At 45.3% G+C, this 143,220-nt stretch overlaps 2 protein-coding genes across 3 annotated transcripts; one reads left to right on the top strand and one right to left on the bottom strand.

The window, feature by feature from the left end:
- Positions 1–1,588: 1,588 nt before the first annotated feature.
- DLGAP5 (DLG associated protein 5) lies at positions 1,589–45,297 on the bottom strand. The gene is made up of 19 exons (XM_054971771.1): positions 45,253–45,297; positions 37,763–38,007; positions 37,088–37,284; positions 35,236–35,331; positions 32,461–32,560; positions 28,555–28,659; positions 28,259–28,323; positions 26,457–26,752; positions 20,865–20,989; positions 19,412–19,541; positions 17,556–17,641; positions 17,188–17,348; positions 15,787–15,882; positions 11,164–11,392; positions 10,354–10,594; positions 7,999–8,059; positions 7,500–7,749; positions 6,400–6,449; positions 1,589–2,185 (listed from the first exon to the last, which is right to left on the bottom strand). The coding sequence occupies exons 2-19, from the start codon at positions 38,004–38,006 to the stop codon at positions 2,060–2,062; spliced, it is 2,658 nt and encodes an 885-aa protein (XP_054827746.1). The 5' UTR covers position 38,007; positions 45,253–45,297; the 3' UTR covers positions 1,589–2,059.
- Positions 45,298–59,617: 14,320 nt separating this feature from the next.
- FBXO34 (F-box protein 34) lies at positions 59,618–142,205 on the top strand. Of its 2 annotated transcripts, XM_054972841.1 has the most exons (4): positions 59,618–59,703; positions 103,840–103,918; positions 136,062–136,270; positions 139,470–142,205. In XM_054972841.1, exons 3-4 carry the CDS (start codon positions 136,191–136,193, stop codon positions 141,595–141,597), a joined length of 2,208 nt encoding a protein of 735 aa, XP_054828816.1. In that variant the 5' UTR covers positions 59,618–59,703; positions 103,840–103,918; positions 136,062–136,190; the 3' UTR covers positions 141,598–142,205. The 2 variants fall into 2 exon arrangements, with proteins under 2 accessions (XP_054828816.1, XP_054828817.1); XM_054972842.1 differs by lacking the exons at positions 59,618–59,703; positions 103,840–103,918 and adding an exon at positions 112,999–113,094.
- The last annotated feature ends 1,015 nt before the right edge of the window (positions 142,206–143,220 follow it).

The following is a 143,220-nucleotide window of genomic DNA, read 5'->3' as shown; positions in this document are numbered from 1 at the left end:
GAGGGATGTGTGTGTGTGTGGAGAAATCAGCATTGGTAATGAGACGGGAAGCCTAGGTCTTGATTCAGTCCAGGTGGATGTGTTATCAGTTGCAATTCAGCAGTGATGGGGTAGTCTCTATGCCCCAGGCAAAACTTCCAGAGGCCCCCACGCCAGGAGATGGGCCTTCACCGTCCCTCCACCCACATTAAGCATAGTTTGGCCATTTTAATAACCCTTCTCTGCACACCAGCTACCTTAACTCATATAATTGACAATATTTTGGTGAAGACCTACATTCAACAACACTGCCTCAACTACTAAGTATGCAGAATTTATTCTAACAAGTTTCTGGAGTCTTCTTGTCATGGGGTAAAGAGCCATAAGCTCTGACGTAGACGGCTCAGGCTAGGCAGAACTTACCAGATCTCAACCCCAAGGAAGTCCGGGGGGGGGGGGGGGGCTACGAAGAGGCAGGCAATGGCAAACCACCCGTTTCCTTCTTTTCTCCAGTCACCATACATCAGCTGCAACTTGACAGCAAATTTTCAAAAGCCACCTATGCATTCAGTCTTGAAAACCTCATCACAAACTGTCTCTACTTACATATCGTTTTCACTTCTTTCCCTCCTCCCAAAAGCAGTTTTCTTTTCCTCGTGGCTGTGGGATACTTGCTGAAATTGGCAGGGGTGGGGCTGTTGGATAGGATCGCCAAGGTTCAAGTAGCAGTTTCACCATCTTGTTTTAAGTTCTTTGATTTGATAACAGAGGCTAGAGATGGGCACGAACCAAAATACGAACCAAAGTTTGTGACGAACCAGGCTGGTTCGTGAACCAGCAGTTCATCAGAGCCCATTTCTGATGAACCCCCATGAACTTTAGGCTGGTTCGTTCGGTTGGTTTTTTGTTCGTCACTGCAGACAGCCTGGCGCTCATCAATCAGTTTCCGAGGCATCAGGGGATGGACTTCCTGCTGGCCTTCAGCTGGCCCAGAAGTGACGATTTGCTGACCTGGATGTGACATTTTCACGAACCAAATGAATCGGTTTGCAAACTGGGGCAGGTTCGTGAAATGCGACGAACCACAAACTGCACAGTTCGTTTTTTTCCCAGTTCATGCCCATCGCTAACAGAGGCCATGAATAGTGAAGCAGCCTGCAACTCAATTCACCCACCCCAGTTTGAGACTAAATGCAAGATAGTTGGATCTAGCCAGCTTTTCTATGACAGTGTTTTACCATCTTCTGGGCATGGAGCAGGGGTCATTAGAGGTGTGTGGGGGGAAGGTAGTTGTGAATTTCCTGCATTGTGCAGGGGGTTGGACTAGATGACCCTGGAGTTCCCTTCCAACCCTACGATTCTATGTAGTCTCACTCGGTTTCTCTTCCTTACTACAGTTTTTATCCACGATCCCCCAAACAAAGGCTTTTTGGTGTTCAAAGAAGATCCTTTCCCTCACTTTTTCACTAATAAAAAAGCTGGCTGGAGCCAACCCACCCTCTCCTGTTGTTGCTGGCAAGCTAAAGGGACGGATGAGGAAATGAGACACGGTGTTGAAAAGTCACGTAGAAGACTGATAATAAAACGCTGACTGAAAACCAAGCAGGTTAACATAAACTTTAATCAGGCTTCTGAAGTATGCCAAAGTAAAAACAACTCTGTAAAACCATTTTGATTTTTTTGAGCGCCCCCAACTTTTGAAGGCAAAAGAATTATTAACAGACTAATATTGCAGTTAGCACTGCACGCAGGCCCGTTTAAAACAGCCCCCAAACTAAATAGGTCTTCGCATTTATATGCCCAGGATCTTAGCGTTTATATTCTCCATCAGCTGGGTCTCTCCTGCAGCAGAAGTAGCCATCGGAGAAACTCCCAATACAGTCAGGACTAATAAGCCAATTCATCTCTGCATTATACACAATCTAGCGCTCAGGTGGAAATCGCTTCTTAGAACGCTGCAACGTAATTCAGCAATCAGGTAAAATGTATAAGGCCGGGAGACCCGTGTACTCAGTGCACAGATGTACCTGTTGCCTAGCATAACATATCCCAAGCAATCTATACTAAAAGATAAGGCCCCTCATTTCTCACCAACTGGGAAAGAAAGAGGAGAAAACACAATAAGGTCATTGTCTGACACAGCTGATGCAAATTTCTGAGCTTCGTTCTTGAGAGGAGTGAAGAAAAGATTGCAATCCAGGTTTGGCTGCAGGGAAAACAAAGAAATGAGGTCAGAACGTAGTGCTGCCGATTCCAGAGCACGATCAAAAGCCAGACTCCAAAGAAACACCAGCTGTTGTTTGAAACACTACAAAATTCAAGCGCCGAGTCCTCTTGGCAGCTGGACAACATCAAGACAGGACTATTTGCTGAAGGTTCGGAGAATAATACGATTGTCACAGAGGTACGTCTGGACAACAACCGATTCTGTGGCTGTTGGGTGGAAATGCCGAAGCTTTACTTGTACCCAGACTTCTACAGATGGTCTAACTATAATTTGCTAATGACATGGACTGCGGTGGGGCAAAGTCCTTTGGCGCACAGTGACAGACTTTCTCTTGTAGAGTAGGGCATTACTCCCCTGCCAAGTTTTACTAACCTGCCAGTGAACTGGCCTAGGCTTTTTGGCACGGGTCACAGCAATGTGCGATACGATACTGTTAGATCCAGAGGAGTTAGCCGTGTTAGTCCGTAGGCACAAAATAGTAGAGTCCAGTAGCACCTTTAAGACTAACCAACTTTAGAGAGAGAAAGCGAGAGAGCTGTGGTTCTCAAAAGCTTGTGCTACCGATGCGTCTGACGAAGAGAGCTGCGGTTCCCGAAAGCTTATGCTACAGCATCTGACAAAGAGAGCTGTGGTTCTCGAAAGCTTATGCTACAATAAAGTTGGTTAGTTTTACAGGTGCTACTGGACTCTTTATTACATTATAATTAGAGGCCATTACAGCTTCAGCTTCGTCACAAACGTAACATTCTATACCCTTTTTCTCTCCAAATGAGGAAAGTTTTTAGGCCCTATCATTGCAGAATGCTTAGAAACTGGTACAGAGAGTGTGTGTAATGTGTTGTTCATAGAGTGCTGGACCACGATTTGGGAGACCCAGGTTCAAAAACCTGCTCTGCCGCGGAAGCTTGTTGGGTTATCCTGGGCCAGTCATACACTCTGAGCCTAACCTACCCCACAGGAGTGTTGAGAGAATAAAATGGAGAGAATGACGGAAGCCACTTTGCGTCTCTGCTGGGAGAAAGGCAGAGTGTAAATGAAGTAAATAAATGTATTTAATGAATACTTTGAAACAAAGAGCAATCCAGGCAGAAATTCGAGTGCACCCCTAGAAGGTGGGCCTTCGCTGTCCTAGGCAGACTCCCTCCTTTCCTCAGTCATGTTCCTTGATAGAAGTTAAACATTTGGTTTCCCAAAACTCCTCTCTACACAGCTGGCCCTTTAAGCCCCTATAAGAATCCTGCGGTAAGAGGAAGCACCTTTGGCTGCAGGAAAGCTTTAAAGGCACCTGAGCACAGGGGCAGAATACAAGCCATTTTGTTAAAAACTCCAAACCTAGGAGGTAATCGACGTTATACAAAGATGCCACACCTACTGAAAATATTTTATTCTGACAAAAGGCTGGGGTTTTTTTGTGTGGCCCATGCAGCTATAAAAAAATCACATAAATCAGTTTGCAGTGACTAGAATTAAATGCTTGTTTTCAGAAACAAATACTTTTCACGTCCGTCGGTGCTGAGCAATTCATCTGTGACAACCTGCACAAATGGCCCGGCAGAAGCAGAAAAATTTAAGGCGGTCTTCTTGCTTAACAGGACTGCCCCAGGGAAGATTACCAAATACCAAGCTTCTGAAAACCAAACCAACCTGTTTGGACAAACAGCTACAACCCTGACAGGTATCGAGAATCTCATCAACAAACAAAAGGACTCTTAAAGTCTCACCTGACAAATACTTATTTCTGTTTAGAGTATATACACATGGAGCTGCCTTATAACTGAATCTGATCTGCAGCCCATCACAGTCAGTCCTGTCTAGTGGTGTGCGCTTCGGGTTCCAGATTCGGGTAATTTGGTATTTCCGAATCAGCCCCAACATTGCTGACCCAATTCGGAAATACCGAAGCAAAGCTTTCTGAAGTGTTTTGTAATGCTTTGGAAATCTTTTTGAAGAGTGGCAGCAGCCGCAACACTTTTCTTGCCATTTGCAAACAGAAAGAAAAGTGCTGCTTCGAGCTTCCCGCCTGTTTTTACCAAATGGGAAGGAGTTGTAGTGACTCACTACAACACCCTACCCCCCCTCCTATTGGGTAAAAACAGGTGGGAAGCTCGCCTTGCAAACAGCAAGAAGAGAGCTGCTATGAGCTTCCTTCCCCCACTGCATTTTTTACCTGACAGGAGGGGGGAGGAGAGGGTTCCCTCCTCCCCTCGGGTGAAAAAGGCAGCGAGAAGCTTGAAAGCAACACTTTTCTTGCTGTTTGCAAATGGCAAGAAAAGTGCTGCTTTGAGCTTCAGTGTGCTCCGTAAAGATTCTGAAATCTTTACGGAGCATACCGAAGCGGTTTAAATACCCAAATCCCAAAGCTGCTTGCTGGGAAACCCAAATCTTTTTCAGTTGCTCACCCCAGCCCGACTCCTGTCTGCTTGGACTGGCAGCAGCTCTCCAGGATCTCAGGGAGAGGTCTTTCATATCACCAACTGCCTGATCCTTTTAGCTGGAGATGCCGTGGATTGAACCTGCGACCTAATGCATGCAAAGCACAGCCTCTTCTCCAAAGCCATGGCCCCTCTTCCAGCGTAGGATTGATTTGCTTCCAGGTCAGAAAAGAAGGCAGTCTGAACAGCCCAGATTAGCCTGAGCTCATCGGAGCTTGGAAGCTAAGCAGGGTTGGCCCTGGTTAGCACTTGGATGGGAGACCACCGAAGGAAGTCCAGGTTCGTTACACGGAGGCAGGCAATGCCAACCCACCTCTGCTCATCTCTTGCCTTGAAAACCCATTGAGGGATCGCCATAAGTTGGTTGCGACTTGACGGCACTTATTTATTGAAAAGAAAGTTACTCTGTATTGCCTGCCATCTTTGGATTAACAGAAGCGGCGGAATTATCTTGCTTTTATAGCCAAGGATTCTTGCTGAGACTCAAGGAAAACTGTGTTATGTGATGTGAAGTCGCTCCTGACTTACGGCAACCCATTAATGGCCTCCAAAGCATCTTATCATGGACATCGTTACTCAGGATCACCAAAAGGATGATGATACAATATTTTTTAAAAAAATCAACCAGGCATCGTAAGATATCCAATAAATAATGCAGTATGACTAACACCAAGGCTTTTTTTTTGGCTGGAACACGGTGGAATGGAGTTCTGGCACCTCTTGCCCTCGACGCAAATTCAGCAGGGCTGTTTGGCACTGCGCGGTTGATCCGGCGTGAGTGGCTGCTCGGGGAGGGGAGGCTGAATTGTTGCGAGGAACAGGTCTCCCCAATAGTTATGAGGGACTCGCCTCGTCTGTCCTGGGGAGGGTATAGAGGCGGGGCTGGAGAAATTTTGCACCCAGGGCAACAATTCATGACTATTGTGATAAGTATGATCCTACTGGGTCGTTCCTATGTTGTTTAATACCCCCCACAAGGTAGGGGGTTCTGTCTCACAGTTGATAGAAGTCCATGGCACATGAAAATAATATTATTTCAAAGAATCCCGTGTGTTTCTCCCTCTTTAGAGTTCCACCACCTCTTTTCCCAGAAAAAAAGTCCAGATTAACACTAAAGAAACGAAAACTGTACAAACAACAAAGAAACAAACCCTAAGGCATGACATACCATAATGCAGAAAGTGGGTGACAACTCAATAAAAGCAAGGGGAAAACCCATTGCAATAGGACTACAGTCCCATTCGCTGGACTCCCTACAATCCAATCCTATAAAATCAACCTCTTAAATCAGGTCTTCCCATTTGCTATTGGTAGGCACAAGGGGCATTCCAAACTTGGCAGACAGCCGGCTTCCAGGATTTCAGGCAGTCCCTTCTCCCTGCTTGCAAGGGCTTTGATCAGCAAGAAGAGAACTGTTTTAATGCTGCTCATCCTGCCTGGAGGATAATATCCTTAAACACTTCCCCTCTGGGCCCTTCAAAAGTAGCACACGGGAGCCCTAACGTTAAGAAGCTGGATGCAAGCCATCAGGCATGCGGGCCTCAGGGAATGTACACCCCCAAGCTCTGGGTACCATATGGGTGTGAGAGTGCATCATAAATATGCTTACAGAAATCAAGTTGCCGTGTCTGCAATACTTTTTGAGCGGAAATTGATGATCATGTTCTGTATTTGGCAGGTGATAGTGGGTTAAACTAATTGGAAAAGCCTTGCTGTCGTTCAGAAATTCCACACCTGGCGGACTTTTCCAAATCAACTCACCTTGCCCTCTGAGATTGCAGCACCACAGGAGAAGTCCCCAAGGAGGTGGCCTAGAAAACAAGATCAGGTTTCTCCGAGTTTTAATGTGATTTTGGAATGGGGTCACACATGAAATGCTTTGCCTGGCACCCATATACTAGTAAGGAGGATTCCAACCAAATCTCTTGGCGGACATGCCACGATTGTGCCACCTTGGGTTGCATTCTGTGGATCTGTTCTGCAAACAGTGGCACATTTCCTTGACACAAGAGGGCCAAACTCTTGAGTCGGAAAGTTCCTTGTGCCAGAGGAAATGCTGCTGTTCGTGGAAAGGATCGGTGGGATTTGACACCTTCCCTCCAGGGGCACCCAAAGGAGGAATGATTGTCCAGAACTATTTAACACTAGATATCTCATTAAAACTATTAACAAAAGGACGGATCTCTGATATGCCTTCTAGTCAACGGAAACAAGAGAAGAGCTGGGAAGAAAATGAAGTCCCCTCTGACCCTAAAACATATTTACCTGGAAGGTTCATAGATTACAATAGGACGTACTTACAACAAGTATGCGTACTAGAGGGGCAATTTAGGGTGTCCCATTGACTATCTGAAGCAACGTGCTCAAGAAGGCAGCAGCCTACAGAAGACTGGGTCACAATAAACGCGACTCTTGCTTCACCAGACAATAAAGCTACTAAGATTCATGTCCAAAATAATTCCATGTGATTTAACGGTGAAAATGTTACCCACAGGAGTGACTAAAGTAGGGCTCCCCCATATGGGCACCGTAGCACCCAGGGACACCATTTGTGGTGCTCACCAAGTGTCTTTAGAAAATAGACAGGGCCAAGTGGGACTTTTGCCCAGCAAGGCTTCTGATTGGCTGTGCAGATTTTTAAGAACGTTGCTTGGCTGCAACTCCCACTGCAGCACAAGGATCTTCACTGTGTGAATGAAGGTAAACTGTGGCAGCCATTTTGTGACCGTGCCTTCTGAGGCGGCCATTTTGTGGCATCCATTTTGTAGCTTTGCCCACCACACTGTATCAGAATTCCAAAAGTATCTGCAGGCTCAATAAGGTCGGGGAACCCTGGAGTAAGGCATCACGAGGAAGTCTACCTGTTTTACGTTCTGGCGTGTGCTGTTCTTCATGTTGAGAGGAAGTCCCTTCAAATATGGCATCCTTCTCAGGACTGCACACAACACCCTCTTCTCTCAGGGCTGTAGCGGCCTGCTGAACCTCTTCTGCGATATCGGAGTCTTCCTTTTGAACGTCAGGACTTTCCACCCCCGGAGAATCAACGGAAACCAAGTCGTTCGTATCACTACAGCGAGAGATGCCATCAGCAGAGGCTGTTTGCTGTGCTTTCTGGAGATTGAGAAGAAATATGCATTCAATGACAATAAAGATGAGAACAGGGCTACTTTTTGTAGTAAAGGAACATGTAGATCAGTTCTGGATATTTTCAGTACTCTGAGGATGGCTAACCACCAGCCTTCGGAAGAAATTTTTATCCAACCTCTAGTAGCGTTAAAACAGAAGTTCTACTTTGCTTCCTCTTCGGAACTGTCCCTTGTAAGGGCGGCTGTGCATTTAAGCAAGGATGACAGAACTTACATCGGCGTCTTCCACCACGCTGTCTATCGGGGCACCGGATTCCTCCGAGGCTTTTGTGTCACTGCAAAACAAAACAAAGACAATGTGTGTGCAATTAGCAAATCAGCATCTTTTTCTTTCTCAGGGCTCATTTTGAGGGGGAACGTGTAGGAACGCAGTTTCCCAAAGAGGTCACATGTCAGGGGGCCCCGCCCACCTGACCCTCGGCTGTTTTGGGCCCATTTCGGCCTGTATTGGGGCCGAAACGGCCCAGATTGGGCCTCTGATGGGTGGTGGATCACTCTCCCGCTCTGCAGTGGCCTGATCCTGACCATTTTGGGCCCCTTTTCAGCCATTTTCAGCCCCTTTTTGCCATTTTGGGTCCAATTTTGGCCCTGAGTGGTCAGGATTGGGTCCAAAACAGCCAGAATAGGTGATGTCAGGGGGCATGGCATATGCAAATCAGTTATGCTAATGACACACTTCTGGTGATGGCAAGGGGTGTGGCATATGCTAATGAGTTATGCTAATAAGTTATGCTAATGAGTTCCTCCAGCTCTTTTTCTATGAAATGACCCCTGTTCTTTCTTAATTATTTATTTAAACCTCTCATATTTTCTGCAGCATTTATTTCGGGCTGGGGGTTGGAATGCCTTACTGGAGCACTCAAACCCTCCCCAAAAACTATCAGCATCCAAGATGCTGGATGAACTAACAGGACAGGCCCTGTGGGCTAGCGGTTAGAGCCCTGGATTGGTATGTGGGAGGCCCGGATTGAAATCTCAGCTCAGCCACGACGCTTGCTTGGGTGACTTTGGGCACTCTCTCTCTCTCATCCTAACCTACCTCACAGGGCTCGTGTGAGGAGAAAATGGGAAGGGGAGAAACATGTGCCACCCTGTGCTTGTTGGAGGAAGGGTGGGATATACTAGGTGGCTGAAATGGCACATTTTGCCTAAAAACCACCGCCAGGCAGATCAGCGGGCAGCAATAGCTTTTTCCTGCCACCTGCATTACCTTTCCCAAGGTTAATAATAATAACAACATTCGCTTTATACACCGCCCTTCAGGATGACTTAATACCCACTCAGAGCGGTTGACAAAGCATGTTGTTATTATCCCCACAACAAAACACCCTGCGAGGTGGGTGGGCCTGAGAGAGCTCTGAAAGAGCTGTGACGGACCCAAGGTCGCCCAGCTGGCTTCAAGCGGAGGAGTGGGGAATCAAACCCGGCTCTCCAGATTAGAGTACCACACTCTTAACCACTACACCAAACTGGCTCTCCACGGAGCTGTGTTCAGCATTTGGTAATGACCACGGCACCATGTTATGTCCGATGGCGGGAAAGAATGTTGAGAATCACTGCCAAACAGTGGGGGTGCAGAAGAAGGAACTAGAATAGAGAGTTGACCAAATTAAAAGGCCCATTGCGGAATAAAGACACAGGCCATCCACTGAATGATAAGGCAGGGAATGAAGCATGCAGGAAGAATTGTGCCTTGGGGTCAGCCAGCTCTGGCCCCACGAGTGGGACACCTGAGACGCCAGCGATAGCATCAAGCCATTGCTTGTCCCCTCTGACTCTGCATGGACCCTACAGAGTAGCTATGCATCAGACCAAGGCTAGCGTTCGATCTTTCCGCCCCCAAAGAGTCAAATGCCAAGCAGAACAGCCTTAAATACAACCAGCAAACAAGAGGGGGCAGCCAGTTGTCCTCCATGCTCATGCTGCCATGCTTGACTGTACCCATTCATCCATGCCAGTATTTCTTTTGTCAAGTATATGCTCAATTCCCATAACCCTGTATGCTTAGTTGCCTAGTATAACTCCATTTCCTGTTGCCAGTGTTCTAGGGGGTTCTCACACGTTCCCAGGTGGCTGGCTATTTACAACTTCAAATCTTTCCTCCAGACTATGATGTGTCTTCTCCCTGCGTTACGTGATAGCACAAATATGCACAATGTTCTCGCACTGAAAGAACAACGACGAATTGTTTAGAAATTGGAAGGGGGAAGGAAAGGCAGGTAGAAAAGGGATGTGTGTTTCCTGTGTTGCCATTCTCGTCAAACTTCTACTAGCCCTACTTAGCTACTTACTCCTAAGTAGACCTTTGGACCTGAATATGCAAAGAACTGATTCCTGAAAAAAAGTCATTTAATCAAGAACCTGTGTCTTGCTATAAAGAACCAGGGGTTTGTCTGCTGTATTCTGTCATCCAGAGCTTGACACACACCTCACAGTATCTAGCGGGCGACCGTTCAACAGAATACTGGATTCAAAGGACCTTTTGTCTTGTGCTGCTGTGAGACTGACTCTCGGGTCTCTATCTAGCACAGACGGTCATTTTTGCAGCAGCCGAGATGGCGCTGTGTACCTTTGATCCGAAATGCGACTGAGGAGATCAGTTCCAGCAGGACCCAAGAAGGCATCCAGGTCAGGCAGAGGAGGACAAGTTTTGGATGCCGCTGGCGTGCCCAATCTTGTGATGCAGGTATCTGCACAACTCCGAAGCACAGCGCGACTGGCCGATCTTGGAGTTGTCCGCTGGGAAGCCCGGCGAGAAGTCCGTCTGGAAGCCCGTCGGGATGACCTGCTTGCTGATTTCGGAGTCTGGCCTAGAATGGGTAAGGGGGAAGAGAAAAGCAAATAAAAGCATTTAGTATTGTCGTTCTGATATTCATATTAAAAAATATCTGAATTGTTCAAAATCCCACGGTAAAGTCTTTCTGGGTCAAAACAAAGAAGCTTCTTAAAACTAGCATGAACAAAATGTCCATTATCTGGACGATAAAATGTTGACAGAGCTGCCTTAAAGAACTGTCTTACACTTGAATATAGAATGTTGAGTACAAAACTTTGGGTATAAGTAATTGAGGAGAGGGAGAAGAGGAGTAATATTATGAAATTTAGCTGTGTCGTTATACATCTTGCTTATATCTTTTGCTGTAGCTTACATTGATTATTCTGCATTCTGTTCAGGATCCTTTATACACTTTCGAAGCTCTCTTTTTTCTCTTCTCAATAAAGTTTACATAATGAGAACGAGGAGGCAGATGCGACACAAACATATCCATAGGTAGAGGCAGAGCTTTTTCCAGAACCTGGGACTCAAGTGTTGCCCGTCCCTTTGAAACAGAGAATCTTCTTTCATATTCAAATCCCGTACAAAGGAAAACGCACTGACCTGGGAAACGTCTGGCGGGAGAGTCGACCCGAAAAAACCCTCCATCAAATGTGACTTTTTCCTCTTCCTCCTTTGATATTTCTTGGCCCGTTGCCTCGGCTGCCACCCCCTCCTGTTTCATTTTATTCTTCATAATTGCCTTAATAGCTGCGAGGCGCTTTCGGGCAGCCGTCTTTTTGGCAGACCCACCCGTCGTCGCTCTGGTAGCCCTTTGAGATGCAGCCTTTTTCTGAAAGTCAAGGGGAAGACAGTCAGGATTTTTCTTCAAGAGCTTAGTGGTACCAGGAGCAAATGAAATATAACAACAACATTCGATTTATATACCGCCCTTCAGGACAACTTAATGCCCACTCAGAGTGGTTTACCAAGTGTTATTATTACCCCACAACAATCACCCTGTGAAGTGGGCGGGGCTGAGAGAGCTCCAGAGAACTGTGACTCGTCCAAGGTCACCCAGCTGGCTTCGTGGAGGAGTGGGGGAATCAAACCCGGCTCTCCAGATTAGAGTCCTGCCTGCTCTTAACCACTACACCAAACTGGCTCTACATAGAGACTGGGCTTTTTCAAAAAGCGACCTAATTTTCACGCTCTCCCAAAGCTCCGACATCTCCTTGGAGATATATGGGGGAGCCCAAAGGACTCCTGTTCAGGCTTCATTTCTTCATGAGAGCGGATGGTTCCTACTTTACAAGGTTGTTGGAAGAATCTCCAAGAAAAAAATATGGAAAGAGTTTTGAATACTCAGTATGCTAAAGTTTCAGGTGGGTAGCGGTGTTGGTCTGTAGTAGAAGGGCAAGATTTGGGTCCAATAGCACTCTTAAAGACCAACTACATTTTCAGGGCATGAGCTTTCGAGAGTCAAAAGTATCTAGCAATGGGAGCTTTGACTGTCAAAAGTTCATACTTTGGAAATCTTGTTGGTCTTTAAGGTGCTACTAGACCCGAACCTGTAGGCTAAATCCAAATCCAAAATGTTTATTGCGGTATATAACCAGCACGATAACAACCTAGATGAATCGACAAGTACATAAGAGAACGGTATCAGTATCAAAGAGAGCTTAAAATGAACACATTTAGAAGACATAGGCTTTGAAACGCTCTGGTTTTGTGCTGCGATGAATTGACTCAGGTGGATTTACAGGTGTAAATATAAAAATATAAAAACAATATAAAATTTAAAGTTAAAACATTTAAAAGCCAAAGCCAATCTGCTTAAAGTAGATTTCACCAAGGCAAATTAAAAAAAATTATTCATTTATACCCTCCACCATACTGCCCTATCGGGACCCAAAGCCAATTATGTTGTTTTCATTGCCTCCAATTTATCCTCACAACCACCCTGTGAGGTAGGATAGGCTGAGAGTGTGCAACTGGCCCAAGGTCACCCAGCAAGTTTTTACAGCAGAGCGGAAATCTGAATCTGGGTCTCCCACGTTTAGTTTGAGACTCTAATCCCTGTATCATGCAGGTATGTCAGTGGAGTGAAGGGTTCACTCCAAGCACACAGCACCCATTTGCCAGCGCGGCGATCTTCTTAGCCAATAATAGATTTTCTAGCAGAAAGGATGGATTTGGGCTGTTACCATATTGCAAAGCCCCCTGGTGGAAAACTGGGGGAATAAGACGGGCTCTGCTCATAAAGGAAGCCTCTTTCAGGTATACATTAACTATGGCTGGAGGACCAATATCAGTGGCCTATTAACTGACTCAACCGTATACAGGCCAAGGGCTCTTTAAAACCCCTTTCAGCGCTCTTTAAAATCCCTTGGCACAGTTTTGCAGGAATGCTTCCCTCAAGTACACCAACCACACCTTCTACTATAGTAAAAAGTCCAGTGGCACCTTTAAGACTAACCAACTTTATTGTAGCGTAAGCTTTCGAGCACCACAGCTGTCTTCATCAGATGCATCTGTAGCATAAGCTTTTGAGAGCCACAGCTCTTTGTCAGGCGTATCTGCTCTTTGTCAGATGCATCTGTAGCATAAGCTTTCGAGAACCACAGATCTCTTTGTCAAGCACATCTGTAGCATAAGCTTTTGAGAACTACAGCTCTCTTTGTCAGATGCATCTGTAGCATAAGCTTTTGAGAACCACAGGTCTCTTTGTCAGACGCATCTGTAGCATAAGCTTTTGAGAACCACAGGTCTCTTTGTCAGATGCATCTGTAGCATAAGCTTTTGAGAACTACAGCTCTCTTTGTCAGACGCATCTGTAGCATAAGCTTTCGAGAACCACAGATCCAATAAAGTTGGTTAGTCTTAAAGGTGCTACTGGACTCTTTACTGTTTTGCAACTACAGACCTACACGGCTAATTGCTCTGGATCTATGACCCTCTACTATATTCCTCATTTTGGCTTTCCCTGGGGAGTAAGCTGCTGAGATTCATATGTGCCAATGTGCGCATATGTGCATATGCACAGGTGCCTTGGGATGAGGGGGAGTCTTTAGGATTAGGGTTTATAGCAGAAGCCAAATTTGCCTCTTCACAGCTTAAGCAGTTTGGAAAGTTGCAAAGCGGTTTCCCAATCAGGTGGTGGTAGAGAGTGCCCTCAAGTCATAACTGACTTACGGCGGCCCCTGGTGGGATATTCCTGGCAAGAGACTAATGGAGGTGGTTTGCCATTGCCTGCCTCTGCAACCCTGGTCTTCTTTGGAGGTCTCCCATCCAATCACTAACCAAGGCTGATCCTGGTTAGCTGCTGAGATCTGACAAGATCAGGCTCACCTGGTTTATCCAGGTCAGGGCTTCCCAATCAGGAAACACACACAAATTGTATTTTAAGGCGAATTTTCAGCCTTGCCACAGCAAGTGGAAAAGGATATGCCACACAACTGTCCAACGGAATCCTAACCCAGGGAAATACCTAATCAGTTTCATAGCTGAGGGCAGAGGGTGAATATCCTGGTTCACAACTGCACCACAAGCCGCGTAATCGATTCTCAACGTTTCATCAGAATCCTAAAGCACCCATGACATATTTATTCGGAAAAATTCTATGCTGCCTATCCAAGGAACCTGCCCTATTTACAGAAAAGGGGAACGTACAGCAATAGGAAGGCATGTCAAGTGTGGCACAGAGGTTGGAATGTCAGGCTAGGATTTGGGAGATTCCGGGTTTGAATCCCTGCTCTGCCACGGAAGCTTGCTGGGTGACCTTGGGCAAGTCACAGACTCTCAGACTAAAGAACCTGACAGGGTTGTTGTGAGGATAAAATGGAGGAGAGAGAATGGGTTCCCAATGGGGAGAAAGGATGGGTATAAATGAATATTTATTTATGTCATTTATAGTCCTCTTTTCTCTCTGAGACTCAAGGCGGATTACACAATATGAGATTAGTACAATCAGTAGCAAGTACATTTCTGTACAGTATCAAGGACATTTCCACAAACAATGCCATAGGGTAAATAGATACAAGTTTAAAAGACATAGTATTAGCAAGAATCCAGTACAGAGTAGAAAAAAGACTGAAACAGAACATAATCAATTCTAGGACTGACATTAGACAACATGGAGCACGGGTGGTACGTAGGAGTACATATTTAAAGCAACAGATAATATGTAAGGCAATATAGCGATGAAGTCACTGGCTCCCAGAAGAATTCCAGATCCAGTTCAAGGTGTTGGTTCTGACCTATGAAGCCCTAAACGGACTGGGACCAGCATACCTAAGGGACCGTCTCTCTCCGTATGTGCCCCAGAGAGTGCTTCGTTCAACCGGAAAACATCTACTGGTGGTCCCTGGCCCTAGGGAGGCGTGGCTGGCCTCTACCAGGGCCAGGGTCTTTTCGGTCCTGGCCCCAGCCTGGTGGAACTCTGTCTGAGGACACTCGGGCCCACCATGATCTTGTATCATTTAGGCGGGCCTGTAAGACAGAGATGTTCTGCGAGGCATATGGAGGAGGCTAACTTTAGTCCATCAGTGCCGAGCCTTCCACCGGTCTCCCTCTATGAGGGGTTATGGAGAGTCCACTGCTGGCTGCCCCGAAAAGGGGTACAGTATTCTATCTGTCTGCTACTACCTCCCCTTTTTGTATGCTGACGGGCAGGAGTGCAGGACTGCCCATATTGGAACGGTTTTATTAATTGCTGTTTTTATACTGTGATTACTGTTTTTATGTTGTATTTTAATCAATGTTGTACCTCGCCCTGAGCCCACTTGCGGGGAAGGGGGGGGGGTTAAAAATATAATAAAATAAAATAAATAAGTCTACGTTCCCTAACTCATTAGCGAGGCATCTCAGACCCCATCTGTACAATACAGCCCTCCCATTTGAGTAAAAATCCTTTTTGAATAGTTCGGTTTTACATCGTTTACGTATCTGAAGTGGCAAAATATGCGAGGGCTATAAAGAAAGGTCTGGAGGAGGAAAGGAAAAGACGAGCAGCTTCAAAGCTTCTTATCCGTTATGAAACCAGCAAAAGGAGGGATCGAGTATTCACTTGTACGGGATTCTCAATAACAGTATGAGTGGCAAAGTGGAGTCCGCATCGGTGGACTGACCAAAGCTGGCACCAAAGCTGCCGCTCCACCAGCGGAATGGCATGTAGTCCCAGGCCAGAGAAACTTTGCTCTATGCCAAATGATCACCCGATAGCAGAATACTAGAAGCTGCTCGTACCTTCGGGAGTCGCTTCGTCTGATCGTCATCTACCACTTGCCAATTTCTTTCCTGAAGTTTTCTCAAGCTCTCAAATTTTTTATTCACATCTTCTACCTATGGAGAGGGAAAAAATGGATTTTAAACGGTCGGCTGAAGCTTAAGCCAGTCATTTCAACATCTTTGCTCGGATGTCTTCTTGACGAAAACATAACAGAAAGAGTTGAAAAACAAAGCAGACTTTCTTAGTAAGTACAGGGCTGTATAACATGGTGCCAGTACGGAACTGCAAGTTCTAGTTCCCAATGCTCCATTATACAAGTCAGGGCTAGGAACTCACATGAAGCTGTCAGACCATCGGTTCATCAAGGTTAGTATTGTCTTCCAGGACTGACAGTAACTTAAAATACAAACCTTTAAACTAGTAAACAGACTGTATATAACACCTCTGAACTTATATCATACAAATCCAACAATAACCCCTAATGTTGGAAAGCTGTAAGGAGAATCATAGAGTTGGAACAGGCGTTACAGACCACCTAGTCCAACCCCCTGCCCAGTGCAGGATCAGCCTAAAGCATCTCTGACAAGTATCCATCCAGCCTCTTCTTGAAAACTGCCAGTGAGGGGGAGCTCACCACCTCCCTAGGCAGCTGATTCCACTTTTGAACTACTCTGACCGTGAAAAGGTTCTTCCTAATATCCAGCCGGTACCTTTGTGCATGTAATTTAAGCCCATTGTTTCAGGTCTTACCCTCTGCTGCCAACTGGAACAGCTCCCTGCCCTCCTCCAAATGACAGCCTTTCAAATACTTAAAGAGAGCAATCATGTTCCCTCTCTATCTCCTCTTCTCCAAACTGAACATTCCCAAGGCCCTCAGCCTTTCCTCATAGGGCTCAGTCTCCAGACCCCTGATCATCCTCGTCGTTCTCCTCTGTACCCTCTCGATTTTGTCCACATCCTTTTTCAAGTGAGGCCTCCAGAACTGCACACAATACTCCAGGTGCGGCCTGACCAAGGCAGTATAGAGAGGGGCTATGACCTCCTGCGATTTCGACGCTATGGCCCCTTTGATACAACCCAGGATTGAATTGGCCTTTTTTGCCACCGCACCACACTGACTGCTCATATTCAGTTTACAGTCCACTCTTACCCCAAGATCCCTTTCACATATACTACTGCCCAGAAGTGTATCCCCCATCCAGTATTTGTGCTTCCCATTCTTGTGGCCCAGATGTAATACTGTGCACTTGTCTTTGTTGAATTGCATCCTATTCACAGCTGCCCATTTCTGTTCTCCTAGTGCACAGTGGGGTTTTGCTTACATCTAGTCTGCAAAGCCTTTGCAATAAGTAGCAGACCAGAAGAAAGGCAGGATGACCTGAATTAAAACACCACTGGCGAGTGCTCAAAATTCTTACCTGGAAGGCGACCATATCCCAGAATCCATCCAGGTCTGAACACGTCGTCTCCTTTTCGCCGCGCCTGAACTCGCAGTTATCTACCAGCCCTTCAAACTGTTTGAATCTTTCTGCTATGAGGAGCCGGGTTTGCCCAATGGTGGTTCGGACAAGATCTTTAGCTGAAGAAATATATATTGTATTATATACGAAAAGCATTTGATGGGAAGATCAAAGACATGCATTATTAAAGGGCCAGCATTTCACTCCAGGCAGGTTTGCTTATAAGCATTTCAGCTAAAAAGACCCGCTTGGGCCAATGCGGTCAAACAAATTGGTTGCTGCATCCTGGAGACCTGAGTTAATCCTTGCATTTCTTCTTCCCTTACCGTCCTCCGGGATGTCCGTCTCAGCTGTCCCATCCCATTCGAGACACTGCGAGGTCAGCCTCTCCGTTTCAGAGCGAAGAATGTTTCTTTACAAAAAAACAAAAAAAAAGATAAACCGCATAAAGCTCTATAATAAGAGCAACTGTGCTTATATCCTGCTCTTCTAGACAGATTAGTGCCCGCTCAGAGCGGTGGAACAAAGTCAGTGTTATTATTATCCCCACAATACAGCTGCGGAGCTGAGGCTGGGAGGAGGGGCTTATCCAAGAGCACCTGCTGAACTCATGGCAGGAGTGGAATCTGAACCAGCAGAGAGCTGATTTGCAGCCCAACCACTTAACGGCTATGTTACAGCAGCTTCCAGTGCACCAATCTTACTGATATGCCAGAATCTATGCACCTACCATCTGTTGTCATAACAGGAAATGGTGTTCCTTTCTGCCACAATATATCCTCAACCCCAAAGAGCATTATAGCCTGAGCGGCAGTGATTGGACCTTCCCGTTTACATCCATGCAACACACCCACCCCAGTCATTCAAGGTGGAAAGGGATTTCTAAAAGGGTCTGATCTATGCTGCAACCATCATAGAACGACCTCTACGCAGGTGAGGACTACATTTCCCGCAATGCAGAGAGGTTAGGATTGCTCAACAATCCCATATGCCTCGGAAAAAGACTGACAATGAAATGGCAAAAAAGTAGAGTCCAGTAGCACCTGTAAGACTAACTTTATTGTAGCATAAGCTTTCGAGAACCACAGTTCTCTTCGTCAGATGCATCTGATGAAGAGAGCTGTGGTTCTCAAAAGCTTATGCTACAATAAAGTCGGTTAGTCTTAAAGGTGCTACTGGACTCTTTACTGTTTTGCAACTACAGACTAACACAGCTAACTCCTCTGGATCAATGAAAGGGCAAGGACTGTCATCGTGGAGGCATCCCAGAAAGACAGGATAGCGAGATTTGCTGCCGTGTGCCTGGGCCCTGAGTGCTGAGCAGACCCACCCCTGTACCAGACCCATCCCGGTCCCTTAGGGACTCCAGTAAATCCAGCGGGGTATAAAACGTATCTTTCTGGAAGAGGCCCATCATTACAAGTATAGCGCCAAGACCGGGTTATCAACTATTTTAGCTTTATTCTCTACCTCATTCCCGTCCCACAAAGCTCCTCCTCCTTTCGTTGACGCCGTTTTATTCCCCAAAACCTCTTGCTTTGGAGTTCAGGCCTCTGAGACAAGGGCAAGTGTCACACAGACCGACGCAACGAGGACAATATGCTGCGTTCAGGGCTTCTGCCCTTCGGATCCAACACTACCAGAAGCAAAACTCCACAACGGCTAAGGAGACGAAGCCGTTTCCACAAGCACAACTGCTAGGCACCCGCCTTAACTGACCCCCACCCCCAACCCGGAAGCAATACAACCATTGCGGTCACCGACTGACAGCTAAAGAGCATGCTGCGTTTTTTAATACTTTCTAGAGAGGCGTCTTGCTATTCTACATACTTTGAGTGAAGCCGCAAAATGTTTGCAGAGAGGTGTTCAGACTCTGCCTCTGAAATTCTCTGTTAAAAAAGGTTCCATCTGATGTGCCAATGGTGCTGAGTTGGCGGGAGGGAGCATGTGCTATATAATGTCAGATAAAAGGTCTTTTCTTGACTAATCCATAGCACTACTGCACAGGGAGGGCAAAGAGAGGAGTTCAAATAGGATTCTTTTTAACGGGGGGTAAGCTTTTTAATTCCACAGAGTTGTTTAAGTGGAGAGGCAGGTCTATTCCACAGCACAGGTACTCCTTTCAACCGAGTTTTCAATCATCAGGCACGCTGCAGGGTACCGATCATCTTTTTGCACAAACCTGAAGTATGACACGTCATGCTGCTGCTCTCCCATTGGCTCCAAGGTTTCAGGCGCTGGAAAATCGGCTTGCGGCTGACTGATCTCCGTTTCACTGGTAACGGCTATCATCGTTTCACTGGACACTTGTTCTAGAGAAGAGGGAATTATGTAGGGAAAAGCCATGGAGCTCTGCAGGCACCCCAAGGAAGAAGCCCAGCTACAATGGGGCACTATCCTAAGGTGGCCACAACCTATTCCAGCTGATTAAGTGACCCTTTCTGGTTCTTGATTTAAACTTATCCTATACATAAAAGCCAAGCCGTATTGGCAATGACTCACTTTTTATACTGGTGCAGGTGCACTGAGGGCTCAGCGGTGCGCCTGCGCCAGCATAAAAGGAGAGTTGTCAGCAGCAGGCCTCTGAGGGGCCACAGAGCCCGTGGGGAGCCCCCCATGTGACCTTCCTGCTGCCTGCATAGCAGCTGTGGGGCTGTGCTGCACCTCCTCGCTGCCTCCGTGGCCTGTTAGAGGCCTGACTGTGGAGCTGTGAAGGGCAGTGCAATCCTGCTACCACCGCAGAGATGGTGGGGCTCTCCACGACCGCTGTGGGGCCTTGGGAGCTCCGTGCTGTGGTCTCTGAGGGGCTGTGGAGCCGGTAGGGAGGCACAGCATGGGGGAGCCCCCCGCCCCATGCAGCCTTCCCACTGCCTCCACAGTTGCTGCGGGACCCTTTTTTTTTTTTTTACAACTGGTTCTGTTGCTAGTATATCATAAGAGCCCCAGTATAGTTGCTTTTTAGGATAGAAGTTAAGATCATTCTAATAAAAGTTAGAATGTTGAATCATTCTAACAAAAACAACTGATTATTGTTAGAAGGTCAGGCCACCTTTAATATTATTGCTGCTCAAAAGAGTATTATTTAATATTATTGCTGTGCAAAAGAAATTATTTCCTATGGCAAGAAGCCCAAAATGGGTTTAGTTCATCCTGGGCCCCTCCAGTTAATATTCACCCTACTGATAATTAACTGAAGCACACAAATCTAAACGGAACGCTTCATATATTTATGCAGAATTACGTTTTTGCTGCTCCTTAAACAGCCTCCAATACTGCAGGCAATGCTAATGCTGTAGGCCAGTATTGCAGGTGGAGATGCGAGAGATCAGCAGTTCGCAGCTTAAGACTCTTCACAGTGTAATCCTAAACAGAATTAAACCCGTCCAGAACTGACCCACAGATTTCAATGGAGCCTGAAGAGCGTAACACTGGCTGATTCCGCACACGTCGGATAATGCACTTTCAATGCACTTTATCAATCGTTTGAGGTGGATTTTTTGTTCCACACACAAAAAAATCCGTTCCAAATGATCTATAAAGAGGATTGGAAGTGCATTATCCAACGCGTGCGGAATCACTCACTGATTAGGGTTGCATAGGCAGCCAACGCGCTAGATCAGCTCCTTGCTACGTACCCGTCTTGACCTCCTGAGACTTCCAGGCAGACTGACATTCAGGCAGGTCTTCCTCGATGACTTCTGGCACAGGGGAAGATGACCTTTCTGACAGGCAGTCCTGTGCGTCTTCCATCGGGACTTCGCTAGCAAAGAAAATCATTATCTGCTTGGCAACTTAGCTCCGATAGGTGTGACACTACGCATTTTGGCAGCTTACATTATTTTGAAAGCGCATGAAACTGCCTTATACCGAATCAGACCCTTGGTCCGTAGAAGTCAGTATTTTGGGGGGGGGGGGGTAAATATATTTTATTTCTATTCACAAACATAAAATATTAACTATGATCATATTAACCTGGAATAAGATCTACGTACATTTATACGGAGCTTACTTAAACTTACTTTTAGAAAACTTCTGTTTAAGTATCTTTATTCTATACCATCTGTTTGTATCTAACAATTTTTATCAACCATTTTGTTATGGGGAGGCGTGGTGTCGACAGCAGGAAAGGAGGACGCCTGAGGAGTGTGCTCCGACCTCCCTCGATCCCCTTGCCTCTTTATTTAATGCCATAATTTCTTCTAAAAGCAGGAAATTATGGGCAAGCAAGGCCCTGACAGAAATAAATCTAAATCAAAAGCTTCAAAACAACTGCAGGCCTTTTCTTCACCATCTAAAGCAACAACGATTCAAATCAACAACGTGGACAAAATGGCGACTGAGGGAAGTAGGGTAAGCATGCAGACTACCCCTCCCACTGACCCTATGCTTACTTCTTTTCTTACAAATAAGGAACAGAGATTAATAGAAAATATGAAAGCTCTTATTAGTCCCCTATTTGAGCAATTTACTGAACTTAAAAACTCTTTGACAAAAGCTAGCCGAAAGGCAGAGTGCACTGAAGCTTGGAATGGCTTTACAAGAAGAGCTCCACCCCCTTTAAAAAAAGAAAATGCCAGCCTCCATGACAGAGTTTTGAACCTAGACGTTTCAGCTCGACGGCTTCACATAGAATTTAGAGGTTTTAATGAACGAGCGACTGATAACACTGATTTAACAACCTTCCTTGCTAACTGGCTTGCTCAGGAACTACAGCTGGAAGATGGAGTGGCCCCTTTGATTTCTAAAGCGTATCGTTTAGGATCACTCAATCTCCCAAAACGAAGGGGCCCCAAAGACATTCTGGCAGTTTTCTCTGACTCGAGAACCAGAAAGATAATATTAGAAGCAGCCAGATCCTGAGGCTCATTCTTCTTTCAGGGTGAACCAATCTTTATTATCCCTGATTTGCCATCGGAAGTACTGAAGAAACGTCGAGATCTTAAAATAATCACGGAAGCATTAAGGCAAGCAAATGTGACTTATAAATGTACAACAAGCTTGCAAGAGGTGCTAGAAACAAATACACCCTTTAAACCGGAAATGTTCCTACTAATACTGGAGGAGTTAAATAGGGAAAATAGATATTTGATAACACATATAATAACAGCAGCAAGAATAGTATATGCCAGATACTGGGAAAACACAGATATACCAGCAAAGAATTGATAGAGAAAATCTTAAGAAACGGCAGAAATGGACACACTGACAGAATTAATAAAAGGAAAAAAAAGAACATGACGGAAAACAAAAATGGACCCCGTTTTATAGATGGGTTAAACGGAAGTATAAAATAGAGACACAACTATATGTCAGCAGAATACAATCAAATGAGTAAAGAAGTACTAGATTTAAAGAATGTAGACTTATAGCGATAATAGCGTAGTGAAAATATTATAATTATGATGGAATTGTAGAGATGTAATGTAATTGTAGAAATGAAATGTAAGATTTATAACATGTATCCAAAGAATGAAAGACTTTTGATTAATTTTGTTATCAGAATAAGATGGAACTAATACATATAAAAAATAAAATTAAAAAATAAATGGACAACAAGCTTACAAGTAAAATATAATGACAAAGTCTATTATATAGAAGATCAAGAATCGGGACTAACTTTGTTGCAACAAGACATTCACATTCCTTTACTCGCAGACCCTAACAAATCCTCCCAGAAAAGAAAGACGACACAGACCCTGACTCCACCAAAGGGCAGCAAAATACCAGTTTGGAATGCTTGGCTGAGCTGCTGTTTATTTACATAGTAAAATGAATGTCAGGATTCTTAAGACTTTCCACTGAAGAAGTTACGGCTTAGACTTTCAATGTTTAACATATCTAGCTGTTTGAGGTTTGGGGAGAAAGAGGGGGGGGGACTCATTTTCTCTTGCCTCCCAGATTTTTAACAGCCTTTCTGTTTTGGAACTTGTTCCAATGACCCAAGTGAGATACATCTCACAAGGACCGGAAGGCTGTTTATCCAGATTCTCTCTTTTTTCCTTATGGGTACACAAACAGTTGGTATATTTGTGTTTAACACAGAGGAGGGGTGTGTGAATACTACTAGTTAATAATTATTTGTTGAGGGGCAGGAGGTGGGTGTGTTAAAGGGGGAGAGTTAAATATAAGTTTATCTGAATTATATTTGTTAGCAGGGCTCATTTCAAGGGGGAATGCACAGGAAGGCAGTTCCGGCAGTTCCCCAAACAGGTCACATGTCAGGTAGCCCCGCCCACCTGACTCTCGGCCATTTTGGGCCCGTTTCAGCCTGGATTGGGGCTGAAACGGCCCGGATTGGGCCTCTGACAGGAGGAGAATCACTCTCCCGCTCAGCAGCGGCCCGATCCTGACCATTTTGGGCCCCTTTTCGGCCATTTTCAGCCCCTTTTTGCCATTTTGGACCCAATTTCATTCCTGAATGGCCAAGATTGGGTCCAAAACAGCCAGGATAGGTGATGTCAGGGGGTGTGGCATATGCAAATCAGTTATGCTAATGACACACTTCTGGCGATGTCAAGGGCGTGGCATATGCTAATGAATTATGCTAATGAGTTCCTCCACCTCTTTTTCTATGAAATGACCCGTTTGTTAGTAAATATAACCTCTTTAGTGGGAGAGGGTGGGAAAAAAGGGAATGAAGGGGTTTAACAATACTATGAAACTTCTTCAACTAGTCTAGTTAGATTCATTAAATATTATATTAATATTGTTAAAAATGCTTATACTATCGATATACACACTCTCATGTTAACATAGATTCAAATACATTTCTAGCATTTGTATACAGCTGGTTGAGATACTTGTATATTCACCTTTGATTTGTTGTGAATTAGAGATAATATTTACTTTATTAGGATAAGTTGTAACCCTTCAGAAACATTAATAAAAATAAAATAAAAAAATATTTTGTTATGAGCACATATTGCTTAATTCTTTCCTTCTATCATCCTCTATGTTAATTTCTTGATTTTCAGCTATATAATTTAAAAAAAAGTTTCCATTTATCTTGAAATGTTGATGTTGGTCTATTAGGTATAAAAGGCTAATTTTGCCATTGTCGCATATTCATTTAATTCATTCTTCCATTCATCCAGGTCTGAGCATTTCACCACTTTCCCTTTTGCTGCAAATATCACTCTTGCCGCCGTCACCGTATACTTAAATAGTTCGCGGCATGTTTTTGTAATCTGACTTAGTAAAATACATAATAACGTATTTTTCAGACACCAAAGTCAGTAATTGTCCAGTCAGACTGGCAACTTCTCTCCAGGGTCCCGGGTAAAGCTCTTTCGCATCACCCTAATACCTGATCTTTTTTAACAGGAAATACCGGGGATGGAACCGGGGACCTTCTGTATTCCAAAGCAGACGCTCTGCCACTGAGCCACAGACACTCCTGATTGTATTGGTAATGTAGTTCTCAGAGCGGGACCACAAGTGACGCCTGACACAGGTTGGACACTAGTTCGCCTCCCTCAAGTTTTGATGGGAAATGTGGGCATCCTGGTCTTGCAGCTTGGCTCTCCGACTGCTGTCCAACGGACTTTTCAACTGTCACTTGTCCAGCATTCCGCCAAGCTGCCTACATTTCCCATCAAAACTTGAGGGAAGCTGGCAAGTGTCCAACCTGTGTCAGGCGTCACTTGTGGTCCCACTCTCAGTGTCAGGCCAGCCTCCCAGAAATTGCTGCCGGGGGAAGGGGATAGGTGGCCTTGATCTCCACTGTTCCTTCTGTTTGCCACCTTGATTGGATCAACTAGCAAGAAGACATTCCTACTAAGTCAGAGCCAAGCTACAAGTGACGCCTGACACAGGTTGGACACTTGTCAGCTTCCCTCATGTTTTGATGGGAAATGTAGGCATCCTGGTCTTGCAGTTGTAATGGAGAGCCAAACTGTAAAACCAGGACGCCTACATTTCCCATCAGGACTTGAGGGAAGCTGACAAGTGTCCAACCTGTGTCAGGCGTCACTTGTAGCTTGGCTCTCAGTAGGTTGGAGGTATATTTCCAGCCAGAGAAGCACATGATTGTGTTAGATATATTCAATTTGTAGCAGAATTGCGCATTGGACATAATGAGAACACACCAACAATGTTTAGCTCTAGAAAAGTACTTTACTACATAAAAGGATTTTTAAAAAGGTTACATTGGAAGAAAAGAAGAAATGGCTACCTGGCTACATTTTGCTAGCTTGTAAACTAAGCAGAGTCTGGAACTAGACTAGAGACTAACCTAGACAGAAGAAACAGCAATGAATTTCTAGTTAATTCCCCACCACCAATAAACTGGTTGCCCAATAAAGAATCCTAATTTTACTTCATTAAGGATAGCAATTCCCATTCCTATGGTGGGAAACCTTACTCGACAGCTAAGAGGTTACATACAAATAAAGTTTTCTAAGTAACACAAATAACAGTTTAACTCTCATGACTGAACATAAAAACTTGCTAATTCCCAACAGATGGGCCGTGCCTGGGGCCAACGAAAAGTTGAGAGCTACGTAGGTACAACACCCAGGACATTTTAGAACACTCAGACATCATCCTAAAGGACGAAATAGAAAATAGGACCAAATTTCGAACAAAAGCAATTCTGCTCACATGGCTACTTTGATGTACGTTAAAAACTGGTTTCCATGGCACAAATTCTGCCACACACCCCCAATCCACTCTGTCATATAGTTGGTTCCCTGTGGAAGACCAAACATAGCATCCAAGTACGCGCATTTTTGACTAGAAGGCTACCAGAAAAAGTTAGTGAAAGTGTTACATTTTAAGGCTCGCCTATGAGCTAAACTACACGAGATGCCCGACACGTGTTGGGTTCCCGCAAGTTTGCCTGGGAAGTGTAATTGGGCCAGCAGCAGCTGAGCAAGAAAGACGGGAGGGAAAGAGTCAGTGAGGGGCGCCCCGAAGAGAGCTGAGCCCGAAGCTGACAGGTGGTTAGTAGCGGCTGAAGGAGCTGCTGAGGCTGCCACCACCGCAGCTACTAGAATCATAGAGTTGGAAGGGGCCATAGAGACCATCTAGTCCAGTGCAGGATCAGCCTAAAGCATCTCTGACGAATATTCGTCCAGCCTCTTCTTGAAAACTGTCCGTGAAGGGGAGCTCACCACCATCTCCAAGAAAGGCAATTGTGCGGCCTGCTTCCACCATGGCTGCCACGGTGGAGCTTAGCTCTAATTTGCCAGGGTGCCTTGGCCACTGTGCAGGGTAAGCGCTCTTACCTGGTGGTCTGAGTAGGACTCCAAGTGAGATCAGGCGACAGGAACAGACTGGCCCGGGAAGGGGTCATGGGCGTAACTCTGTAGGTAGCCAAGCCCTCCAAAGGCTTAAACACAAAATTCTGAGGGGCAAAGGAACGTGTTCTCCTTGCAGTAGGAGCTGGACCGCAAGACGTGGGAATGTTTTCCTTCTCCAGAAAGACCTCACCCTCCTCAGTGTCTTCAGCTGAAGGAATCTGAAAGTTTGCTCTTTCTTTTACTGGTTCCATAAGAATATCCTCTTTCATATCATGTAATGCCTGCAGTATAACAGAAATATAGTAAAGTTGTATTTAATTTTATACACACACATGCACACACAAACAGAGCATTTGTCCTTTAAGGATCAGGCTGCACCAGGGCTTTTTTTCTGGGAAAAGAGGTGGTGGAACTCAGTGATGGAACTCAGGACTGCACAATGACGCCACTTTCGGTCAGCTGGAACAAGGGGGGAGTTTTTGCCCTTGGCAAAAATGGTCACATGGTCGGTAGCCCCACCTCTGTTCTCCAGACAGAGGGGAGTGTAGATCGCCCTCCATGCCAGCAGTGCGGAGGGCGATCTAAACTCCATTTTCAAGAGGTGCCAGAACTCTGTTCCAGCTGAAAAAAAGCCCTCGGCAGCACACAACCCCAGCCAACAGAGGGAAGCCCTGGAAACTCGACAAGCTTTAATCCCACCGACTTTTAATTCATTTTAGAAAATATTCTGTGCCTAGAAGGGAAAGTACAGTGCAGGGAGTTGAAGTCACTGGGTGACTAAGAATGTGAGCAGAAAGCTCTTGCTTGGGTAATGAGTAGAGATTGGCACGAACCGCATTACGAACTTCAAAAACCCACGAAATTGGCGATCGCACGATCATGATCCGGCAGTTCGTGATTGTCCACGGCCAACGAACCAGCGTTCGGGAGAGGCCTGGTTCGGTGCATTCGGCCACGGTTCAGGAAGCCAGACACTCAGGCGCCAGCAATCAATTCCCCTGGCAACAGAGCTGCGGGAATGCCTGAACTCTGTCTGCGCTCCTTCTGTCGCCCTGGAAACCTGAATGGAAGCCCAGCTTACCTTGATTGGCTGGTCTTCCTCCCACTCACCGGGCTGCAAAGCAGTTACAAGTTGGGAGAAGACACCCAGGGGAGGGGGGGGGAAGGGGGTGTTCTGTAGCCATGGGCACTCCAATCTCATCCTTGCAAACCCTGATAGGCAGCTCTGACAGCCAAACACAGACCTCCTGCATTGCTCAATGGGACCTGTACTTATAAATAGCTGTGGGCTCCCAGGCTGGGTTTCACTTTCAGCGAGCCACAGAGCTCTTGCTTGCCACTTGCTAGCCTTTGGGGAGAGAGACTGAGAGTATAATTGAGCTTGGATTTTTGTGGGAGTTTCCTGGGGGCCTTGGATTGGAGAGGGTATAACTCCAAGATCCCTTTTGCGATCTTATCCAAACTTGGGAGATGGCTGTAGGAGAGCCTGCAAAACACTCCCCGGGAATATGGGCTCTCTAAGTGCCACGGGGGCTGTTCCGCGCCCCACGAACCGGTTCGGCAACGGAAAATGTTCATTGCGGTTCACGACTTCGGGATTGTCGTCAGCACCGAACCGCTGGTTCGTTAAATTTTTTTGGTTTGTGCCCATGTCTAGTAATGAGCTCCTGATAAAGAACTCCTGGGTGCCCCAATCTACAGCGAGAATATTGGCCCTACCTTACAGGGGTGTCATAATGCAGCTGCATTACTAAAAACCTTTCTGAAGTTACAATTTTAAAAAATACCTCTTCATTTTTCATCTCCTTCTGCTGCTTTCCTTTAGTTGTTGATCTTTTCTGTGCCAGATTACCTAAAGCAGACCAGACATAGAATTAAAGGAGTCTTCTTCCACAAGAAAGCCACGCTGACATAAAACCAAGAACGGCAAATCAGAAAAGTTACTCAAGCATTCCGTGGAAGTGCCCACCAAATGTTTAAAGGAATGAGGGGGTATTTAAACGTACCGCTCGGCAGCGGTACAAGCATAACTATTCCTAGACACCCGGATGATCTGGCGAGGTGATTTTACCACTTCTCTCACCTGCTGTTGCAGCCACTTTTGAGACCTGGGGTATCTTTGACATAGCAGCAGCCGTTGCCCTCGTAATTCTTCCATTAGAGGTTGGGGGGACTGAAGGCTGAACCACTAAAAAAAAGAAAAGAAAATGATCAGTTCCATCCAAAGAAAATGTGTATAAAATGTATTATAGGTGGTATGTGACACCGGAGAGACTGGCTAAAATGTATGTGGATACATCCAATAAATGTTGGACGTGTAAAGATAAGTTAGGTATGTTCTATCACATGTGGTGGCCATGTGAAAATGCGGCGAAATATTGGAAGATGATACATGGGTTACTTCAAGAAGTATTAGGCATGACGATATCTTTCAAACCTGAATTGTTCTTATTGATTATGTTGGAGGGGGTAGAGAAGGGAAACGGGTATTTGATGCTTCCTGTAATTACGGCGGCAAGAATAATATATGTGAGGTACTGGAAGAAGCTAGAGATACCATCAAAAGGAGAAGTGACAGAAAAATCGTAGAAACAGCAGAAATGGATGTCTTAACAGATCTGATAAAAGAACAAAGTAGGGGTGATCTGCAGAAAAGATGGACACCCTTTTACAGATGGGTTAAATCAAAATATGGAACAAGAAATTAAGTATAGGATGTGAAGATAAGAGAGAACACTTAACTAGAATCAAGCAGGGTAGCCTTACAGGAAAACGAGGTTTTGAATAAGGAAAACAAGACATAAAGAGGAAGGAACTGTAGAGATGGAAAATGAATATAATATATATATACTTTGTTGTTATTATTGTCTTTGATTTCTTATGAGGTTGTGTTTGATATCCCCTGATGTGATGTCTATGTGTATATGTATGTATTCTTATTGAAATCAATAAAAAAAGAAGAAGAAAGGATGCCGTGTCCTCTTGAATCCTTAAATATTCTAAGTCAAGAGAGACTTTCAAGTGAAGTTAGGCAACTGCGCCAGAGCTAAGCGTTTAGCTTGCAGAAAACTTTAACTGTTGCACAGAGGCCAAGCTGGAAAGAAGAAAAAGGTTCTCGAGGAAAGAGCGAAGGTATCACATAGCTGTGGAATAGATTTCGGCTGAGGGTTGGACAATATACTACCAAAAATTGGCACATGGTGTTCAAGAATGTGCCCATCTCTTACTTTGTAACTCTCAAAATAGGCGCATGTCCTTTCCAGTGCGCGAGCATCACGAGTTGTATCCTATCACTCTGCTCAGCTAACAGCAGTGCCTTCCTTCAACCAAGACTCCCCCAGTTTGCGGAAGTACATCTTGTGCAGGAGGAAAGTGCCACCATTATCTGAGTAGAGTTGCACGCTCCGTCTAGCCTAATGCAAGGTTGCGTCAGGGCTCCACAACACAGATGTGTGGGCAAGACCTTCCTCCGCTAATAAGTTAACACAGAAAAAGTTTCCAAAAGACAAGATTTCAAAAGCTTTGTGGTCACACTGGTCGCACTGCTGCAAGGAATGTGAGGGGAGAAAGTCAGAAATGGAGCAGACAGGCTTTCAGTTATTTATTTATTTACCTTAGACTTTTATTCTGCCCTCCCGGCAAGCGGGCTCAGGGCAGATTACATCAGGTTAAGACATCATAATTTATACATCATAAAAACAGTAAAACACTCTTAAATTTCAAAAACAGCACATATCATACAAGACAGTATACCAGCTAGATGGCAGCAGTCAACATGCACTAATTTAAAAAGCCAGATAGCTGAAGAAGTGACCTGTGGCTCACAAAAGCTCATACCCTACCACAAATGTTGTTAGTCTTATAGGTGCTACTAGACTCTTGCTCTTTTCTACTGCTACACGGCTAGCTCTCTTGATCTTGATCTTCCCCTATCTACCTTGCTATTAGACGCCTGTAAAAGATGGAAAGTATAAACGCCTATGCTTTGCATACAAGGTCCCCAAGTTCAATCCTGGCCTCTCCAGTTGACATGAATGACCTCTTCCTGAGCTCCTGGAGAATAATTGCTACCAGGTCTGAGTAGACCGGAGTGCCCAACCTCTTTCAGCCTATGGGCACTTTTGAAATTCTGATGCAGGGTGGTATACACAAGATCTGCTTCAGAAGGTTGAACCAACCACAAAATGGCTACTGGAGGAGGTGGAGACACACACGTAGAGGAAGCCCAAGTGCAGGAAAGAAGAGGGGTAATTTTAAAAAATACACTAGGAAAGAGTAGGTAGGTAAAGGCAGTCCCCTGTGCAAGCACTGAGTCATTACTGACCCACGGGGGGATGTCGCACCACAATGTTTTCTTGGCAGACTTCTGTTACGGGGTGGTTTGCCGTTGCCTTCCCCAGTCATCTACACTTTACCCCCAGGAAACTGGGCACTCGTTTTACCGACCTCGGAAGGATGGAAGGCTGAGTCAACCTTGAGCCGGCTACCTGAACCCAGCTTCCGCCGGGATCGAACTCAGGTCGTGAGCAGAGCTTGGGCTGCAGTACTGCCGCTTACCACTCTGCGCCACGGGGCTCTGTGGAAAGAGTAGCGAGAACAAAACCAACAATGCTGCTGAATTTTCATCTGCACCGCCTATTTATTTTTTAGTCTGCCTCTTTATTTGGATCACCATCGGCCAACCAGGAGCCCTGCAGTGCAAGACTCCCATCCACTTTATAAATACACTTCGTGAGCGCCAGGAAAGGTACTGGCAGGCGCCATGTGCTCGTGGGCACCACGTTGGGGACCCACACAGTATTGAGCTTGATGGACCAAGGGTTTAACAGAGTACAAGGTGTGTTTATGTTTGAAGAACTCTTAAAAGGAGCAGACGGGAATGCTGCAAGTCTGAATACAGAAAGAGGCAGCCGGGAGATCTCTCTAAGTGACAAGTTGTTCAGACAAGAGAACAGTTCCAGAAGTTTTAGAACACACCAAAAGAGGACTCGTTCTCCAAGATCATTCCCTTTCTCACCCCAGTTGCCACCTATATTGCTGCTCCTCTTTTCCGTCCGGGTTTTTATCATTTCCTGGGATTCTTTGTTCTTAGTGGGGACGGGAGAGGGGGAAAGAGGGCGACAGAGGCAGCAAATTCTTACACAACCTCTGGTAACTTTCAAGTTCTATTCTACAAAACTATTATGACACACAGGCTGAAACTGCTGCAAGGCATGAAGCTTACAAAAATAATCCCGAGACAAGGTCACGAAGCAGCGACTCGCCCGTCTCCCAAAGTGGGTGGAAAGAGCTAAGTAAACAGCAACACTTACAAGGGCTTTCTCTGTGGTGGCCCCTGCCCTGTGGAACGGCCTGCCTGAGAAAGTCAGGAAAGCCCCCACTCTCCTAGCTTTCTGCAAACGATGCAAAACTGAATTATTCAATAAGGTTTTTGTATTGTAGGGAGGGGTCTCAGATGCTCGGCTAATGAGTTAGGGACTGTAGACTTCACCCATAGACGTCACTACTACGCTGCCTTACGTACTATCTGTTGCTTTAAATGTGCTTTTTCGTCAGCCCTAGAATTGCTTATGTTCTGTTTCAGTATTTCTTCAACTCTGCATTGCTAGAATTGCTTATGTTCTGTTCCAGCATTTTCTTCAACTTTGTACGGGATTCTTGCTAATGCTGTGTCTTTGTAAACTTGTGTTTATTTAGCCTATGGCATTGTTTATGAAAGTGCCCTTGATACCGATTGTACTAATCTCACACTGTGTAATCCGCCTTGAGTCTGAGTGAGAAAGGCAGACTATAAATGACAAATAAAAATAAATTAAAAATAAATAAAATAAGGTTCATACTATACCCTGAGCCCAAGACAGGGCAAGGGGGGAAAAAATGGGACAAACAAGTGACATCTACACAACGCTGCCTGTTTGCCGTGCTTAAGATATGTACATGAAGGATTTAGGACTAACCCTACAGCTCTCAGACATGGTGCCTATCATACCTTTGTTCTCTTTTTTGGCAGGTTTGTCCACATAGATGTGCTGTTGTCTATGCTGAAGTGGTTGCAAACCAGAGCCCTTACTAGTTTGCTTCGGCACTATCTGCAGAGAGACAAGAAAGGACATTTTAAACACACACACACACTCTCTCTCTCTCTCCCATTTACACCCTACCTTTCTCCCCCAAGGAGACCCAAAGCAGCATTCGCCTCTCCTCTACTTTATCCTCACAACAGCTCTGTCAGGTAGGCTCAGCTAAGAGTGTGCGACTGGCCCACTGTCACCCAGCAAGCTTCCACGGCAAAGTGGGGAGTCGAACCTGAATTTCCCAGATACTAGCCTGGCATTCTTACTGCTACACCACACTAGCTCTTGTTGGAAATAGTACTGTCTGGTGTACAAGAAGGAAGAAGGGAAAAAGAGCCTTCCATACAGGGGGCAGCAAGGATCAGCCAGTTAGGACAGTGAGAGCAGCATCTCTCTTGTTTCCTGGGGGTCATTTCCTTGTCTTGTCTTCTATTGGGCTAAACAGGGCAATATCCTGCTTTCTCTCTCCTGATCTTCTCTTCTTCTAAGATGTAGTCAGATAGCCAGCTACTATTTCTGTCTCTCCCCTTGACTCTCCAGTATGTAGTTCCTAAATAAACATTTCTAAAAAAATTTTTTAACTAGCACAGTGTGACTCCACTGCGCTTTATTTACACTCTGCCTAACAGCTCTCACTATACCACACTCTGTTCGGACTCTTTAGCAATTATAAGGGGATAGGACTCACAAATCCTTGCTACTTTACACTGCTTCAAATATGGTTTGGTGTAGTGGTTAAGAACAGCAGGACTCAAATCTGGAGAACTGGGTTTGATTCCCCACTCCACCACTTGAAGCCGGCTGGGTGACCCTGGGTCAGTCAATTAAGAGCAGCAGGACTCTAATCTGGAGAGCCAGGTTTGATTCCCCACTCCTCCGCTTGAAGCCAGCTGGGTGACCTTGTGTCAGTCAGTTTCTCGGGTGATTGTTTTGGGGATAATAACGACACACTTTGTAAACCACTCTGAATGGGCGTTAAGTTGTCCTGAAGGGCGGTATATGAACTGAATGTTGTTGTTGTTATTATTAAATCAATACTCCGCAAAACTGTCTGCTAGTCTGTTTTCTGAATAGTCATCCTAAACAGAGTTACAACCTATCAACCCAGCACATTGCAGCTGTGAAAATGCCAACTCAGTGCTGGAATTTATCAGGGAAAGAATTGAAAATAAAACACCCAATATTATAATGTCCCTGTAAAGAGCTGTGGTGCGGCCTCATTTCGAATACCATGCACCCTTGTGACCACCTTATCTCATAAAGGAAATGGCAGAGCTGGAAAAAGCACAGAAGAGGACAGTCGAGATGATTTATGGGGACTGAGCGCCTTTCATACGAGGAAAGGGCAAACGGTCTGGGACATTTCAGTTTAGAAATGAGATGACGAAGGTGGGAGGGACATGATAGAGGTTTCATGCAGCGAAATTGATGTGTGATAGATTCAGGATGTTCAAAAAGGAGACTACTGGTCTGATGGAGCAGGACTCTTCTTTTGCAGTTGAGGATCTTAAATCAATAAAACAAGTTTTAATTTGATAGGAAAGTACTGCATATATTTCAATTCCCACCCTCCAAATTTCCATTTTCCAGAAATTGGTCTAATTTCAATTGGTGTAAATTATGCAGCCTTCCAAACTACACTGACACCTTTTATCAGAAAAGCTAGGAAAACCAGTTCTCAGCAAACACAAGTCTCCTTTACATCAAGTTTTACTTTAAGAAGTTAGGGAGGCTCCCAACCCTCGACAGGGTACAACTGAAACCTTCGCCGACAGCGAGGAGCCCAGGTGTGACCTTGGATGCCACAGTTTCAATGGAGGCCCAGGTCACAACCGTTGCCAGGTCTTTCGCCCCGGGACGTGGCCACAGTAATCCATGCAACGGTCACCTCCAGGCTACACTACTGCAACTTACTCTATGCTGGGCTGCCCTTGGGCCTGACCCGGAAGTTACAGCTGGTCCAGAACACAGCGGCACGCATCTTTACTGGAACGCCAATCCGAGTGCAGGTTCATCCTGTGCTGTGCCGCCAGTTGCACTTGCTCTCAGTGGTGTTCCGGATCTGGTTCAAGATGTTAACCCTGGTGTTTAAAGCCCTTCACAGACTGGGACCTGCATACCTATGAGACCACCTCTTCCATTTTTCTGCCCTGGCCCCGGCCTGGTGGAACACTCTCCCACTGGAGATCCAGTCCCTGCGGGACCTGTTACAGTTCCGCAGGGCCTGTAAAACAGAGATGTTCCACTGGGCCTTCGGCTGAGTGCCAGCGGGTGTCCCCCTTCTTCCATCAAAGACCACCACTTTTTCTGGGGCTGCCCTCGGCCATCTGCAGTGCCCATATACAGATTCCCAAATATTTATTTAAATAGCCTACATCTGGACTATTTTAATGACTTTTAAAGATTATTATTGATTTTATGGTTTTGATTGATTCACTGTGTTTTATGAAGGTTGTTAGCCGCCCTGAGCCCATTTGTGGGGAGGGCAGGGTATAAATCAAATCAAATCAAATCAAAATAAATAAATGAACGTGTGTGATTTTGGGAGCTGCAAATCCCCCCTTCGAAAAAACAGCCAGCCTCAAAAACACTGCCCACCCCTACTTCCCAGGCCCTTTTGGTACAATTCTAGCTGTTCGTTTTGGTACTTTACACTCTAGCAGTATAAAGAAGTAAAACGTAAGACAAACCGCAGAAACTTGAGGTCTTGCAAGGGCCTTTGTTGTTTCTTCCAAGATGTTCTTCGCCTTTGATCTTGTTACTCGCACTGGGGGTGGCGGCGCTGCCTGGAACAGTCCGAAGACAGAAGAGGAAGAACATTTTAAGCTAGTGCTAAGTCTCGTGGTGCACGCGCTCTCTATTGATTGTAAGCCAACATGAGCATGGCCTTTGACAAGACATGTGACCCTCCTGCTCAATGCCAGTTTGGTGTAGTGCTTAAGAGCGGCAGGACTCGAATCTGGAGAGCCAGGTTTGATTCCCCACTCCTCAGCTTGAAGCCAGCTGGGGGACCTTGGGTCAGTTGCAGCTCTCTCAGAGCTCTCTCAGCCCCACCCACCTCACAGGGTGATGATTGTTGTGGGGATAATAATGACACAGTTTATAAACTGCTCTGAGTGGGCGTTAAATTGTCCTGAAGGGTGGTATATAAATCGAATGAAAAAAAAGCTCTCCCTGCAGAGTCTTTCACAAAACTATATGCAATTTCATGCTTAGTCCCTCTTCAAAATTGTAATTCTCTCCTATGGACTGCTGTACACGGAAAATACTGCATAGGATTGAAGGCACGCACTCTCAAATTGTTACTTTACTTTAATGATATTTGTCTTCTGACCAACAGACCTTGAGCAATGCCACACATACTACTACAAAAATACAAATATAAAAAATAAACTGTTTGAAAATGTCCTGCCATTATCATATTTAAAATCTTTTGAATTTAAAAATATAAGCAAAAAAATTGGCTACAGCCAGTGTTACTCCTAAATCCACAAATTCCAGAAGTATTTTTACCTTGCCTGGTATGGCCAACCCTTCATTGTCACAGAAAATAGGAGTAATCCACACATCCCTTATACCATGAAAAATGTTACATTCCAATAAATAATGCTCTAAAGTTTTTATCTGTCCGCTAGCATAGTCACAAGGTCTAGTAAAATATAGAATCCTTTGTATTAGACCTAGCATAACTTTTTTTAAAAATTATTTTATTAAAAACAGAAAAGGGACTAAGGAAAAAAAAGGGACAAAGGGGACAAAAAATGAATACAATGTTGTGTGCTACAAGTATTATCAAAGTACAGAATACAGAAGTCTTATAGCATTTAAAAGTGTCAGAATAATATATAAGACTGTTAGAATAATATATAAGTGTAATAATAATATATAAGACTGTTTAAGGTATATATTCTCAAATAAACAACACATGCAGAATTCAAATCTATTTCTACTCATTATCTTACAAAATGAAAAAATCATTATTACCCCAGTCTTATCATTACCTTTTACTTATATATTTCTTAACAATAACAATGCTGACTTTTGAACAATATTTCAATATTATCTCGCTTACATTCTATTCTACCAGTTATCTTAACTCAACTAATTATCTTACAGTCAAATTAAAGAACGTCAATATATAATCATATTCAAATTTGCAGAACTGATACATCTTATTCTTATCTTTCTTTCTAAATTTTATCAGTTGTAAACAAAATAGTTTCTCCATTTCTCCTCAAATTCTTTAATCAGCCTTCTGTTTATATAACTCGTCAATTTTGCCATTACCGCAGATTCTGACGTTTTATCTTTCCAAATTTCCCTAGCATAACTTGAGAAAGAATAGAATTTAGTCTTGCAAGCATAAATGTCCTCCTGCATCGTGGAATGGTTAAAAAAATCTAAGTATGGTAAAGGCACCTTTGGATAGGATAATCCAAGGATAATAAAGGATAATAGAGGAGAGCGCACCCTATGGCTCTCTCCACAGTACATCAAATCCTTACAAAAAATTAAGTGATGCACATAAATTCTTTTTTTTACCTTCTCCTTTGACTTGCTCAACACAGGGATCAGTGATGCTTGTGGAAGAAAGGAGGGCATCTCTGGTTTGTATCGTCCACATTTAAACACAGGTTTCTGCCTTTGCTCTTTTAATTTTCGCAGTTCTTTTTCAGCTTTGTAACGCTGGAGCATTTCCATGCGCTCCTTCCCACAAGTCTTAGCATTTGGGATTTGACCTGTGGGGTAAAAAAAAAAAGGATAATTAAAGATCTTCCAGTATTAAACATTCTACTCCTATCCACGTAAGCAAGACACCGTGATATCAACAAGAATTGTTCCAGTCCAAGAACTGTTTTTTGGGTTTTTTTAAAAAGAAAGAATAATTGGTTGTGGTTTGGGGAGAAAACAGTTATACCAAGAGGTATGTATAACACGTGCCTTCCTTCTTTTGACCCAGCATGCTCAAGGAGGGATACAAAGTCTGAGAACTTGGGCTTTGTTAAACAAAATAATTCCACCTCTTACGGTGCCCTGCTTAGCATCCATCCTTAGCATCCATCAGAGCTCGGGCATTTTCCACTGTGGTCCCAACTCTGTGGAATGTAAATGTTTTTAATCTACTATTGTTAGCCACCTTGAACGGCAAGAAAAGGAAAGGCAAAAAATGTTTTAATAAATAAATACATATAATACGAGCCATAAAACTTCACTTACTTGGCTTGGCCTTGCTCTTCTCTGGAGTATATCCTTCACCTGCCTCCTCCAGTTGAGACAGTTCCTTGTCTCTCGCGTATTGTGTATTGACGTCCGCCAGCCCAAACTGCCGGACCTTATTGAAGTGTTTGTGTCGGCTCTCTTTTTGCAAAATAGATTTCCTGCGGACCAGCTTCGTCTTGAGAGTTTCTGTACTCAGATCTTTTTTGTACCGAGCAGCAAAGTTGGTAGCCATCTTGCTCATTCTAGATATGAAATAAAATTAGAAACTTTATTGTGTATAAACCACATCTTCCTTAAAAATTGTATCCCTCTTCTACTACGTATCTGCTGCACAGCTGTTGACATTGGTATGTCTAAAAATGGCTAAGCCTCTGCACCTGGGCTTTTTTTCAGGGGGAACGCGGGGGAACGGAGTTCCGGCACCTCTTGAAAATGGTCACATGGCTGGTGGCCCCACCTCCTGATCTCCAGACAGAGGGGAGTTGAGATTGCCCTCCGTGCTGCTTGGCCACCTCTTTTCCCAGAATTGAAGTCCTGCTCTGCACCCTTCTCAATTAGACACAAAGGGCTGGAGTAAAGGGAGTGGTCTATAGAACTTTAATTGCAATTATAGGAGATAGAACAAAATGCCAAAAATACTTCCCTCTGGCTCCTCCCTTAAGCAACAGAGTTTTTATAGCAATTATGACATCACAATATCATTGTACCCAATTACAACATGATTGGTTCATAGTTTATGTTGCAAATTTCAGTACGCATGTCGCCTTTTTTAGTGCAGTCAGCTCATATTACATTGCGCATGTGTGATCCTACAGAATAAGCCATTGTCTAAGTACACGAGTGTGTTACCTTTTAAGAATTCCCTTCTGCCTAAATGTATCTGACAAACACACAATGTTAGCCTGTACTGTTATCTTCCAAGACAAAGCTCTGAATTCTTGCCTTCGGTACTTAATGTAACGAGAGCCAGTCTGGTGTAGTGGTTAAGAGCGATGAGACTCGAACCTGGAGAACCAGGTTTGATTCCCCACTCCTCTGCTTGAACTCAGCTTGGGTGACCTTGGGTCAGTCACATCTTCTCAGAGCTCTCTCAGCCCCATCCCCCTCACAGGGTGATTGTTGTGGAGATAATAATAACATGCTTTGTAAATTGCTCTAAGTGCGTGTTAAGTCATCCTGAAGGGCGGTATATAAATCGAATGTTATTATTATTATATAAACACAACTTCTCAGAATAAGCAAGAAATTGTGAATTGCTTATAGCAGACATAAGAAATCACTGCTTGTATTAGGTCTCTCAACATACAATAAATTGTCAATTATTATTATTGGCTGTGATATCAACCACACCGAGCAAAGAGGCTAAAGATTTGGACGAGGAAGAGCAACTGGGTCCACCCGACAGATGTCTAGAAGAGCTCGGCAGGAGAAATCCAGAGGAGATGGAACTCTCCCGTATGAATTGGTCAAATCTTCTTTAAAAATACATTTTTAGCTGCAACTGTAACTTTTCCCTGCAGAAAAGTAGCAAATTGGAGAAGTGTCAGCATTTAAAGATCCCAGATGGAGATAATTGGAAAATAAATATATTATACTCATTTGAAGAGTAGAATTTGTAAATTAGAAGGGTGTTTCCTAAAAGTTCATAGTCTCTTATTTTATTACACAACCAGTGGCTTCTAAAACACCTCTATACCAAAATCTAGCATATGATTTGGAAGCAGCAGTGAAGACTTAAATCATTAAATCTGAGTTTGACAGACTTCGGCGCTCAATTTGCATAACCAGGGTAAATAAAATGGAGAACATTTTATTTATTCATTTTCTGTGGTTTTAGACAGGTGGCTGGGATTTTTGTCCTTAAACATGCAACTGTATTTGTGGGCTAGTAAGTCCAGTGGGTTTGTTTGCTATATACACCAATATCAATAGTCCACAGGGATTAAAGAAAGAAAAAAGGAAGCATAGTTAACTAAAAACGTAAAGCAACAAGATCCAAAGATAACTCCTTTTCTTGTTTGTTAAGAGAGATTATAGAGGAAAAAAGCAAAATAGATTCCCATTACAATGTTAATTAGTTAAATACAGGGCTTTTTTTCTGGGAAAAGATGTGGAGGAACTCAGCGGGTTGCCAGCACAGGGGCCAACTCCTGGCGGGAGGTGGTGCCCCTGGTACATGTGCAAAGTGCATGCACATTCCCGGGACTGTGCAGTGACGGCACTTTGGATCAGCTGGAACAATGGGGAGTTTTTTAATGTTTAAATCGCCCTTGTCGAAAATGGTCACATGGCCGGTGGCCCCGCCCCCTGATCTCCAGACAGAGGGGAGTTTAGATTGCCTGCTGTGCCGCAATGGCACGGAGGTCAATCTAAACTCCGCTCTGTCCAGAGATCAGGGGGCGGGGCCACCGGCCATGTGACCATTTTCAAGAGGTGCCAGGAACAGTTGCTCTCTATATAACTGAACATCAAGATGATTCCAAGATAATATAAAAGGTGACTAGGTACATAGTTTTCAGCCAACCAGAATTTCCATGGTCACATGGGTGACCATGTGGGTACCTTTATTCCCAATTTAAAAAGGGGAGAAAGCAAAATAGATACAGATAATGCTAAAGCTGAAAGTCCATAGCATAGTTTCACACTAATATCTATCCCACACACTTCATTTCCCAGCTGCCATTTTTAAATGGAATACTATAAACTAGACAAATACATAACCAATACTTGGACCGTACAAATCAATTCCGTAAGATCGCAGCAAGAAAAATGAACATTTTTAGTTATGATGACCGTGAAGGGGGATTTATTTTAGAGTACTCTGTGTGCCAATTAACCCCCCCCTTCCGCCAATAACCTCACACAGATTTAAGACACCAAATCACTGATCTGTAAAGAAAAATGGGTTCTTTATTGTTTATAAATAACCCAGATACGTATTTCCTCCCTTTCTGGATTATATGTATAAAGACCAGTTACACCAGGTGATTTTATATATCTTTAGTGGTAGTTGTTTACAGAATAATTCCTATTTGTTTAATAATAATATTCGGTTTATCTACCGCCCTTCAGGATGACTTAACACCCACTCAGAGAGGTTTACAAAGTATGTTATTATTATCCCCACAACAAACACCCTGTGAGGTACGTGGGGCTGAGAGAGCCCTGAGAGAGCTGTGACTGACCCAAAGTCCCCCAGCTGGCTTCAAGCGGAGGAGTGGGGAATCAAACCCGGTTCTCTAGATTAGAGTCCCATGCTCTTACACCAAACTGGCTACAGAATAAAAAAATCAAAAAAAGTGAATACAAACAGTTCTTCCGAATTGCATTTCCAAATTACATTTCCCAAGATACATGGCACCCAACAAGCCTGATTGACAAGGTCAGATCTCACTGTAATGTAAACACCTCGGTGCTGAAGTCATACTTTTGTTATGGGTTCAAGACCTCTCTGGGAACCTAGTAAAGAGTCCAGTAGCATCTTTAAGACTAACCAATTTTATTGTAGCATAAGCTTTCGAGAGCCACAGCTCTCTTCATCAGATATAACTGAGAAACTCTGGGAAACTGTTCTTTCAAGGCCAAAAATTAATTGCGAAGTAAAAACAAGAGAAAATGTTTAGTTAGAAGGAATTTTCTCGCCTCACTGTTATGATCGAGCTGACCTGTCGTTCCGTCTCTACAGTTAAGGAGAAAAAATCTGGCCACAGAGGCAAATTTGCCTCTTGTATGTGTGTGTCTTTTGCCTGAATGTGCTCAGACACAGATTCTAGAAGAGGGCTCCTAAAAATCCCTTAACAGAACGCACATAAAGTTGACTTCTGCTGGCTTACAACTTTGGCCTCGGTTAATAATGTCTACTCTGATTAACAAGTGTCCCAGGCAGAGGTCTTTCATGTTACCTACAACCTGGTCCTTTCTTTTTAGATGCCAGGAATTGATTTTTTAAAAATATTATTCCCTCCATCCTGCCATCTAACAGAGTTATAGTACAAGTGGTCACGGATGAGGTCTGGGGCCACTTCATCAGATGTTCTGACCTTCAAAAATTTGGTTTACAGTCAGGGTGGATTTGATTTAAATCATGGTTCAAATCACAATTTAAATCACTAGTAAGACTAGATTTAAATCATGGTTTTCTACATAAAGACTCCTCACACTTAGCTTCTTGTGCAGATCTGTTCTACTCCCAACAATCTTCTATTCATTGGATTTTTGGAAACTTGGCACTTAAGCCGTAAGGGTTTGGTTCTGTGTACAAAGATTTGCAAAGGAACAATGGGATTACGATCTTTTTCTCAACCGTGTATGTTTATTTTATAACCTTTTTGCTGTAAAGAAGAGACGTGATCTCTGCAGACACAAATTCAGTTTTGAGAATTGTAAAACCAAGCATAGGTGATAATATCTTCTAGATAGAAAAAATGCCCAATAGAAACCTCTGGAAGAGCATGACATTGTGAACGGATTAATGGAATTCGTTTACCAAAAAATTTAAACATTGCATGAATATACAGCCTCATGCTACATAATTAAAAACTAATCCTTATTTCATGATGATAACCTTTGGACTATAATGTATCTTAAATAGAAAACTCGGTATGATTTTCCTCAAAAAACATTTTATTTAAAAAATCCGATTTAAATTTTAAAAATGCAATTTAAATCCATTTTTTTAAAAAAAATCATTTATTTCTATCCACCCTGGTTAAAATAGACCTGGTAGCTTTCATCTTGCCGCACGACTCCTGATTACAACACAGGCTATTTAGGTCAATCTCTCTAGCATGTGCTGTTCAGTGCTAAATTACAGAGAAGTAGTCAAGTTAATCTTGACTAGAAGTTAAGAAGGCTTGTAGCACATGGCAAGCCCAGCAGAAAGTTACAGCAGAGTCCATCTGGATTGCCTTAAGGGCTCACAAGTCTCACAACAAAGATGCCGCAATAAATTGTGTTAGCCTTTGAAGCGCACAGGACTCTTTGCCAACAGATAATTACTTTTCACAGGGGAAGCCAGAGTATTAGCGTGTTGCAGGGGGGAAAAGGTGTAAACGGCTGTAATGGGCCACACAATACCTAGAAAGAGAAACTAAATCATTTAATACTTTTTTACTGAGAGGACAACTCAGATGCAATAAGACACTGGTGCAAGCTTTCAAGTTCTATAAAACTCTAAATCTAGATGTTAAAAAATGGATGGAAAAAAGCAAAATGTAATGGGCCACACAATACCTAGAAAGAGAAACTAAATCATTTAATACTTTTTTACTGAGAGGACAACTCAAATGCAATAAAACACTGGTGCAAGCTTTCAAGTTCTATAAAACTCTAAATCTGGCAGATGTTTAAAAAGTTAAAAAACAGAGAGAAAAAACCAAGATTTCCAAGTCCAAATAGACCCTGCCATGCTGATTTTTTATGCTGGATGCCAGCAGGCTCACAATTGGATTGCTGTGAGGAAGATTACAGCACTTGTGTTTTGGTGAAAATAAACAAACAGTGGAGGAGTATCTCTTTTGAGGGAAAAAAACCAGTCCAGCAAGTTCCACATGTCATATTACTGCACCTCTGGAATGCGATAATTTGCAGAAGCTTAAGCAAGGGTTAAAAAAAATATACGTCATGCTTTAAGTAGTCAGAAGACTGAAAAAGTGCTACTTCTCTGGAATGTATTAACATTCTGGGCACAGAGCAGGGGTCACTGGGTGTGTGTGTGTGGAGGTAGTTGTTAATTTCCTGCATTGTGCAGGGGGTTGGACTAGATGACCCTGGAGGTCCCTTCCAACCCTATGATTCTAACAGACTTTTGCAGCGTCCCATAGACTAGCAAATTAAAGAGGCCAGTATGAACTTCTTTAGTTCATTAATCTTTAGGGTACAATAATAAAATAAATGCATAAAAATAAATAAACAAAATAAACATTTCATAAAATAATAAATTTATTTCATTTATACTCTTTTCTCCCAAATGACGACCCAAAGCAGCTTACATCACTCACATCTCTTCCATTTATTCCTCCCAGCTATAGACTCCTGCATTGTTTAACACATCTTATTAATGTTTATGCTTTGTTTCAGACTTCTGCTTGGTTCCAGATTTCTACGACCCCAAATCTTTGCTGTATCATTTATTGGCCTTCTGCAAATAATACAACACTGAATTATTCAAAAAGGCTGTAGGATAGGAGAGCTGTATTGTAGGAAGGTGGTCTCAAAGAAATACTTCACTAATGAGTTAAGGACCATGGACTTCACCACTATGTTGCTTTATGTCCTACCTGTTGCTTTAAGTCTGTGCTCCTATGTACTCCCTGTTGCATTAAGTATGACCCTGCTGGGTACTTTTCTGTTGTCTAATGTCAGTCCTAGTATTGCTTATGTAATGTTTCAGCATTTTTTCAACTCAGTATTGGATTTTTGCTAAGGTTATGTCTTTGAAAACTTGCCTTTATTTACCCTATGGCATTATTTATGGAAATGTCCTTGAAATAGACTGTATTAACCTCACTGTGTAATCTGCCTTGAGACTCAGTGAGAAAGGCGGACTATAAAGACATAAATAATAATTTATTATGCCTTTCTCACTGAGACCTCATTACATAGAGTGAGATTAGCACAGTCGATATCAAGGACAGTTCAATAAACAATGCCAATGGGTCAAAAAAACCCCACAAGTTTACAAAGACATATCATTAGCAAGAATCCAATACAGAGCTGAAGAAATGCTGAAACAGAACATAAGCAATTCTAGGGCTGACATTTGACCACATGAAGCACAGGTAGCTCACAGGAGCACACATTTAAGAGAACAGGTACTACGTAAGGCAACACAGTGGTGAAGTCTATGGTCCTTAACTCATTAGTGAAGCATCTGAGACCCCCTCCCTACAATACAAAAGCCTTTTTGAAAAATTCGATTTTGCACCATATTGACTTACACATTCTGCTTTGGCGCCTCAGTGAGAAAAGTGAACTACAAATAACAAATACTTTTAAAAAATTTCTAAACACGTAGGGTTGCCAACCTCAAGGTGAGACCTGGAGATCTAGAATTCCAACTGATCTCCAGGCGACCGAGATGAGTTCCCTTGGAGAAAACAGCTACTTTGGAGGGTGAACGCTGTGGCATTATGCCCCTCTGGTGCCTCTCCCTACCCTCCCCCCCCCAAATCTCCAGAAATTTCCCAATCTGGAGTTGGCAACCCCTACTAGGTTAGGCTGGGAGATGAAGTGGCCGGCCCAATGCCTCTGTGGCAGAGTGGGGACTGAACCTGAGCCTCCCAGATTCTAGCCCACCACCCTCCTTGAATTTTGCACCCCCTGGAAGCCTCGGCTCTAAATCCCCAGGTAGAAACAGCTCTTCCTTGAAACCAAATAGGATCCAGCTCAGTTTAACTCTTCCATTACGAAACACAGTTTCAGAAAGCCCAACCCTGAGCCTGGGGGGCGCCCCTGCTTTCCCCCTCTGCCCCCCGCCGCCCACTCACCCGATTTCCTCCACCAGCTGCAGCCGCCGACCGACCAAGCCTCTCTTCCCCGAACTCACATTCAAATTTCAGCCGCCGCCGCTGATTGGCCGCGAGGGAACCAACGGCGGCCAGTCATTGGTTGTCTGTTGTTCGCCAAACCCCGGGAGCGGCGCTTCTCATTGGCTTCCTGTCAGTCCGAGCGGATTGGACGGCGAAGGGCGTTCGCTCAGTCTCTTGAGCTTTCATTGGGTATCACGGGGGAGGTGGAGGGTTGCAGTCACGCTCCAGGAAGGGCGGGGCCTTTTCGGACGAAGTGACGTGATTGGCGGGGAAAGAGGTTGTAAAGTGCGCCCCCTGGTCGTCAGGAAAGGAAAAAAAGGAAGCGCGGGAAATGGAGCAGTTAACCCCTTCGGCGCTGGGCAGAATGCAAATTTCGAGGCTGGTTGTTTCGTTTGCAAGTTGCAACTGCTTGGACTTTCTTCAGGCCCACTGCAAAAACCTGCATCTTGCAAACTACCCCTCCTTCCCTGCTCCTGCTGGCCAGGGCAGTAGAAACAATAGGGTTGCCAACTCCAGGTTAGGAAATTCCTGGAGGGAGGGGGGTGGATCCTGGGAAGAGCAGGTTTTGGGAAGGAAGGGAGATCAGCGGGGTATAATGCCATAGAGTCCCTCCAAATCAGCCATTTTCTCCAGGGAGGGACACTGATCTCTAGTCTTAGCTGTAATTCTGGGGGAGCTCCAGGGCCCACCTGGAGATTGGTAAGCTTTGCATGGGTGTTCACTTCCATTATTGTGAAGGGGGTAGCCGTGTTAGTCTGTGCTAGCAAAACGGGGGATCCTTAAAGACTAACACGCTATATTTCAATCTGAGCTGTTGCAGGCTGCTGAAGCTGTCATATCTAATGGGAAAGTGGCTGGTTCGAGGGCGGAGCTGTGCAAATAGGGTTGCCAGCCTCCAGGTGGTGGCTGGAGATCTCCCGGAATTACAACTGGTCTCCAGGCCACAGAGATCAGTTCCCCTGGAGAAAATGGCTACTTTGGGGGGTGGACTCTATGCAATTAAGCCATGCTGAGGTCCTTTCCCTCCCCAGGTTTCTCCAGCTGTCACCCCCCAGATCTCCTGGAATTTCCCAGCTTGGAGCTGGCAACCCTATGTACAGATAAGGTCAGGTAACTGGTTGGCCGCTGTGTGAGGCAGGATGCTGGACTAGAGGGACCACTTTCTGATCCAGCAGGGCTCTTCTTACTGTGTTATGATTTCCCCCCTCTATACCTAAAGATGTAAAATTTCTAGGAACACTGAGAGCCAAGCTACAAGTGATGCCTGACACAGGTTGGACACTTGTCAGCTTACCTCAAGTTTTGATGGGAAGTGTAGGCGTCCTGGTTTTACAGCTTGGCTCTCCATTACAGCTGCAAGACCAGGATGCCTACATTTCCCATCAAAACCTGAGGGAAGCTGACAAGTGTCCAACCTGTGTCAGGCGTCACTTGTAGCTTAGTTCTAAGGCTGCAGTGATGTCCCCCCCCCCCCAGAAAAAAACCCCACATTTTGGAGAACATTGCCATGTCAAACCTCAACTCATTTGGTGTTTTTAACAACAGAAAATACATCATGGAGCTGATTATTTAGAGAGACAGTACTATCACTCCAGCATGCTTGAACAAAGACCTGGTTTCCTCATTTACTATAGACCTTAGCTCAGCATGACCCACCCTTTACAGATGTTAATTAGTTCTTACCCTGTTTACCCTGTATCTTCCTTGATTAGATTTTGTGTTTATCTTTCTCTGCCCATCTACAGTTAGGAGTGGCTCCCTCGCTCTGTATGGATTGATGGGTTATTGTTTCAAACTTGTCTCTCTTTGTAATATATCTCACCCCACCTGTCTGTTCCTTATAACTTACATATAAATAGCTGCTCTGTACATTCCCTAATAAGACTTGTAGCATATTATTTATTTTATGGACTTTATTATACATAAGGTCTCTTTCTATATTTTTATATATAAAATCTGTCCATCTTTCTCACTGAGACTCAAGAGGGATTGGTGGGGGAAAGTGCCGTCAAGCCCTAGCTGACTTTTGGCAACCCCCTACTGGGGTTTTCAGGGCGAGAGGCTAACAGAGGTGGTTTGCCATTGCCTGGCTCTGCACAGAGATTTGGAGGTCTCCCATCCAAGTACAGGCCAGAGGTGATCTTGTTTAGCTTCAGAAATCTGGCTTGCATGGATTATCCAGGTCAAAACAATGTAGTGGTTAAGAGCGTGGGACTCTAATCTGGAGAGCCAGGTTTGATTCCCCACTCCTTCACTTGAAGCCAGCTGGGTGACCTTGGGCTAGTCACAGCTCTCTCAGAGCTCTCTCAGCCCCACCCACCTCACAGGGTGTTTTGTTGTGGGGATAATACTGGCATACATTGTAAACTGCTCTGAGTGGGCATTAAATTGTCCCGAAGGGCGGTATATAAATCTATTATTATTATTATTATTATTATTATTATTATTATTATTATTATTATTATATAGAATGAGAGAACAATGCAATAAGACTAGGGTTAAACTTTATAACACTGAAAATATCAAACTAGTCAATACTGTATTATCATCATGCACATATAGCATATAAATTGGATAAAATTGCTCATGTGAGCCAGCCACAGAGAAGCATTCCAGAGCTTCCTAGAAGACTAGGAGACCCTTCCTCACTTTACTGTCTCCACCAAAATCATTACACTATTCCTTCAGTCCTCTCCATGCCACCACCAGAGGACCCCTTCCCTCAAAACTAAGGTTGCAGAGAGTTCACAGAGGGGCAGGCGGGAGGAATGCGAGCCTGCACGGAAGACCACTCCATGGTGGTCCCTGGCCCTAGGGAGGCTCAGCTGGTCTCTACCAGGACCGGGGCCTTTTCAGTCCTGGCCCCAACCTGGTGGACCTCTCTGTCTGAGGACACTCAGGCCCACCAGGATCTTGTGTCATTTAGGCAGGCCTGTAAGACAGAGATGTTCCACCAGGCATATGGTGGAGGCTAATTTTAGCCCATCATTGCCGAACATTGCCAAGCCTTCCACCGGTCTCCCTCTACAAGGGGTATGAAGAGTCTACTCCCGCTGGTTGCCCCGAAAGGGGTACAGTATTTTATCTGTTGCTGTTTTTAGGATTGATTTTAAGTTGTATTTTAATCAATGCTGTACCTTGCTCTGAGCCCGCTTGCAGGGAGGGCGGGTTAAAATAAAATAAAATAAATATAATAATAAAAATAATAAATGTGTGTTGAGAGCACTCTACACACACACAAAGTATACAAAGGTATTATTATCTAACGCTAGAGTCTATGTTACCAAAAAAACCATACTACACATTCTGAGTCATTAAAATGTCTTGATACCCATTTTATTCATTCCAAACAGGAAAGTATTTCATAGGATTCCCCCCCCCCCAGTGCTCTCTACATTGGAAAATTCAGTGGGAGTCTTTGGGGGAAGGGGGACAGAATCCCCACAAAAAAAAAAATCTTTTTTTCCCATGGATCTTCAAATCTCTGTAAATTCTCTCTTTCTTTGTATTTATTTTGGCAACGGATGAGACACTCCATGCAATCTATTCGATCCGGAGAAAGCTCCTGCCTCAATAAATCAATTTGTTTTGAAGTTTCACAATACTGTTTTTGTCACAACTGCTTTCTAGATATTGTCCTCAATAAAGGTGTCTGAAGTGTTTGTTATTAAGCGCACTGGCCAGCGGGAGGTTATCAGCTGTTTTGAATGGCTGCTCTATCGGGCCTTATCTTTAAATACTAAGGTTGCATTTCTAAGCCTCATTCACGTGAGATCCAGCCTCACTGAACACAGTGGTACCCACTTTTTTATTTTTATAAGCAATTTTATTTTAAAAGATGTAAAAAAAAATAGAAACTGCATAGTAAAAGATTATACAAACACATTTTGGAAATTGAATTGAGACTTATACAATCTTATATATACGGCATATTTGGAATTAGTCCGAGACTTATACAAGCACTGTATTTAAAATTAGATTGAACTAGTAGAATACATTCAAAATTTGCCATAACTAAACATAATTGTGTAACAACTCTCCATCTCCTTAGTTAATTTTACATATAGAAACTATAATATCAGCTTCTATTTTCCTTAATTCGCTATATTTTATCTTCTTGTCTTTATACGGGAGAAGAATAAGGGGTAAGTTACCTTAATTAAAGTTAATTTCTTCCTAAATAGTCAAAGAAATCCTTCCATTTCCCCCAAAATTCAGCTATCGGTCTATTACGCAGATAAGTAGTTAATTTAGCCATTGATGCATACTCATAAATCTTATCCTTCCACTGTAACGTATCAGGATAGGTACCTGTTTTCCATTTTGCTGCATATAATACTCTTGCTGCTGTCACCATATAACAGAAAAGATCTCCTTGTTCTTTTCTAAGATTAGTTGGTAGAATGTTTAAGAGCATATTTTTCAGAATTAACTCAGATCTGAGTTTAAGAATCTTCGGCATCTTTTCATGTATCTTCATCCAATAATGATAATTAGCATGGAGAAACGATGACCGAGGGGTGACATGATAGAGGTTTACAAAATTATGCATGGGATAGAGAAGGTAGAGAAGTATTTTTCTCCCTTTCTCACAATACAAGAACTCGTGGGCAGGGTTAGAACGGATAAAAGGAAGTACTTCTTCACCCAAAGGGTGATTAACACATGGAATTCACTGCCTCAGGAGGTGGTGGCAGCTTCAAGCATAGACAGCTTCGAGAGGGGATTGGATAAACATATGGAGCAAAGGTCCATCAGTGGCTATTAGCCACCAGGTATAGATGGAACTCTCTGTCTAGGGCAGTGATGCTCGGTATTCTTGGTGTTTGGGGCGGGGCAATCAGTGGGGGGGCTTCTAGTGTCCCTTCCCCACTGGCAGACCTCCTGAGGACACCTGTTTTTTTGGCCACTGTGTGACACAGAGTGTTGGACTGGATGGGCCATTGGCCTGATCCAACATGGCTTTTCTGATGTTCTCATGTAGTGGTACCCACTTTTGAGCAAGTGTAACCTCTTTTGTATGGGTCCTATGGGGCTAATTTAATTGTAAGGTTAAGAACATTTTTCTTTTTCATCAAACCTTTTAACGATTAGAACAATGCAACTATTTTTTTCATTTCTTTAACCAAATTCTTAAGTGCAAGAAAAATGGAAACTTTCATCAAACAATGTCTTTGAAAAATGCTCAAGGGAGGTAAGTTCGAATGCCACCAAGAGATCGAGTCCTTTGCAAGGATCCTTCCAGTTATGAAGCAACTGGATCCCAGGCTTCTGTCCTCTTCTTGGGGAATTACAGCCCTGGAAGAGTAACCTGATTCCAAATAATACATCACTTTTAATTACTATTGTTCACATATAATATGTTTCTGATTACCTTATTCAAGGTGATAAGAGCATGTTGATTGCTATCAAGCTCCCAGCAGCCAGCCCCTGGCTCCAGTTACTTTCTCCGCCCTACTAAGTTAAATTAATTAGCTCATGGGGGGTTATGCAAGCATATCTAAGATCAGGTTGTTTTGTGTTTTCAGCGGGTAGCCGTGTCTCTGGTCATGAACTGCTTGCTGAAAGGATCCCAAGGTAGTAATTGCTGGAAAGGCCTTGAGATGTTCTGTCAGCCCATACTAAGCGAGATGGACCAGAAGTCTGAGAGGGAGTAAGACAGTTGAATGGGATTGAATGTGCCCCCTGTTGTCTTGTCTGGATTAAACTTCCGTTTGTGAACCCTTATCCAACCCCGTAGCGACCATAAACACTTCTTGATGACAGCCACTGCTTCATTTTGTACAGATGAAGATCAGAAGTGTTGTGCAGTGGTTAGAGCATCATGCTAGAATCTGGGAGGCCCCCACCCCAGTTCAAGTCCCCAATAAGATAGGATAGTTTCATGTGGGTGACCGTGTTGATCCGTAGTAGATTTGGGTCCAGTTGTACCTTAAAGACCAGCTAGATTTCCAGGGTATGAGCTTTCGAGAGTCAGAGCTCCCTTCGTCAGCTCATACCCTGGAAATCTAGTTGGTCTACTGCACCCGATTTGGGCAGAAAACTGACTGGGTGACCTATTTTATTTTATTTTATTTACCTTAGACTTTTATTCTGCCCTCCCCCGCAAGCGGGCTCAGGGCAGATTACATCAGGTTAAGACATCATAATTTATACATCATAAAAACAGTAAAACACTTTTAAATTTCAAAAACAGCACCTATTGTACAAGACAGTATACTTGCTAGATGGCAGCAGTCAACATGCGCTAATTTAAATAGCTGAAGAAGTGAGCTGTGGCTCACAAAAGCTCATACCCTTCCGCAAATTTTGTTAGTCTTATAGGGTCAGTCACAATTTCTGAGAGGGCAAAACATGAAGGGAACGTTATTTAAATCGAATGTTGTTATTATATCATTCCTTAGCAAAAGGAGGGACTAAAAATGATTCCTCTCTGTGTTGATAACATCTTGGTCCAAATCTCTCCCTGCAAAAATTACTTACCATGTAATCAGAACTCTTTGCAGTTTTGAAAAATCCTGGGCCAAAAGGCTGGAACCAAGGAAATCAACACAATTTTTTGCAACTGGTTTAGACAGGTGTGAATTAATTTCTATCTGGCTGATAGGTACAACAGCTAAATGGAACCGCCATGTTTAGAGGCATTATACCACTGAATACCTGGGTCTCGGTTTCCTGTAAACATCCAACTGGCTAGTATTGGAAGCAGAATACAGAATCAAAGGACTTTCGGACTGGTTTATCTTTATCTATTTGAGGACACTGAGCTTGACTAATTTATATACTCTTAAGGTGTCATATATAAGAGCCCCGTGGCGCAGAGTGGTAAGCGGCAGTACTGCAGCCCAAGCTCTGCTCACGACCTGAGTTCGATCCTGGCGGAAGCCGGGTTCAGGTAGCCGGCTCAAGGTTGACTCAGCCTTCCATCCTTCTGAGGTTGGTAAAATGAATACCCAGTTTCCTGGGGGGGAAGTGTAGATGACTGGGGAAGGGAATGGCAAACCACCTCGTAAAAAGTCTGCCAAGAAAACGTCGTGATGCGACATTTCCCCATGGGTCAGTAATGACTCGGTGCTTGCACAGGGGACTACCTTTACCTTACCTAAGGTGTCATACGACTCCTTTTTTTGGGGTGTGCTGCAAAAGATTGTTCCACAGTAAAAATTATTATTTGTTTTAAAACCTTTATACTTTTAAAAAAGTCCTCTTACCTAAATGGCCTCCATCAGGAGTGACAGAGTGGGTTCACCACGACAGAGTGGGAGATGAACACTAAACTTGAATTTTGGTCAATGTACAAAACCCAGAGTGCATTGATAGACTCTGCAAAGGCAGCCATTGAATAATCTACTGGCCACACAAGGACTACAAAGGTTTGGTTAATCCCCTGATTAGTCTGACACAATCAAGATTCTCTCATCACCCCACATCTGTTTAATTAGATCTCTTGTCTTCCTCCTGCTGAGGAAGACTATCTCATGAAGAGACTGGCCGAAGAGTTGGAGGGAAAGTGCAGACCAGTTTCTCAACAGTGGATTGATAGTGTTTGGCATTGAGGCTGGTATTTGCCTGGCACTAAAGCTGGTGTCTTGTTTTATTTATTTATTTATTCCTTCCTTCCCCGTATTTCTCCCTAATGGGGACCCAAAGTGGCTCACCTCATTCTCTTCTACAACAACCCTGTGCAGTAGGCTGAGAATGTGCAACCGGCCTAAGGTCATCCAGCAACGGGATTTGAACCCGAATCTCCCAGATCCAAGCCTGACACTCTAATCATTACACCACATGGGCTCTCAATTAAAAAAAAAATGCGACCAACTTGCCATTAAACTTACCACTAGAATTTTAAAGAGCTTTTACCAGTCTGACACTAATACTGGCATTTGGCACTAAGATTGAAATCTGGCTTTTTAAAAAAGCCTTATTACGGGCTAGGTAACAAGGCCTGATGATAGCCTGGCTGTCAGTCCCTGGCAGTGAGGTCCCTCAAGCCCCCCACAGTTAACACGCAGGTGTTCCAGTTGAAGTAGCTTTATTGAGATCCATACAGTACAGGTGTTCACTCGAAGGTGGCAATTGGCAGAAGTGACAATTCAAACAAAGGCATAACTAATTATAGGGAAACTTCCCGCCCTTCAGGGTCCGTTGAAATTCTGGCGCGAAACCCCAAAGAGGTTGCATGGGAACAGATTAGTTTAGGGTACAAAGCAAAATATCCCAGTCTCTGGGAAAAGATACAATGTGCGCTGCTAGCAGCTCTCCTCCAAGGACACTTGCTTGAGGAAGTGAAAGTACATATTTTCAGCAGAGAACGGAGAGGCCCATTGGCTCTTCTGCAATTAATATTAGCAGTTAAGACACTCTCAGATGATCTACATAGAATACAGCATATAACTCTGGCAAACAGCATCGACCAGTATAAAATGCAGAATACAATCATGGCAGGTATTCTAGCATACATGACTGGCTGTAAAGTGGGCACCTGGCTTCCAAAAAAATCTAGTCCCAGCCTAGTAACAGTGAAATCCTAAGAAGATTTACTCTACTATAAACCCACTGATTTCAATGAGCTTAGACTGGAGTAACTCTGCTTGGGATTTCATTGTAAGATTGGTCTCTGACTTTTAGAAAATTTAGTACCAGATTAAAATCTGGTTCCTAATTTGCCCCTGTGGGCCAACACTAACCAGTAAGGAACACGTGTACCTGCACGCGTATACACACACACACACATGGATATTCAATAGCTGTATTAAAAAAGAAACAGAAATGTATTTATTAAGCACAATGCACAACCCAGTCAATACAATAACACAGCAATAAATCCTTTAAGCCAATAAAAGATAATGCATGATAGAAACAAATGCCGAAAACATGATATAATGCAACCACATTAGAAGCAAAAGCACTTAAGAATTCAGGTAAGAAGAAATGAAAGACAGAAAGAAGCAAAGCAGTGGGGCAATACGAGCAGCAGAAAAGGGGGGGGGTGCAGGAGAAAGCACGGGAAGAATAAAATTTGAGAATTTAAGAAAGGAAAGTGTTCAGATCTAGTCTTTCATACACTTTCCGCTGAAGACCCATTCTTAGGAGAAGAGGAAATGCTTCCCGCTTATCCAGTTATCATACATTATTATCTAATTATTTTCTTTTGGGGGTTCAACATGACCAGTACCTCCCAAGAAAACTTTTTCCCCGTCCATCCCATTTGTCTCGAAGGAACCCTCCTAATTCTCCATCCCACCTTCATTACCCGATAGCACAAGGCTGTTTGGCTCATTCATACTGGATACCAACTCTTCCAGCGTTATCATCCGCGTGCCATCAATTATATAGCCAAGACATGCGACCTTTGTCTTCTCATTACACAAATGGCTGGATTATATAATCTTCACGTGGCTCTCACCGTATCTCGGAGTCCCTGAGATCACGTGCTTAGGCTGCTTCCGTGTACAAAGGAATATTTTTGTCTGTCATGGCTGAGCTTGTAACAGGCCAAACATTGGATTGTTCAGAATAATCAAACTGGATGTCTTCAGGGTTCAGAGACCAAGTCTGGGGATTAGCTTGGCACTAAGATTGGTTTACTTCCTTTTCACACACCCCTCCCTTTTCTCCTCAAAGGGGACTCAAAGTGGCTTACAACATCCTCCCTTTCTCCATTTTATCTTCACTGCAACCCAGTGAGGTGGGTTAGGCTGAGTGACAGTGACTGGTTCAACCAGGGATGCCAACTCCAGGTTGGGAAATTCCTGGAAGTTTGGGGAGTAGAACCTGGGCATGGTGGGGTTTGGGTAGGGAGGGACCTCAGCAAGATACAATGCCATATAGAGTCTACCCTCCAAAGCAGCCATTTTCTCCAGGGGAACTGTTCTCTTTGCCTCAGAGATCAGTTGTAATTCTGAGCAGGGCTTTTTTTCAGCAGGAACGCGGAGTTCTGGCACCTCTTGAAAATGGTCACATGGCCGGTGGCCCCGCCCCCTGATCTCCAGACAGAGGGGAGTTTAGATTGCCCTCGCGCGGAGGGCAATCTAAACTCCCCCGTCTGGAGATCAGGGGCAGGGCCACCGGCCATGTGACCATTTTCTTCAAGGGCAACCCACTGCGTTCCACCACCTCTTTCCCCAGAAAAAAGCCCTGATTCTGAGAGATCTCCAGATACCACCTGGAGGCTGGCAACCCTAGGTCCAAAGTCATTCAGCAAGTTTCCATGGCACAGTAGGGATTTGAACCTGGGTTTCACAGACTTTAACCACAACCTGATTTTTAAAAAAATCGAATACCAGCCAGGCACTGAAGTCAAAGCCTGGTGTTTTAAAATCCTGGTAGCCTGGCACTAAAATTGGCTGTGAAGGGATAGCTGTGTTAAGTCTATTAAAACAAAATAAACATGTCTTCTTAAAGACTAACCATTTATGCATATAGGAGCTTGTGTGAGTCACAGTTCACTTCTTCATATATATGCAGATTGACCACATACTTGAAGAAGTGAGCATAACTTATAAAAGCGCCTATAGAGATAAATGCTGTTAGTCTTTAAGGTGCTGCTGGATTTTTAAATTGGTATTGTATTTGTTTATTTACATTATTTATAGTTCACCTTTCTTACTGAGACTCAAGGCAGATTACACAGGAAAAGTAAATACAAATAATAGGATGGGGCATCCAATAAACAGCACAATGGGTCTGGATTGCAGAAATCTGAAAAGATAATGCGTACAGCAACAGATAACACATACCATAAAAGTAAAGTGTGCTATTGAGAGCCAAGCTACAAGTGACGCCTGACACAGGTTGGACACTTGTCACCTTCCCTCAAGTTTTGATGGGAAATGTAGGCATCCTGGTCTTGCAGCTGTAATGGAGAGCCAAGCTGTAAAACCAGGACGCCTACATTTCCCATCAAAACTTTAGGGAAGCTGACAAGTGTCCAACCTGTGTCAGAAGTCACTTGTGGCTTGGCTCTAAAACAGGGCTTCTCATGTGATAACCAAAAGCAGAGCCCGGTAACTGATGGACAGGTAGTGAAATGCTGTCAGAATGGGAGTAATACTACACATACTCCACCTAGCTCCTGATGATATATGAGCTGTGGCATTCTGCACCAATTGGAGCCTTCAAGTTGAAGGAATTAAAAATAAAAAGTATATCCTCTCTTTCTCATCCTAACGACAAGGTGTTAAAGGATGTGGTTTTCATGGAACTAAGACGGTTGAACTCAGGCATATAGTGAAGGAAATAGAGATGTCTAAGACAGCTGAACGCATACATAAATAGAGACAGGATGTGAAGTGATTCTAGGAATTGTGCTTTTGCGGTTAAAACGGCAGACAGGTGAGTGCTAGAACAAAGTGCACGTGCTGAATGAAGCTCGTGAATATTATCTATCACACCTCGAATAAGTTAGAAGCTAATTTTAATGGTCATGCAATGTATGTAAAGGGGGGGATACCATGTAATATGTCATAGGCGGTTTGGAAAGGCTGTAACTTGTGATTCCCCTAGCCAATAGGGGAAAGGGAGAGGGACTTGGTGGCCGGGGATAGGAGATGTGTATTTTTCAATGTATGAAACAATACTGCAAAAGAATGATTTTTGCTGTAATCAGGCAGTCCGGTTGGCAGCTGTTGACCAGCCTCCTTTCTTGTATACAATAAAGCTTATATAGTTGATCTATTGGCCTTGGCATTTTTATGCTTTAGAAGAGACTATACTGCGTTTCCGACAAAGTTGACTTCAGGAGACCTAGGCAGAGTGCATTACAGTAGTCTAGTCTCGATGTTACCGTGTTGTGGATCCAGGTGGCCAAATCAGCCATCAAGGTAGGGGGCTATGTTTTATTTTCCTAAAGTTGGCGCCTGGCTTGTGAAAAAAATCTACCGCCCGCCTGGCGCTACTTGCACTCACAAATGTAACTCTGGTGATAAGGCTAGGGATTACTAGCAATTCCCCTCCTTAGGCCAGTAAAAATTGCCTTTGCTTTTCCCGTGGCTGCCCCATGCAGGGAAACTGGCTTTCCAAGTACATCAGGGCAGCCCTACATAGATTTTGGAAGCTTCGTAAATAGAAGTCTTTCCTCATGTCCTGCGTCGCCCATGAGTGAAGGCGGTGGCTTATTTGTTACTTATCTCATTGAGACTCAAGGTGGTTTACATAATGTAAGTCAGTACAATCAATAGGATGAGTAGACCTTTCCTACGAGGAAAGGTTGAAGACTCCGGGACTTTTCAGTTTAGGAAAGAAAAGACTGTGGGGGGGGGGGCATGGTAGAGATTTATAAAATTATGCACAGAGTGGACAGACAGGACTTGTTCTCCGTCTCCCCAAAGAAAAGAAGTGGAAGACATCCAAAGAAATTGACAGGAGACAGACAAAAGGAAATACTTCTTTACACAATGAGTAATTAAAATCTGGAATTTGCTGCCAGAGGATGTAATGAGGGCCACAGGCATAGACAATTTTAAAGGGGGACTAGGCAGTTTCATAGAGGAAAGATCTATTAGTAGCTGCTAGCTATGGTGACTAAAGGGAACGAACCTCCACAGCCAGAGGCAGTAAACCTCTGAATACTTCTTATGCAACATCTAATGAACCGTATAATAAGACTAGGATAGGGGCAGCCACGGAAAAAGGCATACATATTAAACATGATATGTTAAACAACAATTAAATGCTATTATGTAAGCAGAAATATAAGATAAAAACCATACAGTTAACAGATCATACATATGAGACTTGACTTTAATGATACTGCTCATTTGGCCAACAGGCCTTGAGCAATGACATACTAAACAACAAACAAATAATTTTAAAATAACCTGACACCCAACACACTTAAAATCCTTTAAATTTAATTACAAAGGCAAAACAATTGGCTACAGCCAGTGTAACTCCTAAATCCACCCTTTCCAATTTTTTTTTTACCTTTTCTGATATTGACAGCTCCTCGTTATGGTAAAAAATGGGAGTAAGCCAAAGCCACAAACCGCTAATACTACAAAAAGCATTCCATTCCAATAAACAATGCTCCAAAGTTTCTATCCGTCCAGTAGCACAAGATGGATCAAGATGGGTAGCCGTGTTTGTCTGTAGCAGTAGAACAGAGCAAGAGTTCAGGAGCACCAATAAGACTAACAAAATTGGTGGTGGGGTATGAGCTTTTGTGAGTCACAGCTCACTTCTTCAGATACAGCTTCTGAAGAAGTGAGCTGTGACTCACAAAAGCTCATACCCCACCACCAATTTTGTTAGTCTTATTGGTGTACTAGACTCTTGCTCTTTTCTACTGGTATCTGAAGAGGTGAGCTGTGGCTCACAAAAGCTCATACCTTACTACGCATTTTGTTAGCCTAATGCTCTAGATGCTCTAGTCTAATGCTACAGATGCATCTGACGAAGAGAGCCGTGGTTCTCAAAAGTTTACGCGACAATGAAGTCGGTTAGTGCATCTGACGAAAAGAACTGTTGTTCTCGAAAGCTTATGCGACAATAAAGTTGGTTAGTGTATCTGACAAAGAGCTGTGGTTCTCGAAAGCTTACAGGACAAAGTCGGTTAGTGCATCTGCCGAAGAGAGCTGTGGTTCTCGAAAGCTTAGACATAAAGTCAGTTAGTGCATCTGTCGAAGAGAGCTGTGGTTCACAAAAGCTTATGCTACAGATGCATCTGCCGAAGAGAGTTGTGGTTCTCGAAAGCTTAGACATAAAGTCAGTTAGTGCATCTGTCGAAGAGAGCTGTGGTTCTCAAAAGCTTATGCTACAGATGCATCTGACGAAGAGAGCTGTGGTTCTCGAAAGCTTAGACATAAAGTCAGTTAGTGCATCTGACGAAGAGAGCTGTGGTTCTCAAAAGCATAGACATAAAGTAAATTAGTGCATCTGCCGAAGAAAGCTGTGGTTCTCGAAAGCTTACACAGCAATAAAGTCGGTTAGTCTTAAAGGTGCTACCGGACTCGTTACTCTTTTTGAAATAAACCCTCTTTGAAATAAATGGGCATGTGGCTTAAAGAAAGGAAATGTTTCCCCCGCCCGGCCCTCAGGTCTCTGGGGCTGGCCTGGCCCTGAGAGGGCGAGGCCGGCCTATGGCCCCAGGAGGCCGGGTGGGCGGCTCCGTGGGTCGCCGTCTGGCCCTCCAAGAGGCGGCCGGTCCCTGGCACGGCTGAGGCGCCGCGGGGAGCGAGCGAGGCCTGCCCGGCCCGGCCCAGTCCCAGGCGAGGCGGCGAGGCGGGCCGCCCCTTCTGGCCGCCGCCGCTCCGCCCCGGGCCTGGATTGGCGCGAGGCCTGGGCCGCGGCTCCTCCCCGCCGCGTTGGGGCCGGGCGAGGGAAGGGACGGCGGCGGCAGGCGCTGGAGACGGCGGCGGAGGAGGAGGAAGCGGCAGCCGCGGCGCAGGCCCACCTCAGCCCGCCCGCCAGGTGAGGCAGGCCGCTCGGGGAGGGAAGGGAAGGGAAGGAAGGGGAAGGGCTCCTCGGCGGACCCTCCGCTCGGCTCTCCCGGCATGAATTGGGGGTCCCGCCGGGGGTCCCCATGGCTCCACTCAGGGCCTGCTCCCCCCCACCATTCGCGGGGGTCTTTGCGGTTGGGCGTCCCTCTTTTCTGAGGGAGCGCAGAGCCCCTTCTTTTGGGGTCTGGGGAGGGTTCCTGCTGGGAGACTTTTTCTGGAGATTTTTGGGGTTGGAGATTTTTCCACAGTCCGAATTGGAGGGAGGGGGATGAAGGTTAAAGATAAATGTTGCCCCCCCCTTAAATATTGCCCCCCCCATCCTGTAAAAATAAGGCTAATATTTGAGGTTGGGGCTTTTTTTTCCTTTGGGGGACTAAAAGCTCTTGTCTCGAAATGTTCTCCCCCATCCTATAAAACTGCGGTTAATGTTTGGGATTACTCTCCTTTTTGGGGTGTAAAAGCTCATTCTTAAATATTGCCCCCCATCCTGTAAAAATAGGGTTAGTATTTGAGATTGGGGCTTTTCCTCGCTTTGGGGTCTAAACCCTGTTAAATATTGCCCCCCCTCCATTCTCTAAAATAGGACTAATATTTGAGGTTGGGGCTTTCCCTCCTTTTGGGGTCTAAAGCTCTTGTCTCTAAATACCCCCCCTCCCATCCTATAAGACTAGGATTAATATTTGGGGTCTTTTTGGAGTCTAAAAGAAGCTTTTCTCTCTAAATGTTGTTCCCCATCTGATAAAAGTGTGGTTAATATTTAGGGTTGGGGCTTGCCCTTCTTTTGGGGTCTGAAAGCTCTCTGTCGGGATTAGGGAGGCAGGTTCCCCCTTCATGTCTAGGTGTGCTTTTGTTGAGTGGTGGAGGCTAGGATTGCCAGCCTCCAGGTGGTGGCTGGAGATCTCCTGGAATTACAACTGATCTCTGGGCCAAAGAGATTAGTTTCCCTGGAAAAATTGGCAGCTTTCGAGGGGTATGGCATTATATTTTACCCTCCCCAACCCCTCCTGCCCTCTCCAAGCTCCAACCCCAAAATCTCCAGGAATTTCCCAACCTGGAGCTGGCAACCGTACCACCGGGGACTTCCCCTCCCCATGGGGCCATTTGAGCAGATGGGGTGCATATTTAGTGTTTTGGATATGAAGTGCGGAGCTGCTATTAATATTTACTGTGGGGGGGGGCTGCTTCCTTAGACGGAAGTTTTTGAGGCGCAGAATAGAGAGGCAAGAAGGTTGCATCTTTCCCAGATATTTTCCAGATTTTAGGCTTTAGCAAAAGCTCTTTGGGAATTACAGTAGCGCTGTCTTCAAAGTTGTATCTACAGACTGTCCATTCTACCGCCCCGTCACCCACCCCCAGAATCGCAGGGGTTTCCATTTCCCTTCTTCTTGACCGGTTTGAGATTTCAGCCCCTTTCCTTAGGACTGTATCTTTTTAAAGAGGTGCTTCCAATGTTATGCCTTTGCAAGGAGGAGTGCACTTCCTTATAGAAGGAGAGGGGAGGAAACCATGAAAGTTCATGCAGTTGTTACGTGTGACAGGACATGTGACTGCTTTTCTGTGTATGCATGCAATCAGACATGTTTTGTAAAGATTGCTGGGAGCTAAAATATATTTGCCCTTTGGGGCTGCTTTGTTGTGCCTGCATGGATGTAGGAAAAACCCTGTATGGCCTGTGTACATGGTTTTTACTGTAATATATGTAGGCGTCCTAGTTTTTTCCTCTTGGCTGTATTCAAGGAGTATTTGGACATCTCTTTGAGATCGGAGTTCCAGGGAATGTGTGATGGAAGGGGCCTTCAATTGCCACGGATCCTCCAGTAGTCCAATTTGGTGCTTATCTGGTGCTATGCTGTGGCATTTCAGTCTGTCCTGTACATTTTATCTTGTTTTTCGTCCCAGATACTCAGGGTGGTGTACGTGGTTCTCCCTTTCCTGTTTTAGTTTCCCAACAGCCCTGTGAGGTGGGTTAGGCTGTAGATAAAAGACTGGCCCAAGGGTTCAGGGAAGAGAGGGATTTCTGGGTCTCACAAACCTTATTCTCATTGGCTCTTTATTTCCTCTCCATTAGGGATCATTTAAGAATTCAAATAATGAAGTTTTCTTCTGGGCTGTGTAGCTGCTCAGTGTGTGGCCTTCCAGCTGACAATAAAAAAGTAGGGTGTTGTTTTTTTTGGAATTCTATACAAGCACTCAATTAATTTTTAATCAGGCCGGCAATATGTAGTCCCCATGCAATAGATGATATGCTGGGAAAATTTCGCCTGATCTTATTCCCATCTCTCTCTGCAATTAAAACATATTCCAGAACTGTTAACCGGGGGAGCCTCAACCCCACTGTCCCTTTCCTTGTCAAGAGCAATGATTGCCGCTCTGGAGAGGGGAAGACGTCACCCCTTCCCAAGGGGGGGGTGGATATTTGTCTACCCAATTTCCCCGTCAAAGCTGTTGCCATTTTCACTGCTGCTTCATGGTGGACGTTTCAGGTGAGTAGCTATGTTGGTCTTCAGTAGAACAGCAAGATCTGAGTCCAGTAACACCTTAAAGACCGACCGGATTTTCAGGGTGGAAGCTTTCGAGAGTCAGAGAGTCTTTGATGAAAGGAGCTTTGGCTCTTGAAAGCTTATACCTTGAAAATCTTGTTGGTCTTTAAGGAGCGACTGGACTCAGATCTTGCTCTTCATGGTGAGAGAACCCCCCTTCTCTCTTCCTCCTCCAAATTTACAAGGAGATGAATTAGGGGAGAGGCTGTGGCTCAGTGCCAGAGCATCTGTTTGGCATGCAGAAGGTTCCAGGTTTAATACCCACCATCTCCAGTTAAAAGGAAAAGGTAATGTGAAAAACCTCTTGCTGAGACTGTAAAGAGCTATTGCCAGTCTGAGCAGACCTAGATGGACTGATTAAGGCAGCTTTATGTGAAGTTGCAAGGATAGCAGCTCTGGCTTCAGAGGTGATCTGTTTCCTTCACTTTGCTCCTATTAATGCAGGAAGTGGCATATGTCAGTTTTTAGGAAGTTACATTGCCAAGCTCTTCTCTGTTGTCTCTGCAGTCCCACGACAGATTCAAGGCAAAAGGAAGTGGAGTAACACCTCTGAGAACCGCATAGCGGAGAGACCCTGTTGTAGAAGGTGAGGGAATCTACTGGCAGCCTGATGGAGAGAGGTGGAGTTACGCACCACCAAAACCTATCATAAGCCACGTTTCCAGATTAGATGAGACGTTACTGGTTGTCTCAATCCCCACTTGAAATGATTCCATGTTGACTGTAATGAGCTCCAGAAAAGCTTGCAAAGCATTTGAAAATTAATTTACCTTATTTATACCTTGCCTTTCTCCCTTACGGGGACCCCAAACAGCATATGTCATTATCCTCTCTGCCCATTTTATTCTCACAACAACCCTGTAAGGTAAGATAGGCTGGGAGTACATGATTCACCGAAGAGAACTCAACAAACTTGCATGGCAGAGTGGAGGTTCAGACTTGGGTCTCTTACACTAACCACATGAACAAACTCTGGAATGCAGTGGTTTGGGAGGGATGTCTGGTTTCTCAGGAATCGGTGAGTAGGTAAAAGGTGTCAGTACCAGAGAAAGCAGATGCTGAGTGATTCCGCACACGTTGGATAATGCACTTCCAATCCTCTTTATAGATCATTTGGAATGGATTTTTTCGTGTGCGGAACAAAAAATCCACCTCAAACGATTGATAAAGTGCATTATCCAACGTGTGCGGAATCAGCCACTGTGAAAACAAAGCTGGTAGGATCCTCAATATGTTTTGCAGAAAGACCTGTTTGGTGTAGTGGTTAAGAGCAGTGGGACTCTTAATCTGGAGAGCCAGGTTTGATTCCCCCACTCCTCCACTGGAGGCCAGCTGGGTGACCTTGGGTCAGTCACAGCTCTTAGAGCTCTCTCAGCCTCACCCACCTCACAGGGTGATTGTTGTGGGGATAATTATAACATACTTTGCAAACCACTCTCAGTGGGTGTTAAGTTATCCTGAAGGGCGGTATAGAAATCAAATATTATTAGAAAGACAGGCTAATCCTTCTGCGTGCAGGGAGATTTCGTGGCGGGCAAATGGAAAATCTTTACCACTTGGTTCATCTGAATGTACAAACTGGCTGGGGGTGGTCGAATCAGAATATCCGCATTACAAAATTGCCCATCTGGCAATCCCTAATACTGGAATGAATTCTACGCTGTACAAATTGCTGCTAAAATGTCTTAACGTAGAGGTAGTGGTGTTGGGATTTTATTAAGACGGACACTGTTTCTGTGTAAATACAATAAAATGCAATAGATCTTTTTGGAAAAAGGTGCTGTGAATCTCCAGATCCCTTTTTTGCACTTGTGTGATCGGTCCCCCCCCCCCCATTTCTTGTCTCCCTGTGCTGTGTGACAGTTACATAAAGAGAGTATTGTGAAACCGGATTGGACAGAGTGTTGTCAGACACACAGCGTCACTTCTGAATTCACTGGTGGTGCTCTGAAACGTGCTTGGAACAGCGTGTGCCGAGTGAAAAGGCATCACGTTTAAAATATTCGGCATGTTCCTGTCTCTTTAAAATTTCCTTTTTCTTAATAGCTTCAGTGTCAGGTTCATACTAATTGCATGGTTAAATATAGGTTAAATGTGATGTCATTTTTTTAAAAAAAAAACAAGCAAGGTAATGATAGCAGTTTGCAATTCTTGCTTTGGAATTGAAACTTAAAGAATGTTTGCAGGGCACATTTGGAGTGGTGTGTGGAAGGCACGATAAGGTTGCCAGCCTGAATGTTTTATTAACAAATGGAAGAACGTGACCCCAGGTTGCTGACGTTTCCTTTGAAAGCTCGGATTCTTCTGTCTTTCTCAAGTGGTTCTACCTATTAAGAAGCCAGCACTGGTGTCTAGACTGTTGGGAATTCATAACCCCTGCCAACTTAAAAGCCATGCCTCAGTAAGATAAAGCAGGTATGATTTTCTTCATAGGTTGCATTTGGGGTTTGCCCCTGGTCCTTCCCTTCTGAGGGGGAAGGGGGTTAAATCATATGCCCTCCTATGCAGATGCTGTTGTCCATACTTTGTACTTCATATATTTGCTCTGGGAAGAACCGCTGTACGGAACGTCGAATTCAAATTATGTGCTGCCTCTTTATTTAGTTATATGTATATATATGAAATTTATATATTTGCATAGCTGTAATTTTAATGATTAGATGTGGAGTTTTTAAAGTTTTTAGTGATATTTAATATGTTGAATTCTTGTTATCCGCCCTGAGCCCGCTGATGTGGGGAGGGCGGAATATAAACGTAATAAATTAAATTAAAAATTTCTCGTCTCCCACTGTAGGCATCTCTTTAACCTGTCACTCTATGCTGGACGCTTTACATTCTTGCCCTTTGGTTTTCCCTAGATGCTTATTGCTTAGCTGATATGGTCCGAGGGCTTCATGAAATGCATTTTGGCTCCTACACATCTGCCCAGAATGTTTGGTTTTCCTCCAAACCAGGAAGGAGGGGCAGCAATGTTCCCCCCTCCCCGACAGCGTAGGTGCCGATTGAAGACCTAAGCATGCAGTACTCCCTCTGTGCTTCGGGCTCTTGTTTGTAGCTCAAGGGACTCTAACTTAATAGTGGTTTTCCCGGAGGCTTGTACTGTACATCTTTTGAAAATGTCCGTTCTAGTCTCAGCTTGGCTGTAGACTCCATAGTTGGACTGGTGAAAAAGGCATTTCCTAAAGCTCCAGTTCCCAGCTTACAAATGGGAATAATAATGGTGTGTGCCTGTTGGGGATCTCGTGAAGTTAAATGAGAAAATGGGTGTCGTGGATTATGCAAGCGAAGAGCCTGTTTGGACTTTGCGGGGCGCTGGGGGCAATGACAGATGTCAAGCTGTGTCCTGTAGCCAGCCCTGTATTTCTCCTCTTTACTCTTCTATGTGTTGGAACAGTCTCACGGTGTGGTTTTCCCGTACCTGGAGTGCAGATGTGCTGCTGTTGTCTCAAAGCCATAGTCGTCTTGTGGAGATTTAGCTGCTGATAAGCCAAGCTGAGATTGTTGAGAATTCTGGAGCTTTTACGCTCATTCCCTGCCCAAAGCTGGAGGCTAATGTAAGCCAGTTCACAGGCAAACAGTAGCTTCTAAAATCCTTCCTCAATCTCTCTCTTTTATCTCCGCTTATCTTCTCTCTCTTGTACTTGCGGTTTGCCCCTGTTTATCCCTCTTTCAAACTTTAGGGCCAGCTTACCAGTAAGGGAGACTTAAGACAAATGAAGATAGATCGAGATGGGTAGCTGTGTTAGTCTGTCTGTAGCGGTGGAATCGAGCAAGAGTCCAGTAGCACCTATAAGACTAACAAAATTAGTGTTATGGTATGAGCTTTCATGAGCCACAGAGATATCTGGTATCTGAAGAAGTGAGCTGTGGCTCACGAAATCTCATACCCTACCACCAATTTTGCTTGTCTTATAGGTGCTACTGGACTCTTGCTCTTTTCTAGTGGTATCTGAAGAAGTGAGCTGTGGCTCATGAAAGCTCATACCCTACCACTAATTTTGTTAGTCTTATAGGTGCTATGTATTGTCGAAGGCTTTCACGGCCGGAGAACGATGGTTGTTGTGGGTTTTCCGGGCTGTATTGCCGTGGTCTTGGCATTGTAGTTCCTGACGTTTCGCCAGCAGCTGTGGCTGGCATCTTCAGAGGTGTAGCACCAAAAGACAGAGATCTCTCAGTGTCACAGTGTGGACTCCACACTGTGACACTGAGAGATCTCTGTCTTTTGGAGCTACACCTCTGAAGATGCCAGCCACAGCTGCTGGCGAAACGTCAGGAACTACAATGCCAAGACCACGGCAATACAGCCCGGAAAACCCACAACAACCATCTTATAGGTGCTACTGGACTCTTGCTCTTTTCTACTGGTATCTGAAGAAGTGAGCTGTGGCTCACGAAATCTCATACCCTACCACCAATTTTGCTTGTCTTATAGGTGCTACTGGACTCTTGCTCTTTTCTACTGGTATCTGAAGAAGTGAGCTGTGGCTCACGAAATCTCATACCCTACCACCAATTTTGCTTGTCTTATAGGTGCTACTGGACTCTTGCTCTTTCTACTGGTATCTGAAGAAGTGAGCTGTGGCTCACGAAATCTCATACCCTACCACCAATTTTGCTTGTCTTATAGGTGCTACTGGACTCTTGCTCTTTTCTACTGGTATCTGAAGAAGTGAGCTGTGGCTCACGAAATCTCATACCCTACCACCAATTTTGTTAGTCTTATAGGTGCTGCTGGACTCTTGCTCTTTCTATTGGTATCTGAAGAAGTGATCTGTGGCTCATGAAAGCTCATACCCTACCACTAATTTTGTTAGTCTTATAGGTGCTACTGGACTCTTGCTCTTTTCTACTAGTATCTGAAGAAGTGAGCTGTGGCTCATGAAAGCGCATACCCTACCACTAATTTTGTTAGTCTTATAGGTGCTACTGGACTCTTGCTCTTTTCTACTGGTATCTGAAGAAGTGAGCTGTGGCTCACGAAAGCTCATACCCTACCACCAATTTTGCTTGTCTTATAGGTGCTACTGGACTCTTGCTCTTTTCTACTGGTATCTGAAGAAGTGATCTGTGGCTCATGAAAGCTCATACCCTACCACTAACTTTGTTAGTCTTATAGGTGCTACTGGACTCTTGCTCTTTTCTACTGGTATCTGAAGAAGTGATCTGTGGCTCATGAAAGCTCATACCCTACCACTAACTTTGTTAGTCTTATAGGTGCTACTGGACTCTTGCTCTTTTCTTCTCCTTGCTTACCTGCGTGTCCTCTGCTGTGCTCTTCTGCGGATCTTTGTCTCCTATATTGTCTGGGCCCAGATCTGGTTAGCCTCGTAGAAGGAAATGACGTCAGGCAACTTCAGAGCACATTCTGGGTCCAGCTCAGGGGAATGTTTTTATAAGAGACCAGAATTGTCCTATTGCCGTGCTTATTATATGTGCCACATTGCTTTGGTTGCACTGCCTTTCCACCTTGGTTAATCCACCGTTTGCATCATGGTACGTCATGCCTTGGACAGCTTCTTTGTTTGCATTTTTTTCCAGTCCTGTAATCCTGGTCCTGTTGCTCTGTTTATTGGATGTTTTACGCAGTCGGATTGAATAGGGTTTTTTTAAAAAAAAAATTGTGACCCATCTTGAGTCTCAGGGAGAGGGCGGGCTATAAATAAAGTAAATAACTGACAATCGTACGAAAAGTAAGGAGGGGAAGCGGTGTTCAAGTGTTAATTCTAGGTATTAGTGGCTGGGCTGGCATACCTGGGAGTGGAATTTCTGGGCAGTGTAGGAGCAAAGAGACTGCAGTAAATCTCAAACTGTATAGAGCTCTTGTTTATTTCCCCCCCATTTCTTGTTTTTACCGAACCGCACTTGCTCCTTGGCCTTTCACCAGAGATGAGTTTGGCTCATGAAGTCGCAACTGGCATAACTTCTGCCGTGTGTTTCCTCTTTAATAAGGGGCTAGTCTTTGGCTTCAGGGATTGGAAGTGTTTGAGCTACTCGGAGCCAAGGAGGGGCGGGCCCTGTGGAGCTTTGCAAAGAGCTACGGGACAAGGGCGTGAAAGAGCCTCATTGACCAGTCTTGCTCTTGCTGGTATCGCGTCCAGCCTGCCCTTGCCGCTGCGTGGCACAGCCAGTCCTCAGTGGCTCTTGCTCAGAACAGAAGCGAAACAATCAACAGAACTCTCTTATACACAAACACTCCCGCACTCTGAGAACCCGTGTGGTCTAGTGGGTAGAGCTTTGAGCTAGGATCTGGAGACCCAGGCCAGGCGTCAATCCTTGCGCCACCATGCAAGCTCTCTGGGTAAACTTGGGCCTGTCACACACTCTCAGCTTAACCTACCTTACAGGGTTGTTGTGATGATAACATGGAGGAGAGGAGAATGATATAAGCCGCTTTGGAGCAAAATAAAAATCCTGTTTCCCAGTCATAGTCTCCTGTTGGTTCTCCCCTTCTAGGAAATACTTAAAAAATGGATCTTGAATTTCTTTGGAATGCAGTTCCAGAGGAGCTAGCCGTGTTAGTCTGTAGTTGCATCTGAGGAAGAGAGCTGTGATTCTCGAAAGCTTGATGGTTAGTCTTAAAGGTGCTTTGGAACACACTCTCTTGTATATAGTTTTTTAAAATTAATATTTAAAAATTTAATTTAGGAAAAGGCTATGATCTTTCCATCTATAGTTACTGTATAAAACATCCCAGAAATCACAAAAAAGGGCCTGTACATTTCTGGATCTCCTAGAATTCCCCCTCCCTCCATCTTTAGCGTTAAGTTGATAGGTCACTCACTTTCTTCCTAGCCTGTAAATTTATTGGCCAGTGTTTCCAGTTTTCAGCCAATAGCACTTTAGCTTCTTTTTGTTTTTTTATTTATGTAATGTATAGCCCACCTTTCTCACTGAGACTCAAGGCGGATTACGCAGTGTGAAATTATTACAGTCAGTATCAGGAACATTTCCATGAATAATGCCATAGGATAACTTCACAAATAGGAAGTGCCTCACTATTAAATGGATTTTTTTCATGGATAATGAGTCTTTTATAATTCTACTTTTGTTTCTGATAACTTTAAAAAAATAATTCTATTGGTAATTCTATTTTTGCATTGTTGATTTATCGTGTCTGGTAGCTTTTTCTTTGTTTTATTTTTTCCAGTTTTTGTAATCCAAGTCTTATTAAATTGTTTATAGGACATTTTATGCTGCCTGATTACTTTGTGTAATATTGTGTTATTTGTTTTGAGTCTCAGCAAGAAAGGTGGGCAGTAACTAAAGTAAATAAACATAGCATGCTGTGTTCAGATTACACTTTGCTTGTTAGTTGTGAGTAGAATCCTTTAGTAGAAATGTGAGGGCCTGGGGGGAAATCAGAAAAATACAAGGAAAATACATTTTTGAGGCTTTCCCCCATTTTTCCAGTGGAAAAAATGGAAAATGTAGGGGGGGCACTGAAAAGAAACTCCCAGAGACTTTTTCTTTTAGAAGGGGTAAAAAGCTTCTTAATGCAAGGAGGTTCACATTCAAAATGTATAGTGTAAAAAAGCTTGAGGTCTTTTTCAGTTTTTCCAGTGGAAGTTCAGGGGAGCGCTGAAAAGAACCCAAAAACCCTCCTGTGAAATACTCTCTTTTTGAGTGAGAAAAACCTTTTCTAGCAAAGCATTTTGCTCATTCCCCATGAAGAGGTCTGAGGACTTTCTCAGTTTTTCCAGTGGAGATTCTTGGATTAATATAAGCCTCCATGGCTCATCAGGCATTGTAAAAGACCTTCCCTGGAACCATATTGCGGTGTGTTAGGACAAGGGCTATCAAAGTGGACCGATAACTTTCCCCGGGGCTCCAGAATGGGCTGGGAGCTCCTGGAGCTGTGTGGTATGTGCTATCAGGCTGCTTCCAGCTTACAGTGACCCTATAAATTAATCGAGTCAGCCCATCTCAAGTTGAGTCTCCCTCTTTTGCTACTGCCTTCTACTTTTCTTAGCATTATTGTCTTTTCCAGTGAGTCTTGTCTTCGTATGATGCGACCAAAGCACAATCGCCTCAGTCTGCTGAAGTTGCATGGGTTTAGCTCTGGTCAGTGCCTGGATGGGGGAAGCTCCATCCAAGCAACTCTGTGGTTTCTAAAAGAAAAGGGGTGGATATAATCAATAGTTATCCAAACCTTTGGAGATCTGATCAGAGATTCCCAAGATAATATGAAGTTTGATCCTTGGAGTTTCACAATGGGAAGAAGAGTAGATTAGATCTTTGTTCCTGAATTGATACTTGGTATGTGCATGGGGGTCAGGGCTCATTTCGAGGGGGAATGCACAGGAACGCAGTTCCGGCAGTTCTCCAAAAAGGACACGTCAGGTGGCCCTGCCCACCTGTCTCTTGGCCATTTTGGGCCCGTTTTGTCCTGGACTGGGGCTGAAACGGCCTGGATCAGGTCTCTGATGGATGGTGGATCACTCTCCCACTCATCAGCGGCCCGATCCTGACCATTTTGCTCCCCTTTTCAGTCATTTTCAGCCCCTTTTTGCCATTTTGTGCCCAATTTTGGTTCTGAATGGCCAGGATTGGGTCCAAAACAGCCAGAAGAGGTGATGTCAGAGGGTGTGGCGTATGCAAATCAGCTATGCTAATGAGTTCCTCCAGCTCTTTTTCTATGAAATGACCCCTGACGATGATAAATGCATGGTTTCATGAGAAACATTAATTTATATATTAAAATATTTATACTCTTTCTTTTTGGCTCATGGGGGCATCTTGCCCTGAAGTAGGAAGGATACAAAAAGCGCAAGGCTTATGCTTCGTTTCAGCTCTGTTTTAGATTTCTACTTGTTTTCCGATTGCTGCCGTCCAGCCCCTGCGGCACTGTTTATTGGATGTCCCACCCTGTTGCCTGCATTTGACTTAGACTATGTAATCCGCCCCGAGTCTCCGTGAGAAAGGCAGCCCATAAATGATGTAAATAAACACCCAGTCTGGTTTATCCTAAACAAGGGCTGGCAACAGTTTAGAAAGCAATAGATCAGAGCTGCACGTTCTTAAAATCTCCATGTTTTTCACGCACTCCTGTTTTAGGAAAGGGTTGAGGCTGCTGGCTCATGTCTAGAGAGCTTGCTGTTGGCAATGATGGATGTTTTTGCAGAGATGTCGCTGTTTCCCATCAAAATGTGATGCTTTTTCCCTTTGAAGAAATTTTGAGAAGAACAGGAAAAATAAACATGGCTGAGCATGCCTTTTCCTTTCTGATTTGTGGAGAGAGGGGCCGATTAAAATCCAAACATATTTTCAGTTTGACCAATGTGTGGTTGTTAACAATAAGCATCTTTTTTTCAAAATGCCCTCCAGCTTCAGGGATTTTTTCCCCCCTTGTACACAAAGCAGTCTTGTTTACAGCTTAGGGAGTTATGCTAAGTGGCTTTTCTAGCAGATATTTTGAATGCTTTGAAGCAAATACGCCCGGCTTTGAAGGTGGCAGGCACCCTGCCTTCCCAGATGAAGGCAGAGGTGTGAAAAACCACAGGGTCCCACCATTTGCTGCTCAAAAGACCTGTTCTTTCCTCGGCAACAGTTGATCTTGGATATTTTGTTTTTCAGGGGGAAAAAAAATTGAGCAAGTGTCTTGCCCCCTTGGCTGGTTTATGGGCTCAGAGGTCACAGTAACTTAAACATGTTTGCTTTTCTGTGCCTGTTGCTGTCTGGAAGCTCAGCCATGAATGGAACTTGTGGCAAGGCTAAGACGGGGTTATAATTGGGCTGAAATAGCTGTTTGCGTGGCTTTTCTCTGATCTGTTTTCCATTGCGTCTTTTTTTCTTCTTTCTGGAATAGAATCAGTACGTTCAGGCTAGGGAAAGCACTGGTGCTAGTCTGCAATTTCGAGGGATTTTCCTCTTGACCTTCTGCTCTCCCTTGCCCTGCACCCCATCTCACCTTGTGTTGCAGAATCGTTTTCTACTGTAAGACTGAGAAGTGAATCAAAAGGAGGGAGGGGGCTTCTTCGGGATGCCCGAGTTCATGGGCTGTTCTAATCAGCAGTGTATTGAGAGCCCAATAGGACCCTTGGGGCATGGTATCCCATGGAGTTCTCCTATGCAAGCTCCCCCCCCCCCGTCCCCATACCTTTTATTTGTTCCCTTCCTCTGGTGCGGTCAGGGCCGAGTATATGGTTCTCCTCCTCTATTTTATCCTCGCAACTCTGTGATGTGGAGTCAGCTGATAGCGAGGGACTGGATCAAGGTGGCCCTGTGAATTCATGGCAAGGAAGGATTCGAACCTGGATCTTGCCTGTCCCAGTCAGAAGTGCAACTCCAAGAAGTTGGGTAGAGTGGGAGTGCCCGTTAGTTTTTCTGCCATGGCCCTGCCTTTTCTCTCAGAACAGTAGAAAAGAGCAAGAATCCAGTATCACCTATAAGACTAACAAACTTTGTGGTAGGGTATGAGCTTTCGTGAGTCACAGCTCACTTCTTCAGATACCTGGTTTCACATTTCAGATGTTTTCTGAAGAAGTAAGCTGTGACTCATGAAAGCTCAAACCCTACCACAAAGTTTGTTAGTCGTATAGGTGCTCCTGGACTCTTGCTCTTTTCTGCTGCTACAGACAGACTCACATGGCTACCCATCTTGATCTGTCTCTTAGAAGCTGCAGTAGACCACGTTGTTTCAACAAGCTTTTTACTGGTTTTCCGAGTCTTTCTACATGTGACCTTTTACACAAGGGTACTCAAGTGAAGGGAGACTCAGTGTTACCTGGGAATTGTAGTTCAAAAAGACAGATTGGGGAGGCAAAGATGAAATAAACAAACCCTCCAAGGAGCAATCTCTGCCAGCTCTAGAGAGGTGAAAGTGATGGAGCCCTTGTCTCTGTCTTTTTAAACTACGCTTCCTAGCTAACGTTGCGTCTCCCATCACTTGAGCTTCCTTGTGTAAGTGGTCTCGTGTAGAGAGACTCTCAGTTATGGTGTCTTTTTGGTGATATGCCAGCCGCTGTGGTTGCCGTTGCCGGTTTGTCTAAGCTTTTCTGCGAAGCAGATTGTGGTATCAATTGCGTATATTTTTAAAAACAGTTACGAGTTGGTTGTTACATTCTGTGATATTCTCTTTGTGTAAATTTTGAGTAAGTTGGTGAGTGATGGTAGAGATGGACAAACATTTTTAAAATAATAACTTGGTAATAATGTGTTGCCCTGATCTGGATGGCCCTGGCTAGTCAGATCTCAGAAGCTAACCAGGGGTTGGCCCTGGTTAGCATGTGGATGGGAGAACACCAAGGAGTCCAGGGTTGCTACACGGAGGCAGGCAATGGCAAACCTCCTCTGCCTCTTGTCTTGGAAACCCTGTGTGGCCACTATAAATCAACTGCTACTTAATGGCACTTAATTAATTAAAAACATATTCTGCCTTTCCACCCAAAATTGTGCGTTGTCTCTGACTACACCAGTCACAGCAGCATCTTCCTCCAACCGAAGAAACCTCTCATTTAGCCAGAGATAGAGCTGTGGGTCGGAGGCTCTTTCCTTGGACTGGGAGATGGTGCCACCATCAGCAAAAAAAAAAAAAAAAATACTTGTTACATATTTTGGTTCACAAGCTTTCTTGATATGCATTGCAGAAAAAAAATGAAAATGATGGGATTGTATGTTTATATAATTCTTAGGGCTGGAAACGGGTCTTGCTATTCAGTTGTAGGTTTGCAGCAACTGTGAGGTGGAAAAGGGAGTTTTTGCTGAGACGCGGGAATCTCATGACAAAGGTGTCTTGTGGCCGAGTCTTGTTTAAAACTCAGGAGTTAGCCTGGTTAGTCTGTTGCTGCATGGATCTGACGAAGAGAGCTGTGGTTCTCGAAAGCTTATGCTACAAGAAAGTTTGTTAGTCTTAAAGCTGCCACTGGACTCTTTACTATTTTGTTTAAAACTGTGGCAGAGGGCAAAGGGAACTTGAACAGTAGCTCTGGTTCCAGCAGCTTGAGTGAAATGCAATTAATGCTCACGTTGACAAAAGTGGATGCTTTCTCTAAGAGCTGCAGCTCTCTAGTTTGGGGCAGAAAATGCTGCCCTGCCGTTTGATTGTCGTTTAATCAATCCCTCTCTAGTACATTTTAATCCTGCCATTCCTCCAGGGAGCTTAGAGGGTCTTCCTTCTTTGTGTTATACCCAGAACAGCCCTGTGAGGTAGGCTAGTCTGAGGTAGCCTAGTTAGGATTTGATCTTGGGCCTCCCAGGCTCCGGTAGGAGATTCTAACCTCTACGCCACACCAAAAAAGACTTTCTTGTTCATTATACTTTAGGCGAGACTGCAGAGTTTACTTGTCTTTCCAGGATAGGTAGTAGTACTGTTGATTACTTTTACCTTGTCTCATCCACTTATTAGGTCAGTAATTCAATTTTCAGTGGGAAGTTTGTTGTAGTCAGATCATCTTCCACTTTTTCTTTTAATTTTAAGGATGGACGTTTACCGGTGTGGAAGAAACCAGGCTTTCTTTACTTCAGCATCTACAAATAAATGAATGGTTAAAATAATTACAGTACTGGGCATCATGCAGCAGTTAGGACTGATGATTTAAAGAATAAACATCGAATTTTTCATGATTTGTAGCTTTTTATTAGTCTTCAGATGGCTTTTCTGGAGATGAGTGGTGGTGGAGAGTGCTCTCAAGTCATAGCTGACTTATGGCAACCCCTGGTGAGGTTTTTATGGCAAGAGACTAATAGAGGTGGGTTGCCATTGCCTGGCCCTCCCTTTGTGGGAAGTCTCTCATCCAATTACTAACCAAGGCTGACCCTGCTTAGCTTCTGAGATCTGCTGAGATCAGGCTCACCTGGGCTATCCAGGTCTAGGTTTCTGGAGATACAGCAGTGGTAAATCTTTGATCCTTAGTCTGTGTTAGGCCATCAGGGTGAAGTATTGGGTCTGGCCTGACCCCTGCCTCCAATGATGTAGAGCACAAGATAAAAGAGGTGCCTAAAATCACAATGCACTGGTCAAAAATTAAAGCAGATCTTTCCTGCTTACAGTATAAAAGACAGAAGACGTAGCAAATGTACAGCGTTGCCCAGGGTAGTAGTTTCCAACCCGTTGCTGAGGCCATTTGCCCCTTGGTTTGCCCGCCAAGGAACCACGGCAAGTGCAAAAGATCCTGATGTCAGTTCTGTGCTATGCCATCGGCTCACCCAGACTTTGGTCAGGTCTCTTTAGTGCCTCGGTGCCGCTTGAACATAGAATATACATTTTGGGACGCCCTCTTAACTCCTCTGAGAATATGTATTGTGGAGGGCAATTTCTTTTCAGGGCAGGTCATTCTCTTTTTTTTAATAAAAATGGAGAAACTTGGTAATCTTCTAAGAAACCTCCGGATGCAGTTCTAAAAGCCAGTGGCCGAGAGAGATACTCGGTTCCTCCTTATCTATCCGTATCCTCTTGGCCTTTGGTGTCCGCACCCATCACGCTATCTGGCCTCCCCTCTTTTGTTAACACTTATTTTTGCTTCTATCTGTTTGCGGTTCTTTTAAGATCTTAGCTTTTAGAAATAACATCAAATGACAGCCTGCCACAGGAAAGTTTGGACTGATTAGAACCAGATAACTTGAGGGGGGAAAGTGAGCGTAATGTTGCTTAGGTCATGAGGATTTTTAAAACAACAAACTCAGCGACAGCAACGTCTGCAGTGAGCTGCAAAAATAATGTACTGAGGTGATGCCAGAGCTGGTGCTGTGCCAGGTGTTTTAAAAAAAACCAAACCTCTGGGGTTGTAATTCGCCAGGCTATAAGCTGGTTTGTGGCGCTTGGACACAAACCTGTGCTTGATGGAAACCAGAAAAGACATTCAGTGAATAAAAATTCGACAGATGACCAACCTGACTTGTGGGTGCTTCGTGCATGCCCTGTTGTGAATATTTTGAACAACCTGCCGAATGCTTTTGTTCCTGAAAAGACCCTGTTTAACAGCATTATGAGCATACTATAGCCATTGTTCATGGGTCCTGTGAGTGCTTCTGGTTGTGTTTGCATGGCCAGTTCATTGTTGGTTGACTTCTGGCACGAACACTGGATGCGCTTTCAGAAACTTTTTGTTAACGTGAGCTGCTAAGCAGAAGTAGCATTTTGCTTGGAACGGCTGCCTTTCTGTCCTCATAGGGCCACCAAGGCAGCGAACAGATTAAAAATATACAGATTAAAATCACATTTTAAAAACCAGTACAACCAACACACAATACATCACGAAAACAATTTGAAACCAAAGCTGAAAAGAAATTAAAAAGATAAAAACGGTTAAAACGTTGGGGAGGCAGGAGGGATCGCTGCAGAAATGCCAAGTGAAACAAAAACTCTTCACCTGCTGGCACAAGAGGGCAACAGAAGGGGACAGCAAAATCTCCCTGGGAAGAGAGTTCCAGAATTTTGGTGCCAATGCTGAGAAGGCCCTATCCAGGGTTGCCACCTGCCTAATCTCAGAAGGCTGGGGCGCCTGAACCAGGTATGTTGGTCCCAAACCATTTAGGGCTTTAAAGGTCAGCACCAGCACCTTTAATTGTGCCCAGAAACAAATTGGAAATTAGTGTTGATGGACCACGAGTGGCATGGTATGGGCCCTACGACCCACTCCAGTGAGCATTCTGGCTGCAGCATTCTGCACTAATTGACATTTCCAAACACTTTTCAAGAGCAGCCCCACGAAGAGCACTTTGCAGTAATCTAATCTAGTTGTTATCAAGGCATTTACCACAAAGGCCAGATCTTTTCTGCCAAGGGCAGACTGCAGCCAACTAACCAGTTGAAGTTGGTAAAAGGCACCCCCCGGCCACAGCTGCCACCCGAGGGGACCCCCAGACTACAGACCTTTTCCTACTAGTGGAGTACAACTCCATCCAGAAGAAGTGACACCTTAAATCCTGGTCAGACCTTCCGTTTTGTTACCCAAATAGGCAATCTCCTAATTAGTCGGGGGAATTAACTTCAAGGAGACAAGCGAGAGGGGCTAACTGGGATTCTCTACCTATGTTTACCGGGATTTTTCTCTTAGAGAACTCTCAAAATAAAGCTAGCCAGATTTTCAACAGGAAAGGTTTTTATTAAAAGAGAAATAAAAGGGCAAACGTGCAAAAATTCACACAGAGTGCACATACGAGGCTAACTAAGAGAAAGTCAGGAAGGAGAGGGGAGAAAGCAGTTTTGGAAAAGGCTATAGTTACCAGTCTTGAGGACAGAGGTCCACGGGGGCAGCAGCAAAACGACCAGTGTTTTCACAGAGAAGAAGAAGCCCAAATGGATTTGGGGGTGTATGTATGGATCCAAAAACAGACACACTCACTGGTGGATAATGAGTTGGAAAAATCCTAATGGGACTACCTGAGGTAGACGATAGATGTAAATGGTACTTGATGGTACTTTGAGTACCGGATGGGAAAAGCTACCAGATGAATAGTGTTAGGTGGTGCTTAATCAGGGTAAATGGGTGAGGGAAGTGAGGCAGGGAGTGGAGGAAATTAGCCAGTAGTTTCTTGGGAGACCTCGTTGTCCTAAGTTATGTGCCTCTCTGGGGCATGGAAGGGGTCTTTAGTCAGTCAGCCCCTTCTAAAATATTTTTCCAGACTCTTGCCCAGACGGCATCCATTTTGTTTTATTTCAGGCCTGGTGGTGCCTTGTGCTTATGCTGTTTGAGGAAGGGTGTTTATGATTCTATATCAGTAAACTGCCCTTCAGAGGATCTGGCGGCTAACAGATTACCATTAGCACTTCCATCTTGTCGAGATTAAGCTTCAGGTTATTAGCATGCTTCCCCTTCAAAACTGCCTCCGGGCGCCGGTCCAGGGTTTCCACAGCCTCCCTGGGATGGCCGCAGCCAACAGTGTCGTGTAGATGTTAAGAAGCACAGGGGACAAGATGGAACCTGGTGGGACCCCACAGGTGAAAGACCAAGGGGCTGAACAGCATTCCACCATCAGATCGGTGCCTCCCGATACCAGCCCATAAGGGCAGTCCGGAAGGACACCATGATCAATGGTATCGAAAGGCACTGCGAGGTCCAGGAGGCTCGACATAGTCGTACTCACTCTGTCCGTCTCCTGGCTCAGGTCATCCTCCAGGGCTGCTTCAGCCCTTTAACCAAGCCTGATTGGAAAGGATCTGATCAATTGGCCTTGTCCAGGAAAGCTTGAAATTGTCCAGCCGTGGATTTTCTGTGAGCTGATAAAAAAACTCCAGCGGTTCGTTTTGGGCAGAAGTAATTACTCAGAAAAGGGGCGAGCATTCTGAGTAATTACTTCTGCCCGCCTGATGGAAAGAGTTGGAGAGGAACTTCTGCTAAGATGGCATCCTCCACACTCATTCCTCACATGCCGCAAGAGAGGCACTGAGTAGCTTTTCCGTCTCTTTATAGTAGCAGCATGAGAGCATAGGAGAAAAGTCACAGGGCGAGTTCAGTGTCCGCTGTGGAGAGGTTGGATGATGTCCTGGGCTGTGCGGCTGGTTCGAGGTGCGCTCTGAGCAACCTCTGAGCTCGTTCTCTCTGCTGCTCAAAATTGCACGGTTTTGGTTCGCAGACCTTGCCACACCTTGTCCTGGACTCCACTGAAGAATTATGTAAGCCTACCTTGTATTTACACAGTAGTAGACCATCCTGTGCCAAAAAAGTCTGTCCTCGGGCAATGCTGGTATGTCGTTCCCTTGCTACGCCGGGGAATTTGCTCATGTTTCATATCTGTCGGTTTTCTTTTCATCGAGCTTTTGTTCGTTTCTAATCCAACCTTGCAGAGAAGAATGAGGTTTGGTAGCTCTTGGCACACTGCCGGTAGCTTTTATATTTTGCTACAGCGTTGGGCCCACCTCTCTTTGAGCAGGACGTTTTGAGCTGGGTGAACACAACTTCTGGTGCTGGTTGTGCAGATTCTCGAACGTTGCAGGTCAACTGCGATTTAAATCAAATTTAGCCCCATCGGGTGAACACACAGTGGAGGCAACCAACAAACTACGGTCATTGTGACCTAATTAATAGAAGCGCTTAGGTGACTGTCGTACTTGTGGATTTTGTTAAAGGTTAGAAAGTTATAAACATGCCTTTTCTCTTCCAAGAAAAAAAACAAAGACTAAAGAAATGGTTTGGGGAAGAAAAATGGGGGCAGATTTTAGTTTTCTTCCCCTGTCCATACATGCTCCCCCCTCCCCTGCACAACATTTTGTAAGGGTTCAACACAAGCCATTTTGGGTCACTCTGCAGCACCTCTACTTTTAGCCTCTACTAAGGTGAGGATTGGCCAAAGGGCAGATCCAGCATTCCTTGCCTTTCAGCCCTTGTGTATGTGTTATGTGCCGTCAAGTCGTTTCCGACCTATGGCGACCCTATGAATGAAAGACCTCCAAAACGTTCTATCTCTAACAGACCTACTCAGGTCCTGCAAACGGGAGGGTGTGGCTTCTTTTATTGAGTCAAGCCACTTCGTTTTAGGTCAGCCCTTACTTAATTCATATCTGAGCTTGTGTTGCAAATGAGTTAGCAACCAGGGCCATTTTGAGTGCGCGCACACATTTTTTTTTTCATACTTTGCTTTTTGCTAACCCGCCCTTTGCCTGGCTGTCCAGTTCTGACCTGGCACCTGACAAAGGTGGCTTTGATTCTGGAAAGCTTATTTCCTGAAAATCTTGTTGGTCTTTTGACTCTTGTAGTTCTGACCTGATTGCCATTAATTAAAAAGAGAAAAATAATCTTTCTTTCACTCAGAAAGATTCACCAATCATGCTAGTTTCGGGGGCTGCGCTATAGCCCCTGTAATGGCCACACCTTTATCAGCAGCATGTAAAGTCCATTATATGCAACAGGTCTGTAGGGGATGAGATTCTATAGCTATGTTCTAGTGTCTTCCTCTCACCTGATCTTTGAGGATGCTACCTTAATGCATCTCCTTGCGGGATTCTACCAGCATTTGCTAGCTGGTTTTTGGGACTCACCTGTTCTGATCACACTCCGATTTGCATTGGTTCCTTATTCCTGTAGCACTTTATGCAGAATACAGCTTTCTGTTAGCTGCACAGCTGTAAGTGAGACTCTCCAGAGCACAGTAACAAAGAATGAAACATCCAGTCTTGACAATGTTCCTTGGGCTCACAATGACTGGTGCTATATTCTAACACAGCAAGAACGCTTTGTCGTTTAAAAAAATGTTAGATTTCAGCTACTGGGCAGTATTTGCTGTTTTCAGTATGAAGTCCACTTTCTGTGCAAATGTTGTTACCATCTTGAGCATCTTCTTAGCTGTAGAGGAAAAAAATTAGGGAGATTTCATGAAATAGATTCCCCCCACCCTCCCAGCTTTTGTGGCTATAAAGCCATTAAAGTATTGGTTCTCACAAATTCCTGAAACAGTTTTAAGAAAATTGAGTGAAAGCATAGCAAAATTATTTATTTCAGTTCATAGCCCGCCCTCCCCGCCAGCAGTTTACAATCATGTCAAACATTATACAAAATGTAATATAAAATATAGCATTAAATTACATTAAAACAACAGTCTACAATATAAAATACCAGATAAATACAACCAGTTGAAAGTGTCTGTGAACACATCTAAATAAGATTGCTGCAGAGAAATCAAGCAATACATATGGAGGGATATAACCGCCAAAGAAATCTGGGGCAGGCAGGGCGGAGCAAGGGAAGCCAGGAAGGCCAAGATCGCCTCAGCCATAGGCCCAGCGGAACATCTCCATTTTACATGCCCTGTGGAACCATAATAAGTCCTGGGGAGCCCGGATCTCCTCTGGGGGAGTGATCCACCAGGCTGGTGCCAGAGCTGAAAAAGCTCTGACCCTGGTTGAGGCCAGGCGAATGTTCTTTGGGCCAGGGATAACCAGTAGGTGTTTATCGGAGGAGTGTAAAGCCCTCCAAGGGGTATGTTGGGAGAGACGGTCCTGCAGAACCTCACGCTCATGATTTTTGAACTGAACAGTGGTATGGATCCCACCAAGCAATTTCGACAGGCGGAACAATTGCAGTCAATGGAGTGTGACTTCCTTGCCTTCCTCCTCCCGCCGCAGGCCGTAAGGATACCACAAAGGCAGCTCTTGGAGGATGGTGGACAGGCCGGGGAATCGGCAAAGCTCACTCCACTTTCCATCAGCCAAAGCCATCCACAAGTCCCGCTCAATATTATCTTGTGAAAGCATGCTCCAGTCCGCTACGTTTTTAGAACACTTGATGTTCACAGTACTGGGAAACTTGAGTCGTTCTTTGTGGTTTATGGTGCGCGGCTGGTGTTTTCTGAAGAGATTAAGCGCTTGTTCATACAGTAAAGACCGATTGAGGGTTTTTCCTTCTCAGGATTGTTGTAGGATCCTTGCAGTTCAGACACACACCCATGGCTCATCCCCACATCATGGTGGTTGTTTATGGAACGGGGTTCCACCCACAAGCATGAAAACATTGCTATCACTTATCTGCTGGACGGTTGTAAGAGGATCTGGGTACAAATTGAAAGACAAAGCGAGCCAAGGAGTTGGTTACACCAGGGTTGGCCATTGTGTTGAGTTGTCTAACCTCACTGCTCATTCTCGTCAGACCCGAGTGGAGGGGTGTGAGAGTCTTGAAAGAGATGTGGGGGGACATGCTACGGTAACTGAAAGACGAGGGTAATTCTTGAGTAAACAAACAAGCAATTCTGTCCATACTGGAAATGCAGCTTCCTGTTTCGGTGAACGTCTGACCTCCCCTAGGTAGTTGAGATCCGGGCTTTTATTTTGCCTTCAGCGCCTGATGACAGCTTTTTTATAAAGTGCTCTGCAGAATTCATTTCCTACTAAACGTCATATGTTGTCTTTCTTGAGTGAGCAAGAATTCAATTGATTCCCTCTGCTGAGCATAATTAGAGACATCCAACCGTCATCCTTTTTCGGGGTAGAGGGACACTGCGCCATGCGTCCGTGCTCCTTCAGCGCTTAGCAACGGAGAGAATTTGCATAACCTTTTGACTTAGCAATACATCTTCATAATTGTGGGTTTGGTTTGATTTTCTCTTTCTTTTTAAATGTTCCCAGCAGCTCTAGAACTATTTTTAGCATAGCTTGTCATTTTGTACAAGGTGTTCTTGCGCGTTATTAATTATTGAAGTTCATTGGAATTCCTTTGAGCCTTGAGCGGGGCTGCTACACGCAAAAAAGATCTGTGCAAAGACGGATTTTTCACCTGGAACCAAGCCGTCTTGTTTCTAACGATCTTCAGCAATTAGTTTAGAATGGCCCGTAATATACAGGTAAATTAATAACAAACCAATTGGTTAAGTGGTTTGAAAACATAGTTTTCTCCATAAAGCTTTTCTCATGGCTGTTACCTTGTTAAAATTTAATGCTGTCTTTAAACAGATTCTGATCCACCCCCTTTTCCTTGCACCCTGCAAATACTGGATTTTTCTCCCTTTTTGGTTTGTGCTGCGTTCAGATATGCTTAGAGCTCAATCACGTTCCCGTTAACAAGGAGCCTGCTGGGAAAACTAATGTTTGTGTTGCACAGGACTAATCCGAAAAACAAATTTAAAAGGCCATAGGAGTCAAGGTTGGTGTCATCACACCTCTGCCTCGCTGTCCTAGGTTGCTTCTTTTGTCTGGTTCGTGCTTATGATAAAGTAGGCCTCCTGGGCAGACGTGCCGAACAGCCACGCACCAGCCCAGTTTTCCTCCCAAGTGACTGACGTGAGCCCCCGAGATGCTGTGAACAGCTTGCGCCCGTCACTGCCTGTGGACCTGGCAGCCCACCAGATGAGTTTGGGGCAAGCCCCTGAGACACCAACAGCACCACGCCACTAGAGCCGCCCCCCCCACCCCCCCGGCCAAGTGCAGCCCTCGTCTCGCTCTTCCCCCATCTTGTTTGCCAGCATATCAGTATCTTCACAGCTAGATTTTATTTTGTGCACTGGAGCCCGAAAGCTTGCCTTCCTGTCAGGGTGGATTTGATTTAAATCAAACTGATTTAAATCACGATTTAAATCACTAGTCATTAAGGCTTGATTTAAATCATAGTTTTCTACATAAAGCCTAATTCTTGCTGGTATAACTTTAATATGCAAGTAGATGCCTGCCTTACCGATAAGTAAAGGAACTTCATTAAAGTATTCCCAGACTGGGTCTCTTTTACGGCCTGCTGCCATTATAGGTTTTTCCCTCCAAGGAAAGAATGTGATAAACCTCAGGTCATGCACACAAAAGATCCAAAGACTTGTGCAGTATTGTGCTCAAAAAGTTTCACTTTCATTTTGTACTGCTTGCCCCTCCCTCCTCACACTTAGTTTCTTCTTGTGCAGATCTATTCCACTCCAAACAATCAGAAAAAGATTGTTTCTATTCACTGAACTTCTTGAAACTTAGCACTGGAGGGGTTGATTCTGTCTTCATAGGTTTGTAGAACAATAGGATTAAGGTCTTTTTCTCAACTCTGTTCATGTTACAACATTTTTGCTGTGAAGAAGAGGCATGTGATCTCTGCTGAGCTGACACAAATTCAGTTTTGACAACGGCAAAACCAAGCATCTGTGAGAATATCTTGTAGGCAGAGAAACTGCCCAGTAATCTTACAAAAACCTCTGGAAGAGCATGACATTGTGAATGGATTAATGGAATTTATTTACCAAAAAAATTAAACATATACAGCCTTATTCTACATAATTAAAAACTAATCTTTATTTCATGATGGGATAACCTTTGGATGGTAATATATTTTCCTCAAAAAGCATTTTATTTAAAAAAATCCGATTTAAATCAAAAAAATCCGATTTAAATAAAAAAAATCCGATTTTTTCGATTTTTTTTTTAAAAAAAATCATTGATTTTTATCCACCCTGCTTCCTGTTGGTCTGTGGTACTCAGGAGCTGCAATAAATGTATTCTACTCTGTCGTGTTGTGAAATGTTACATCATCTTCCTTAGATTAGCGTGGTTGCACTTCTAGAATTTTAAATACGATCAATCATTTTGAGGTTATATAAGTTAAATGAGCTGTATGTCAGAAACGTTTAGAGGGAACTTGACAGAGTGTACGGTTTTGAGTCTTGCTGTACTGTGTTATGTCTTCTCTCAGTTTTAAGAACATGCTGACAAAAATCCTAGTAAGGAGGAGTACCATAGGATAAAACTGACCTACGTCAGTATTATGCTGCATGCCTGAGAGCTGACAAATCTTTTATTTACTTGCACGCTCGCTTACTTGTTTTTTTACTTCCTTCTGATGCTTTACTCATATTTGACTGTGTTTTCAAGGCATAGCATCATCACCTAAATCTTGAGAGAGAGAGAAACCTGGCAGAGCATGGTTATATATTTGCTCTTTGATGCTGGGCACCTTTTTATTACCTTGCCACTTTGGGCATCAGTTGGCTTGGAGAGAGGCTTGCTTATAAATGCATTAAACATGTGAAGAGTTCTTTGGGCTGTTTTCTATGCCCGTGAGCCAGAACTCTTAAAGTTGAACGCAAGGAGCTCATACCTTATTTTGACAGTTTTAAAATGCTTACGTTCAAAGTAAAAGGCTTGCTTTTGTTCCACATCTTACTCAGAAAATGAGTTATTTGCATCCGGATCGCATGGCTTTAACATCTTGTCTCTCTTCGGTCTAATAAATGGAGACAAAGTAAACTGTTGGTCAAGCTCTTATAGCTGTGGTTGTGTTAGGCTAGGTTGTATCCTCAAACTGATATCTGTTGTGTTAATCAAGCTTCTGTTACCTGTGACCCACGGAGTTGAATGCAGCTCACCCTCCACGTATGAGCAAGGTTTGTGTCCTGTTGCGCCTTAAAGACCAATAAAGTTTTCCAGGATATATGATTTCAAGAGTCAGGTTCCCTTTACTACTGGACTCCAACCTTGGTCGTCTGTTGTAGACTGACATGGCTGCCCAGCTGAAACACCCATGTATGGTGGCCCACCAGCAGCTTGATAAATCTCCAGTTCTTGCTGACTTCTGAGGACTAGAAAACAGGTTTTTAAGCGCTCCGTAGGCCGCAGTGGAGTACATGCTGAGTGGGATGCCTTTGGCCTGGTGGGTCACAGCCAGGGCTCATTTCGAGGGGGAACGCACCGGAACACCGTTCCGGTAGTTCCGCCAAGTCAGGTGGCCCCACCCACCTGACTTTAAAACATTTCTTTTTTAAAAAAAAAATTATTAGGTGAGAATATTAATACATACAACTTTCAAATAACATTTCAATATCATTTCCCCCCACTCTTCCCCTCCCCCCCTTTTTCAGGACTTCCAACAGCTTTCCAACCCTGTATCTTAATCTATTCCTAATCTATCCCCTTTTTCTGTAACTCATTATATCATGTTTACATTCTGCTTTATTAAACTAAGCCCTATCTGTTAGCTTCAAATCTGTTATTATTAACTTAAAATCTATTGTCTATTACTATCTGTTAACTTCAAATATATTTAAATTTAAGCTAACAATTAAATAAAATATCTACTTTATTAATTTTACCAATATATATTAACTCCAAATCCACTTAAATTTAGGCTAACAATTAGCTAATACTTCACTTCATATGGTAAAGATTCTGTCTCTTCTAATAAAAAAAAAACCATTCTAATAATTTTCAAATTGCCATAATTCCCCTTTCACGTCCCACTTCTTTTCTAAATATGTTTTCAATCTTCCCCGATCAGTAAAAAATTCTGCTAAATTCTGATCTCTCAGCTTTCTTGTCATTTTGTCCATTTCCGCCATGTACAGCAATTTATACATCCAGTCTTCAATAGTTGGTATTTCTTGCACCTTCCATTTCTGTGCATATAAAAGTCTTGCTGCCGTCGTCATGTAAAATAGTAATGTTCTACAGCCAGGGCTCATTTCGAGGGGGAACGCACCGGAACACCATTCTAGTAGTTCTGCCAAGTCAGGTGGCCCCGCCCACCTGACTTTAAAACATTTTGGGCCATTTAGGCCTCGATTGGGGCCAAAACGGCCGCAATCAGGGCCAAAACAGCTTGGATTGGGTCGGTGCCGGGCAGGGGAAGCACCTCTGTCTGGAGATCAGGGGGCGGGGCCACCAACCATGTGACCATTTTTGCCGAGGGCGATTTAAACTTTTTTTTTTTAAACCCTTGTTCCAGCTGACCCAAAGTGACGTCATTGGCCCTGGGAGCATGCATGCACTTTGCGTGCGCACATGTGGTACCAGGGGCACCACCTCCCACCAGGAATTGCCCCCTGTGCTGGCAACCCACTGAGTTCCACCACCTCTTTTCCCAGAAAAAAAGCCCGGGTCCTCTGTGCCAGTAGTTCCATGCAAAAGTCCAACTTGCTATTAATTCTGACGACCTCCTCCCAAGCTGAGCATGCAGGCTCTCGGTTCTGAAGGATAATACGTAAGCATAGATAGCGGTAGAAAGCAAACTGCACATGCTTAACCCTTCTAGCATTCTGCAAAAGAGATTGCCTCCAGATTGATCTGCCCAATAGGCCGCACGTCTCCAGCGTTCCTGTGCGCTTGAGGAACTTCCTCAAAAGCTTTGTTGTAGTTAAGATTAGACACATTTCGGGGCGGGGGGAGCGGCCAATCGTATCTGGAAATTGAGGAGTACCACAGCCGCATGCACAAAGAGCCTTGCGTATTTGTTCACCAGCAGACACATTTAACAAGATTAGGGGATGGAGGAAGAACGTTTGAAATGCTGCTGCTTAGATTTAAGTAGCACGAGCTACACCTTGACTACGAACTCTCTGAATGACTTGTGAGGGGTTATACCGCTAAGCGACTTATTAACAGAGTTAAAGGAAGGTCTTTCTCACTGAGATCCAGGGCAGATTACATCCTGCAAGAGAATACAATATAATCAATAGCTAGGACATTCACAGAGGAAAAATGCAAGTATGATCAACAGTTGAGACATTCCGTGAAAAAAGATACAATGGGGTATGGTAGCCACACATTTGAAAAAATTGGAGTAAGCTGAACACAGACGAAACCTTTCTGAATGAAAGCTTATGCAATTGACATGACATCTTTTGTAATGTAGATATGCTCCTACTGGGTAGTTTGACATCAGTAAAGAGTCCAGTAGCACCTTTAAGACTAACCATTTTTATTTTAGCATAAGCTTTCGAGAACCACAGCTCTCTTCGTCAGAGGCATCTGACAAAGAGAGCTGTGGTTCTCGAAAGCTTATGCTACAATAAAGTTGGTTAGTCTTAAAGGTGCTACTGGACTCTTTACTATTTTGCTACTACAGACTAACACAGGTAACTCCTCTGGATCTCTCTCTCAATGCAAGTTTTCTTAAAGGACATCATTGGGCTAGAGGGGAGCTGTGAAGAAAGCTGGCCTGTCAGAACCCCTATTTTCCCACAGGAGCAGCAATTGCTAGGTGTCAAGGAATTAATAACAGAGTTAAGTTTCATTCACTCAACTGCCATGCAAAGAGGGTTGTTTTCCTATTTCATGATTGAGAACAACAGAAATTGGGGCGGGGTGTGTGTGCTTGACACAAAGTCAAGCAATAGCTTTAGGCTATTTATCCGTACATACACCCTCCCATTGTGCAGGGGGTTGGACTAGATGACCCTCGAGGTCCCTTCCAACCCTATGATTCTATAAGCATTTCTTGGGCTGGAATGACATTCAGCCCTGCATTTTCCTGCTGAGGATATGTCCTTGTGACACAGTGAGCCATTACTTACAAAATCTGCTGATTAAAAGTGTCATTCATTTGAACATATCACCTGATCTCTAAAGCGTCTTATCTGTGTTGTAGAAGCAGCCTTGTTCATTTCCTGCCTGCTGTGGGAAGTTTGCAACGCGTGAACAGAGCCATAATGGCAAAGCAGTTGCCTCTTGGCTATACTGATGAGTGGTTAGGATGGTTCCTTGGAGATGGAGCTGTCAGCTGTTGATATTCTGCCGCCTTAGCAGATGTGAGGCGGAAATACATGGTTCTGCCAGGAGAGGTTGGGTATGTGTCAGTTGGTGTTTCTATGGCTGTGAATGCATTTAGTGGGGAAAATCCGATAAGGTGTGAGGAGCGCTGCACTTAGGGCAGAACTTTGGATTTCAGTTCTCTGAGTGGGAGGTGGAACTTTGTTCTTTGGATGGTCTTGGGGAAAAAAGGTGAAATTTAGGGTCTGAGAATGCAGAGAGAAAATCCTGCTTTTCTAGCTGTTGTATGTTTTAAAGATGCTTTTCAGCAGCAAGTAGCAAAAATTCTATCAATGGGAATGGAGGTACAAATCCTTCAAAAATCAGAGATATTACTGCTGAACTATTTACCTCATTTTCCTAGAGATCAGTAGATAATCGCCCTTCCAGGGCTCATTTTGAGGGGGAATGTGCAGGAACGCAGTTCTGGCAGTTCCCCAAAGAGGTCACATGTCAGGTGGCCCTGCCCACCTGACTCTTGGCCATTTTGGGCCCATTTCAGCCTGGATTGGGGCCAAAACAGCCCGGATCGGGCCTCTGACGGGTGGTGGATCACTCTCCAATTCAGCAGCGGCCCAATCCTGACCATTTTGGGACCCTTTTCGGCCACTTTCAGCCCCTTTTTGCCATTTTGGGCCCAATTTCGGCCCTGAATGGCCAGGATTGGGTCCAAAACAGCCAGGATAGGTGATGTCAGGGGGTGTGGCATATGCAAATCAGGCATGCTAATGACACACTGCTGGTGATGTCAAGGGGTGTGGCATATGCTAATGAGTTCCTCCAGCTCTTTTTCTATGAAATGACCCCTGCGCCCGTCATATGATTATAGCTGCCAGAATGGTTTTTGCCGGACCATGGAAACAGCCCCCCCTTCAAACTACAAAACTGGTTGTTGAAAGTAAAAGAGATCTATACTTTAGTGAAATTAACTGCATATCAGAAAAAACAGAGAGACTGGTAACATCGATCTTTTATGGTCGGGACCAATACAAGGAATGGAACCTGTAATTATGTCACTAGAGGAGGTATTGATATTATGAGCCGATGAAGAGTGCGTTTGCATGTTGGTGGAGATGGGTTAGAAGGTTTTGGATTAGTGACGTGGTCGGTAGATACTGGTGTACTTATTTATATCTCGTATTTTATCTCTGTGTTTTTTTTTCTTTTGTATATGTTAGTTTGTTAATAAACTAATTAAAAAAAGATGCTTTTCATCAGCACATTTGTGCCCTGTCGAGCTGAGTATAAAAACCCTCCCCTCAAACAGGCATAACTATTAATGCAAGAATTCCAAGTTGCCATTTTTATATGGCTTATTTATTACTGTGGTTTCAAGAATATGTTAAATGCCAGCTTCTGGGGAGCTTGGAATCCCCTTCCAAGCATTTCCCCCCTGCCCTTCCCTAGTAGCAGAACCTGTAATGGAGCCCACGAGCAGGTGATTTTGCTTCCAACAAGCAACAAGGCCAGTTCTGTAATAAACAGCATGGGATTATCCATCAGCCAGGGCCCAGTTCAATATTTAATTGTATTCTGCATGTCTAAGCAAACTTCAAAGCCGAGTTTGTGTCTTATCGTTCCACCGTGCCCCACCCACATTGTAATAACTCACAGGCGGCTTCCCGCGCACTCGGGCTATTAACCTTGCTAGATTTGTTGTTCCACCTGAGGGTTAGAATAAATATCCCTCCCATGCTTTTTAAGATACTGGCTGCTTCATAATCCAGTTCCTAGTAAAGGATGACTCTGACGTTAACCAGTTGCCATATCTTACATCGGGAGGGGACGTGGGTGGTGGAAGCACAGGGAAATGTTTCCAAATTTCACACAAGCATGAACTTTCCTGTTTTATTGGCCAGCCTTTATTTTCATTGTGTCGGAGGATGTGTAAATAATGTCTGTGAAACGAGTTGGTGGAAGCCAACAAGGAAGCTTAGATTACAGCGGGTAGATCATTAACTGCTCGAGTTTTCCCCTCCACTTCTTAACTTCCTTGTTTCTGCGGGAATCTAGGCTGCAGTGTGTAAATTGTGCAAAAAGGGGTCCCTAAAAGAAACCGTTTTGGGGGAAATGTAACCCTTTTCTCGCTTGCAGGCCAGCTTTAAAGCCAGCAAGACTGCGCTCTTGACCGGCCAGCCTTTTCGGAGGCAGCTGGATGCGTTGTGTTTTGCAGCCCACATAAGGGGGAAATATTTCTTGTCCACGGCCGGGCTGTTTAATCGCTGTTTGTACAGTAATCTGAGCATACGAAATGCCTCTCTCTATTCTGGCTGGGAATGCAGGTCACTGGGTATTAGTGGGTTTTGTTTGTGGCTGCTGCTTTGGAGCCAGCGCCATTGCTTCAGCCAAACAACAAAGAGCTTTGTTCCTCGCCACCACAGTGACTGACTGAGATACTGCTCGGCGGCCAAAGGCCTTGCCAGTAACGGTTGAAGCTCTTGTCCCAGTTCTTGGCCAACCATGGAACTCTCTAGGCATGCTATTCCTTGCATGGCCATAGCCAGGGGTCATTTCGTAGAAAAAGAGCTGGAGGAACTCATTAGCATAACTCATTAGCATAACTCATCAGCACATGGCACGCCTCCTGCCATCGCCAGAAGTGTGTCATTAGTATAACTGGTTTGCATATGCCACACCCCCTGACATCACCTATCTTGGCAGTTTTGGACCCAATCCTGGCCATTCAGGGCCGAAATTGGGCCCAAAATGGCAAAAAGGGGCTGAAAATGGCTGAAAGGGCCCCCAAAATGGTCAGGATCGAGCCACTGATGAGCAAGAGAGTAATCCACCACCCATCAGAGGCCCAATCCTGGCCGTTTCGGGCCAGTCCAGGCCAAAATGGGCCCAAATGGCCGAGAGTCAGGTGAGCGGGGCCACCTGACATGTGACCTCTTTGGGGAACTTCCGGAACTGTGTTCCTGCGCGTTCCCCCTCGAGCCCTGGTCATAGCGTTCCTAGACTGTACTATTTTGGCAATGGTGGACGTCACATAATTGACAGTTGCCACATGAAGAAGAAAGTTCTTGCACACAAAATACACAAGTCGGGGCTAGAAACCCTTCTCCCCTTCCCCCAGACATTTGCAGGAATATTTTGAAGAAAGTTCACTTTTGCTGCCTCTTCAGGTGTAGTAGGAAGAACCTTTCGATCTAAATTCCTGGAAAGACAGTCAGGTTCCCTTTTAACTTGCAGCCTTCCCTGTCTGCTGTGTTGCAGGCAGAGTGCAGCAGTTTTTCATAAACGGGGGTCCGATCGATGCCCCTCAGAGCTCACCGTCGGAAGTGGCAGAGAGGGTGAGCAGGTGATGAAGAACTCTCTAGGAAATCTGTTCTCAGTGCTTGCCCAGCTTTTATTTGGTCTTCCACTTATTTCCCTCCGCCCCTATATTTTGCCAATCAAAGTGATCTCCTCTCCTGCTTCTAATTTTCTTTTTTCTTTTTTTGAGGGTGTGCGTGTAATAATGTCATCTTTTTACTTATTTTAGGGTGTGGAGCCAGACTTTGAAAAAAAATTTTTTTTTGCTATGTACAGGATTGAATTTCAAATTCTTAGGTGCCACTGTAAAAATTTCTTGATATATTCCCCCCACCCCCAAGCCTCTCCTGTAACAATTGTGGCTATAATTAATTCTGCTTCCGTCGCTCCCATCATCTCAGGGGGTCTAACAGGAAAAGAACGTAAGTTGTCTGGGACCCAGCTTTGGGGTGTCTGTTAATGCCAGGCGCGAGCAGCTGTTTACATAATGCCTTTTCCAGTTTTAAGAATGATCGCTGGATGACAGTGAATTTCTGGCAGGGATAGATTGGCACAGCCCTCTGGCTGAGCACCAGACTGGATGGGATGACGGGGGAGCTGCCTAGGGCTTCGGAGGAAAGGCAGGAAACAAAGGTATAAAAATAAGTACTTGTGAGTAAGTGTAAAGAGCAGTCGAATGAGCAATTTGGGGCAGGGGTAATCTGTATGCTTCTGCCTGTAGGCAGCAACCGTGGTGGTGGTGGTGGTGGTGGTGGTGGTGGTGGTGGTGGTGGTGGTGGTGGTGGGAGGTGAAGTTCCAAAAACAGGGTTTGAATTCTTCGCACGGCAGTCAGTCCAAATTTCTCATTCCCATTCACAGATATGCAGCTTCTCTCTCTCTCTCTCTCTCTCTCTCTCTCTCTCTCTCTCTCTCTCTCTCTCTCTCTCTCTCTCTCTCTGTGTATAACTGTGCAGGGCAGGGGTGTAGAATCTAGAAGAGGTGTAGGGGTGTAGGATCTACATTCACATAGCTGCTAATGGGCCTGAGAAATCTCTAAAAATGGTTGGTCTGCACCTACTTGTTGTCATCAATCCTCCCTTCTGGGTCTGATTTTTTTCCTCTCTCTCCTTGGTCCAGTGGTTTAGTTCCTTAAGATAGAATGTCATATTCTCACATTGTGCCTGAGATGTCTATCTCTTTTAAAAACAAAAAGTGTGTGTGTGTGTGTGTGTGTGTGTGTGTGAGAGAGAGAGAGAGAGAGAGAGAGAGAGAGAGAGAGAGAGAGAGAGGAATTGTGTCGGTCTAGGGCTGTCAACTAACTGGAGAGAAAAAATTCCTTTCCCTTAAATAGAAGCTTGATGGGATGTTATTTGTATGTGTGTGTGTGTGTGTGTGTGTGTTATGTGCCATCAAGTCGCCTTCAACCTATGGCGACCCTATGAACGAGAGGCTTCCAAAAAGTCCTCTCAATAACAGACTTGCTCAAATCCTGCAATCTGGAGGACATGGCTTCTTTGATTGAGTCAAGCCATCTCGTTTTAGGTCTTCCTCTTTTCCTACTGCCTTCCACTTTTCCTAGCATTATTGACTTTTCCAGAGAATCTTGTCTTCTCATGATGTGACCAAAGTACGATAGCCTCAGTTTTGTCATTTTAGCTTCTAGGGAGAATTTACCAGGTGATATTATTTATCTCCATGCCATGAAAAGCTTTTGCTGCCGATGTCCATATATCCATATGTTAAGCCTCTTCTAAAGGGACAGGACATGTTTTCTCCAGGTCTGTTGGCAATGCTTTGCTAGTCCCTGAGTAGCTCAGTCCATTGTCGAAGCTCTATTGTTGTTACAACTCTTCCGGGCTACTGCATAATCTAGACTTATTTTCCTGTGACCTCAAAGCCTCTTAGATTTTGCAGTATTTTCCACGGCTGCGGTTACTACTGCCTTCAAACAGAAGCCAGCAAGGTGTTCTCTGAAGAGAAGCAGCTGTTTTGGTGATATCAGAAGTGATAATGTCTCTCCTGTCAGCTAGTGCTTGGATCTGAGCAGGCAGTGAAGGTTTCACACACGCACGCATGCACGCGCGCGCGCGCCTCATATAAGGAATTGCATCCCACTTGAGGGGGGGCAGAGAAGAAGAGTAAAGCTACAGCTCTTCCGTCCCTGTGCTGCCTCCAAGTTCATTTTTCTCTGGATGAGCAGCGGCAGCTCTTCCCTTCGAGAGGCGAGGTCAGTAGGAGAGGTATGTTATGTACTGGTTAGAGCCTTGGACAGAGACCTGGGTTCAAGTCCCCTCGCTGGTGACCCTGGGCCAGTTCCCTCTGTCTGACTCAGTGTTGTTAGGATAAAAAAAGAGGGAGGGTAAGACCACATTACACTCTCTGGTGATGGAGCAAGATAAAAATTTGATAAATAGAAGGGAGCAGTGTGGAGACTGGATCCCAGAGTGACCACGTCCGTTCAGTGTCTGCCTCCTCTTGAGAATCCAGCCACAAAGGGATGCTGGAAGACTGGAATTAGTACCGCTGTGGCTGTCACGGTTCAAAATTCCCCTTGTGTGTGTTTCCTTGCTGCAAGAAGCAGCAGCACCTGTGGCTGTTTTGCAGATATTGCCATGTTTCTTCCACGTCTTAGATGATGGCAAGTGTTGGTGAGGAGGGGTGAGCTGGAGAGAGGCGGGTGACATCAGACATATCCCACAATGCTTGTGAGCATCCACCCTTTGCCTCCAGCTTTGAAAGAGAGCCAGCGTAGCATCCTCGCTAAGAGAAGGAATTGCGGTCCGGGACCCTAGGCTTCATCCACTTGACGGATGGTCTTAGGCAAGCTTTGTCTCTGAGTCTCCCTACATGAGACCCCTCAGCGCCTGTTCGTCAGGTGTAGGGTGACGCGCTGTTAGCCGGGAAGGGAAGTTTAAAAAGACCGAGCCAGTGGAGATCGCTCCTTAGAGCGTTTGTTAATTTCAATTTCACCTCCTTGAAGGTTCTGTCAGTTTCAGCTCTCCAGTCTAAAACTGCCTGGGATCCTGCAGCGAGGAATGGAAATGGGCTGGAGCTGCCTTCCAGAGCCAGGCTTGGATCTGGAGACAATATAATGGCTAAAAATTTTCCTTCTGGCATTTCACAGCCCCTTCACGCAGCTCCAGTGTATAGCAAAGCCTTTGCCCTGCTGCTGTCCTCTGTCTTCTTAAACTGTCCTTCCCGGTTACCATTACATCCCCGTCCCGACATGTGCCCTTCCTGTGTCAGATGTCCCATTTAGAGACTCTCAGCCGCAACCCCTTATCTGCATTATAGGGGTAACGCTAACATTTGTTATAGGGCAGTTTTAAGGATGACTTGGTGAACACATGAATTTATTTATTCTGTCTTTCTCCCCAATAGCAACCTAAAGTGGTTTACATAATTTTCCTTTCCTCCATTTTATCCTCTCGACAGGTAGATTAGACCGAGTGTGTTGGACTGGCCTAAGGTCACTGAGCCAGCTGCCAGGGCGCAGTGGGGATTTGAGCTTGGGTCCGACACTGACCACTGCACCATACAGCCTCCACGAAATGGCTTTGAATGCCCATTGTTGCAGTTCAGGTTTAGTCATGGTTAAAGTCATTGCCGGTGATGTTTTACTCCAGTGCGAGGTGGGGGGGGGCAACTTTTTAAGCCCGTTGAGGGCTCTGCTAATTGGCTGTAAGCTGCTTGACCCTCTGTCCCAACGTCACTTAACGTACAAGCAAAATGATGGAACGTGTGTCCTCGTCCTAGTGGGGTGGCTGTCTGGTTGTGAAAACGTAGGCAGCCTTTTTCATATTTCATTTTGCAAAGGATGCAAGGAACTAGCAGCAGTGCCCTGTTGACACCCATCTGGGCATTTTGCGAGTTTATGTTTATTTTGATTGGAAATTTGTTCCCTGCCAGAAAGCCTGCTTGGCTAGCAGCATTATTTAAAAACACTGTTACGCCACTCGCTGTTTGCATGACACGTACCAACGACATCATCAGCAAGACAATAGGCTAGCAGAAGAGAAAAACCTGCCGAGCAGACTGGAGGCATAAATTCCAGTGCCAGCTCAGACTTGCGTGAAACACGGTGCTGCCTTCCCTCTGTTGGCATCCCGGTTGCGCCTGTAACCCGAGGGAGGGAGGTGGGGTCACTACAGTCTCACCGTGTAAGCCATGTGCCGCATGTGGGCCGGCCCTCCCTGCTTTAGGCAGCCAGAAGGGAATTCTGCATGGTGAGATTTCAGATCTGGAAGAATCCCCGAGGTGCTTTCTGAACTAGCTTCCGTGGCTCAGCCCAGGCATGCTGAGTTTTGTGCACTTGGTACAAAAACTGCAAATGCCACGAGAAATTTAAAAGCCGTGTGCCCGAGACTCCGGAAAGAAGTTAATTGAGTACTTTACAGAATGTTTTTTCCCCCTTAGTGGCTGAAAGAAGTGCTTACCCTTGGAAGAGGGCAGTTAACTGAGCACCCACTGGGACGTGGTCTTTTTTTGGTACTGCAGACTAACGTGCCCATGCCTGAGATTTGTGCTTCTCTCCCATACGCCGCACTCTCAGAAGCTGGAGTGGTGGGGTTTTGAAGCTGCTTTGAGCAGGAGGCAAAGGTTGCATTCACACCAACCTTTGGATTCTGTGGGGTCAATCTCTGCCCCAGTAACGGGCCTTTTGAGTAGCAGCTCCAGCACTCTGGCAAGGTTTCTCTGGAAGTGTGAAGGCGGCCTCTACTCTCTCATCTCCTTTGGAAAGCTGCGAGTTATTTAAAAGAGCATTCGATAGGCAATCGAAAGTTCATTTTGGCCCTTTGTTTTGCAAGGAATTTTGTCAGTATGTGTGACCTAAGTGTGGTCTTGCATTTGTTTTTTGATCCTGCTTGTTGAGTAGTATCTAGGCATGCCGTTACTTCAAGCCCCCCTTTTTGGGGCAGGGACACAAGATGCAATTTAAAAAAAAAAATCTGTTACTGTGTTGTTCACCCTTCCTTAACGCTGGCAGCTTCTTTAAATCCAAATTAGTGACCTCGGCAAGGTTCGGCAGCAGTTCAGAAGATCCTTGGGGAATCCGCATTCATGGTACAATGTAGAAGGGTCTAAACGCTTGAAGTGAGAGAGAGAGGGAGGAAGTGTGTACGTCCTCCTCCAATTTAGAAGTCCTTTGTTTCCTTATTGCCCGAGACATTTGGAGAGCTATTTCTAGCGTAACACGTGGGCTGGAAGAAACAGATGAAAAATAGATATAATTGCATCAGAGTTAACTCTGTTACGCTATTTCAACAGCCGAAATTAGAAGCACGATTCATCCTGGAGGAAGGACAACATGAGTAGGAAATCATCTCTGTTCATCCACGCTGTGCCCCGCTCTCCCACCGTCCCCTGGTGCTTGCCCCAACCTAGGCAGCAAATAGAAGAGGAAAAAATCCACAGGGAATACAATACTAATTTACAAAATTACAAAACTGTATTCAGAGTGCAAAGGTTACAAAATTTCATCATTGTATTCAAATAAGTAAATAACAACCTCTTGATGCAATTTTCAGGCACACACATCAACACTACAATAATCTTTTACATAATCATACAGGGCAAGTTGCAGTAGACACACACAATTCCCAACAATCTTCTTGGAATAGTTATAACAATTCTTTCCAGGACTTCCCTCAGCAAGTGAACGGTGAAGCCCAGCCGTGAAGCAAAGCTCCAACCCACGCTCAGTCTGGGGCCGGCTATCTGTGGCAGATATCGGAATCCTTCATCAGGAGCGTGTGGAACGCTTTACAGCAGAAAAGGAAATTTCCAATGTGTTTAAGTCTTACATGCCCAAAGCATAGCCTTGAAAATCTCTTATGCGTGTGTGTCCGCTCAATCTGGGGCAGGGCTGAGGCCTCTGGAGAGGGCTCTGGAGAGCCCTTTCCTTGAGGGCTCAGGGGAGCTACACGGGTCACAGCCAAAACAAAGGCACAGAACATGCAGGGAATGAATTAAATGTAAAAATAAACCATTGAATGAACCGTCATGTTGAAAGCCCAAGTAAAAGGACTTAGTCAAGGCTTTGTTACGAGGGAGTGCACTTTTTTTGGTGCACGTGTGGTGCACAGGCGGTATTCGTGTCAGGACACAATATTGCATGCCGTATATGCTTCCTTGGCATTAACCTCCCCCCCCAGTTTTGTGGCATAAAAACTGCATTCTGCAGTTTGGATAAATTATGTAATTGTGGGGTCTTTTCGCTCATTTTGTGTAATTTTTTCTGCTTTTGCTACTTCTAGCATGGGGGCGGGTGGGCTGGGATGGATGTGTGGTATTGGAAGCCCTGGATAGTTTTGCAGGTACTTCATGGGCTTCTGTCTTGATCAGGTGTTACCCACATTTTCAGGTGTATCTTTGAAGCCACCAACTCTAGCAACTTTGCTGTGTGGTTTTTGTGTGTGTTTAAATAAGATTTTTAGGAATCTGCATATGCAAATTTGACTCTGTCAAGCTGGGACTGAATAGAGACTATGAATGGTTATCACATTACCACAGGTAACAGATTCCCTTTACAGAGGTGTGGTCTGGGGGAGCCCAGTGACGCCTGGTGTGGGCTTTCGGGGACCACAGTTCTCTTTGTCAGATGCATCTGGCAGGGAGAGCTGTGGTTATCGAAGGCTTATACTACATAGTAATTGGATACTTTCACTGCTACAAACTAATACGGCAAACTGACTGCACACCAAAAGGAGATGTTTACATTTCCAAGCAAAGGAATGTTTTGATTGCCTTCACGCTAATTGCATTCTGTCCCCTTGTGATATATGTCCCCTTCTTTCCCCTCTCTCTCCTCCTCTTCTGTATCTGCCCAGTTTTGATCAGGCATCTGATGAAGAGAATTTGATTCTCGAAAGCTTATGCTACAATAAAATTGGTTAGTCTTAAAGGTGCTACTGGACTCTTTTTGATTTTGCTACTACAGACTAACACGGCTAACTCCTCTGGATCTTAGGAATCTGTGTGTGTTCTGTGCCCGGATAGAACTGTGGAATACACGCGGCCCTGGACATTAAGAAATAAAGCTGCCTCTAACCTTGAGCCAACTGAGGCCTTGTTTTCATAGCTGTACATTTATTCACATAGGCAGTTGTCTTTTAGCGAATTAGACCATTGATCCATCTTAGCCCTGTATTGTCTCCTGTGGCTGGCTGTAGCACTGCAGGGTGTCGGACAGAAAGAGGTATTTCCCAGCACCTCCAGTCAAAAATCCTTTCCCCAGGAGACACCTGGGACTTTATGCATTCAAAACAGCTGCTGACCACTGAGCTGTGGACCCTCCCTTTAAAAGATTTGCAGGCCAGTCCTAGGCACACTTCCCTGAAAATAAGTCCCACTGTAATTCTCGGCAGACTAGGAAGCAAACTTGGGGGCCGTACACAGACTGATTTCTGAGTAAATTCAGGGCTTTTTTTCAGCTGGAACGTGGTGGAACCGAGTTCTGGAACCTCTTGAAAATGGTCACATGGCTGGTGGCCCCGCCGCCAGATCTCCAAGCAGCACGGAGGGCAATCTAAACTCCCCTCTGGAGATCAGGGGGCAGGGCCACCAGCCATGTGACCATTTTCTCCGAGGGCAACCCACTGAGTTCCACCACCTCTTTTCCCAGAAAAAAAGCCCTGAGTAAATGTATCAAGAGAGCCAGTTTGATAGAGTGTTTAAGAGCAGCAGGACTCTAATCTGGAGAGCCAGGTTTGTTTCCCTACTCCTCCGCTTGAAGCCAGCTGAGTGACTTTGGGTCAGTTACAGCTCTCTCAGCCCAACCCACTTCACAGGGCAATTGTCATGAGGATAATAATAACACACTTTGTAAACTGCTGCGGGTGTGGCATTAAGTTGTCCTGAAGGGAGGTATTTATTTATTTTATTTTATTTATGTCATTTATAGTCCGCCTTTCTCATTGAGACTCAAGGAGGATTACATAGTGTGAGATTATTACATTCAGTATCAAGGACATTTCCATAAACAATGTCGTAGGATAAATAAATGCAGGTTTACAAAGACGTAGCATTAGCAAGGATCCAATACAGAGTTGAAGAATTGCTGAAACAGATAATAATCAATTCTAAGACTGACATTAGACAACATGTAGTATATAGGAGTACAAATTTAAAGCAACAGATAATATGTAGGGCAACAGAGTGCTGAAGTCTATGGTCCCTAACTCATTAGTGAAGCATCTGAGACCCCCTCCCTACAATACTGCCCTCTTAGCTGAGAAAAAAGGCCTTTTTGAATAATTCGGTTTTGCATTGTTTGCGGAAAGCCAGGAGGGTGGGGGCTCTCCTGGCCTCCTCAGGTAGGCCGTTCCACAGGGCAGGGACCACCACAGAGAAAGCCCGTGTACGGGCTGCTGTTGATTTTGCCCATGTGATGGGTGAAGGATTGGATAACGTTGAAAAATCGTAAGTTACTGGCCTTGGAAGGACACAAAAAAATATTTGGGTGGCACGCGTACCTGTGGTATGATAAAATAAAAGCGGACTCTATGTTTCTGCATCATTATATTAGGAGGAGCCTTTTTACCATTTGGAAGAAGTATAAGATTTACATGAAAGAGGGAATTCCTTCATGGGTAGTTCCGTGTGAAGTAATAGACCCGAGAACTGTTGATAGTGAACAGCAATGTTTAACCTATAAGGAGATAATACAGATACAGCATTTAGTACCTAAAATTAAAACAGAAGAAGAATTGTCTCCTAATTATGGATGGTTTCAATATAGACAGATCAGAGATCTTTACAATTCGGACTGCCTAAGGGGAGGAATAAGGATGGAAAACTCCGAATTAGAGGAAGTGATTTTACAAGAAGGTAAAAAAGAAATCTCTAAGATTTATAAAATACTTCTAAAATGGCATACTGAAGATGAGACTGTAAAAGTCCAGATGGTGAAATGGGCAATAAATTTTCATAAAGAAATAACAATGGAAGCATGGGAGCATTTGTGGAAGAATACGCTAAAAATTTCAACATGTACCAATATTAAAGAGAACGTCTACAAAATGATTTATAGATGGTACCTGACGCCAAAGAAAATTGCGCTTGGAAATACAAATATGTCGGATAAGTGTTGGAAATGTAAAAAGCACGAAGGATCGCTATATCATATGTGGTGGACTTGTGAAGTAGCTAAGCAATATTGGGGAGATATAATTGAAGCAATAAATGAGATTTTACAAACTCAAATAAATAAGAACCCAGAATTGTTGCTACTGAACTTGGGAATGGAAAGAATTTCAACGCAGTACAGGACATTGCTATTTTATATGATAACAGCAGCAAGACTTTTGTATGCACAGAAATGGAAAGTGCAAGAAGTACCAACTATAGAAGATTGGACTTACAAATTGCTGTACATGGCAGAGATGGACAAAATGACCAGGACAATATATTGCAGACTGGGGGAAGTTGAAACAATACATAGAAAAAATGGGATGTGAAAGGAGAACTGTGGCAGTTTGAGAACTATTAAAATGAGATACTGTAAATGAAAGAGAGAAGTGACTTTACCATTAAGGGGGAATTTAATTATTAGAATCTAAGCTAGTTTTATGTGTAAGAAAATTTTAGACAGAATGATAAATTATGAGATAAAGGGACATACATAAGTTAGTACTATGTGCAAGGAATTTTATTCAGATAGGTAGTTAATTAATGAGAAGTATAATAAATATTGTAATGGATTTTTATAGAATATAGTAAAATATATTATACAATAGAATTTGAATATGCTTAGAATAAGAGTTAGGATATATACCAGGGAAGAATATGAATGGAAACAAGTTGAGTAATAAGAGAGATTAGGGGTTGGAAAGCTGCTGGAAGTCAATAAGGGAGGGGGGAGGAAAGGGTGGGGGTCAGAATTAATTAATAGGGGATTGATTGTATGTATATTTCTTTTTAAAAATTTGGGCTCACCAATAAATTTTTTTTTAAAAAAACGATTTTGCCCATGTGCAGCCTGGCACCTGCAAGAGACCCTGTATATAAATTGAATGTTGTTGTTACTAGATAGAGTTGCTGACCAACAAACTTGGTATGGCAAACGTGACTCCTCTCTGCCATTTATGATTATCATATCTGGATAGTGAGGCTTGCTCACTTATATCCTGTTTTTCCTGCTTAATCTGGACCAGAATGGCTCGTCACATCGTTTGCCCCTCTGCTTTATCCTCACAACCGCCACCTTGTGGGGTAGATTAGGCCGTGAGATCACACAAGCCCAAGGCCATTTGACAAGCTTCTGTGGCAGAGCAGGGGTTTGAACGTGGTTGTCCCATGTCCTAGTCTGAACCTATAATCACTCCATCCCAACATCTTTCTAGAGAAGCATCTCAGGATTTTTAAAAAACACATTGCTAATACCCAAAGTTGAAGAACATGAAGTGCGAGCAAGGAGCACGGCCGCTGGGATAGGACATCTTGAGTGAGTATTGTACGCCGGTGGCCCGTTCTCCTGGGTTTTGCTGTCTGGGTGGCAGAAGCAATTTTTTTATTTGCTTCCTCTTCCTTCTACATCTCTACATCTTGGTCTGTTAATAAGCTGCAGGTCTAAACTTAGCAAATGCGCGGGTAAGGATGGCTGGGATGTCATGTTTGCGCTCCTGGCCTCCTCCTGTGCCGTAGGCTCCAGAGTGTCTAAGCAGGGACCGTGCAAGGAGCTTCGCTGTTGGGAGCAAAAAGAAGGGCACGTTCCTCGCCATGCGGAGTCCAAGCATTTGAAATATTAAATCAGATTGTTGTTCATTCCTTTCCTGGGTCTCGTTCTGCAAAAATGTGGTTGTGCAACTGATGCAGGTGCCTAGACCCACCTTGACGGCTCCAGCCGTGCTTCAGGATCTGAAAGACGGCTGAACCCTAACCCTAGATCATTCCAAAGGGGTGGCCGTGGTTGTCTGTGGCAGCGAAAATAAAACGGGCATCCATAGGCACCTTCAAAACAAACAAAATTTATTCCAGTGTAAGCTTTTGTGAGTCAGATGTGTGATTTCTGCTCATTAGCCAGACGAAGGGAGCTCGGACTTGCAAAGGCTCATGCTAGAATAAATTTTGTGATGCCGCTGGACTCCCGATTTATCCTAGCCCCTTGGAAGCTCCCTTACGCTGAGTCAGATGAACAGTCAGTTTACGTCAGGACCGTCTCCTTTGATTGGCCTTGCCTCTTCAGAAGCCAGGGACAGAGAAGGGCCTTCCCCCACACTAGCTATCCAAGAGTTCCTTCATTAAAAATACGCATTGGAGACACAAGGGCTTGGACATGCAAAGCAGGGGCTGTGCCTCATCCTTTTTTGTTGTTTTTGTAAGCATAAGCTAGACTAATGGGAAGGTGGGTTTTAGTGTGAACAGTAAAGAGCCCAGTAGCACCTTTAAGACTAACCCACTTTATTGTAGCATGAGCTTTTGAGAACCACAGCTCTCTTTGCCAGATGCATCTGACGAAGAGAGCTGTGGTTCTTGAAAGCTTATGCTACAGTAAATTCAGTTAATCTTAAAGGTGCTACTGGACTCTTTACTGTTTTTGCAACTACAAACTAACATGGCTAATATATTGTCGAAAGCTTTCACGGCTGGAGAATGCTGGTTGTTGTGGATTTTCCGGGCTGTATAGCTGTGGTCTTGGCATTGTAGTTCCTGACGTTTCGCCAGCAGCTGTGACTGGCATCTTCAGAGGTGTAGCACCAAAAGACAGAGGTCTCTCAGTGTCACAGTGTGGAGAAGATGTTGGCAGGTCATTTATATCTACTCAGGTAGGTGGGTTTGGGCTGAATCATGCTGTAAGAGTTTCCCAGGGTGTGGAATGCTAATGGCGGGAGGCTTCACTGTATCCTGAGGAGGTCCTTTTGCATATGGATTGGTGCTTGATATGCTAATCTTCTCTGCAGAGCTATTGTAGGATGTAGAGTATTTTGTTTGTAACATGGCTAACTCTTCTGGAATGTGCATCGTGTGTCTGCTGTGCCTATCCTCACTGGGTGTCTTTATTTACTTCATTTATACCCCACCGTTCTCCCCAAGGAAAACCCAAAGTGGCTTACATTGTTTTCCTGTCCTCCATTTTATCCTCGCAACAACCCTGCAAGGTAGGCTAGGCCGAGAGTGTGTGACTGGCCCAGGGTTACCCAGCAAGATTCCAGTGCAGAGCAGGGACTCACACCTGGGTCTTCCAGATCCTAGCGTGACTACTGTGTGAACTTTCTGATTTGGGGCGGGCTAGCAGTGTTAGGGAAATCAAGTGTGTGTTGCCGCTTCCACCACAGTGTCGGGAAATTGGTGACATCCATTGACATCATCATTCTCAGCGTCCTCCAGACAGAAGGACCTTTACATTCTGGGCGCTGCTGCTTGCTTGATCTCGTTCCCTCATGGCTTTATGATATGTCCTGGTAATAAAGATAAAATGTTCACTTGCTAATTTCCTGCTGTTCTCTCGTGTCCCCCCTCCTACTTTTTGTTCTTCAGAAATGTCCTTCAAAGACTTGTGCAAAACACCGAGGGAGCTGTGATGTCTGAAACTGCGTGGCAGGGCTGCTCTCTGAAGGTACGGCTTTTTATTTACAACTTCCCCCTCCCAGTAGATAGGAATGGCTTATGTTGGGCGGAGGTGGGGCGGGCCCTGGGGGATCTCTTCCAGCTTGTAGGTAGTTCTGCTGACTTTTTTTTTTTAAGCAAAGAGGTACTGTAGCAGGACGGAGCTTGTGTAATGGGCGAGGACTGCATTTTATTTTTCCCGAGAAGTTTTAGATTTTAAAATAGATGCCGCTCTTGTATTCCTTTTGGCCAGCCTTTGCAATTCAAGCTTTCAAACACTGCTGTGCCAATAATTCCCAAGCTGAGTTCTGTGGAAATATGCATCTCCCGTGAGTGCTGCCATGATGTGTGGGACACGTTCAATGAAAAAAAATCTTTTGTGGGCTCAAAGCAGACACCCACACCTTGCTTTATCTTTGCATACTACCCTGGGCTTGCCACCTTCCCATTTTCTGGGGGTGGATAGCTTTTCCACATCTCGGGTGCATCGAGTCTCATAGGATCATTCAGGTGTTCCAAAGGCAAAGAGAAAGCAGAATTTTCACCCTCCAAAGAGTGGGTCTGTTGTGTCTCTTTGTGAGTCACTGCCCTGGGCTTCTGTCCCCCTGATATGTGTGTGTGTGTGTGTCCATTCAGGGGGAGAGGGAATCTTTGCATCAGCAACTCTGTGCTTATTTTCCCCATGAGGGTCTTGTTAGTCAGACTTCAGAGCAACCGGTCCCAAAACTGAGAAGTCTTTGGTCAGACAGGCGCTCCCTCATAGCTTTGTGAGAAGCAAGAGGGATGGTCTTCAGGCCCCCAGTCTCAGCGATTCCGTCCAGAGTAAATGTATGAAAATCTGGCAAGAAGAGACTGTGTGAGTTAGTGCAGTCGCCAGGAATTTGGGGTGGGAGCAAGAGTTGTGCCTGGGGGAAATGTGGGTAGGTAAGCATGGGTGTGAGTCAAGAGTTCAGGCTTGTGGACAACCACGTGTCTAGTCATCTGCGCTGAGCGAGACTCTCGACTAGGTGACCAGGCAGGGAAGCATTTAAAACTGAAAGAGGGATTGTGGGTGATCGTGGTTGTCCCCACCACACCACACCCCCCCCCCCCAGCCTGCTGTGTTACCGCCATAGATATATGAATGGAGCTAGCAAAAATATAAGTAATTTTTGTGGATTTAGACAAAGGGTGCACTGTTGTTGTTTTTTTAATGATGGGGAGAATGTGTAGAGCAATATTCCAAACTTGAGCACAGCATACAAAGTTCCAGTTCTAAACGGGCAGACACCAGCAGAAAGAAAACACTGGAACGGGTTTCTGAACAGCGAGGCCAGCATTTCGCAAACCTCTGCTAGCTGTGGCATCCTTTTTTTTCCTGAAGAAAAATTAGAATACCCCCAAATGTAGAATATACGAGTCCGAATTATTTCCCTGCTGATGAGCCATTAGGACGCATGCCCAGGTCGGGGATCATACAGAGGCACAGCGGGGCGCATCTCAGTGAATGGTTCTAGGCCTGACTTGTGTAGAGGTGCAGCAAGGAGAATTCTCTGAGGAGGAGCCCTGGATTGGATCTTGTGGGTCTGATCTGCTAGTGGAGGAGCTTCCCCTGGTGCGAGGCAGGGGGAAGACTTCTTCTGCCAGAGGAAAGGCCTTTGTCTGGTGGAATGGATCCAATAGGATCTAACCCCATTCTTCTGCCTGAGGAGTATCTGAAGGCATCCAAGCACGTGGCGTGATTCCCAACCCTCTGTGGAGGCCGACTGCCTGGTTTTGGCCTGCCGTTCTTCCAGAGAGATGGAGGACTTCCTTCTCTCTGCGATGGGTTCTTGGGCTCCCAGGAGCCTTGACTTGATTTCCTTGCGTCTGTTCCTTAGAGCATGTGAGAATTGCTGCCATAGCGTTCAGCATTATTTATTTTCATTTATTTATTTTTATGTCCTTTATAGTCCACCTTTCTCACTGAGACTCAAGGCGGATTACAGAGTGTGAGATTAGTACAATCAGTAGCAAGGACAAGGGCAGGCATTTCCACACAGTGTCAAGGACATTTCCATAAACAATGTCAGAGGGTAGATGAATACAAGCTTACAAAGACATAGCATTAGCAAGGATCCATAGGGGGTTAAAGAATTGCTGAAACAGAACATAATCAATTCTAGGACTGACATTAGACAACATGAAGCACAGGTAGGTAGTACATAGGAGTACATATTTAAAGCAACAGATAATATGCAAGGCAACATAATGGTGAAGTCTATGGTTCCTAGCTCATTAGTGAAGCATCTGAGATCCCCTCCCTACAATATCTCCCTCCTATCTGAATAAAAAGCCTTTTTGAATAATTTGGTTTTGCGTTGTTTGCAGAAAGCCAGGAGCGTAGGGGCTCTCCTGACCTCCTCAGGCAGGCCATTCCACAGGGCAGGGGCCACCACAGAGAAAGCCCGTGTACAGGCTGCTGTTGATTTCACCCATGTGCAGGGCGGCACCTGCAAGAGACCCTGTTCGGATGAGCGAAGCCACCGTGGAGGGACATAGGGAGGGAGGCAGTCCCGTAGGTACGTCGGACCAAGGCCATAAAGAGCTTTGTATGTAATAACCAGTACCTTGAATTGAGCACGGTAACTGATAGGTAGCCAGTGGAGTGACTGTAGGATGGGCTAGATTCATTTTGACCGAGCTCAGGGGTCATAGTTTAACCTAGCTCAGGGGTCATCCGCTCAGCATGCAGAAGGTCCCAGGTTCAATCCCCAGCACCTCCAGTTAGAAAAATCTTGCCGAGTTGCTAGATTTTACCAGCAAAACGGGGTACTATCCTGGCTCGGTACATGCAAGGCAACTTCATACGCAGGTATGTCTTGCTCCGTTGCTGTAACAGATTATACGATGTATTCCAGCACTGATATAAGAGGAGCAACAATATCTATACAAGGTGCCAGCAGTGGCTGTCTGAGTGGGGGAACCCTTGAAAATAATACCGTTTATAGTACTGAATATCGTTTATAGTACTGGCATTTAGATCAAGTGACACTTCAAATTAGTCGCACAGTCTCCTCTCTATGGCAAGCAGATTCATCCAGTTTGGAGTTTCCGAAGTATTTGGCTTTTCTCTGGCTTTAAAGAACTGGTGGTAGCGGTCCCCAGTGGACTCGAGAAGAGGGTTTGAGTCAGGGAGTTGGAGTGCAGCCAGGAGCCAGAAGTGTGTCTAGCGTGAGGCTGGGCAATGCTATGATCCAGGGACTCAGGTTACCGATTAGAGCTCAAAGAGCTCTATCAGCAGCCACAGAGAAGGGAATGCGTGGAGAGCAAGCGCCAAGGAATAGATGTCTTGGGCCACAATGACAGCCAGTGTCTTGCCTGATGCCTCGGAGGTCTGTCCAAGTGCTTCCTGTATTTTGATTTTGGCTGTGAAGGTTGTGTTGTGCGTGTTACGTGCCGTAAAGTTGCCTCCGACCTATGGCGACCCTATGAAGGAAAGACTTCCAAAACGTCCTATCATTAACAGACTTGCTCAGATCCTGCAAACCGGGGGACGTGGCTTCCTTTATTGAGTCAAGCCATCTCATTTTAGGTCTACCTCTTTTCCTACTGCCTTCCACTTTTCCTAGCATTATTGACTTTTCGAAGCCTTGGAAAAACGAATATCGAGATTCTCAGGATGACCAATTGCGCCGTAGCCACGCTGTCAGTCCTGGGGGACCCTTGGGTGAGCTCTTCCACTCCTTCCGGATCTCTCCAGCCTCCTGCAAGTGAAATGGGGAGGAGGAGAGAAGAGCCATGTGGCCTGTTCACACTGAGTCTTGCTCAGAAGAATGAACCAAACCCTTTCTTAACGGGTCATCTAACTACACACCCGGAATCCAGGCCCCCCTCCAATGTTTACGCTTCTATTATTTGCTCAGGGCTAAACCAGACATGTGAATGAACTTCGTGTGGGAGAGTAACCCCTTCAGGAGGGGTTTTGAGAAGGCAGCCCCTCATTCTCGAAAGGGGTTGAATGTGCTGGGGGGCTAAGAGAACGAGAGTCCCAAAGAATCTTAAAAGTTAACACAGAGCACACCACACCCTCTTAACTACAACCTTGGCACTTCTGCCGGAAAAGAACTGAGCCGATCTGACTGCCACAGTGTGGCCAGTAGCTCGTTCCAGTGCCTGAACCACGTGTAGCGTTTTGTTTTATCCGTGCGGGGATTGGTGAGCTCCTGGAATGCTTCCCGTAGTGGTGGAAATGCTGCTGCTTCGTATGTGTCATCCTCGCAGCTTGATTCAAGATAGCCTTGCAAGCCAAGCTTGGATTCCTGGAAAGATTTGGTCTCCTGGGGTCCAGTAGTCATGTGGACGTTGTACTCTGCCCAAATATTTTCATCTATTGGAGGGAGAACCCAGGAGCCGCCCTGTCGATGCAAATTTTACACTAGATTTTAGGGGAGCATGTTGGTCATATTTTAAAACTTTTAAATTTATTTACGTTATTTATGATCCACCATTCTCACTGAGACGCAAGATGGATTACGCAGTGTAAGTCAATACAGTCAATAGGATGGGGCGTCCAGTAAACAGCGCAATAGGAATAGAATTGCAGAGATCTGAAACAAAGCGTAAGTATTAACATGACATGTTAACAACATAGAATTTACACACAGTAGGCTGATATATACAGCAACAGATAGCACATACTGTACACAGTAGTATAGGCCACAGTTCCTTTAAGAAAGCATCTTTCCGAACCATTTCGTTACAGCAGTGTTTCCCAGCCTTTTTTTCCCATGAACCCCTAAATTAATTTTTCAAACACAGATACAGTACAATGAAATAACCACAATATTTTGAGGGCTATTTGGAATTCTTTGTGTTATTTCAGAATCTTTATTGATTTATTCCCCAATTTGTCCTGCAGAACCCTGGTTGGAAAAACTTGTGTTATAGTCTAGCCCTGTTGCCTGTGAAAAAAAAACAGCCTCCTGAATAAGTCAGTTAATTCATATTAGCAGTGTGGGGCTCGAGATCATTATGAACCCCCTTAAATTTATATGATATGAAGTGTATGTAATGTGCCTGCTGTCTGCTTGAGGTAGTAACTTGGGGGGGGGGCGTGGAGCTGGTGGATTGGTGGTCTTTGGGGATTGTTCCATTGTTTCCCAGCACCGTGAGCTGCCCTGAGAGCAAGCACAAGGAACTATCTCAGCACCGGGGCAGATTAAAAGATACGGAGTTTTTGTACTAACTGTATTCGGAGGCCCTGCATCTCCGATCCATACAGCCACCTTACAGCAAAGCACGGCCTACACAATGGTGCTGAGTAAACTTTGGAACAGTGCTAGTTTTGAACACTGGACGTTGTGTGGCTGTTCCCCTATCCTCTCTAAGGTCCTTTCTGGGTCAGACCCCAAGTCATCCGGTGCCTTGTTGGAAATGGGTCTTGGTCTTCGAGTTGTAGAATGGGCCTTGCCCAGCTCCCTTTCTGAAGTCACCATAAGTAAAAATCGCGAGGGGGCCAGGCTGAGGTGTCATTCATGGGCCTTGGCCTTCAGAACCTGGTGCTATCAGCATATTCAAGGTCCCAATTCAGAGTTGACAACTCAACACCAGGCTGCACTGTTTCTGCCCCAAAAACTGAGAATAGATTGGAAGGGACCAGCTGTTTATTGTTGTATCTTCTGTGCAGCCCCACATGGGACCTGCGCATGCGCAAGCCTGCGCATGCGCAGGTCCCACGTGGGGCTGCACAGAAGAATATTCAATGAACAACAGTTACAGATAAGTGGGACCCTTTTTTCTAGGACTTTTGTGCAGTACCTCAAGCTTAGTGGAAAGTAGGTTTGGAGGTATTCTGCGTAGCTTCCGTTTAGGAAAAGTGAGAGAGTTTCTAGTCCTCATAGCTGCGGGGATGCACTTGGTTATAAAAGTTGCTCCTTGTGAAATTGCATCTTGTGATGGGGCTCAGCGGAGCTTTCAGTGGTCAGTGGTGATACGGGTTTTCCGGGAAAACAATTTAAAGGTTTCATTAGCATTAACCACATTCGTACAATATTAGCAAAGGAAGATAAAGACACCCTGTACCGGTGCTGGGGCTTATCCGTGCTTCTGACAATTGAGTTGCAGCACAACAGCTACCGTTAAACAGACTATCTTGACGTATGTAGGGTGGAAAAGTTTCCACCTCACATCACTGGTGGTCAGAAGGGGGGACTTCAGAGCCTGTGGTTACTTCTGCACACCAGCGATTCTCTATGCAGCTGTCGTATCAAACCAAGTTTGGGAAGGACCTGAGCAAAGTGGGGCAGGAGGGGAAACTGGAAAGTGGACGACGGCTTGATAATATTGCGTGGATGCTCAAAAAAGAGAAAAGACAACTGTTCTTCTTTGGCAGCCGAATTGAAGCAAAGCCTCTGTGTAGGAGCCATCTTATTTTTTTAGTTATTTAGGAGCATGGAGCGTCCTGTGCAAGCTTTCATTCAGAACCTCTGTGATCCCCCTGCCTGGTGCTTCTGGTCTCTCTAGGTGAGCGAGCTCTTGACAAATCGTTTGCAAAGGGGGTAGTTAAATTCCGTAACCTGCTGTTTGGGACAAGCTTTGCCAAAAGAAAGGTTTGCACCTGAGGGTGGGGGGGACGGGGCAGTCAGGAACAGATTCTGGGCCCAGTTTGTGCAACGCGCAGATGCTCCCTGTGCCACCAGATCCTGCAGCAGTTTTTGTAATTCTGGGTTTCGGATAGCCCCCATCATCCCCATGGTAACAGACTGATGTCACAGCCTCAAGGACCGCATGATTTCACTGCCTGAGGATGCGAAGGACCTTTTTCCTCAGGGGACGGAGCAGAAGGACCTTCGCTAGCGAAAACTCCAGCAAACGGGTACAAGCTCCGCAGAGACACTTTCTGCCCCGAATGAGAACGTGGTTTGTGATGTGCAAAAGGCGAATGGGGGAATCCACGGCTTTCTGCCTGTTGACCTTCCTTGTAGGGCTGGCTGCTCCGCTGAAGGTATCACTTTCAAGAAGGGATTTATTCTACCGGAGGGAGAATTGATCCTTCTCTAGCATTTCAGCCAGCTTCTGTAGAACTTTCCAGTGCTTCATTCTGCCCAGATAGACTCGTTTGTTCTCCAGAGCGTGCTTCCCCCTCCCTTCCCTTCCCCTCCCCTTTTCCCTTTTTATTTGTTAGGAAAGGGAACGCTCTCCTGCCCTCTGCTTTACGGTCACATTTTCCTATATCCCATTAACAGATTCCAAGATTGTCGAACAGGGTCCCCACCCATTTAATTTGGCTGCAACCTTTTGCTCCCATGGAAGCCGGACCGATTGTTCTGAAATCCTTGTGTATATGTGCTTTGGCACAGCATGAAGGTACCTCCAGTCACGCTGCCCATTGTTGGCTTGCAGAAGTAGCTGCGAATGAAAAGGGTGCAGCCCCAGGGCAGTAAAGATAATAGACCTCTCCCCGCCCCCGCCCCTTCTTCTTTTTCCATTACAACTTCCCAGGAGCGGTTCCTTTTTTCTGCTCTCGTCTTTAGCATTTGCGTGCGGCGGCTTTTGCCGTTGCTTGAAACCCTTGCATGTTTTCCCCACTGTCTTACGGCTGGTTTGTGATCTCTTCAGCATCGACTCTGCATTTCTTGCATCTCTATGTGGGTCAGCTCAGGAAGTTGCCCCAACCCGCATTTGCGTGTTTTTCAAGAGTTCGTCAGAAGAGCTTTATTGTTTTCAAGAGAAGTACGTTCTCACCGAAACTGACCGCTTCCTTCAATCTGGAGAAAAACATCAGAGCGCTAAACTTGGTGTGGAAAGTACAGTCCTTCTGGAGTTGCAAAGCTCATGCCGCGGTTTCTTCATAGGTGCCAACTCTCAGGGAGGGCTGGGGATCTCCAAGTATGACAACTGATCTCCAGATGACATAGATCGGTTCCCCTGGAGATAACGGCTGCTTTGGTGGGGTAGACTCTCTGGCATTATACACTGTTGAGGTCCTGATCTCCAGGAATTCCCCAGCCCGGAGTTTGGCAGCCGTAGCCTTGGATCACTTGGCAAAGCCAGCTAGGTGCTCGCTAGCTCGCCTGGAGTGAGTAGCAGTTTCTTCCAGGCGCAGGTAGCTTGGCAACTTGGAGACATCTGCCAGGGAACTGGTCACTTTGTGCGTGGGAGATGGGGAAAGTCTTTGCTACAATCCGGTATCTGTGACATAGTGGTTGGGCTGTGAATCCGCACTCTGCTGGTTCAAATCCCACTACTGCCATGAGCTCAGTAGGTGGCCTTGGGTAAGCCACTCCCCAGCTGTATTGTGGGGATAATAATAACACTGATTTGTTCGCTGCTCTGGGTAGGGCACTAATCTTGTCTAGAAGAGCAGTATATAAGCGCAGTAGTTGTAGTTGTAGTAGTATCTGACTGCTGGAATTTCAGTGCTAATGTAGGTCTCTGATCCTTAAGTTGATCAGGCTGGTTTCCAAAGAACAAACAAACAAAAATCCTCAACAAGAAACATGATTTTCGTTTTTTAAAACAAGCAAAAGCGCCTCTGGGTTCCACAGGGTGCTTCGGAATCTGTGCTGGAACCTGGATAATTCCCCCTCCCAATGGGTCTGTCTGGCTTGGCGTTATCTACTTCAGCTGGCTCCCCGGGGTCTTGGGCTGAGAAGAGTCTTTCCCAGCCAGTCTTTGTTCAAGTTTGAGGGCTGGGGGGGCGGGGGGGAGGCCTGCAGCAGGCCACGTCACTTCCCAGTTTATAAAAGAAACTTCTTATTGCAAGCATACTTGCCCTGGAAGGCAGGAAACCATAGAAGGTTTCTTAAAAGGAAGGGAGTGAGTAGGGGGGGGGTGTTATTGGATCTACGAGTGGTATGTGCCTGTAGGAGGAGGGTGATGCCCAAAATTGCATCTTTGGCCCCGTTCTGCTGTAACCTCTAGGACAACCAAATGAATATCAAATGATGCCATCAAAATACAGAAACTGATAGTTTCTCTCCGAGTAAGCAGCATGCTAAGCACTGTGTTAAGCAACACAGAATTTTACGTCCTGTGGTTGACACAGGAAGCTGCCTTAGCTGAGTTGGACCATGATCGGCGGCTCTCCCCAGGTCTCTGCAGAGTGCCCCCCCACACACACACTTTCTCACCTGAGATCCTGAAAACAGTTGCCGGGGATTGATCGCTGGGACGCTTCTGCGTTGCAAAGCCTCTTTTCTGCCCCTCCCAAACTTCTTGCAAACTGTGAGTACGTTTCTTTTGTCTGTGAATCGGTAATGAAGGAAGTATTTCTGGGCATTCATACGCTCAGAGACAATCCTAGGCTGCATTCAGACATGGCCAATATAGGAGCATGGCCTGTTACCGTGTTCGCACACTCCTCCACCTTTCTTCTCAGGGGCAGAGCAGGATTAAAAGCGTCCTGCTTTCTGAAGTCAAACTCCAGTTGGCCCTCGTGCTCGCTTGCAGGAATCTGGGCCACTTGGAGTCTCAGTTGAATTATTTGTTAAACCTCATTCATACTCTGCCTTTCTCCCGAACAGGGAGCCAGAGGAGCTTACCTAGTTCCTCTGTTTTATCCTCGCAGCAACCTTGTGAGGTAGGTTAGGCTGAGCACGTGTGTGTCTGGCCCAAGGTCATCCAGTAACCTTCCATGGCAGAAGATTCGCTGCCTTTCAAACCTCCTAACTGCAGCGGAAGGGTCGATTATGCAGCAAACATTTTTAAGGTGATAATGCAAGATAAAGGGAAATGATAAAGGTTGACTTCCTTGCAAGTTACGGTCTCTTGGTTGTCTTCTGAAGTGTGGAGTTTTAATTTTAGTGTGGAGCAAAAGTACGTTGGCACCGGATGAAGCTGTTCTTTGTTTCTACGACCCCTTGAATGACAGGTATTTTGAATCGCGATAAAAATGTAGGGCTCAGTGCCGAGCCATTATTGTCAACAAAAGTCACGTAGTGTGATGGAGAAAAAGGAGACGGGATTGTGCTGCGGCCTCACCTGTTCGATTACAAAGGCTGTAAAGATTTTTATGTTTCCTTGTGCTTTTTCACTCTCTTTTGTTAAAGAGGCAGCATCCTGGTTTAGTTGCATTGATAATTCCTCTGGCGGTTTGGTTCCTTGCGTTTTATGGCTATATCGGTTCCTGTATTAATGAATCTACAATGCTCGCCTGGTGTAAGGGTCATGGCAAGACACGTTTCCTCAAGTCTCCGCTGAATTTGCCAAGCTTTATTCAACGAGTTTAGTATCATAATCTTACGATGGACTTCCTATGAAGGTCTTGGTCCAGAATAAGGCACTACAACAATAAATCCCTCCCAGGCTAGAATTCCTCCGCCCCCCCTTTCCTACTGCGAACTGTGTGTACAGGGCCTTGAAGCCTCCAAGGCCACAGAGACTCTTTTCCCAGCAGGTTAGTGAAAACAGTCAGCTCATGGGAACCTCCACCTCTCTTCCTTCAGGCACGGTAATGGCAGGTGCTAGCCTCTGACACCTGGCCTCGGCCAGGGTCAGGGCCTTCTCGGTGGAACTCTCTGTCTGTGGAAGCCAGAGCCCAGCAAGATTTATTCTCCTTCTTCCGGGCCTGTAAGATAGAGATGTTCTGCCAAGCATGTGGCTGAGGTTGGGGCGTGGGCGATCGCCTTTTTGCCAGTCTCCTGTTGAGGGGGGAATGCAGCCTCCTCCTCCCGATTGTCTGCCGACTCACCTAATGTGTATACCATCTCCTACCCCATGAGATGTATTGGGTTTGGCATATGGGCCGCGGTATGGAATTACTGGCTTCTTGTACTGACTCTTAGGTTTTAATGTGTTTTTGTGTGATTTTTTTAAATTGATGTTACCCACTCTGAGCCCACTTGCAGGGAGAGCGGGTTATAAGTGTAATTAATAACAACAACCACAGTTGGCTTAAAGATAAACTTTAGTTATGTGGATACTTGGAGTGGGGGGGGGGATCTCATTCGTATGCTTCTATCTTTCATCTCTTCCCATCTCATCTTTCTTCCATCCTTCTATGGCTTTTCCGCCGTGTCAGTTTCACATCTTAAGTTCAACCCTCCCCCCTTTTGCTTATAAATTTCATAAAATGCAATTAATGTACGCTGGTAATGTGCTATCATTTTATTCATAGAATTTGCATCTTGCCTTCATCTGAGCATAGAGCAGGAGTCACTGGGGGAGGTGATGGGGGGAGAGCTATGAATTTCCTGCACTGTGCAGGGGGTTGGACTAGATGACCCTTGGTGTCCCTTCCAGCTCTCTGTTTCTACGTTTCTAATAAATAAATAGTGCCCAGTGGCTTACAGCAAATTAGAAGCCATCCATAAAACAGCTAATAAAAAACCAGGCAGCTTAAAATGACCATCCAGACCTCAAACATTAATTAAAACAGCAGAAGCATCAAAACAATGTGCCTGTCAAGTAGCAGGCATCAGAGAGACTTAACTCAGCAGAAGCTCATTAGCTTTCAACTGCCTCTGGAGACAGGCTCCTTAACCCAACATCTGCTGTGTCAACATTTTGATCTACGGAGCTCAGAGGCAGTGTTCATGGTTCTTCCCTACTGTCTTTTATCTTCTTAACAACCCTGCGAGGTGCCCTGGCCTGGATAGCCCAGGTGAGCCTGATCTTGTCAGATCTCAGGAGCTAAGCAGGATCAGCCTTGGTTAGTAATTGGATGGGAGACCTCCAGAAAAGACCAGGGTTGCCGAGGCGGGCAATGGCAAATCACATCTCTTAGTCTCTTGCCATGAAAACCCCAACAAGGGGTCAGCTATGACTTGCCAGCTTTCTCCACCGACAACCCTGTGAGGTAGGTTAGGCTGAGAGTGCAGTTAGCCCAAGGCCACCTCCGTAATATTCACCGATGACTGGGTATTTTAACCTGGATCTCATTCTTTTAATATTATCCTGCTGTTTTTCTCATATCTAAAGATGAGAATTTGGGGATGTTAGTGAATGAAGAGCCAGATGAAAAATCTCAGGATGTTCTGGAGTCTGGGAATAAAGCCCTGTGTACCCAGTTTCCTTGCTTCCATTGCCACGGAAGCGTCAGAAGATCTGTGGTGTGGGTACAGGTAAGGGCGTGTGGGTGGAGGCAGCCCTTCAGGGTTTAAAGGTCACCACCAGCACTGCTGAAATTGCTGGGAAACAGACAGGCAGAGTTAAGATCTCCTTTTGCCACCTATGTAATAACATTGGATTACGTCTAAAGCCTCTATGAAGGGAGCAAGCTTGCAAGAAACTTATTTTTTTACTAGTGTCTTCCATTGACAGCCTGAGTCCCTGTAAAAGCCATTGCTGAGGGTCTGGGAACGTAGGCTGATTCCCCTTTCTTGTTGCATTGTTCTAGATGGTCCCCCGAACTTTCTTTGGGGAGCAAAAGGGGCTGTTCAAAGAACGGAAAACACTATGAAAATAATATAAAGTTGAAGCCTGGGATCCCGCTCAATATTAAGAAATGGTTATAACAATTTCAGAATCATTAAATATTGTGTTCTGTTTTCCTCCAGACGTACTAGGTATATCCACACTTTGTGAAACAGTTTGCACTATGGTGGGGTGTGTGTGTGTGTGTGTGTGTTATCAGTTGACTTCCTATTGAGGAATCATTTTCTCTGAAATCGACAACAAAAAAAGAGAGAAAAGCATTTTGTCCTTAAAAGAAATACATGGGAATTGAATAATACTTTGTAACCACGACGGACAGGCCTGCGTGTTTGAGAAGTGATTTTTCTCCCCAGTGTGAGCTGGCGGCTGCATTCTTTCATTCCTCCGAGAGCCTTTCCAATTCTGCTGGATGGGATGTGGCTCCAGTCACTTCTCGGATACTTGTCAGCGTGAGTTTGGGAGGGTCTGTTTTTAGCGGGGGTGATAAGACAACAATAACCCCCAGCTGTAAGCGAGTCAGTGCTCTAATATCAGCGCTCGGAAACAGGGCCAGGATAGTTCGGAATAGGGGCCGGGGAGTGCCTTGCACTCTCAAACGCTCTTGGCGGAGGAAAGTTTGACTCTGTGGTCTGAATTCTTCTGGAACGTAGGTGCAATGAAAATGCATGTTAGCTCAATTCCGGATATGGGAGAGGTTTTAAAGGGGGAGAGAGGCGGCGTCCCACAGCCATTCTGGGAGGGTTAAACTTGGGATCTGCCTTCCTTTTCCAGGTCCCTTAATTCTCTCCTTCCCATTTCTGCAGGTTCTTGTTCTGATGGCTGCACCCATCTTGGCCACCCCAGCCAGTAAGTTTAGCCGCATCCAAATTTTGCAGTGCTGGAAATGTGTCAAGTCAGCTCTTTAGCTTGGAGAAACGACGACTGAGGGGTGACATGATAAGAGGTTTACAAGATTATGCATAGGATAGAGAAGGTAGAGAGAGAAGTCTTTTTCTCCCTTTCTCACAATACAAGAACTCGTGGGCACTCAATGAAATTGCTGAGCAGTCGGGTCAGAACGGATAAAAGGAAGTACTTCTTCACCCAAAGGGTGATTAACACATGGAATTCACTGCTGCAGGAGGTGGTGGCAGCTTCAAGCATAGACAGCTTCAAGAGGGGACTGGATCAACATATGGAGCAGAGGTCCCTCAGTGGCTCTTAGCCACAAGGTATAGCTGGAACTCTCTGTCTAGGGCAGTGATGCTCTGCATTCTTGGTGTTTGGGGGGGCAATCAGTGGGGGGGCTTCTAGTGTCCCTTCTCCTCTGGCAGACCTCCTGAGGACACCTGGGTTTTTGGCCACTGTGTGACACAGAGTGTTGGACTGGGTGGGCCGCTGGCCTGATCCAACATGGCTTCTCTTATGTTCTTATGTAAGCATGACCAGCAGCTTAGGTTTTTAAGGGGAGGGGGGGTCCGTTTTGGTTTTCTTTTCCTGCTTACAAGTACTGCCAGATACAGTCTTTTATGTCTTTGAGAAATAGGGAATCTTGGCCTTGATGATTACTTAGCATTTACATAGATAGCACTTTTAGCGTACTGTCACAGTAATCCTTACTCCCCTGTGAGCGAGGCCAGTGTATGATTATCTTCCACGTACCCCCCCCCCCCGCCCCCCAGGAAAGTCTTGAGAATTTGCCAAAAGCTTCCTGGTGAGTTTGGGGCTATGCAGCCCTTTCACTATCTCACTGTGTAGCTGATTTTGCTTCTCAGCTCAACCCCCTGATCTTTCTGAAGGGATTTGAGCTGAATCTCTTAGTCTGAGTCTCAAAAGAACTTGATGGCTTTTTGAATGGCCCATCAGCAGGGGCCCATGAACAGAAAAAGGCTTAATTTGAATTTCCACCTTGGACCTCCTTGATAACTCAGCAGACTTCCCTGAGAGTAAGTGTAAGGAGACCCAATGTTAGCTGAGAAGCGTAGTTTAAAAAGACAGGGCTGGTGGAGATCGTTCCTCAGAGGGTTTGTCAGTTTCATCTTCGCCTCCCTGAAGGCTCTGTCAGTTTCACCTCTTCTGTCTAAAACTGTGTGGGATGGCAACCAGAGGGCAGCCAGGAATGGAAATGGGCTGGAGCTGCCTTCCAGAGCCGGGTTTGGACCTGGAAAGGTTCTAATGGGCTGAAGATTCCCTTCTGGCATTTCACAGCCCCTTCACGCAGCTCCAGTGTATGGCAAAGCCTTTGCCCTGCTGCCGGCTCTGTCTTTTTAAACTACCCTTCCTGGCTAACATTGCATCTCCCGACTCATGTTCTTCATGTGTCAGATGTCTCGTGTACAGAGACACTCTGAGACTTGAATGCAAATGGCACATTGTGCCTTAGCTGTGCCTTGACTGGATCAAGGTCCTCTTGAGATTAGCCAGATAACTCAGCCTCAAAGTTTGCTGGCTCCTTGTGCAGAAAGTGGTTTCGTGTACATGGTGGTTTGTGTGGTGTTTTGTGTGCTGTCATGTGTGACAGTTGCACATGTGTGCTTGTGCATGAAGTTAAGGAGCCAAGGGCTGAATTCCATGTATAAAGTTTAATACTCTCCTGGATTTCTGCCAACGATGCAAAATTGAATTTTTCATTTTTTTTTTTACTTAGAAAGAAGGGTATACTGTAGGGAGGTGATCTCAAAAGAGATGCTTTACTAACAAGTTAGGGACCACAGACTTCACCACTAGGTTGCCTTAGGTCCCATCTGTTGCTTTAAGTATGTGCTCCCCTGTGCTTCAGGTATGACCCTACTGGGTAGTTCTGTGTTGTCTGATGTCAGTCCTAGAATTGCTTATGCTCTGTTCCAGCATTTCTTCAGCTCTGCATTGGATTTTTGCGAATGTTGTGTCTTTGTAAACCTGCATTTATTTATCCTATGGCGTTGTTTATTGAAATGTCCTTGATATTGACTGTACTAATCTCACACTATGTAATCCACTTTGAGTTTCAGTGAGAAAGGTGGACTATAAATGACATGAATAAAAATAAAATTCATTCATTAATAGTGCGTTTATGGACTCATAATGATAAGCATGCAGGTGTTATATGTGGGTTTGGTGACGCTTCCTCTACAGAAAGGCATAGGAATAATAACAGAATGTTCATATACCGCCCTTTTGGACTGATGAGTGCCCCACTCAGAGCCGTGAACAAAGTTCGTGTTGCTATTATCCCCACAATCCAGCTGGGGAGCTGTGGCTGAGAGGGTGGCTTACCCAAGACCGCTAGCAGAGTTCATGGCAGTAGTGGGAGTTGAACCAGCAGAGTGCTGATTCGCAGCCCAGCCACTTAACCACTATGCTACAGTGGCATATGCGTGGAAAGTTAGTGTTTTCATTATCCCCACAATGCAGCTGGGGAGCTGGGCTGAGAGGAGGGATTTACCCGAGGCCACCTGCTTAGCTCATGGCAGTGGTGGGATTTGAACCAGCAGAGTGCTGATTCGCAGCCCAGCCACTTAACCACTATGCTACAGTAGCATATGCCTGGAAAGTTAGTGTTTTCATTATCCCCACAATGCAGCTGGGGAGCTGGGCTGAGAGGAGTGATTTACCCGAGGCCACCTGCTTAGCTCATGGCAGTGGTGGGATTTGAACCAGCAGAGTGCTGATTCGCAGCCCAGCCACTTAACCACTATGCTACAGTAGCATATGCCTGGAAAGTTAGTGTTTTCATTATCCCCACAATGCAGCTGGGGAGCTGGGCTGAGAGGAGTGATTTACCCGAGGCCACCTGCTTAGCTCATGGCAGTGGTGGGATTTGAACCAGCAGAGTGCTGATTCGCATCCCAGCCACTTAACCACTATGCTACAGTAGCATATGCCTGGAAAGTTAGTGTTTTCATTATCCCCACAATGCAGCTGGGGAGCTGGGCTGAGAGGAGGGATTTACCCGAGGCCACCTGCTTAGCTCATGGCAGTGGTGGGATTTGAACCAGCAGAGTGCTGATTCGCATCCCAGCCACTTAACCACTACGCTACAGCAGCTCAGGAGAAATGTGTGTGAGCCAGCTGTTAGCAACAACTCTTTGCAAAGGCACGTCTCTTCAGCTTCGGCAGTTGAATGAACATCGAGCGTTCTTGTTCATCTCTTTCAGTCCCATGACCTCAGTCCCACGAATCCTGTTTGATTTCCTCCGAGGTGTCGTTCCATGCGAAGGGGGTTGTTGGATAGCAGGGGAATAAGCAGACAAGCGGCATCCCAGGGGCAGGACATGAAGGCGTTGCCCGGCCTCTGCTGGCTTCCCCTTTTGGTCTGCGTCGTTCTGCGATTTCAGGCTTATTCTCTGCAGCCACAGAAACGTGCTGTCCTTTAAAGAAATGGAAAATTTGGGGGTTTTGGGAGGGGTTGCATATAACCGCCCCCTCCCCCAAGCTGCATAGCTGTAAATCATTTCTGCACTTTCACCAAGCACGTAAGGGAAGATGTTGCAGCACATTGCCGGAGCAACCGCAGCTGTGTCATGCTGCTCGAGCGCCGGGGAGGTTGTTGGCACGCTGGCTGGGAATTACGTGGAGAATGCCGAGAGTGGAGCTTTGGGGAATGTTCTGTCTCTCCTATGGCATGTCTGTTCCGTGAGTCAGCGCAGCAGCCAGCAGGACAGGCGGCCAGAATGAGGCAGACCGACCTCCACAATTGGGATTCAGTGCGGTCGGCAGGTGGCTTGCCGTCCGTCTCCATTAACCGCGCCATTAATTCTCCCTCCTTGTGTTGCTGCATGCTGTTCTTTTTCAGTTGCTTTTAATCACTGTGTTCTTAACGCGGCTTGATGGTGGCAGGCTGCCTCGCAGGCCCTCCCGAGTGGAACAGGCTGGAAGGGCAGGAAAGAAGACTTCATCCGTGTTCGTTTCCCAGCGGCCGTTTGCTGCCCATCTAGTCCGATCCCTGATCGGTTTTCCCTCCTTCTCAGTCCCTGCCTCGCTGAGCGCAGGGCGCTTTCTCCCATGTCAGTTTGGTGACTTTTGCAAAGCTCTTTTTGGATCGCTCTTACAAACAGCTGCTTTCTGTCAAGTCAGCCCTTCGACCCGGCTTCCTGAGGAGGGTCCCGTCTCACTGCCAGCAGCTTCCCCCAGCTCTGCAACCTTTTTAGGTAAAGATGGCAAGGAGCAAACCAGAGACTTTTTGGTGCTGTTTCGCCGAGCCCCTGCCTGTCCCCAAGTGCCCCGGGGGGGGGGCAGAAAAAGTTTTGCCTTTCCGAGCACCTGATGGGATCCTAATGGTTAGAGTGTTGGAGTAGGATCTGGAAAAGCCGGGTTCAAATCCTCACTTGGCTGTGGAAGCTCACTGGCTGACCCTGGGCCAGTCACCCCCTCTCGGCCTAGCCTACCTTACAGGGTTGCTGTGAGGACAGAATGGAGGAGAGGAGAATGATGGAAGCCGCTTGGGGAGAAAGGCGGGGTACAGATGAAGAAATAAACGAACCCTTCTGTTCAGAAAGAGTGACACCTATCAGAGGGTTTAGGGAGCCTCATTTAGGGTATTTCTTTGGGTGCTTTTCAGACTTTCACCTCCTCCCTGACTTTGCTTACGATTTGGTTCCATGTCCTCGGGGTGGAGCTAGGGCTGAAGGGAGTTGTCTGTGCCTGGCCATGAGCTGGGGGCCTTGACGTGCCTCTGTGATGTCTCCAGGTAAAATGTTTGTGTGCACAGTAGCAGGAGGTGAGCATAGGGTTCACAGATGAGCAAAGAGAAAGAAAGAGTAACTCGTGAATGATCCAAGACAGGATGAAACAGCCCGGGCATAAGAATTTCCCTCCTTCCTCCCCTTACTTAGCCTAAACATTTTGGGCTAGTTCTCCCTGAGTGGGTTGGTCTTTTATCTAGATTGTACAATTTCAGACTGCGAGTGGGGCTTGCATGATAGGCAACTCTTCTTTGGCACAAAAAAAAAAGTACAAAAAATTAGAAAACACGATGTCAAGAAGGAGGGGGTCTGATCTTCTCCCTGACCTGCTGATTTTTGTTTTACAGGCATGGTAAAAAAGTGTGCGTGCGTGTGCACGCGCGTGCCATCAAGTGGCCTCCCACCTGTGGCGACCCTATGAATGAAAGACGTCTAAAACATCCTATAGATAACAGAATGGGGATAGTTTGCATGCTCCACCTAGGTCCTGATATTAATTGAGCTGCGACAGTCTGGACCAACTGGAGTCTCCAAGCTGACCTATGCAGTCTAGTCATTACAGTAGTCTAGTCTTGATGATGTAGATCAAGGTGGCCAGATTGGCCGTGTCAAGGTAGGGGGCCACCTTCCGAGCAAAACCAAGTTGAAAGAAGACATTTTTTTTGCAGCTGCATTAAGTAGCTTTTCTGGCAACAATGCGAGATGCTGTATAACCCCAAGTCTGCAAGGGTCTAATCCTCCCCCTGACCTGCAGGTTTTTGCATATTCATTGGGAGGAGCTTTTTATGAGGTAACTCTCTTATTTCTCCTCCCCACATATAGTGTATATATATGGTTGTTGTGGATTTTCCGGGCTGTATTGCCGTGGTCTTGGCGTTGTAGTTCCTGGCGTTTCGCCAGCAGCTGTGGCTGGCATCTTCAGAGGTATAGCACCAAAAGACAGAGATCTCTCAGTGTCACAGTGTGGAGAAGGTGTTGGCAGGTCATTTATATCTACTCAGGAAGGTGGGTTTGGGCTGAGTCATCCTGTAAGAGTTTCCCAGGGTGTGGAATGCTAATGGAGAGAGGCTTCACTGCATCCTGAGGAGGTTCTATATATAGGTTCTATATATAGTCCAGACGCAGGTTTTAACTCTCTCCCCCAGTGCTCTGCAGGTTCTCCCTCTACCCTCAATCTGTTCTTTGCCCAAAAAATAAAATGCAAGAGGTGCAAAAACTAGGCTAGGCTATCACTTGGCACACTTAATGGTGAACCGTTTTATGCAGAACGAGCATTTATCCCCTGGACTCGTTTTCATCAATATCCAGCAAAGTTCAAAGGTCCGCAGTTAATACTGCAGAGGAGCAGCAGATTTTCCATGGCCTCTTGTTTTTTCTCCAGCTGTTTCTTTAATTAGTTTTCACTGGCATTATGTGCATGAACGGAAGAGAATTAAAAATTGTACCAATAAAGGATGAAACAGAAGCAACAAATGAGCAAATAAACAGCAGTATGAGGTTGCTATATGTGAATTAAACATTTCTAAATGGAATATGTTGATTCTAACACTCATCAGTAATTGTTGTAGTGATAAAATGGAAGGGAGAACCAAGCATGTTGCCCGTAGCATCTTGGAGGAAGGGCGTGGTAAAAAAATGTGTTGTCTGTGTTGTCTCATGTCAGTCCTAGAATTCCTTATGCTCCATCTCAGCATTTCTTCAACTCTGTATTGGATTTTTGCTAATGTTATAACTTGCATTTATTTACCCTATGGCATTGTTTGTTGAAATGCCCTTGATATTGATTGTACCACTCTCACATTATGAAATCTGCCATGAGTCTCATTAAGAAAGGCGGACTATAAATGTGCGTGTTACGTTGTGTTACGTGCCGTCAAGTGGCCTCCCACCTATGGCAACCCTATGAATGAAAGACCTCCAAAACGTCCTATCGTTAAAAGACTTGCTCAGATATTGCTAACTGGAGGACGTGGCTTTCTTTATTAAGTCAAGCCATTTCGTTTTAGGTCTTCCTCTTTCCTGATTGCCTTCCACTTTTCCCAGTATTACTGACTTTTCCAGAGAGTCTTGTCTTCTTATGATGTGACCAAAGTATAATAGCTTCAGGTTTGTCATTTTAGCTTCTAGGCAGAATTCAGGCTTGATGTGATCTAGAACCCACTTGTTTGTCTTTTGGCCATCCATAGTATCCGCAAAACTCTCCTCCAGCACCACACTTCAAATGAATCAATTTTCTTCTTGTCAGCTTTCTTCCTTGTCCAGCTTTCACATCCATAAATCATAATGGGGAATACCGTGGTTTGGATTATCTTGATCTTGGTTCCCAGAGAGACATCTTTATCTTTAAGGATCTTTTCTAGCTTCCTCACAGCTGCTCTTCCAAGTCTCAACCGTCTTCTGATTTCTTCATTGCAGTCTCCCTGTTGGTTGATGATGGAGCCAAGGAATAGAAAATCTTGGACAATTTCAATTTCCTCATTGTCAATTTCGAAATTGCGTAACTCCTCGGTAGTCATTACTTTTGTCTTCTTGATATTCAACTGTAATCCTGCTTTGGCGCTTTCCCCTTTAACCTGCATCAGTAGTTGTTTCAAGTCTTCACTATTTTCTGCTAGTAATGTGGTATCATCTGCATATCTCAGATTGTTAATGTTCCTTCCACCAATTTCACTCCACCTTCTTCTAAATCTAATCCAGCTTTCCTTATGATATACTCTGCACAGAGTTTGAATGAGTAGGAAGATAATCTACATCTTTGTCTGACACTTTTGCCAATTGGAAACCATTCTGCTTCCCCATAGTAGCCTCTTGTCCAGAGTACAGGTTGCGCATCAAAACAATCAGATGTTGTGGCACCCTCATTTCTTTCATCTATAACACACAGGCTGATTTTCTTCTGAAATTGCCTGGTATGTTCTAGTAGCCATCGTAAGTTTGCAGTGTGATCTCTGGTGCCTCTTCCTTTTCTGAAACCAGGTTGAACATCTGGCATTTCTCATTCTGTATATGGTAAGAGTCTTTGTTGTAAAATATCGAGTGTCATTTTGCTTGCATGGGAAATTAACGTGATAGTCCGATAGTTGCTGCACTCTTTGGCATCCCCTTTTTGATAGATCAATAAAAGCCAAATATCTCCCCCCCCCTTATAAATCAGGACACTGATGCCTTTGGAATAGGTGCCTAGTATAAAGGCCCATTCATTCTTCTAACAATAGGTATCCATGGAGCAGAGCCATGGAACTGACTGGAGACATGGGTATGCCAGGGGAATGTACTGTCCCAAGAAAGGGGGGGGGTGGATTGCTTGTTCTCCCTGCCTGCCATTAAGGGTCCCCCCTCCTCCTGTGGCCACAAGAAGAGCTGAGAAGGTCACCAGCCTCAAAGTTGCAAGACATCTGCTGTTTCTCCACACAAGGCTTTGTCTTGGGTGTAGAATTGGAGCTAAAACGGGCATCCTTATTTATCCTTCTGCTTGCTGGCTCCAAAGTGGCTTGGTAATGAGGAGATGACTCCAGGTCAGGAGATAGCTGAAGCCATTGGTCTTTTTGGAGCTGAGGGGGGAGACTGCCAGAGTGCCCCTCGAAAACAAATAGAGCATTTGGAGGTGTCCTTTTAGGGTCTTCTTTATTTCTCTCCAATGCCACCTTTCCTTCCTTCCTTGTGCCAGTCCACCTTGGGGGTCAGGTAGCAATTTTCCACAGGCCAGTTTGGCTTGGGAACCTGGAGGTGTTTTGCCACCTTCTGGGCATAGAGCAGGGGGTCACTGGGACAGTCGGAGTGGTGGTGGTGGTATTGGTGGTCCCCGGCCCCAGGGAGACCCGCCTGACCTTGAACAGAGCCAGGGCCTTCTTGGCCCTGTCTCTGACCTGGTGAAACTCTCTGACTAGTGAGACCAGGGCCGGGCAGGATTTACTATCTTTCCGCTGGGCCTGTAAGATGGTGATGTTCTGCCCTGCATATGGTTGAGGTTTGGCTGGACCTCTGCCGGCCTGGTAGAGGAGAAGTGAAGATCTGAGCCCTCCCTTGTCGTCCACCATCCGGTTTTCCCGATTGGTGGACTGTTTGCCTCCAACTAGCGAATTTGATTGCTGCTGTCTTGTATATAAACTGTGTTATACTTAACACTGCACTGTTTTGATACTGCTGTTTTAGGTTGTAAATTATGTAATGTTTTTATTTAATGTAATCCACCCTGGGCATGCTTTGCAGGGAGGGCAGAATAAAAATCTAAAGTAAATTAAAATGAAATAATACTTGGTCGTTTCCTGCATTGTGCAGGGGGTTGGACTAGATGACCCTGGAGATCCCTTCCCACCCTATGATTCTAGGACCTCCTCTGTTTTCAGGCTTAACATGTACAGCCATGTGGCCTTCAGCAGCCAACCCCAAAGAAGGAAATTATGAGGCTGTGGCTCATAATTTGATAGTTAATTCTGTAGCAGAAGATGGGCCCAGACATCACAATGAGAATAGAGCGACGCCATGGCTCAAGTCTCTTCTCTCTGTTATTTTCTCCAGCCCCATGATCATCGTGGTGGCGGCGTTCGGGGTTAGCTTTCATTTCCTTCTGTGCTGTAGCACAGCTAGTTCAGTGAGCCAGTTCCACGGCCTTTTGGAGGAAACCCGGCAATCTCTGCCCCTTCAGGTTAGAGGCTCACAAATTAGGCAAAAGTAAACAGCCAGAATCAAGCGGCAACATAAATGAAAGTTAGAAGCGCTCTGCCATTTGGGCTCTTGCTCTTTCCTGGCCTTCTGTGGGGTGGGGCTCTGCCATCCAAAACTTCCTTTGCAGACAGCATAAAACAGAAATATAACAGATACAAGCTACGAAGTATTTTTCCACACCTTCATCAAAAAAAAAAATTAAAACACTTTCTGTGAGATACAATAATACTTACATGAAAATCCATTTATATCCAAGGTTTTATATTCAGCATTTTGAATTACAGATTTAATAACGGACCCATTTACTGATAATTGTTCTCAGTAGTTCTTAGTTTTTAGTTTACGTAATCAAAAAAAGCTTTCCATTTTTCCTGACATTCTAGGATTGGCCTGTTGTGTGTGTATATAAGATGCTAGTTTTGCCATTGCCGCGTATTCATGTAGCTTATTTGTCCGTTCCGTCAAATTCTGCCTTCTGTTTTTGCTGCACGGACTACTCTCGCTGCTGTCACGTATATTTAAATAGACCGCGCTGTATCGACAATTAGAGGACTGGAGGTGCTCTCCCATTTCAGCACAATGCCTGTACGACCAGGTGACAGCAGGCTCAGGCACGACAAAAGAGAGCATTTCAAGCAACGGAATTTAGTGCTATGGGACGTGGTGATGGCCTGTATTGTAGGTGGTTTCGTAGAAGGAGAAAACATATTTATAGAGGGGGCTGTGAATACCAGAGGCAGCTGTTCTTATGCACCCTGGTCGGAAGAGTGTAGGAGCGCCCAAGTGATCTTGCCTCTGTTCTGGGGCGAGACATCCAGCCGCTTGCCTGCACCGAGTGATCTGTGGGTGCAGCAAGTATTATCTCTGCTTTTTGTAACTGGCCCACAACTGTGCTTGCTGATACTGGGCTAATTGTGTGTGTGTGTGTGTGTGTGTTGTGTGCCGTCAAGTCACCTCCGACCTATGGCACCCCTATGAAAGAAAGACCTCCAAAACGTCCTATCCTTAACTGTGTAGCTCAGATCCTGCAAACTGGAGGACGTGGCTTCTTGTATTGAGTCAAGCCATCTCGTTTTGGGTCTTCCTCTTTTCCTGCTGCCTTCCACTTTTCCTAGCGTTACTGACTTTCCCATCTTGTCTTCTCATGATGTGACCGAAGTACGATGGAAAGCGTGAGGGAAGGACAGCACAGGCCTGCAAAGATCCTTCAGCCGTTCAGCATAAGGCTGCTGAGCCTCTGGGGTCCGGAGAGAGTCGCCCTCTGGGCTCTGGGATCTCGGCTGCTTGTAAGAGGGCCTTGAGGGCCTTTGATATGTAGATACGGTTTGCTGGAAGCAGATGTTTAAATTGCATCCTTGATTTCTTTTTTAAAGTTCTGTAACTTGGGAAATTTCTGTTGAAAAGCTGGTTGTGAACCTCTCCAAGGAGATTCACCAAACAAAGAACGGAGCAGGGGTTGCCCCACGCAAACATTGCTTGCTGAGCTGTATGGATATTCTATCCCATGCTGACCCTCATACAGTAAATATTGTTAATAATAATAATCAGGCCTTTTTTTCTGGGAAAAGAGGTGGTGGAACTCAGTGGGTTGCCCACGGAGAAAATGGTCACATGGTTGGTGGCCCCGCCCCCTGATCTCCAGACAGAGGGGAGTTTAGATTGCCCTCCGCTGCGGCGTGGAGGGCAATCTCAGCTTCCCTCTGTCTGGAGATCGGGGGGGGGGGGCACCAGCCATGTGACCATTTCCAAGAGGTGCCGGAACTCCATTCCCTTGCGTTCCCCCTGAAAAAAAGCCCTGATAATAATGCATGTTTGTAGTGTGCTTACCAAGCATTCAAAGCATTTCACATATGTTGTAATACAGGGTTTTTGTAAGGCTGGTGAGATTCCCCATTTGCAATATGGGGGGGGGTGGAATTTAGCTGCCGCATTGCGGTGAGTCCATGGCTGAGTCAGGATTTGAACTAGGGACTTTGTGATTCACGGATCGGATTGTCTTAGCCCTTTTGCTACTCCAAGCAGTTTGGGACGGTTTCCTTCTGCAAAGCTGACAGGCTAGCGAGCCAGCACCAGGGGTTGGGCTCAAGCACTGCTTCCCTTATGCCTGGTGCTTTGTGTGTGTGTATCTGTGTGTAAAATGCCATCAAGTCACATCCAACTTATGGCGGCCCTGTAGGATTGTGGCTTTCCAGAGCCCTGTCTGCTCAAGCGAGCCCTGGCCCTTTCCCATTGCCCCTGCCACTCCGTTTTTTCTTTTTGTGGCGTCTGCCAGTGCCTAGATCCATCACCCCCCCCCCCCGTCATCTCCTTCAGTGCTGCACGCGCACAGCTGGGCTCCTAGAAAGCCTGCTGCAGTCAGCTTCCTTCCAGCGCCGCTTATCTTGCTTTGCTTTCCGACCATGAGAGCGAGAGCCTTGAAAAGAATTAATTAAAGCTGAGCATCCCCGCCCCAGGTGTTAGGCGAGCAGAAGGGATGCTGCCCTCCCTCCAAGCACTGCTGACCTGGAGGAGCAGCCCAGCAGCTGCGCCCATGCGCTTCAGCATGCAGCCGCTCCCCCAGAGACTGTCGGTTGGGACTGCTTACTTGGGCTGAAGTCAGGCCAGGGCTTTGAGGGAATCTGCCGCAGTACTGTTGATAGGTAAAACTCAAGGGAAAGGCTTAGCGGTGAAGCTGGAGCTGCTGTCCCTTTCCCTTGCTACCTTGGAAGGCAGGATTTGCCGCTTTGACCTTCGATGCCAGGGTTGGCTGCAGGGGAGCCATTCTCTAGGCCTTTCAGCAGGGAAAGCCAACAGATTTAGTGTGCGCGTTGGGTGGGCAGAACGTAGATCAGCACCGGAGAACTGAACACACAAAGCCGCCTTGTACCAAGTCAGATGGTTGGTCTTGCAAGGTCAATACTGTTTGCTCTGACTGGCAGCCGGTCTCGGGTGGAACGCACGAAGCTGCCTTCTGCCGAATCAAACCATTGGTCCATCCAGGTCAGTATTGTCTACTCCCACCTGGTAGCAGCTCTCCGTGTCTCAGGCAGAGATCTTGGTCCTTTTTAACTGGAGATGCCGGGAATCGAACTGGGGACTTTCTTCGTACAAAGCTCAGGCTCTACTGCTGAGCCACAGCCCCTCTCCTGAAGTTACTTGACTTTTTACAAGGAATGGACGTTCCTATAATTCAGCCAGGCCACTTAATACCAATAATGTGTGCGTTTAAGTGGTAAAGAGTTTTTGCTTGTTTAAGCATTTGTATCCCACACTTGCTCCCTTACTCCAAAGGCGCTCTTGGCTACCATAGTAACTTGGCCTCTCCTGCATACGGAGCTGGAACAAGAAGCCCCTGAAGCTCTTATTAACATAGTCAGCTTAATATAAAACTCATTCCATCCCACGTAGGTAACACAATCCCCTCTAGAACATCAGTCTTCCCAACCAGCATCGCCTCCCTTTTATCCTGAGATTGCAGCCTTGCTTGACAAATTTAAATTTAACTCATGTTGTGTAAGAACAGGCAAAAATTTCAGCCTGAGAGCCACGACTGGCAGTAATGGAAACAGGAAGAGTTGCCATCTAACATGGTCGTAGATCCAAAGGAGTTGGCCGTGTTATTCTGTAGTTGCAAAATAGTCAAGAGTCCAGTAGCACCTTTAAGACTACCCAACTTTACTGTGGCATAAGCTTTTGAGAACCACAGCTCTCTTCGTCAGATGCATCTGACGAAGAGAGCTGTGGTTCTCGAAAGCTTATGCCACAGTAAAGTTGGGTAGTCTTGAAGGTGCTACTGGACTCTACTATTTTCCATTTGCATCGTCATTCTCTGCGTCCTCCTGACAGAAGGACCCCAATGTTTTGGGAAAAGCAAATAATCTAGTTTGGCTCAGGTCTGGCATTTTCTGTATCGGTACACTGCCCAACTTTCCTGCAGACGGTGCCAAAGAAGACGATGGAACCTCAGCTCTGTGCTGTGGCTGGTGTGGGGATGTTCTGTGATGGTCCATTTCTGGCTTTGTTTTCTGGATGGTCAGGTGGCAGCTAGGGGTGCCTTTTACCATTGTGTCAGGAGGGATCTAGTTTTGGTGGGTCTGTGCGCCAGAGATGTCCAGGCTGGGCTGCTGTACTTCGCTTTACTCCCTGGGCTGCCTTTTGAAGGGTGATGGGAAATAGCAGCCGGTGGCAAATGTGGCTAGCAGATCATTGGTAAAGAAAAAAATGGTTGGGAAAACATTACTTCCTTCTTGTTCAGTTACCTGTTAAAATGGTGGCAGTTTTAACTCATGACATTTTAACATGGTTGGATTGCCCATGGTAGGAAAATCTGGGCTGCTTCCTAGCCTAATGACTTTGGATTTTTAAAAAAATGACTTATTTTATGTTATTTATAGTCCACCGTTCTCTCAGAAATTTAAGGCAGATTACACAGCGTAATTCGAAGCAGTTGATAGGATGAGGCCTTTAATAAATAATGTAATGGGACTAGGATGGATTACAAAAATCTGAAACAAAGCATAAGTATTAGACGTGTTATGCAATATGTAAGTAGAAAAGCAAGATTCAGTCGCACCTTAAAACCAACAAGATTTCCAGGGTATGAGGTTTCCTTGACTTTTGAAATCGTTGACTCCTGGAAATTTAGTTGGTCTTTAAGGTGCTACTGGACTCAAATCTTGCTCATCTACTACAGACCAACCCTGCTACCCACCTGAAACTAACAATACGTAAATAGAAAACATGACAGCAAGATGATACATACAGCAAACAAATAATTCATGCTGTACCCAGTTCATAGTCCTGTCGCCTTATTAAAAGCACCTTCCTGACCCGTTTAGTAATATACAAACCTGCAGTCGCATAGTGGATAGTAGCATAGTTTGGGCTGTGAATCAGCATTCTGCTGGTTCAAATCCCGCTACTGCTGTGAGTTCAGCAGGCAGCCTTGAGTAAGCCACTCCTCTCAGTCCAGCTCCCCAGGTGGGATAATAATAACACTGACTTCCTTCACTCCTCTGAGTGGGTACTAATCTGTCTAGCTGTTTGTGTGCCTGTGCGTGCGTGTGCTATGTGCCATCAAGTCGCCTCCGACCGATGGTGACAATGGCCATTTCCACACACGTTGAATAATGCACTTTCAATGCACTTTCGTAATCCTTCCACACACGGAAAATCAGTTTCAAATGTTCACTAAAGGGTATTGAAAGTGGATTATCCAACGTGTGTGGAAGCAGCCCCTATGAATGAAAGACTTCCAAACATCCTATCATTAACAAACTTGCTCAAATCCTGGCTTCTTTTATTGAGTCAAGCCATCTCATTTTAGGTCTTCCTCTTTTCCTACTGGCCTTCCACTTTTCCTAGCATTTGAGCAGTATATGAGCACATTATTATTATTATTATTATTATTATTATTATTATTATTATTATTATTATTATTATTATTATATACCACTGCCCTATTCCCTTTCTAGAAATGCCCTGAACAATTCTGTTTCACATGGTTTGCGGAATGACAGAATTGTGGAAGCCTTTCTGACCTCAAGAAAGCCATTCCACAAGGTTGGGGCAAATTTTCATTGTATGGTTTTTAAAATGAGTCGAAACCTCTACCTTAAGACTCATTTATGAATAGAAAAGCGGGCTAGAAATTATTCAGATTAATAAATACAGCCACTACCAATGAGTGTCATGATGTTTGCAGAGGATTTCTGTTATATGCGCATTGTGTGCCACTCTTAGCTATGCAGAAAGGTAGGATAAAACCCAACAACAGTGTATGTGGAAAATACTTGCGTATTTGAGAGAAACAGATAAGTGGTGAATTCGTGTGTGTTATCTTTGTGGAGCAGATAGGGAGCGCGTGTGCAGTTTCTCAGAGGGGAAATACACACCTCTGGTTAGAATTTTTTATTTTTAAAAATAACACTATCTTTTTGTCCATGTTCATCGTTATCAGCCATTTTCCCCCTAGAGATAAATACTTTAAAGCCAGAGCTGCGAATGTATTTCATCCAGGTGGGAGCCGGTCGCTCACCTTCATTTTGGGGTCAGAAAAGAGCCGTTCGTCTTAACCGCATTGCTGGCTTGCGGTTAAAATGTGGCCGCTGCGCCGCCCTTTTCTCCCGGCAAAGTCACCTTTCATTAGCCTTCCAAATCACCTGCAAATTGTGTTACGGGTAGCAAGATCTTGATTACATTTCAGCTAAGTTGAGTTTCATGAATACCGCCACGGCCCTTGGAAAAGCTCTCTCCTATTTCTGATGATAGTGCTTGAATGTGCATTCAAAGGTGCATTTTGCTGGGAACAAGAGCTTGGTCAGGTCTTTGGAGGGAGGGCAAGTGTGGCTTCACCGTCCCCTGCCAATGGCGCTGTGTAGCCTCATTTAATTACTTGGAAATGTAGGTGCCGCCTCTCCGGAAGCACCGCTCTAGGCAGCTCTCAGCATTAAACAAACAACCCAGTGGAGCTACTCCTGTCAACAAGAAAACCATCCCAGAGCCAGTTGGATCTGTGGTTGACATTTCGGTTCTCTTTGAGTTGCCTTTATTATCTGTGATCATGCAGGGAGAAAGTTGTCTTGAAATTTTCTTAAAATGGTGCCAGAGTTACAGCAGCTGGAGAAAAGAAGCATCGAAACATTGCAAAGCCCACACTGGCAGAAGTTCTTTTCTTACCCTTCAAAGGCCTGTTTTTGTCTTGAAAATGGGGGTGAAAATTTGGTTCCATGTAGAGCAGTTGAGCCCCTTCTGGGAGGGTGAAAACTTAGAGACTGAGGTCATAGATCCAGAGGAGTTAGCCATGTTAGTCTGTAGTTGCAAAATAGTAGAGTCCAGTAGCACCTTTAAGACTAACCAACTTTATTGTAGCATAAGCTTTTGAAAACTACAGCTCTCTTCGTCAGATGCATCTGTCAATGCATCTGACGAAGAGAGCTGTGATTCTCGAAAACTGATGATGCATCTGACAAAAAGAGCTATGGTTCTCGAAAGCTTATGCTACAATAAAGTTGGTTAGTCTTAAAGGTGCTACTGGACTCTTTACTATTTTACAGACCGAGGGGCTGCTTGGAAAGCATTAGCTTCCAGATTGCAAGAGGACACTTCCTTCCTACACTATAATAATAATAACAACAACAACATTCGATTTATATACCGCCCTTCAGGATGATTTAACACCCACTCAGAGCGGTTTACAAAGTACGTCATTATTATCCCCACAACAAAACAACCTGTGAGGTGGGTGGGGCTGAGAGAGCTAGAAGTTGTGACTGTCAAGGTCACCCAGCTGGCTTCAAGTGGGAGTGCGGAATCAAACCTGGCTCTCCAGGTTAGAGTCCTGCGCTCTTAACCACTACACCAAACTGCGTGTTCAACAAAATCCTTTACTCTGGTTTCTCTGCCAGTTCTCTGCCTAGGAATGTGGTGGGTTCCCCATCATTGGCAGTCTTCAAGGAGTGGCTGGACAAATACTCGTTCGTGTTGCTTTAGGCAGTTCTTGCACTGAGCAGGGGGTTGGACTAGATGATCTGTAAGGTCCCTTCCAGCTCTAGGATTCTCTGCAGACGCTTTGGCTCTGCCCCTCATTTGTGGAATTCCCTTCCTGAACCACTCCACGGGGTCTCCAAGCAGCTCTAGACCTACAGGACCTAATGGCTTCGTAATGGAGCCCCACGGGGGCCTGTAAGGTGAGGGAGATCCAGTTTCGGGCTGTTCCGCAGTTCTGTTTTGCATCGTGGCAGCATGCTTTCCCTACCCCGCTGGGGGTACTGCATTCAGGCATTCAGCCAAGACCTCAAAGTCCCACCACTGTTTGAGAGCCCCCTCTCTTTTAAGCACCCTTTGTTGACAGTCTTGGGGGTTGTAGCTTGCAGGGTGGATTTGATTTAAATCACTAGTCAGTAAGACTAGATTTAAATCACGGTTTTCTACATAAAGACTCCTCACACTTAGCTTCTTGTGCAGATCTACTCTACTCCCAACAATCTTCTATTCATTGAATTTTTTAAAACTTGGCACTTAAGAGGTAAGGGGGTTGGTTCTGTGTTCAAAGATTTGCAAAGGAACAAGGGGATTAAGGCCTTTTTCTCAACGGTGTATGTTTATTTTATAACCATTTTGCTGTGAAGAAGAGACACATGATCTCTGCAGACACAAATTCACAGTTTTGAGAACTGTAAAACCAAGCATCTGTGATAATATCTTCTAGATAGAAAAACTGCCCAATAATCTTATAGAAACCTCTGGAAGAGCATGACATTGTGAATGGATTCATGGAATTCGTTTAACAAAAAATTTAAACATTGGACGAATATACAGCCTCATGCTACATAATTAAAAACGAATCCTTATTTCATGATAAATAACCTTCAGACTATAATGTATCTTAAAGAGAAAACTATCTTTAGATAGATTTTTCCTCAAAAAACATTTTATTAAAAAAATCTGATTAAATCAAAAAATCCAATTTAAATTTTAAAAATCCGACTTTTTAATTTTTTTTTAAAAAAAATCATTTTTATCCACCCTGGTAGCTGAAAGAAGACAGCAGTGATGAGGGTGGAGGGAGGGGGGGTCGTGTGGACGTTCGACTAAGATGGACAATGTGACAGCAGAATGGGTAAAGACACTGACACCCCACGCAAACCCAGCGACATCGCCAGTTGTGGCCAAAACAATATCGAGCCTTTCTCTGCAACCATGAGAACTAGATGCTTGGGTTTAAAAACAAAAGTGTAGGACATTGAGCTATAGGTCAGTGTGCTTAGCCAGGAGCTGAAGATATGCAGAGGAGCCGTAGCTTAAAATTAAGGGAAGAGGCGGTCATTCTGAAACGTAAGGGACTCATCAGAGATGAGGCCCAGCCTTACAAGCAATGTTGCAGTGCATGCGTTCCGACACATGGCAAATTTCCTGGATGCGACCTAATATTTGCCTGGTTGGCTTTCCATTTGCCTGGCAAGATAAGCGCATGCCTTCTCTTGCCAGCTGCGCTCTGCCCGCCTTTGTGCCCTGGCGGCTCCTGTTCCTTGCAACGCCTGCGGATGGTCCCCAAGAGTAGATTGGACAGATTCACCTGGCCGCTTTATTCGAGCCTGCTCTGCGTTCTCATCTGCACGTGGCGCCACCAAAGGCAGGGGCTCTCGGCCTCTGCTGATGTGCGTGGGTCTGATTGCCTCCCAAATCCAATACGTTACTAGCATTTAGAAAGCCAGCATCGGGTTCCAGCAGCATTAACAGTTTTGCTGCTCTGCTGTTTCCCTTTCTGCCATGAGAGCCATCAAAGGGGTGAAAAGTGAGGTCTTATTACGGAGGCCCTGTCTCCTGTTACGTTGTTTTGCGAGCAGTCAGACTCATATGGTTCTGCATTGCATGAGGCATCAGTCATTTGTGTGGGGAAAAGTGTAATCGGCTACTGTGAGGGGAACGAGTTCGGAGATTGTTCGTTTCCCTGAATGCAGGCCAGTGGCGGTGGACCACGTGCACCTCCCTGCTTTGGCCTAACAGCATCTCTGTTTTTGTTTCTCCCAGCGTTCTTTAGGTGCCAAAGACACAGTTGGACGCCGAGTGGGGCCAGACGAGCTGATGCAGGTGCCCCGTCTGCAGACTGAGATGGATTGGCTGTGACAGCCTGCCACACCTGGAGGTGGGGGGAGAGTTATGATGAAGAGTTCCTGCCGAGCTGGCCTCCACAGGGAACTGCTGAATTCCACGTCCTCCATGTTCCACCAGGTCAAACGGTACGCAAGAGGCACGGGGGGGGGGGGGTCTGTAGCTCAGTAACCAAGCACTTGCTTGCGCATGTAGGAGATCTCTAGTACCTTTACATAGGGGTCTCAGAGAACAGGTGATGGGGGAACACCTAGGAGGCTCACTGCCAGTCAGAAGAGGCGAGTCTCTACACGAGACGCCTCGGCGCATGTTTGTCAAGTATAGGGAGATGCAATGTTAGCCAGGAAGCATAGTTTAAAAAGACAGAGCCAGCGGAGATCGCTCCTCAGAGAGTTTGTCAATTTCAACCCCCCCCCCAGGCTCTGTCAATTTCACCTCTCCAGTCTAAAACTGTGGGGGATCACAACCAGAGGGCAACGAGGAATGGAAATGGACTGGAGCTGCGTTCCAGAGTCAGGCTTGGATCTGGAGAGGTTAAAATGGGCTGAAATTTCCTTTCTGGCATTTCACAGCCCCTTCACACAACTCCAAAGCCTTTGCCCTTCCGCCGGCTCTGCCTTTTAAAACTACCCTTCCTGGCTAACATGGCATGTCCCGACACGTGTTCTTCATGTGTCAGATGTCTCGTGTAGAGAGACCCTGAGCTTTCACTGGACCAGTGGTTGGACTCGGCATTAAGGCAGCTTCATACGTTTCTGAGTAATGGGGAAGGGCTAGGAGTGCGTGCTTCATACACAGGCAGTCTGCAGGCTCAGTCTTTAGCATCTCCAGTTATGGTATCTCAGGCAGGTGAGGGAAGAAAAAGACCTTTCCCCCGCTTCGGACCCTGAAAAGTTGATGCCAGTCTTCAGTAGACAAGATTTAGGTGGTCAGATGGTAGGAGCCAGTGGGACAGACCGACCCCTAGCCCACTACTCCACATTTAATGATTGCTTTCTTCAGGCATTTATACCCACTTTTCCTTTGTGCTCAGTCTGAAGCTTAAGCAGCCTTCCGCCAAATGAAATGGCTCTTCTGTTGGAGGAGGATTCTTTAAGGTGAAGGTTCCTTGGATCCCGCCCCGTTTACGTTTCTGCACTTCACGCTGCCTGCTGGAGTCCTGTGGTGCAGGGCCGTGCTTCTCACGGGGGTGCCTTGGGAGGGGGGCGGGTAGGTTTCAGGGCTGATTATGATCGGCCTTGTAAAATACCCAGAGGAGTTAGCCGTGTTAGTCCGTAGTAGCAAAATCGAAAAGAGTTCAGTAGCACCTTTAAGACTAACTGACTTTACTGTAGCATAAGCTTTCGAGAACCACAGCTCTGCAACTTCAGTGATGCATCTGATGAAGAGAGCTGTGGCTCTCGAAAGCTTATGCTACAGTAAAGTTGGTTAGTCTTAAAGGTGCTACTGGACTCTTTTTGATCTTGTAAAATATGTAATACTAAAAACTGAAATTGCCAGTATCGGTCCTCGCTAGAAGAAACCAAAGGCTGATTTCTGGGAGGCAGGACAGGCAAGGAGCGCTTTTGCATTGCACTGGGTGTGCCACTGGCATCCAGAATTTTAAACACACTTGTTTGGGCTGTGCGCACACACACCCTCTTTTTTTACCCTTTTGTTCCACTCCTGAGTGTGCTCTTTATTTTGTGGCACCCGTGAAGAAGGGAAAAGGTCAGTTTGGTGTAGTGGGTAAGAGTGGCAGGACTCTAATCTGGAGAGCCGGGTCTGATTCCCCACTCCTCCGCTTGAAACCTTGGATCAGTCACAGCTCTCTCAGAGCTCTCTCCGCTCCACCCACCTCACAGGGTGATTGTTGTGGAGATAATAACAACACACTTTGTAAACTGCTCCGAGTGAGCGTTAAGTTGTCCTGAAGGGCGGCATATAAATCAAATGTTATTATTATCATCATCATCTCTGGCAACGCATTCACTCAACAGAGAGCTGCGCTCTGCAACGGGCAAGGCAAACCAGAGTATTGTGGAAAGCTCAGGCGGGCCACGGGCCTGCTCTCGTCTCCTCCCAAGAAATGTTTTTGTCTGCATCGCACAAGGCGAGGAGGGGTGGAGACTGCGTCTTCCATCGGCTCCTGTCTGAGCACCACAAGAGAGAGAGAAAAAGAGCAGCTGCCCGGGGCTGTTTGAGGGAAGTCCATTAATGCTTTGCTTACTCTCCTCTAAGGACATGAGTTGGCATTTATGTGATTCTGGGACGGGGATTCAAAGTTGCCTTACATCAGGTCAGCATATTGGCCCATCTAGACTGTTCTTGTCTACTATGACCAGCCACAGCACCCCAGACCCCATGGAGATGGACAAGGGTTTAAAGGAAAGATCTTCTAATAATAACAATAACAACAACATTCGATTTATTACCGCCCTTCAGGACAACTTAATGCCCACTCAGAGCGGTTTACAAAGTGTGTTGTTATCCCCACAACAAAAACACCCTGTGAGGTGGGTGGGGCTGAGAGAGCTCTGATAGAGCTGTAACTAGCCCAAGGTCACCCAGCTGGCTTCAAGCAGAGGAGTAGGGAATCAAACCCGGCTCTCCAGATTAGAGTCCTGCCGCTCTTAACCACTACACTAAACTGCATGTAAAGCTGGTGCTCTCCTGCTGCGCCTTCCCTTTTTTCCTCTGTCTCATGCAACAATTATTTTTGCTTAAGGGTCAGGGTTGGGCAAAAAATTATCAGAGCAGTGGGTCCAAAACACAGCAGCCACGAGAGCAGCTAACTTGGCCTACAGCAAGCCACAAGATCTCAGCCTCCCTTACCATAGAGAAGGGAGGGGCACCTTTCATCACAAGCGTTCAGGAACTTTTTAATTGCACCCTGGCCTGTGGAATGGCGCTTTATAAATGGCTGTGCTGGATTTGGGGTGTTGTGGGGGGGGGGGTATTTAACCCTCCGGCATGCAATTACTCCGTTTTACTGTGGAGAGTAATCTAGCGGCCACCAAAGTGTTAACACGCTCCCCTCCCAGCTTAATTAATCAGATGCCGAAGAGTTCTGGGGCATCCCCTTACGATTTCCAAACACATCTTCCTCTCTGGGATTCAGTCTTCACAAATGCCCCTGAGGAATATGAGTAAGGGGTGGGTTGTATCCTGTCCTGCGCTCGTCTAACTACAGCCCGATCCTCTGGTGCAAGGAACTCTCTCCGACTCCCTGTTTGCGCCAGAGGAGGGGTCTCTTTGGGTGGGAGGGATTCGCTGCTGCTAGCTGAACACAACTTTAGGAGTGCTTGCGTGAGTTAACACATCCATCTTTCTTCTTTCCTTTTCAAGAATATCTGGCATGCACTTAAAGCCATATCTCAAGCTGCAGAAGAAAGAGCGGCCTCTCGAAATCAACCAGGATCCCCCACAAAGCCCACCCATGAGCCAACAGAGACTGGGAAAAGAAGAAAACCGTAGCGGCCCCAAGGCCAGTCTCTTAGCCAGCCCCTGTCTCCGGAGGCCACTGGGGAACCTCTCTGCCAACTCTCTCTGCTGCAGGAACGGCAGCTGCTCTCGCGTCGAAGGGCCAAGCGTGAAGGAGAAAAGGAGCGCCCTGCCTGCCACCATCCACCAGGGGGAGGATGGAGAGGGGCTGTTGGACATCTGGGCAGTCGTGAAACCAGGAAATACCAAGGAGAAGGTCGCCTTTTTCGCAGCCCAGCAGTGCAGCAGCAACAGGATATCCTCCATGAAGAACAAAAGCACCTGGGACATTGACGGGAGGGCGACCAAGCGCAGGAAAAAATCACTGGACCTCAGGAAGGCGAAGATCCACCTGGAAAGGCCGAGAGAAGCCAGCGGGAGGTGCTACCAGCCTGAGCCGTTTGCCTGCGGCATTGAACACTGCTCTGTCCATAATGTGAGCGATGGCGGGGAGGGGGGGTTCCCAGGGAGGCCTCTGTCCGTGATCGAGATGGTCGCTTTCTTGGAACAACGAGCCAGTGCGTTACTGGCCGACTGCACCAAAAACTGCCCCGGAGCCCCAGCTGTGACCAGGGTTCCAGGGCAGCCCAAAGTCGCGCCGCTGGCACCTGGCCCGTTTTCCACCTTAGGGGGCTGCGAGCCACACTCTGAAAAGGCAACGGGGGGGAGCAGTAGTGATGGAGAGCAGCAGGCCGAGCCGGTGCGTGTGTCGGACATGGTGGCAAAGCTTGAATCGGAGTGCCTGAGACGGCAGAGCGAACGCGAGGCGGGAAGCCTCTCCCGAAACAACAGCTTCCGGCGGAACGTCGGACGGGTGCTCCTGGCAAGCGGAACACCAGCTGCGAATGAAGCTGTCAAGGCGCCTTCTGGAGTTCTTAATCAGGAAGAACGAGGCGGAGATGACGACGGGTGGCGCTCAAAGCGTGGCTCTGCGGTAGCAGACGATTCATGGGAAGTTCCACCTGTTGGCCAGTCATGTTCCTTTGCGACTGCTCTGGAGGAGAACTCCAATCCTAAGCTCAAGCTGGCATCTTCAGCGCCATCTGGTGGCTGGTGTGAGACTAAAAAGATCCCAACGCCGCTTCCCTCTACATATCCAGAAACCGCTCAGGCACACCCATGTTCCTTACGTGGGGAAGATCCAGCTGCTGGTTGTATGCCTAAAGAACCAAGAGCTGCTCCTCATCTGAATTCACGTCTAAGGACAAAAGAGTCCTTAAGTATTAGCATCTCTGTCACGAAGACGGATAAAGCATGTCGAAAAGCGCACCCTTCCAACTCAAGCTTCGGGGAAGATTCTCTTCCAGGGAGGTTATTCCTACTGTTGTCCGAGCATGAAACTCACCGCAAGCACCTCCGTACAGGAGATGCTACCCTAGAAGAGCATCAAGGGGACGCCCGTGGGAAGGAAGACCCTTCCACCGACACACCTTGTATGCTAAACAGCATTTTGGGAGACCCTCCAGAATCTCCCACGGAAAGCGTTTTGCAGGCTCTTTACTCTTGCCATTTGAAGAGGCAGAGGTCGCATGACTTTCTGGAGACCAGGTTCAAGATCCAGCAGCTGCTGGAGCCCCAGCAGTATCTGGTCTTCCTCCCCCACCACATCCTCGTGAAGATCTTCGGCTTGCTGCCCACCCGGAGCCTAGTGGCCCTCAAATGCACTTGCGGCTATTTCAAATTTATCATCGAGTACTACAACATCAGGCCGGCGGATTCCCGCTGGGTTCGTGATCCCCGCTACCGGGAGGACCCTTGTAAGCAGTGCAAGAAAAAGTATGTCAAAGGAGACGTCTCTCTCTGCCGGTGGCACCCAAAGCCCTATTGCCAAGCTTTACCGTACGGACCCGGCTATTGGATGTGTTGCCACCGCTCCCAGAAGAACGTCCCCGGGTGCAAACTAGGCCTTCATGACAACCATTGGGTCCCTGCCTGCCACAGCTTTAACCGTGCTATTCACAAGAAACCCAGGGAAACGGAAGAGGACTGTTAGCCCGTTCTGTGGCTTCGTTGGGAGCCTCGGTCCTGCGCGGGAGGAGGATTTCACGCCTTGTGCTGTTTACACTGTACATAGTTCGTGGGTGGTTTTTTTTTTCCTTCTGTCCCCCTTCCACAGGGCTTTGAAACTGCACAGACTTTAAATCACAAGAGCCTTTTAGAGGAAAGAGCGCTCTCGGCCCACCTGTGTAAATAACGCTCCAGAATCTTGTCTCCGAGTGTCTCAGCAGCTGATTGACCAACACAAATTGCTACAACGCAGTGATGAGTGTTGTGGCTACAGTCCCATGTTTTAAAGTGTCTCGTTCTTGGAAATCTGTATATCCTGTATAATATATACATATTATATATATAAATATATATTAAAATGTTTCTGCAAAGAAACTCTAAATAGGTAAAGGTGAATCTTCAAAGAGATGGTTTAACTGGACAACCTTAAAACTAGACTAGAACAAATATTTGCTGTTTCTTAGGGTGGCAGCTAAGAAAAGAGGAATGTTATCCTATAGAATGAGTTCTGAGGAAAGCTCTAGTCACCCATGCCCACCTTATCTGGTTCCCCCCCCTTTTTTTTTTTACTTAAAATAAAACGTGCATTCTCAAGCTGCCTTTTGTTACTCTTTTTTCCTTCTCCCCCAGGTTTAAAGTACTATAAAATTTCAGGCTGTGCACATGCAGTTATTATATACTGCTGTTCTAGATAGATTAATGCCACCGTTGTTGTTCTCCCCACAATACAGCTGAGGGGCTGGGAGGAGTGGCTTCCCCAAGGTCACCTACTGAGCTCGTGGCAGGAGTGGAAGTCGAACCAGCAGGGTGCAGATTCACAATCCAACCACGTAGCTATTATGCTACTGCAGATCAGTATAGAACTGAATGGGTTGGGAAGGTGCTTTTATAAGGGAACAGGACTATGAACTATATGATCTTATACCACTTCGATGGCCAAATTAATCCACTTGTAGATTTTCCGGGCTGTATAGCCGTGGTCTATAACCACGGCTATACAGCCCGGAAAATCCACAGCAACCACCGTTCTCCGGCCGTGAAAGCCTTCGACAATATATTATGCCACTTCGTTACAGTAGATCTCTTAGGGGAAGGAATGTGTGTTTAACGTGTTTCAGACTCCCAATGGAAAAGCTCGCCGTTGTCCCCAGAAGCCTACCATGTGTTTAGGAAAACCTTCCCCGAGCATCATGAGTAGGGTGGGATGAAGGCTTTAGTGAGGAAGTAGAATTGGGCAAAATTGCTTCCCATGTGATTGTGTCCAGTTTCCCCCCCAGTATTGGGATGCATTTTGTGTAGACGGGTCCCTCAACCCTCCGGCTCTTAAAGGTCGAAACAGGCCGCTGGGGAAAACGGGAGGCTGAGAAAAGTTCCACTGCGCCCACAACATTTCCTGTGGAATCTCTCGGTTTGTTTCAAAGTAGGGGGTCAGGGATTGGGGCGGTACCAGCTCTGGCGCCTCTCCCATATAGCCAGTGGAGCAGAGGAGGAACACAGAGGCCTTTCCCGTGTGCAGATGGGTTTACGCAGGTAGCCCTTTGACGTCACCTTCCCCTGGGCGCAGCGTTTTGGCTCGTCAAAGCAACTTGCCTCAAGCTCTGCTTTGCTT

The sequence above is a fragment of the Eublepharis macularius genome, chromosome 2, assembly GCF_028583425.1.
Source record: "Eublepharis macularius isolate TG4126 chromosome 2, MPM_Emac_v1.0, whole genome shotgun sequence".
Taxonomy (NCBI): Eukaryota; Metazoa; Chordata; class Lepidosauria; order Squamata; family Eublepharidae; genus Eublepharis; species Eublepharis macularius.
Note: the sequence above shows the minus strand (reverse complement) of the source record. Positions and strands in the feature narration are given on the sequence as shown.

Bases quoted from the DNA above. Each gene is read 5' to 3' on its own strand.
- FBXO34 (XM_054972841.1), top strand. From the start codon at position 136,191: ATGATGAAGAGTTCCTGCCGAGCTGGCCTCCACAGGGAACTGCTGAAT. The intron at 136,271-139,469 runs GTACGCAAGAGG...TTCCTTTTCAAG, and splicing joins ATGTTCCACCAGGTCAAACG to AATATCTGGCATGCACTTAA.
- DLGAP5 (XM_054971771.1), bottom strand. From the start codon at position 38,006: ATGAGCAAGATGGCTACCAACTTTGCTGCTCGGTACAAAAAAGATCTG. The intron at 32,561-35,235 runs GTTTGTCTTACG...GTCTCTCTGCAG, and splicing joins CAAGACCTCAAGTTTCTGCG to ATAGTGCCGAAGCAAACTAG. The intron at 19,542-20,864 runs GTACGTAGCAAG...CCTCTTCTCTAG, and splicing joins GTCTCAGGAGGTCAAGACGG to AACAAGTGTCCAGTGAAACG.